We start from the raw sequence: 144179 nt of genomic DNA, 5'->3' as shown, positions 1-144179 counted from the left end.
TGAACTCACTTCCCCACAATTCAGGTGATGCTGCCCCCCAAATACAGTGTGTATTAGCAAACACCAAGGGGGTCATTCTGACCTCGGCGGTAAAAGGCTCCTACCGCCGGTCAGAAGACCGCCATTCTACCGCCGCGGCCGCGGTAAACCGCCACGGTCATTTTGACCCACAACTGCCAAGCCGCCAAAAACCCGACATCCACGGAAGGCCGCCTCATCAGCGGTCAGCGATAAACTGGAGATGACCAAACCTCCACCGTCACGCCAACACAAACACGTCCATGCCATTACGACCCACGAATCCACGCGGCGGTCTTTCAACCGCGGTATTCCATTGGCGGTACACACCGCCGCGGTCAAAATACACACCCAGCTCCAAAACACAGCCACATTGGACAATTTGAAATACACACACCTGATACACATACAAACTCCACTCCCACACATCCAATACAATATAAAACACACACCCACATCACCCACAAACCCCCACTACTAGAAATTCAGAGAGAAGGCGAGAGAGAGAGAGAGAGAGAGAGCACAGCTATCGAAAACCCCAACACACACAGGAACACAACATCATCACCCACACTACATCCACGCACAAAACACCACACACCACCACACACACCACACTCATCACCACAAACACCACCCCACACCACCCCATGGCACCCCAAAGACACCCCAGGTTCTCGGACCAAGAACTCAGGGTCATGGTGGAGGAAATAATTAGGGTAGAGACCCAGCTATTCGGCACACAGGTGCAGCACACCACAATAGCCAGGAAGGCGGAGCTTTGGCAAAGGATCGTCGACAGGGTCAACGCTGTGGGACAGCATCCCAGAAACCGGGAAGACATCCGAAAGCGCTGGAAGGACCTACAGGGGAAGGTGCGGTCGATGGTGTCAAGACACAACATCGCTGTGCAGAAGACTGGCAGCGGACCCCCACCCACTCCACCCGAATTCACAGCATGGGAGCAAGAGGTCTTGAACATCCTGCATCCTGAGGGCCTCGCTGGAGTAGGCGGAGGAATGGACTCTGGTAAGTCTAATCTCAACTACCTTACCCCCCCAACCACCAGCATGCCAACCCACACCCCCACCCTCACCCCCAACCCCCCAGCACACATCCTCCCTGCCAATGTCTCACCAGCACAACCCACCCAACACAACACCAATCCCTGAATGCCAACACAAACCATGGACACCCATCACCTAAGCATGATCACTGCACATACCCATCCCCCCCCACAAACCACCCTCACAACTCCTCCCACAAGGGAATGCCAGCACTGGGGGACAAGGGCACCCCCAAATCGCACGCCATGGCACACACAGAAGCAATAACCATACTCTTTTACCCCTGCAGGGCCCGAACGCCAACACACCGCCCAGGAGGGTCCAGATTTGTCCACCCCGCCCCCAGAACAGACCCCCAGTGATGACAGCAGCTCTGTCGACCTAGAACCTGATGACCAGCCCGGACCATCGGGGACCTCTGGACAGTCGGTTCCCCACACACAGACACAGGCCACAGCAGACCCAACCCCCTCTGGGAATACCAGCACAGCTCCCACCCAGCGGGCCCATGCCTCTGTCTCCAGGACACGTCAATCAGCGGTGTGTCCACCACTACAGGGCACCCAGGCTGACCCACCACCCCAACAACAACAGGGACCTGGGGGCAGTGGTAGTGGGCACACCGTCCAGGGGACAGAGGCCCGGGGAAACAGGGCAACTGGGAGGGCTGCAGTGTGAGAGGCGGTGGACCGGCCCAGGGAACCCACTCTCCAAGAGGCCCTCACCACCATCATGGGAGCATACCACCACTCCCAGGAGACGATGGCGACGGTACTGGCCAGGTTCCAGGAGATCCAGGCACAGCAGGAGGAACGGTACATGGGGTTCAGAGACGAACTCAGGAACATAGGTTCCGCAATGGGGACCATCGTCCTGGCCCTCAACCAGATAGTCACCACATTGCGGGACCATGTGGCACCCCAAAGGGCCCCTGTCACTAGCCCGGACCACGAACAGCCTACCACCTCCGCCGGCGCTAGTGGACAGGAGGCCCCCACACAACGACAGGCCACCAGAACCCCACCTCCTGCTGAAGATCAACCACCCCGCAAGCGGAACCTGAGATCACACAAGAAGACAGAGTAGGATGCCAAGACCCCCGCCAGCATAAGATACCCCCTGATGTCATCCCACTGTCCCACATTGTCACCCTGTCCAACCTTGAACTGCCCCTGCTCCATCCTTCCACAGGCATATGGACAAGGCACCTGTGCGACTGAGAACTGGACTCTGCCATGGACATTACTCCACCCCCACCCATCACCGTTTTACTATCATGGACCCATATGCAGCACTTAAAATAAATCACCAATTGCACTTCAAAAATCAGGAGTTTGCTTGTATTCTTTACAAAAGTATTACACATAACGGTGCAATAATGTTCAGTTACATTGTGATGACAACATACCAATGTCTATAAGCATTAGTCCATGGGCAAACAAAGCAGCAGTCACGCTGTGGGTCATACAGCTCTGAAAAGGGAAGGGAAAGTCAAAAATCAGTTAAAAGGAACTGGGGGGAAACACAGAAAGTAGAGATGCAGGAGGGCAGAAGTAAATGTAAAAAGGCGTGGGTGATTCTTACCTGTGTGCTACTGAAAATACTGTTGTATAACTGTGTCCCTGTTGTCCGTGTCGTCCCCGTCGTCTTCCTCCTCTTCACTCTCCACAGGCTCCACAGCTGTTACAACACCACCATCTGGACCATCCTCCTGCAGGAAAGGCACCTGGCGTCGCAATGCAAGATTGTGAAGCATACAGCAGGCCACGATGATATGACACACCTTCTTTGGTGAGTACATTAGGGATCCACCTGTCATATGCAGGCACCTAAACCTGGCCTTCAGGAGGCCGAAGGTTCTTTCTATAATCCTCCTAGTTCGCCCATGGGCATCATTGTAGCGTTCCTCTGCCCTGGTCTGGGGATTCCTCACTGGGGTCAATAGCCAAGGCAGGTTGGGGTAACCAGAGTCACCTATTAGCCACACACGGTGTCTCTGTAGCTGTTCCATCACATAAGGGATGCTGCTATTTCGCATGACATACGCGTCATGCACTGATCCAGGGAACTTGGCATTTAGATGGGAGATGTACTGGTCAGCCAAACAGACCACCTGGACATTCATCGAATGGTAATTTTTTCGATTTCTGTACACCTGCTCATCGTCTTTTGGGGGTACTAAAGCCACATGGGTCCCATCAATGGCACCAATGATGTTGGGGATATGTCCAAGGGCATAGAAATCACCCTTCACAGTGGCCAAATCACCCTCCTCAGGGAAAACAATGTATCTCCGCATGTATTTCATCAGGGCAGACAACACTCTGGACAAAACCTTAGAAAACATAGGCTGAGACATCCCTGATGACATGGCCACTGTTGTCTGAAAAGACCCACTTGCCAAAAAATGGAGCACTGACAGAACCTGCACCAGAGGGGGAATCCCTGTGGGTTGGCGGATGGGGGACATCAGGTCAGGCTCCAGCTGGGCACACAGTTCATGTATAGTGGCTCGGTCAAGTCGGTATCGAAGTATAATATGTCGTTCTTCCATTGTCGACAGGTCCACCAGCGGTCGGTACACGGGAGGATTCATCCTTCTCCTCGCAAGTCCCAGCGGACGGTGCCTAGGAAGGACAACATGGAGCACAGAGTCAAGCAACCCACAGGTACGTTCACCCAGCTTGCACAGTACACGAATCGCTATGCATTGAAAGGCTTGTATGAGTGGCAATGCAAGGCCTAGGCCTGTGTGACGCAGTAGCAATTAAGCAATGTGGGCCCTTGTAATGGCGGCTGCCTGACCTGAGAAGTGTGACAGTGGGATATGAGGTCAACGCGCTGGCGTGGCACACCGTGGTGGTAGGCGGTCGAAGACCGCAGTGCGAAGGCGCATTGGTTAACATTGAACCCTATGGGTCTCAGGAGCCAATGACGATGTGCGCCGGCGGTCGCGGTACGCACCGCGGCGGTACGCACCGCCGCGGGCGTGACCGCCATTTTCTATCTGCTTAACCACTCGAGACCTGACCATCCACAGGAGAGGACCTATACTGCAAGTGCTGCTGTGACCTCGGTCTGGAAGAGACAATGGCTGCTGCGACTGGGGAAAGGGCCCCTGCCTTCACTTCAGAAGAGTTGGAGAAACTTGTGGATGGGGTCCTGCCCCAGTATGCGCTACTCTACGGTCCTCCAGACCAACAGGTAAGTACACTGGGTGCACGTTGAATGGGCTATGCCTGGGTTGTGTATGGTGGATGTAAGATGGTGGGGTGGGGAGCGAATGAGGAGTGCAAGGCACGACAGATGAGAGCATGTGCCACATAGCAGGGTTGGGGAGGGGGGGGCAATCACATCTAACATGCAGAAAAATGATGAACATTCCTTTCCCACCCTGTACATGTCAAATAGGTCAGCGCCCATCAGAAGATCGACATTTGGCGTGCCATCGCCAAGGACGTCCGGGCCCTGGGGGTCCACAACAGACGGGGCACCCACTGCCGAAAGAGGTGGGAGGACATCTGCCGCGGGACCAGGAAGACCGCTGAGTCACTGCTGGGGATGGCCTCCCAACGTAGGAGGGGTGCCAGTCGTACCTTGACCCCCCTGATGTCCCGGATCCTGGCGGTGGCCTACCCCGATTTGGATGGGCGCGTGAGGACATCACAGCAGACACAAGGGGGTGAGTACCAGCACATTCTGCTATCTTTACACGCAGTGGAGGCGTCTGGGTGGGGGAGGAGGGCTGTGGGTGACATTAGGCCAGGGCGCTTTCTGTAGTGTAGTCCCCTCCTTTAGGCATGGCCCTGTGCCCCCGCCCCCCACCTCTGTAGGGTGCCAAGTACAGCAATCGATGGTCCAGCATCACCCATGTGCGCATTTGTTGTCCATAGACCTGTTGGCCTAGTCACAAGTACTGAGTAGTGTACCCCGATTGCGCGACGTAGTGCATGAGGCTCCTGTGTCTGTCCTCTCCGCCAACGGTGTTGACAATGCATGCACTCAACCTGTTTTTATTTCTCCCCCCACCCTTTTTCTTTATCTTCTTGTGCATGTGTGCATTAGCATCATCAGGCGGAGGAGAATTGGCATCGGAGCACGAGGGAGCTGCAACTCACAAGGCCCCGGTGGGCCATGGTACAGACACCGAGGTCACCAGTGATACGGAGGGCGAGGGGAGCACCACAACGGGGACCCGTGGTGACACCAGCGACACCGACACGTCCTCGGAAGGGAGCTCCCTAGCGGTGGCGGCAACGTCCGGGCCCCCCGCCTCTACAGGTACAGCCGCCACCCAGCGCACCAGCTCCGCCCTCCCAGCAGCCCCTCAGCCTTCGCTCCGTGCCCGCTCGCCCAAGAAGGCGGGCATCTCCTTCGCCCCAGGCACCTCAGGCCCTGCCCCTGTTACCCCTGCTGCCCTCAGTGAGGAGGTCATTGACCTCCTACAGACCATCATTGTTGGGCAGTCTACCCTTTTGAATGCCATCCAGGGGGTAGAGAGGGAGGTGCATCAGAGCAATGCATACCTGGAGGGCATTCATTCGGGTCAGGCTGCCCATCAACGATCGTTCAATGCTCTGGCCTCAGCACTGACGGCAGCCATTGTCCCTGTTTCCAGCCTCCCTCTTCTAACTGCCTCCACCCTGTCTCTGTCTCCTGTTCCTCAGCCTATCCCATCCACACCATCAGACCAGCCTGCACACACCTCAACACCCAAGGGCAGCTCATCCAGACATAAGCACCACAGATCACACAAGCATTCACCCAAGCAACACCCAGATGCAGACATGCCAACAGTCACTACCACCTCTGTGTCCCCCTCCTCCTCGTCTCCCTCCTCCCTCCCTGTGACGTCTCCACTCACACCTGCATGCACAACACCATCAGCCAGTACTTCCATCACCAGCACACCCTCCAGTACAGTCCGCACACGTGCAGTCACCACCCCCACTGCCATTTACACGTCCCCTGTGTCCTCTCCCACTGTGTCTGTCACCCCCTCTTCCAAGACACACAAACGCAGGCAGCCACCCACCCAACAGCCAACCACCTCACGACAGCCTACGTCACAAGCACCTGCACCCAAAGACAGCACACCTGACTCTCCTACAACCACATCCTCTTCCTCCACTCCCATACCCACTACACCTACCATTTACATTGGTCCTAAAAAAGTTTACCTCTCCAAACTTAACCTCTTTGCTCCACCTGACCCACCCCCTCCATCTGCTAAGAGTCCCAAGAGCACCTCAGCCAGCCCTGCTTCGAGTGTCACCAGTGTGCACAGGTTTTGGAGTCCACCCTTTCCCAGCACTGATACATCGGCCAGCAGCAAGGGGACAGCCAGCCCGCCCCCCTGGAAAGAGGACTCGTAAAATCAAGGGCCGCCGCCAGAAGACTGACACGGCTGCCCCCAAGGAGCAAAGTCCTGGGCCGTCACCTGCCACAACATCCAGGGGAGGCAAGGGCCAGAGAGCCTCATCGAAGGAGGCCAAGGGCAGCAGGGCGGAGAAGTCAGCCAGCAGGGGCGCGGACCAGGAGGGCCCCACAAGCCCCATCCCGGGTGTGAGGGAGGACACCCACGGGCCCAGGACTCCGTCAGAGAAGGGTCCAGCAACTGCACGGTCGGAGGGCGACTAAGCAGGGAGTCCTGGCCAGGTCTGGCTCCCTTGAATGACTGGACAAGCACCGCTGAAGAGGGCCCGCCATGCAGAAAGGCACCGCTGAAGAGGGCCCCGCCGTGCAGAAAGGTACCGCTGAAGAGGGCCCCGCCGTGCAGAAAGACACCGCTGAAGAGGGCCCCGCCATGAAGAGTACCGCTGAAGAGGGCCCCGCCAAGACAGGCACCGCTGAAGAGGGCCCCGCCGTGCAGAAAGGCACCGCTGAAGAGGGCCCCGCCGTGAAGAGTACCGCTGAAGAGGGCCCCGCCAAGACAGGCACCGCTGAAGAGGGCCCCGCCGTGCAGAAAGGCACCGCTGAAGAGGGCCCCGCCGTGAAGAGTACCGCTGAAGAGGGCCCCGCCAAGACAGGCACCGCTGAAGAGGGCCCTGCCGTGCAGAAAGGCACCGCTGAACAGGGCCCCGCCGTCTCAAGCACCGCTCCGCTGGGCCCCTCCTGTCAAGCACCGCTCCGCTGGGCCCCGCCGTCTCAAGCACCGCTCCGCTGGGCCCCTCCTGTCAAGCACCGCTCCGCTGGGCCCCGCCGTCTCAAGCACCGCTCCGCTGGGCCCCTCCTGTCAAGCACCGCTCCGCTGGGCCCCGCCGTCTCAAGCACCGCTCCCCTGGGCCCCGCCGTCTCAAGCACCGCTCCGCTGGGCCCCTCCTGTCAAGCACCGCTCCGCTGGGCCCCGCCGTCTCAAGCACCGCTCCGCTGGGCCCAGCCGTCTCAAGCACCGCTCCGCTGGGCCCCTCCTGTCAAGCACCGCTCCGCTGGGCCCCGCCGTCTCAAGCACCGCTCCGCTGGGCCCCGCCGTCTCAAGCACCGCTCCGCTGGGCCCCCCCCTGTCAAGCACCGCTCCGCTGGGCCCCGCCGTCTCAAGCACCGCTCCACTGGGCCCCTCCTGTCAAGCACCGCTCCGCTGGGCCCTTCCTGTCAAGCACCGCTGGCCCATTGACAGTGCCGGTTCTGTGTCGAGCTAGTGTTCACGCTGCACTCGGGGCACCCTGCCTCCTCCATTACCTGTGGAGTCTGTAATCCACATGATGGCCTGTGTCTCTGCACTCCCCAGGATGGCACAGTGGGCAGACCACCCACTGTAGAGACTTGTGAGACTGTGGCTTTGCACTCCCCAGGATGGCACAGTGGGCAGACCACCCACTGTAGAGACTTGTGAGACTGTGGCTTTGCACTCCCCAGGATGGCACAGTGGGCATGGTGGACCCTTCGTGGATCTGGCGTCGTGGACTCATGTGGCTGAGGTGCCCCCCCATCCCTTCCCCCTGAGGTGCCTGTAGTTTTGTCATCTGATGCCCCAGCAGTGTTCTCTCCAACGGACTCAGGTCTCCTGTGTGGGCTTTGCCCATGTGTTGATACACTTTGGCCCACGGACAGTGGAAATTTAAGTGACTGTGCAGGACTTATTGCCTATGTTTATTGGTTTCGCAATGTTCTTACTTGATTTTTTACAATTCATATTGCTATTTTACCATGACTTCAAAGAACCTCTTTTATACATAAATTTTGTTTCTAACTTTAATTATGTCTTTGCATTATTCCGGGGGGTTTGGGTGGTGTCACTGTGACTTGGTGCTCTGCATTGGTGTGTAGATAGTTGGGGGGGTCGCATATGTGTGTGCCCATAAGCTTTCCTCCTCCCCCCTCCCCTGCGTCGTAGGTGCAGTACTCACCGTTGTCGTCTGCGCCGGCGTTCGTACTCGTGGTAGATGAGCAGGTAGACAATAGCTGGTAGGATGTTTAATTCGGGTTCCATGCTGTTCTCCGTCCTCGTGGAGTGTGTATAGGTGAGCGTTTTCCCGTTTGTAGGCTGTTTCCGGCGTGTTTTTATCGGCGGGGCTCCCGCCCCAGAAAAGGTGGCGGATTGGTGAGTTGTGATAGGGTGGGCGGTACATTGTCTGCCGCCTGCCTGTTGGCGGTGACCGCCGCGCTGTTTGTGTGTCCCGCCGTGGCGGTCGGAGTGTTAAGGTGGCGGGCTGTGTTGGCGGTTCCCGCCAGGGTCAGAATTCCATTTTTTGGACCGCCAGCCTGTTGGCGGGTTGGCCGCCGCTTTAACACTGACCGCCAGGGTCAGAATGACCCCCCAAATCTGATGCAAGGAAGAGGTTGAGGTGTTCCATTAGAACCTAGTACAGGAATGGATGCAAACAGTCTAAAAAGGTCAACTCCTAGTCACATCTGCAATAGGTTGGGAGATTGGAAGTGAGAATGTTGTTTAAATTCACTTAGTCATGTCCAAAATGCAGGATTTGCACTCGTAGATGCAGGGTGTACAAAGACCTAGGACTCAAAAAGTCAATGTGCCAATGATGCAAGTCCCACAACCTCCAATTCCACAGTAGAATGCTGTTGGGCTATGAAAAAATATGAATCAGGGTTCGAGGACACATGCAAATGTGACACAAGGTAATAACCCTTTTCAAAGTTTTCTTTAGTATCGGACAAGAGAAATGGCTATGATCAGTCAGCCTGATGGTGCTTGAGGGGAGAGAAAGACTGCGTACTTGGTGCTGCCTTGGAGGTAGATCAGAGTGGACCATTCATAGAGAGTGAAATGGATGGTTATCCTGTATCGTTCTTGGTTGACACTGGTTCTACTTGTTGTATTCTAAAAACAGTAGTGGGGCAGATTTAAGAAAAGTGTCACTGCACCTAGTGCAGCACCACTTTTCTTGCGCCCTTTAGCACCCCCCTAACACCACCACTCCTGCTAACTTGGTCCCTCCTCCTCCTATGGCAAATACCATTCTTTCTAGGGGAGTGAAAAAGAGATTTAAAAAAGCACTCACAGAAACAGAGTATCTTAAAAAGGAGATCTCTGACTTTAGGGGCATCCAACATCTCTGTGGCTCATGCAGGGTTTGGCCGAATGGAACTTTTCCTCATATTTGTTCCACAAAGCCAAACAATGTGTCCCCCACATGAAAACAAATTAACGGTGCCACTGAGAATACCATGGATGGATTGACTGTGGATGTGGAGTCTGTGCGTACACAAGTCAGAGTTCATCAAACAGCAACCTGACTAAACAGGAGGTAAGGGGCCACAGACAAACACAGCCAAGACTGAGGCATCTGTGGATGGCTTAGCAACCTCATTAGTCCCTGGAAAATGAATAGCAATCATAGCGACCGTCAGACTGCCTGTACTACGAGTCAACAAATAAGCTCACATGTGACCAAGAGACTAGGGTGCCATCATTGAACCCAATCACCTCTTTTCAAAAGCAGGAGACACCACAATGGACAAATGACCAATGGCCCCCTACAGAACTCACCCACCACAGGCCTCCTTCAGATAACAAAACATATCTCCTGCCGAAGCCCTAAACCCCTACACCTAAGAGACTTAGATTCCTCTCCTTCTGCACCTGCAGTGCCAACAATGAGGGACCTTAAGAGGGCTTTGAGCTGGCTTTCTTAATTCCTCACTATTGCCTTAAGAGCTCTCACAACACACTTAACAGAAGAAACCTCATATATGTGTTCCATCATATCCCTTCACTGAAAGATCTCACCTTGGAAGATCTAGCATGGGACAATTTGTATCCATGCCCGCTAGTGGTAACATTGAAGCCACCATAACAACCTGGAAGAGGAAGGACCACAGAGATGCTGTCCTGGCCAAAAGAAAGTATTTGAAGACTGGGGAATCAAGTTCCTAAAGCCTCAGACACCAAAATATCCATGTGTGCTATTACCATGCATGATATCTAGAACATGTAAGAGTATATTGAGTGGCGCAACAGACGGCAACCATGACATGTCTCCAAGAGTGCCCAAGAATGCAACCACCTTAATAGAATCATGATTGCAAAATCAGAGAAATGTTCTCTGTTATAGATCAAGCAAGTAGGATAACGACTGGGGGTGGTTAGCACATTTCCTAACGGTTGGTCCAGAGCATCATACCTACCTCTGCATCAGTCCATCAACACCGATCTTAGAAGACAAATATTGTGTCTCACCTCACAATAACATCATTGGAATGTGGCTAGCTTTAAGAGTATCAGGGCAAGTAAGCAAGCACTAGTCTATCTGGATAAAAGCAACCTTCTCTGTCTGCAAGAAACGTGGGCCCTCAAGCCCAACCCGCCAGACGACTGCAGTCATCATTGATGCAGAAAGCAGCCAGCAGTCGTGCTGGTGGTCGGCGCTGCAGAGGTGGGACCCTCGCTGGCACCTCCACGACAGCAGGACTCGACCCGCCATATTACCAGCCGTAATAGGGCTTGGCTGAGTCCTGCTTGCATGGTGGTGGTGGCGAGGGAAGATCCCCAGGACCCATCCCCTCCCGGACGTCCCCCTCAACTGAGGAGGTAAGTGGGTGTCCGGAGGGAGGTGGTAGGGGGTCTGTGTGTTTGGGTGCGTGTGTACATGTTTGTGAAGGGGGGTGCTAAATACGTACGTGTATTTGCACGTGAATGGGGGTGTCTGTGTTGAATGTGAGTGAATGGGTGTGTCTGAGTGCATGTATGCGTATGATGAATGGGTGTGTTTGTGTATGCATGCATGCGTGAAGGTGTGTTGGAGTGTGTGCGATTGTGTGGATGGGTGGGGGTGATGTGTGCATGCGTGCGGACATGTGTGTGTGCCAGTGACAGGAATGAAAATTCCTGTTGTTGGGTGTGTGATCGCCAGGATTTTCATGGCGGGTTGACCGCCACGGAAAGCCTGGCGGTTTGCAGCCTCATAATCCCGACGGCAGACTGGGGCCTGCCGCCGGATTGGAGGTGCTCACCACTGGCTGTGGCGGTGCGACTGCACTGGCGGGCCGGACCGAGTTGTGGAGGCTTGGCATCTGCTAAGCCTCACAACTAGTAATGTGGCAGTCCTTACCAACGGCTCCGTGGCGGTAGTACCACCATGGCAAGACTGGCAGTCTCATGACCCCCAGCCTTGTAATGAGGGCCTCAGTCCCTCACACCATTAATGATACACGAATTCTGCAAAATATTCAAGCCGCCTATTGACCCAACAACCTTGGCGGCCCTTTGGGAGGCCTGTCAATTTTTTCTAAACACACTTGTAAGATAGAGACTACTCCAATTAAGCTCAACTCTCCAGTCCTACAACCAATCTTAATCACAGAAATAAAAATTAAGCATAAAACAACACCTTTGCTGCTGGTAAACTGCTATCTCAACACACCAAAAAACCTAAATGCGTGTATGGTAGAAGATCTCTGTGACAACTTGGAAGATCTTTTCATGAATTTCCGAACCTCCGAAATCCTGCTGGCGGGCTACTTCAGCATCTGCAGGTTAGGGAATATAAGTGAATACTCTAAAGTGAATACTCTAAAGAACAAGAAAGGATGAAGGACGTTCTGATAGGTCACAAACTGGCCTCGATACAACAACAGTTCAAGGCACAAGTTCTCCATTGCAGTTTCCTCCCACCTTCAAGGGAATCTAAAAAATGTACTACTTTTTCATGTTAGAGCTCCGACTGAGGCAGCTTGCTAACTTTTAGTTTCTTTATAGACCAGAAAGCGATCAAAATCCTTTGAACCTCACTCTGAAGCTAACACTTCTAAGGCAGACAAAAGTAATAACGTGGGTCCTCAACAGTGGTGTAATCAGCCAAACATATAGGAGAATCCAGTGGAGACAGGAAAACTAAGCAAAGGTCACTACCTGGTTAGGGAAGCAGGAAGCTGAGGAATTCAATAACTGCCCATTGAGCACGCTCCAGGCATAGGAGACCTGAAGGTCTCTCTGCTAGCTCATGATAACATGCTGGTTTGTCCAGAGAATGACTGTCAGGTGAAGCCACGACATCAGTATAGCAAAATGGCTATCTCCACTCGAAGATCCTTACGGAGTGTCCTGCATGCAAACAAACAGAACCCCCAGTAAAGACAGCTACGACAGTTATAAAATCATGCAAGCTGCGCACAAAAAAACCATATGGGAGCAAAAGAACGCAGTGGACCAAAAGAAATGGGTAAAGATCATCCAACTGCTAGAGGAAACACATAGGCTAAATTCTGGTAATACATTAATGAAGGGAAACAGCATTTACAACAAAGCCGGGCAACAACATGTCTTTGTAACAACGCCTGAACAATGAAAGTGTCTTTACAACAAAAGTCTTTACAACAACTTTTTTTTTTACAACAAATATGCCTTCACCACAGCTGTTTTTACAACGATAATGTATATGTATGTTAGGCCAAGGGTATTTTTACGGTTTAGGGTGTGTATAGGTTTTTGGGTGGAAAGGGAATTGTTAGGGTTTAGGGTGGGCATGGGTTTTTGAGTGGCAAGGGTTTCTTAGTGTTAAAGGTGAGTATAAGTTTTTGGGTGAAAATCTATTTTTTAGGGCTTAGGATGGGTATGAGTTTTTGAGTTGCACAGGTATTTTTAGGCTTGGGGAGTATAGGATTTTGGGTGGCAAGGTTATTTTTAGGATGGATATGGGTATTTTATGTGGCAAGGGAATTTTTAGGGTTTGGGGGTATGAGTTTTTGAGTGGCAGGGTTTTTTTAGGGTTTAAGGTGAGTATAGGTTTTTGGGTGAAAATTGATTTTTTAGGGCTGGGGGTATGGGTTTTTGGTGGCACAGGTATTTTTAGGACTTGGGGGAGTATAGGTTTTTGGGTGGCAAGGTTATTTAGGGGGTTTAGGGTGGGTATGGGTATTTTACGTGGCAAGGGAATTTTTAGGGTTTAGTGGGTACGGGTTTTTGGATGGCATGGGTATTTTTAGGGTTTAGTGTAATTCAAGGTTGTTGGTGCCAAGGGCGTTTTTAGGGTTTAGGGTGAGGATGGTTTTTTGTGTGGCAAGGCAATTTTTAGGGTTTAGGGTGGGTGTGGGTTTTTGGGTGGCAAGGGCATTTTTAGGGTTTAAGGTGGTTATGGGCTTTTGACAGCAATGGAATTTTAGGGTTTAGGGTGGTTATGGGTTTTTTGGGTGGCAATGACATTTTTAGGTGGGTATGCGTTTTTAGGTTTACATATATATATTTATGTATATATGTATGTATTACTTATACATATATTTAGAGATATATAAACACATATGTATGCATATATAGAGGTGTGTATATATATATATACGTATATATATATATATATATATATATATAATGATACATATACATATATATATATATATCCATATACAGAGAGAGAGAGAGTTAATACTTACTTATTATATTTTTTCTACGTATATGTCTTTACCATGCAGCCCTTTACCAAGAAAATATAAGTATTTACAGGTAAATATAAACCCATCATACATATATAAAAAGGGTTTATATTTACCTATAAAATACTTACATTTTATTGATAAAGGCATGTGTGATAATAACATATTTGTGGTAAAGAAAGTTGTTGTAAAGACTTTCATTGTAAAGACATAGGGGGTCATTACGACCCTGGCGGTAATGTAGCGTCCGTACCGCAACAGGCTGGCGGTACGGAGGCCCTTATTACGACCGCGGCGGTAGCGCCGCGGTCGCACTGCCGGGGCCGGAGGTTTCCCGCCGTTTTAGCCCTGGCGGTGATAATCCGCCAGGGCAGCGCTGCAAGCAGCGCTGCCCTGGGGATTATGACAGCCCTACCGCCAGCCTGTTTCTGGCGGTTTGCACCGCCAGGAAGAGGCTGGCGGTAAGGGGTGTCCTGGGGCCCCCTAACAGGGCCCCGGCCAGCTTTTCATTGTCTGCATAGCAGACAGTGAAAAACGCGACGGGTGCAACTGAACCCGTCGCACTGCCGCAACACCGCCGGCTCCATTAGGAGCCGGCTCCTATGTTGCGGCCCCACCCACTGAGCCGGCGGGCGCAAACTTGGTTTGCGCCCGCCGGCCCAGCGGGAATGTCGTAATGGGGGCCGCGGGAGTGCGACCGCCTTGGCGGCCGCACGCAATGACGTAATGACCCCCATATTCTTTGTTCGGGGGTTGTTTTAAAGGAATTCGTTGTTCAGGCAGTCGTGGTTCCATCATACAACCCCAAGCATACCACACATGTAAGCTCCCTGAAGAAGAAAGGTGCAGCAATTGTTTATGGCATCACTCAGTTGAACAAGACAGAAAGTAGTGCCAAAGCTGCTCCCATAGTCCAGGTCATGAACGCAACCCTTTTATCTGCTTTGCAGTATGGGCACCAAGCCTTTGCCGGGGCCTGTGCCCTGTCTTGGAACTCATTCACTGTACTGGGTACAGGAAAATAATTCAATAGCCATGCTACATCTGATGGGCAAGACTAAGATTGGAATTTGGATTGGTGAAACAATCTTTAGACTGTAAAATCACTGCACTGAGATTAGGGTCCTAGGGGTGCCTTGTAACTCATTAAGGTGCTAAACTGAAAGGCATTTTTGACACTTCGGCCAATCCATGGCACCAGTATCAGCAGGACACAATTGTGTCCCTTCAAATTGAAGAAACCATGCTAAAGAGTGGGGATGTCCCCTATTCAGCCTGGAAAAAAGCAGTAAACAGGCACATGAGGGTAATCTCAAGGGACCAGGGCTTAACTTCATTATCTTGGCTATCTTACTCCTCCTGAATAACCACAAAGCGATTCTATCCATGTGACACTTAGGTTTACCAGCGATAGATTTCAACATTGCTTGGACCTATCAGGGTGGAGGAGGTGTTTGCAGGCTTGTAGCTATAGATATAAATTATGGCTGTGCTGTGCCCCAAACTGGAGACACCCAGGAGAAAATTGCTGAAGCCCATCTTTCTAACCTAAGGAGCTATTGCCTGCCCAGAAGCTTCCACGCTCTGTTTCACTCAGTCCGGGCCATGGGTCCTGTTGAGGAGTGGGAAATTCGGTGATGAACTCAGGGCCTTACTGTACCCGCAAATCACTGACATGCCCAACCCTAAGACAGCCCAAAAGCTGATAATGGATTACTGTATCGAAAGGACTGATTGTGGTCCTTGAGGCCGGTTCCCTCCCCGGGCGATTTAACTAAGTGAACATTTCTGTCTGCCATCACACTACCTCATGCTTCCTCCTGTTACAGCCCCTCCTCCGGTTTCGGTTTGCCTTTCATCCAGCCACGATCCTTTCTAGACAGTCATGCAGGGAGCCAATAACTCTCACTCTGACGGCGGCGGTGGCGCTTTGAATCGGCTTGATTCTCATTTTCAGTTTATGTGGCAAGAAAAGTCCAGTTAGGAATTTACAATGCTAATAGCTCTAATTCGAGCAAATGCGAGACCAATTGCATTGTATGCTTGTTGTTTGTTTGTTTGTATGGCAGAAAAAGGGACGCTACTTCATCACAAGTGTGTCTGGGCCACAGGTACATATGAGTATAAAGTAGGGTGTGTATTTTTATGTATCTCTGAGTAAGTATACATACTACATGATGCATTTTATGATAGAGTGGTTGTGCATAGCAGTTTGACTGCTGCAGTTGCGGCTCCTTTTGAATATAATTCACAGTATGGCATCAGAATGTACGATTATATCTCAGATGTGAGAGTTGCTGACGCTGGTGGCCAAAACTGAAGATGTTCTTCTAATAAAATGCTTTACCTCCCCATAGTACATTGGTAAATCAGAACTACCAGGAATGGAGATAGTAACAACTAAGTCCAGGCAAAGAGTTGCCATCTGAGGAAATATGTATAGCATATGTGGCGAAGCCAGGCCTACACTGCACAGAGTAGGTGCTTTAATAAAGTTATTGCACATTAATATTACCAAGCGTCTGCATTCTAAAGCATATACAAAAGGAACATACAATCCAACTGTCTGTCGGCAAATCTTGATGAATACTACAATTGGCTCCTCTAAACGTCTTAATCACGGTATAACTGTGTCTTGAAAATATATAGGGGTTTGCATGGATACATATCAATAACATTGATGTTCTTCGGTAAGAGGTTCTGCGTGACGTAATAGACAAGAAGATCAAAGCCTGAACTGATCATGTACAACGTTATAGCTATCGCCCCTTCACCTTTCCAATTAGGTTATCATTAAGTGCATCTATTAACTATCCCCATAGACAAGACATATTGGGGATGAAGACAGCAAAAGAAAAAAACTTAAATTGCCTCGCTGTCTTCTGTGACCACTCCTACGTGTTTATGAATTCCTCCTCTCTCAGCTTTTATCTCACGCTATTATTTCCTCACGGATCTGTGGCAGGGTCGGACTCGTTAATAGCGCAATATGGCAATGCCAGAAGGGCTGTTTTGATGGGTCAGTGTGTGAGCTGGTTTGTTGTCTATTTGTGAGCCTGTTTTATGGCCGGATGTGCTGGTTTTTGCTGTTGATTTCTACAATATTACCACAAACACTGACTGAAGTAAGTATACATTCATGCAGTCTAACTTACCTTGCAAAGCACTTATAAAGCGTGTCTGTACAAGTTCGAAACTGCCTCGATTTACAAATGTGGGCAAGTTTTTTAGCTATTTGATTCACTATGGGGACTACTTTTAAAATGGTGCCCATGTTCTATTTATTTTCTGCCCCTGTCCAACACTGATCTGTTGGGGGCAGCAATGAAACTTGAAAGCAGGCTCTGTGACATACACAGGTGAGGCTCCTCTGCTATGGCGGAGGAGCGTTGCCCCCCATCAGCAGCAGCAGCAACAGCTGAAGACCTTTTACTACAAAACGATAATAAACGATGTTTCTTATTGTTTTGGAGTAAAAAAGGGTGAGTCCAGGGGCTATGACAGGATAGGAGGGGGAGTGCTCACCACCCCCCTTCAGTGATCACAGTGCCGGACTGGAGAGAGCAGGCACAGGCTCCCAGTATGCCTGGGAGAGCCGTGGCTGGACGCTCCATCTGTCAGCAGTGTTTGAATTGGATGTAGGGCAGGCTGGGAACCTGTGCCTGCAGCTACAGCAGAGAAGTGGCGCTGTGGCGGCTGCAATGCAGGTAAGTGTTTTTTTTTGTTTTGTTTTTAATTAATTCCCCCCTGCACACAGCCCACCCATAAAAAGCGCCTACACAAGATATAGTCAGTTTGGTTATAGACTATTCTTATGCAAAGGCCATTAACAGAGCAGCAGAACAAGGAAACTATATACTAAATTCCTGTTCGGTATGGTTCGAACTCAAGATCAGTGTTTGTGAAGCTCTTGCAAGACTATGCAAAGCTGGTGGTGAGGCAGATATTCCCTCTCTGTTCTTCAAGAGACTAGATCAGTCATAGAGGTTACTCACATTTATCTCTAATTCCCCTGACTGGAGCCCAGCTGCAACGGTGCGATGTGGGACTTTAGGCCAGTCGAGACAGTGGCATGCAGCATGCAGAGGACAGCATGGACCCTGTTGTGCCCACTGAGGTCGGCTGAGCCCAATACACTGGAAGACGCCACCAACAGACATCCATTTCTGGGAGTGGCTCGCTGCCTAAGAGTGAGTGATCAGCCTGGTCTGCCTTAGCCACCCGGCTCTACACCACGGAGCCTCAGAATATCTGTTGTGGTGACAGATGACCTGGCCACACCTGCAGGGACAACGAGCTGTCACAGACCCTGGGGAAAGTGAGCAGTGGCATCTACACCATACTGACACCCAGAGGGGTACTTTCCCTTTTTGGGGGGGGGGGGGGTGGGCTGTGCGCCGAGCAGCTGATTGGAGAACAGAGTTGGACCCTGGGGTCCTATGGGAGCAATACAGGGCTTCTCTGGATGGCACTCCTGCATCAGCGGATCTCTCACCTTGAGAGGGGAAAGCAGCTCTCTGTCCTCACTACCCCTTTCTATTTGTGCCAGCGAAGATGGCACAGCCATCACTCCCCTCCCCTCTCTTTACAGCTTTGAAAAATGTCATCTTTTTGACCTTTTTGTTATTGAAAATTAAATCAGGAAGTAACTTTTAATCCTAGAATTCCCTTCACCTACTTTCTCAACCAATTGCCTCTCACAGACGGCTGCCAATTGATGCGTGACCCTTCTCACTAACCAACCTATCCCAGCTCGGGTCCAATGATGTCACACTGACGTACTGCGGCTGAAAAAGTCTTACAGCTTGTCCTTTCCAACTTCGATTCACACAAGCTAATGCAAAAATTGCGAGCACTAATAAAAAAAAAATATATATATGCTGGTTTACTACAGGAAAGGTAACACAATTGCTTCAAAAACTTTACGGATTTTTCACTGACGGCTCTTCCCGCACTTACAGCTACTCCTTCTTTCTCAGTCTCCCAGATTCACAAGCAAAATTCAACCTCAAGTTTTACTCTCAACCGATCAGTGGGTCTGTCATGGTGCACAGGACTCGTCAAATCTCAGTCTAAATTTTCTTTCACTCACTTTGACTCACACCCTGACTTGTTGATCACGCCCAATCGACCTACTAAACTTCAGAAACCTTACGGATTTTTCACTGACGGCTCTTCCCGCACTTACAGCTACTCCTTCTTTCTTTCTCAGTCTCCCAGATTCACAAGACCTACTAACAAATTACAACATAAAACCAAGTGTCTCATACACTTTTCAATATACTATGGGGTCTTAGACCACGCAGGGTCCATACATCAACAACCACATGGACAATTTTTTAGCACAAAGCGCCACATATATGTGAAGTTTGACGACTTCTCTACTCTCACACTGTGTAGTACGGACACTCCTTCTATACCTTTATTTGGAGTATGCAAACTCCCTAAACCCTAACAATTCACCTGCGATTTGCTTAAGCTGTGCAAGCGCAACCTACTTCATTCACACTGTCACTAGAATGCTGAGAACATCCTCAAGCAACCATTAGCAAGATCCAATATTCTGTGAAAGTCATTTCTGGACTTAGGGAAACATTTTCTTTCCAATTAGCATAATTGAAAAATAAAATCCATATCTCAGTAATACTGAACTCTCAAAGGACCAAATTATCAAGCTACCAGAGATGGTGGCCCCTCTGTTACTATCTCTGGACGTCTATGATGGGCTCTTAAGGAGACTAACCATCACCTCTGCTACCATCACTATTAGTGCGTCTGACCTTAATAAGTAAACTTGCAAGGGGACGCAAATAGGTAGATCAACCTTTTGACTCTCAATTAAGTTGTTCCCACCATAATTCCAGTACATGCAGGTCAATAATCAGTAACCAATACACAATATCAACAATCAACAATAATCAATAACAGTAATAATTGAGTCAGTAACTGTCACGCGCAATGACCTTTCAGCCATGAATAACCACACCTTTAGTAAAAGTAAAAATAGTTATTTCCCTATATTAACAATGCTAATGTCAGGTAAATTAACCTCAAAATCAAATTAAACACATACGGAAACAATACTGGTTGTCCAAAGCGGCAGAAGAAATGTAATCTAATCAAAGCTTGAACTACAAGGCGTTCTAAGGTTACAGTACAAATTATTAACAAGGACAATTGCATCAACTTGATCAGATACATTTAAGTTCAGCAGAGAAATTCATCAAGCATCACTCCCTATTAGCAGACTTTCCATTAGTGAGAATCCTTAACTAACATCAGATTAGTATCAGCATGTTGGGCTTCATGCAAAACAATTTAGTTAGATGAATTTGGAAAAACACCTAACTATGGCTCTATCAAAACAGTGTGTTTGGTACCTAGAAAGAAAAAGCAAATAGGCATAACAGACACATAGCTACTATTTATACCTATCCTCAATTGGATCGGCAAGGTAAGATAGTCGTCATCAGGACATCAGTCGATCAGCAAAGCATAAGGATTCAGCATCAAAGTTCAGAAAACGCAAAGTCTTTAAGCATTAAAGTTAGGCACGTCTCTTGTCAAGATGCACAAAAAAATATTGACCTATCAGCCAGCAAGAAAAAGGGCAATGAAGGTGTCTTCTCTCGGTTCAGTCTCGTTAAGTTGAAGTCACTAAAACTATTTCCCATATCCCAAATCAAGGGATTGCATGTTCACACTTTATCCAATAAATCGAAAACTCCAAATCTATGATTTTCTACTATTACTCCGTTCACATTTCGTTGATTGGTTGTCCTGCAATATCCCCATCATTGGGCTCGTCAGGTAACTTTGTTGTTGCAGCTTCTACTTCAGTCAGTGTCTCCATTGTTCTCCTCCTGAGAAAGTCAGTCTTACACACATTAGACGCAAAATGTTCCATTAGCAAGAACAGCATCTTCTAACAGTCGGTTCTCATGAGAAAAAGATTCTCAGCTGTGCGCATCTTTACGCAATACAATGGAAAATCACAATTTAACTCTCTAGGACAGCCATTTATTAAACGTTAAGTAATACAGCTTGACATGAGGCCTGGCAAGTAGGCCTAGACCTTCGCTAAGTTAAGGTCTATAACTAATAAAGCTAATAGAAAATGCATAACCCTTAAAATGACATATTATTACATTAGTCAAACATATGCTCCACATTTCATAGTATTAGACTATCAATAAGTACACTTTGGGAACATTGGCGGCCACTCATCGTAATCACATTTTCAAATGCGTGCATTATTTTTCTATGTTATTATATTTATTATATTATTATATTTTCTACACAAATCATTATTCAGAATACATGAACACTCATTAATAATTTTTATTAAAACACCTGTGCTAGCACTTAGACATCCTTCATGACGATCATTGGCATTAAGCTGATAGGGTGAAGTCCAGTGAGACTAGGTTAACTAGGATACAGCCACTGGTGATAGATCTGAAAACCAAAGCGGCTGCTCTCACCAATATAGTTGCCTTGCTGGACAAGAGAGCAGATGATGCAGATGACAGAAGTCAATGCAGTAATGTAAGGGTAGTGGGCCTCCCTGAAGGGACCAAGGGCAGAAACATGATAACCTACATGTATGCTGGATATGAGACAGAGTGACCTTGCTGGACCTACCGAGTTTTTTGTGCTTGAGCAAGCGCATATAGTACTGGCATGACTTCTTCTGCTGGGAGCTTCCCTGAGGGCTGTGGTGGCCACACTGCTCAATTACAGAAACAGGAATGTCCTACTCCACTGGGCCCAATCCTTGGGCTAACTGCAAGTTGAAAACAGCCCATTCTTCATATTTCTAGACTACAAAATTGTGGTGCAACACAAACGCACTTCCTTCTTGGAAGCCAAAAGGGCTCTCACATACTTGGGTCTTCACAATATATTCCTATTTCCAGCCTGACTGAAACTGATGATGGATAGTTGCTCGCTCTTTTTTGATGATCCCGCTGAGGTCTAGAACTGTATTGAGCATCACTGCAGCAAGATAAATGAGGATGGAGGATGCTGCCCACCTCCTAACTTTTGTATACTTTAGTATGTATCCCTAAGTGGGACTGAAATGCCCAGATGTGGGTCCCATGCATGCTATATCACTGGAACCAAGACATACCTGGCTGATGAGCCCACAACAAGTGAAAAAACAGTCTTGGCTTGCTTGTGTTCTGGTTCAGGGAGGACCTGGCAGTTTAGGCTGGACTTTTCCCATTGGACCAGGATCAAGACTGATTTCCAGTAGCTGACTCCAAACTGAGGTGGCATGCAATGTAAAATAATGATGGACTGGATTGTGGGCCCCAAGTAATTACCACTGGCTGAGATTAATTCAAGCATACCATCTATTACTTTTTGTATGCTTTAGTATGCACCTCATAAACAGCACCACAGAGACTGACCTAGGGGAGATGTCCCCTCCAAACAGCAGGTTGACATGGAAAGAGTGACAGCTATAGCTGCAGCATCCCAGGTTAGCAGTCCGCAGCCTCCAGACTCGATAGGTCAGATCTCTGACTCAACCCACGATGGTTCAGTCTCATATCAGGTCCTTGAGACATCTGCGCAGGGGCCGTACCTGACCCAGGGGTCAGCCAATGAAATTTGACATATGAGCCACCAAAGTTCAAGGGCTGCCCACGTGGGTGATGGGAGGGAATGAGATCACAATGTATCCTTACTGTCTTGGATGTTGGAACCCAGGGAGGTGCCAGGAAATGCTGCATGGCTGGCTACTGATGTGTAATGGTGTTTGTACAGTGACGGATACACACATCTTGACATAGAGATCATCACCCCACCATAATGCTGTGCGTTGAGCATACACTGGTGGAACGTCGTTGGTACCAAGTTAGTGACAGGTTGTGTTTTGGACATCTGCCCATTGTCAGTATGACCCAGGTGGTGGAAGGGGTTGGGGATAGTTTGTTTAAATGCACTGGGCACAACATGTCACAGTCACTCCACCTTGTAAGACCACATATACACTTAATAACCCTCTTAGGGGATACAAGTTCACATCACATTTGGCACCAACATGTGGCCTCCTACAGCCCTGACTATTGGATGAAATGGCCTCTCTGGCCCCTAATTATACAATCCTCATATGGAATGTCCAGGCATGCTCTCCACAATTAAATGACATCTGGTGTATTCCTACCTGAAATGTAGAAGGGCGGATATTGCATTCCTGCAGGAGACTCATTTTGTGGGAAGCGAGGTCTCCAAACTACAGAGATGCTGGAGAGGACAGCTCTATTCCACAGCATATCCCATGTATGTTAGACTGATGCTTCTATGGATCTGAACTGCTTTCCCTTTTGAATGCACCTTACAGGTGATAGATAAATAGATCAGTTATGTCATCATCCATGGGAATATAGATGGAGCCCTTTTGACTCTGGGCACCCTCTATATTCCCAACCTAAACTAGCCAGCCACCCTGGACTCCCTAGCGTCACAAATAAGTGACTCGGCCATGATGGGCCATATACTTGGAGTGGACTTTAACTGTGTAACAGATACAATGCTCGATTACTCTACTCCCGTCTGTCAGATTCCCCAACTCTCACAGGGTAGCAAGCTCTCTCAGGGATTGGATACAAAAAAAACTGGGATCTTCAGGATCCATGGAGAAAGATGAATGGTCAGATAAGGGAGTATTCATATTATTCCCCTGTCTATGAACTACAAGTCTGACTTGATAGATTGTTAGTTTGTGACCAGGTAGATGGGATAGTATCCCACGTGAAGTACCCAGCCTGCACGGTCTCAGATCATCGTCCACTATCACTGAGGCTAAGCTGGAGCGGCCTCCAATCCCTACTTGACGCTTCTGCCCTGGCTTACTATACAACTCAGTGTTCAGAGATTCCCTAGCTGACAAAATGAGGGAGCATTTTCAATATAATACTCGCACAACACATGTACTTTCTGTTCAAGGTTGTGATTAGAGGCCAGAGTATGGTCAAGCAAATAGTGTTCATAGGAACCTTGAAGCAGCGTTCCCCCACCTGAAAGATGTGCTCTGGGAGTTTGAATGCCTTACATTAACAGACCAACCCCAATGCACATCCCTTCTGGAACTACAAGGCCAATGCGAAGAAGTGACAAAGAGACAAGAGCAATTCTCCTGTAAAAATTACATAACCAGGCCTCGTGCTGACAGTAGCAGAGCAGGTGCGCTCTTGGTCTGGATGATCAACCCAGTTTGCTAAGAAGGTGGGGTTAGAGACCTGCTGATCGTCCTCCCAAAACCACGTAAAGACCTGAAGGACACTTCAGCTTATCGCCCACTGTTGATGTTAAACCTTGACTATAAGATGCTAAGCAAAATATTAACCTGCCACCCACAACCTAACTTACAACTATTGATCCACCAGGATCAAAATGGATTTATCCCACAGTGAACCATGTCCTTGAATATTAGATGCCTCTATCATATCCATTTCTGGCTGAGACCCCACAGGATGGTTTTGCGTAGGCAGTGGTACTCTCCGTTGATCTCTGTAAGGCCTTTGACACCATCCACTATCTAATGGTGCTACATGAACATAGTGAAACACTGCATGGATTTGGTGCTGGGGTGGGACAAGTGGATAAAGCTCCTATATGTCGGAGCACGGGTCAGAGTCAAGGTGGGACAAAACATATTAGATGCCTTTGAGATATGAACCAGAACCCAACAGAGATGTCCTCTGTCCTCACTACTGTTTGCGATGGCCATTGAGCCTTTCACACACATCATCAGACGAGAAGACTGGAGGAAGGGAATCCCACTACATGATCTGAAGCGTAAAATCTCTCTTTATGCAGATGATATGCTCTTATTTCTCAGAGAGGGAGGCACAAGAGTGACCTGGAGCACCCAGATGCTGTGACAGCTGGGAGAGGTAACTGGCCTCAACAGAAGCTGGGAGACGATCTGTGTCTTCCCAGCTTTCATGTGTCTAAAATCTGTTCCACCGACAGAAGAAGATCCAGAAGTTTGGGGAAGTTTAGATCAACTTTCTAAAATCATTGAGTGCTGAGAGCTAGCGGAGGAGTCGACTCTCAGGGACACTGAGTGCAGGAGCCAGCACAACCGCCTGATGCTGGAAGACTGAGCTGAAGACCCGGATAACCTTTTTGGAGTTATCAGACACTGAGGTCCTCATTATAAGTGTGGCGGTCTCAAGACACCATACTCACGATGGTGGTCGGACTGCCGCAGGCACTGCTAGGTTGCCGCCTGTCAACAGCCTGGCAGTCTCTGCAGTCGTAATCCACCAGGGCAGCACTGCAAGCAGCACTGCCCTGGGGATTACAAGTCCCCTTCCCGACAGCCTTTGCATTGCTGTCTTACTGCCATGCAAAGTCTGGCAGAAAAAGGGCTTCCGAGGCCTGATGGGGCCCCTGCACTGCCCTTGTGCTTGGCATGGGCAGTGCAGGGGCCCCATGGCCAACCCGGTCGCACATTTCACTGGCCGAATTACGGGCAGTGAAATGCACGACGAGTGCTGTCGCACCCAACGTGCCACAACATTTCCTCCGGCTCAACTACGAACCGGCATCAATGTTGTGGTGAGTGTTCCGCTGGGCCAGTGGAAAACTCCTAATAAGGCGAGCAGCCTATTGCCAGCACTGGCAGAATGCTGGCTGCAGCGGCTTCAGTGGTCTTTTAAAAAGAATCTGTAACTCCATAGCACTTATGCTGAAAAGAATGGAGAGAATTGGCCTTTGGTGTTTGTGTGTTGTTGACGCCGCAGGTGCTGGTTCAAAAATAGAGTGGTACTTGTGGTACAAATGTGAACAAATAACCCAGTGACTATTACTGTTATGGTTAATGTTACTACATATAGTTCGTACGATATGCTATGTCACACTATCATGATAATATGGGGCCTTTGCGAACATGGAAGTGAAATAAGCCGGTTGCTCCTTGGGCGGGATCAGATACTGAGAGGAGGGGCTGGTCCAAAGAAGCTGACTATGTCATTTAATACTATATGACTTCCTTGTTCAATATACTAAATGCAGTGTGAACTCAAACGTGGAGCAAGGCACATAGAAATCTACCTATTTTATAAGTGTGAAAAACAATATTAAAAAGATTGGGGTAACTATGTTCCCATTGTTTGAATGGCTGTAGATTACCTGCAAACTGATGGGGGGGTTCCATTAAATTTTTTCTCTTGTGTATGTATGTAGCGCATTTCTATAGTGTGAACCAAGCCAAAAGGTTTTTGGTCAAAATGAAGCATAAAGTCGAGGAGTCGAGGACAGAGGAAGAAGGGATGTGAACAGTTAATGCACTGTGATGTAGTGTTCTTTAAAAGGTGAATCTTCAAATACTTCCTTAACCGGAGCAGCTTTAGGGTGGTCCTAATGGATACAAGAATATTGCTCCACATTCGGGGTGCATAAAAACACAAAGATTTTAAATGCTCAAATGCATATATCTGTCTTACTTACTAATAAGGATTTCCCATCTGTAAAATTAGCAAGAGTAAATATTGTCCAATAGAAATACTCTTCATCTATGGAGGGTGAAAAATTAACAGAAAGACAGAAGTGTGCCCCAAACGCTCTCTGAGTTGATTTCCACTTTTCATTTTTATGGAAGGCTTTGTGAATTGAACCCTACATCTCTGCATGTGCCTCAATATCCCTGTCTAGGAAAACAAATTGCCCAGGAGTGATTTAATTATTGTTGAATGGCCCGCCTTTCCTCCACGGGGATAAAGTAAATTACTCCTCCTCCATGGTGGAGAAGTCACCCACGTAGTTTATAAAGGACTGACAAGCTGGCGGTCATTTATAAAAACATTGCCAGCAACTGCCATCAAGGTGGTTCCTGGCAATGCTTATTACTCTGTGCTACAGGGATGTAGCGCAGAGTATTTTTTCATGTTACAAAAAGAAAATCTTGAAGCGGGTTTTTGGTAAGGAAAAAATATAATGCTCCACTATCCTAGGGAGTCTTCTCCCAAGGCGGGTGGAGCATCATAATGATTTTACTGCTCATTACCGACAGGTTTTACCTGACACTCAGGAACTTAAAAAAAGACTACGCATCTGCCCCAACAAATTGGGCAGGCATACATGTAGCCATTTCTCCCACGACCCTTACTCCCCAGGGCCGTAAGAGGATGTTGGCCATGGCGTGGCTGAGACAGAGTAGTCTCTGTCATGGTCAAACTAAAAGTCTGTTGGGACACAGTATACATACCCTCAACAAATAAATAGCCCCCCACATGTAATACAAATCAATCTAAGTGCGGTACAATTGTATATCAATTTAGCTGTTGTATACTTTTCAGTTTGTTCACTATACGAGTCTTCTCTAACTGGCGCGGCCCGTCCTTTAGGGCAGAGGGGCAACGCCCCCCCACCTTTTACCCCTCATGAAGAGTGTCTGTCACACTGAACAAAGGTCAGCCTGACAGACACTCTTCATGTTCAGGTCAGGCAGCCAGGAGCAGACATGCGCGATTTGCGCAGACTCCTGGCTGCCTGAGCTGAACTTTGCTGGGTAGAGGAGGTCACAGCTCCCGTGGGCGTGATCTCCTCGGCTCAACAAAAGTGCCTCAAGGCCCTCCCCTGGGTGACGAGGAAAGTGTCACCTATTGACTTTGTCACAGAGTGGGGTGGGGTCAGCAGCCTCACTGACCCCATCCCACTCTGTGATGAGGCTGGGACTGCTGCCTTCCCTCATCGGGAAGGCAGCAGTCCCAACCCTCCTGGGACCTCGAGGCTGATGGTAAGTGTGTGTGTGTGATGTTTTAAAATGAATGTTTGGTGCGTGCGTGCATGTTTAAATGTTATGAGTGTTGTTAATGGATGTGCATGCGTGTGTGTGTGTGTGAAAGAATGTGTGTATGATCTTTTAAAATGAATGTTTGATGCGTGCATACATGTTTGAATGTTATGAGTGTTGTTAATGGATGTGCGTGTATGCGTGCCTGTCTATGTGTGAAAGAATGTGTGTGTTTGTGTGTGTGTGTATGTGTGTGTGTGCTTCCCCCCACCGCCCCCCTCCCTCCTACAGCTGCCGGCAGCCACTGTTCTCTAGAACTTAGCTACTTGCTCAGGAAAATATCAGATTCATCTTTCTGTGGATCTGCACATGGCAGGATATGGAGGGAGTGTCTACTTGTCAGGTTGCTATTAAATAAAATTACTGTGATATTCAGCATGGAAAATAAATTGTTCACGTTGTATTGTGATTGACGTTTCCTTTCAATTTATTTTTCAATTTTGGCATCTGGATAAAGTTGACAGTTAAAATGTTGTTGCTTATCTAACACGAAAAACGTTTTCATACACAATTATTTTGTGATTCTTATGTTTGCCCAGTTTTTCCACATCCAAACCATATTTTTAAATTTTTGGTCAATATTGTTGCATCATTTTTTTTAGTTAAAATAATGTATTTGTTCACATTTACTCCCCGAATAATATGCTTCTGCTGTGACCCTGAAAGGAATCAATGATACTATTGTAGAAGTAACTTCTCAATTATCCAGCAAGTTAGCTTGAGTTTTTGATAATAAACAGATAATACAGCCGGTAAGATAGCTCAGCGAGGTAGGTTCTCGCTGCCAATATCTGTAGGATGCAACTCCCATATTTGAAATATGGCAGAAGTGACTCTGGCCCTCCTTGTGAATAAATTCCAATATGTGTGGTAACTTCTGTTAGGCACATATTGGAATGATGAGTTGTTCTGTTTTTTTCTGCATATGGTACATAATGGATGAGATAAAAATGACATCTCGTGGGTACATTTCGGCAGGTCAAACATGCCAATATTTAACTGGATACATACCAGAACATTTTGATTTTGATGCAATAAGCACCAAAATCAGCATTTCTATACGCCATTTTAAGGGCAAGACTTAGGTGATAATTATTGCACACACTAAATTATGTACCCATTGGTGTGGGTTTTTATAATGTGCGCTAGCTATCACACAAAAAACCAAGCCACTTGTGAAAGAGGTCTCTGGTATCTATCCTCCAGAAGCTGACCATTTGAGTTCCATTCAGCCTAGTAATGATAGCATCTATTCTTCACAGTGCTATAAAGCAACAAATATTTGTGGCAGTATAGGTTGGTGAATAAGCATGCTAAATGCCGAATATTCAAGATGGAAGATGGTGGAATTGTAGGAGTTGGCTCACAAGCCCATGAAAGACCCCACCACAGTCACTTATGGGACAATGGTTAACCTACCTAGGAGTCAGCAGCTGATGGGCAGGGACATATCTTCGGTCTCTCCTAGCGCAAAAGAATGGCGCTGGACATCTGTTTTGTAATAGATGTGAAAGCATTGAGACAGCCTCCATGACCTCTGGCTTCCGATTGCAGAAGGGGGTCTCTGTGAACCTGGTTTATTGCTAGCTCGACTGGCTCAATATTAACACGAAACCAGGATCTCTGTTATGGCCATGAGCCTCCTGCCATGAATATGCCTCCACTTTACCACTGACCAGCTAATTGACCACAGGAACATCAGTAGTTTGATTGACTCCTGCTTACTGGGTTTGTGCAATGCCTGAAGAACCACTGTATGGCCCCTGCTACAGCCCCCACCTCAGGAAATGGGCAATGTTTTCATCAGGGATGTCCAATTCCCTTTCCAACACTCCACCGCCCTCCAGTTTTCCTATAGCCAATTGTGGGTCAAACCACTGCCACTAGCAATGATCACTGTACAGTGGACTGATAAGTCATCTTGAACCCTTGCTTGGCTGCAGCCATCTTCACACCTGCTCCACTCAATGATGAAACTGCATCCTGAACTTTTACACACCATTTCACCTCTTGCCTAAATCTTGTGAGAACTTCCGGCAACTAACTCAGATATGAGTGTCCAGTTGAACATCTCAGGTACAACTTGTGGATAGACAATGAGCATTGTTTAACCATTTTTACTCCAATACATAAAAATAGTCCTTCAGCACGGTTGATTGCATATAAAGTAATGCCTGCCAGGATGACCTGATGCACTGCATATCTTTATTATCGCCATTTTGTAGGCTGCTATAAACAGCTCATTAATTTCAATATGTTAGTCTTGTCATTCTGGTCAATTTATGTCCTTGTGCTTCTTGACACCCCCTCACACAAGTTCACCAATAATTCCTTTGTCTCTCACACCTTTCCTTATTACCCTATTGTAAGAAATTGGGTTATTGTTCGAGAAGGTGGAAACCCCACTAAGGAAGCAACCACAGTCCTTGTAAGGGTGACAAGTCACTAAATTTACCTGTGCTTAACCTCTGTTAGCTTGGTACATAAGCAGTCATGCTTATCATATAGTCAATGTTCAAAGTATTTATGCAGCAGACACAGTAATAAAATGAAAACACACCCAAGAAAAAACCCAAACCAATTTAGAACAATAGAGTAAATTTAAATAAATAAAATGACACCAGAATAGCAAAAATCCAATGAGTAGAATCGGAGATATTGAAGTTCAATTATTTTAGTGAAAATAGCACCAACAAGCAGAAAGCAACACTTATGGTTATCTGGTTGCACTAGACCTGGGGGAGGTCACAAGGTCAGGCTGACCACGATGGAGCATGGGTCAGATAGAGGAGCCAGGTTAGTCCCACTGAAGAGTTATCTTCTCAAGTCTGGTACATAGAGTTCTGTTCGCATAGGAGGAATCTGCAATTTAAAAGGCTTTTAGTGCAAGGATAAGGTCAAGCATTGCGGATGGTTGAGGCTGTAGCGCAAAGAGCTTGTCATTGAGGAGCCTCAAGCTGGTTTATTGTCACAAACACTCACTGTCAGTGCAAAGTGCAGCTATTTCATTGGCAGTGGTCACAGATGGTTGCTCTCAGTGCAGCAAAGAGCAGGTCTCAATGAAGCTTCGTGTTGGCAGTCATCATGGGGGGCAGAGCTTGGCGCAAATGAGTCAGTTCATGGTGCCAAAGAGCCCACCCCCCAGAACTTTCACCTTTTATATCAGGAGGAGCTCCCACTGATCCTAGTCAAAGGTCCATGGCCTGGGGGCACCTCTTGGGGATCAGGACCCACTCCAGCAGAAGCAGGCAGCAGAGCTCAGGCAGGTGCAGGCAGGTCCAGTTGGTTCTGGTCAGCTAAGTATTTGGGGGGAGGCCTCTAGAAGATTGTTGTGTCCCTGAGCGCACATAGGCGATCAACCAACTGACCGTTGATGTGATTTTGGGTAGCCTGAGATAAAGATAACCAGGTCCAAACGTCCTTCTTCTGACAGCAAGGCAGGTCTTCAAGCAGCAGGGCAGTTCTCCTGGCAGCAGGACAGTCCTTCGTCTTTCTGAAGCTTCAACAGGGCCAGAAGTGTTGTGAGTGGTTTTGATGGTCCTATTTTTATACGCAGTTTTACACCCCAAAATAGTTATGGTCAGTTCCTATCCTTCTCCTGGTTGTAGCGCCAAACGGACTAGGATGACAAAGGCAAAGGAAGGCCTGGTGTCAGGTTCTTTTGATTGTGCTGTGGGCAGAGTTCTCTGAAATGAATTCAAGGCAGTGTACAAGTTCTCCCCAGCCATGAACACCCTCTCCCAGCTCCACCCAATCATATTGGTCACTCTCTGGCCCTTGTTAATTGAGATAAGGTAACCAAGTGTTCGCCTATGGGAGAGAAAGGTCCTTAAAAACATGAAAAACAACTTTAGGAGTTTTTCATTATCAGGATATGTAAAACTTAAACCAACATGTCCTATGTTTTAAATATCATGCACCATGCCCTTTGAGAATTTAGAATTTAGTGCCTACCTTACAAGGAGTGCTGCAGTCCACTCGTAACAGTTAATTTACAGGTGCTGGGTACATGTAGTTCCATTTGCTAGGCACTTACAAGTAAATTAAAGGTGCTTAGCTGCAACCTAGGAAAACCTACCATACACAGACATTTCTGAAACCCACACACCTGGGGGTGTCCAGGTAGTTTGATTTCTCTGGTTCTAATTAGATGTTTTTACCCAGTAGCCCTTGCAAATCTCAAATGTTGGCTAAAAACACACATTTCCTCAGGCTTCTGTGATCGAAAGTTCTGGAATCTAGTGGAAGCCACAAATCTCATCCACAAAGCTTTGCTGAAAGTCTCCTGACAAAAATGTTTCAGAATTTGTGCACTTTCAACCTATTTCCAGTTTGTGGCGGAAATAGGTTTAAAAGCCAGGAGCGTTGAGGGAAAGCTACATATTTCTCAGTAGCATAATTTTGAATTGAGCAATGAGTTTTTCAGTTTTCTAGGTTTTCCCAAATAAAATAACTGTTGAAATAAACAAATATGAAAAATGGGTAGGAAAAAACAGCCATGTGTGACAACGTTTTGATCTGTAACTTCAGGTCACAGTGGCTGATTTACTACAGCTATACACCCATAGGCCCACCAGACTCTTCCAGTTGCTGGAATATATTGGGTTTTAGGTTCTCCAAGAACCCAAAGTACCCAGAGCCAACAACAGAGCTGCACCTTACAATGGATTTTCATCATGTATCGAGTATAGAGGAATTCATATGGTAAAAAATAAAGGATGTAGAATGGGTATGAAGGAAACCTGTATATTTCTGAAATGTACTGCAGATACTGAGTTTAGGAGAAGTGGTTATTTATACATGTCTGAATTTGCACATACCCTTGCTAGCATGTGAGTTGGAGGGCATTTTGCAGTATGACTTCTTTCTTACACAATGACTTACAATTGTAAGGTAAAAATACAAAGAAATCAAATTGGTAGTAAAAAGTGTTCATGTTCCTACACGTTTCCCTATGAAAATGGCATCCCACCTGGGTGGCTGGGCCTAGTGCCTGCAACACAACACACCACAAAAAATGATGAGGAGGTAACATCTTTTAGCCAGCAGAACCTATGCTTTTTACAAACTATGGATTTTGGGTCCGAGCTTAGCCGCAACCTAGGAAAACCTCCCATACACAGACATTTCTGAAACTCACACACCTGGGGGTGTCCAGGTGGTTTGATTTCGCTGGTTCTAATTAGATGTTTTTACCCAGTAGCCCTTGCAAACCCTCAAATGTTGGCTAAAAACACACATTTCCTCAGGCTTCTGTGATGGAAAGTTCTGGAATCTGGTGGAAGCCACAAATCTCATCCACAAAGCTTTGCTGAAAGTCTCCTGACAAAAATGTTACTTCACCTTTAAGGGGTGGGCCTAGCCCCTCAAGAGGAAAAAAGCCCAAAATGCAACATGGGCATGTCAACTTTTTCCACTGAAAACCACCTTTTGTGCAATTTGCTTAGCTGTGGATTTTGTGACCTAGCTCAGCCCGCCAATACAGAAACCTCCCAAACCTTTACATTTCTTTAAAATAAACACTCAGTAGAGCCCAGATGGGCATGACTTGCATGGCTCTCCCTGGTGTTGTTTTTTACCCAGTAGCTCTTGCAAACCCCAAACTTTAGCTACAAACATACATTTTCCAAACATTTCAGAAAGTCCCATTGTCCATGAAGATCCACAAGTGTCCAATCACCTAGAGTTCCCACACATACCCCGATAACAGCAGTCTCCTACTTCTGTGGGTAGGGGAATAGATCGTGACACAAAAGGCACTAAAGTGCTAAGTGGAGAGATCAGTGATAGGGGTAACTGTATTTGGGGCCTGTGTTCTACTGCCACCCTCTGGAAACCTACAAAGCACAGACATTTTTGAAAAACTAACCCCACAGCGGGATTCCAGGGTGGTGTGTCTTGTGTGGATCCCATGAGGTCTACTTACCCACAATGCCCTGCAAATCTCAGACGTTGCCTAAGATTGTGCATTTTCCTCATTTTTCTGTGATGCAAACTACAGCAAACAGCTGCAATCAACAACATTTCTGCTATCCAATTGTCACAATAAAAATGCTGCCCAACTTGTTTGGCCATTCCTAGTGCCTGCAATAGGAACGGTTCAAACTATGTTCAATGGGAGTCCCCGTTATTGATGCCTTCTGTGGCAGTTACCTGAAGCCCCAGAAGGCGTGTCTTTCATGTGCCTTAGTGTACTCGATATGCTAAATCCAACTCCTTCCAGTTTGTAGATGTGAGTTGGAGGATGCCAAAGGATGCCTTGAGGCCTAGATTCCCTGAATAGAGTTAGCATATTTACCTTTGAAACTAGGGGGAAGACTGTCCTATGAGCACTTTGAAAACTACTGAAGATATGAGTCTTTGCTTACAGGGTACTCTGTGACAATGTCGGCTATGTTTTGTCCACCGGTATGTGCACTGCCTCGTTCTGATGATAGATAAAGGTGTCAACCAGGTCATAAGCAAGTCAAAGATTTTCTCAATCAGAGATAACAATTTGAAAGGCTGCTTGTCTAGTGAATTATTGGCCAATGGAAATTATGTATCTATGCACAGCCACTGAAATCTATATATAGCAGAACAACTGTGCCTCAGTCAATATCCCAATACTCCGCTATTGTACTGTACAATGTAAAGCAAATTACAAAACATAGGCCTGGCTGAGATGAAAACTGGGGCCAGTGACAATGAGTATCCTGCCTCCTGCCGTACTTAGAGCAGAACCTGGAACAACAACATGGTTGAGTCTTTCTCGTTGTTGCAGGAATCAAGGAAAGACATCGGTCTTCCTGTGGTGGTCTGACGGTAAATAGCATACACATTGTATGTTGCCAAATAATCAGGTGGATAAACAGCTTCTTATATCATGTGCAAATTTTATGACTTGTGTTGCATGGCTTAAGTGCCTGGTCACTCTCATCCACTCCGCCATGTACTTGTTGTAAACAAATATACAGGAGGGCTTGTGAACTTCAGTCATGGATTCGAGTGAACACGTCCACATCTTGCCTCTCGGAGTATTTGACTGCGGGTAGTTCGTTGGAACACAACGCAGTGCTTTGGGATTTTTGGAGTTTCTTACAAATAAGTGCCTGTGGGAAACCTTTGTGGCGATATTGAACTATACCACTTGCCACAGTGACAGCTTTGTACAGATCACTGAAAAGCTCTACTCCTGTACAGAATTTTTCCAAATAAAGGTCAGAACCTTTATGAAGGAGTGGTTGGACAAGCTTCCATACAGTCTTTGCTCCGACTTCTAATATGCCCTTCTAAAGGGCAATCTAGAGGATTTAGGGTGAAGTCCTACCATCTATACACTTCCAGGCTGTACACATAACCAGCAGAGCTCTAACACACATATACATTTTGTTGCCATATGAGTTCTTTTGCTTGGTATGTACTCTCTGAGAGGCAGCCACCCTTTGTACGGCCTCATGGACTAATCAATGGCTATATTCTTTCCAGGAGTATAAATATCTGGTAACCTGGCAGACAAATGTTCCATGACAGGCCAAATTACGAACAACCTGTCACGGTCTGGATGGTCCCAGGGCCATGCAGCAGAACTATCATTGAAATGCAACACATGTTGCAATAACACAAAACAATCTCCCGTAGCAAAGCTGGGCGAAACTGTCGAGTAGACCAGTAGGACAGAAAACTTGGTTTGTGTGTTATTCCCATTTTGAGTACAAGGCCCAGAAATATCTTCAACCACACCAAGTGAAGTGCTACACAATTTCTTCAAGGAAGTCAAAATACAAGAAGAGATGGATGTAGACAATAGGCAGAATATTTGCTCTATTGACATTACCTCAGTGTCTGCAGTGAATGGGGGAGTATGGGCCTGCACGAAACTGGCGGCTGCCAAGAGAGCACTTGGTCTGCTGTTGTCCCCGCATGTACCTGGTCTTTGTCCTGGTCTACCTTGCTATTGTCTCTCTCTTGCACAGCATGTGTTTACGAAGGGATATCATGGCTGCCGTGACCATGTTCTTCAGAATCAGTAGAAGATGAGACATCAGATGGAACTCCACTTATTGAAAAATCACTTCCAGATCCTGCTTCAATTTCTTCTCCCTCAGATACTGTTTCAGTATTTCATCCTGCCTCAAAGCTGTCTTCCAAAACTTGGTTATGGCCTGGTCAGCAGCCATCCATCTAGTCACCTTCTTTGCTGTTTTTCGAAACCCTACCTTTTAAAACAGTTTGTCCTACTTGGAATGCAGAAGCATGGTTCTAAATCAGTGGGTGGGTGTATCAATCTGTGAAATGTGTGTGACAAGTGTAAAAGTACTTAGCTTATCAACTCAGATTCCAACGGGAATGCAGGAGGACGCAACAGAAAAGACTCCTTCATTAAATCTTTCCTCCAGAACCCATCCCAAATAGACTCCCACAGTATAAGCCCACCATACCCTGCCGCAGATGAAATATCAGCCACTTGGGGTAAGGCAACTAACCCATTACTAAGAGCTTTCTTAGATGACACTGGAGGGTTGAAAACTGACCTCTGGCATGGCCTTCTCATCCTCCAGCAGGATGTTGATTACCCTGGGGAACATGTAGCACAGATCGAACAAACACTAGACAAGCAATCCAAGGAATGTCAAGCCCTGCAGCAATGGATTCTTCAACTAGATGATCAACAAATTAGCCTCCAGGAGAAATGCAAAGACTTGGAAAACAAGTCATTCTGTAACAATATTCACATTTGTGGAGTACCAGCCACTGTGTCAGATGCGGATCTGCCTCAATACCTTGCTGACCTCTTCAAGGCCACCCTGGAGTGTTGCATGGGATACCTATTGTTATAGACAGAGCACACAGGGTGGCTCCTCTCTGTTCAGTCAGGAAACTCCTTATAGATGTCCTTGCTTGCATAAACCACTTCACAGACAAAGAAGGAATCATGTTCAAAGCTTGATGACCCCATCTCCTCAATGGAACTGAATTCCTATTTTTCCAAAACCACTTAACCAAGTCCCTCACAAAGCAGAGCGCCTTCAAACTAGTCAAGAACTTCTTGATCTCTAAAGTCACAGAATATTGTTGGACTCATCTGGTTTGCATTACATTTACCTGGGAAGGCCAAACACATCCTACAGCCTCCATCCAAGAGTCTAAGTAAATCCTGAACCTACCAGTGGAGCCCCTGGATCTCAACTTGCCTCCAGTGGCATTGGTTTTGGCTGACAGATAGTGACAGTTTATGGGCAGTGCCATGGCCCCAGTGCCATGGAGATCGAAAACAGTAAAGCTCGGCTCATAGAACACTAACGCAAAACCAGTGAGGATGACACACAGAGTTTCAATGACCGCCAAAGCCCAACCCGCCAGATGACTGCCAGTGCTGGCAGTCTGCAGACGGCCATAGTAATAGTGCTGCCCGCTTTCCGCCAATATTGAGGCAGAAAGCAGCCAGCAGTCATGCTGGCAGTCGACGCTGCAGAGGTGGTTCCCTCGCCGGCACCGCCACGCCAGCAGGACTCCACCCACCATATTACAAACCATAATACGGCTTGGTGGACTCCTGGTGGCGTGGTAGTGGAGGCGAGGGAAGATTGCCAGGACCCATCCCCTCCTGGACGTCCCCCTTGACTGAGAGGGTAAGTGGGAGTGCCCGTGTGTGTGGGTGCGTGTCTGCGGAGGGGGTGGTGAATGCCTGCATGAATGTGAGTGAATGTGAATGTGAATGCGTGTGCGTGTGTATGTGTGCATTTATGGGGTGTTTGTGTGGATGAATGTGAGTGAGTGGGGGTGTCTGTGTGGATGAATGTGAGTGAGCGGGGGTGTTTGGGTGCATGTATGCGTATGCTGAATAGGTGTGCATGTGAATGCATGCATGCATGAAGAGGTGGGGGTATGAGTGTGTGGACGGGTGGGGGGATGTGTGGTGACATGTGTGTATGTGTGTGCTGGTGACAGGCATGAAGATTCCTGTCACGGGTGCATGGCTGCCAGGGTCATCCCACCACGGAAAGCCTGGTGGTTTGCAGCCTCGTAATCAAGTCGGCAGGCTGAGGCCTGCCGCCAGTTTGGAGGTGCTCCCTGCCGGCCGCGGCAGTGGAACCTCACCGTAGGGCCAGGCGGGTTGTGGGGGCTTGGCATCTGCCAAGCCCCACAACTCGTAATGTGGCAGTCCTTACCGCCAGCTCTGCAGCAGTAGGACTGCCAAAAGCGAGGCTGGAGGTCTCATGATCACCAACCTCATAATGAGGCCCTGAGTCCGGAGAACCACCCGGTGGAGTCACCACCCACACTAGAGTGCTCCTTGAAGCTTGGAAATTGGTATTTGGTTATTTATTTACCAAAGTTTGTTTTTTTATGTTGCATTTATCCTACATTGTGGGGGAGGCGGCCGGTACACACTACACACCAAAACATAAAAACACATTTGTAAGCAGTACACTCTAAAGATAGCCAAATACTCACACTCTCCTGCTCTACCAACTCTGACATGTCCGTTCTTCCTACTTTCCTAACAGTAACCACCTACAATGTGAAGGGGCTCAACAACCCAGCTAAACATCTAAGAATCCTTAACTAGCTCTTTTCCCTGAAAGCACAAGTCTGCTTTCTCCAGGAAACCCATCTTCTGCATTCCGATACATGCAGACTCCGATCCCAGAAATTCCCTGTACAATACCATGCCTTCTCATACACCAGCAGGCACCATAGTCTTGATTGCCCACTCAGCATCCTTCATCAGTGGCAATCACCTGTCCTGGGGAGCAGGCAGACAGGTGCTGGTCAAGGGCCATTAGCCCTATATGCCTGGTGTCTACCTATTCACCCAACACAGGCCAGTAAAGATTCCTCAGAGACACACTCCAGGCAGTAGTGGTGCTCGTAGAATACCCCATTATAATTGAAGGAGACATAAATATGGTTCCCTGTGCCTCTCAAGATGAATCACACCAGTGACATGGGGGACACTGGAAGTGTGCACAGAAGGGCGAGCTTGGGTCACCAACCTAGGACAACCAGATGCTTTGTGACAAGCCGCACCATTACAATAGATTATTCTCAATACTATACAGTGCACCTCATCTATGCATGCATTGATCGCATCCTCCTTGATAAGCACATGAAGTACACCATATTAGAGGTGGACCAGCATCCCCAATCCCATTTTGACCATGGACCTGTCACCCAGACTCTGCGCTGGGATGTGGGTGGGAAGCTGTGGCGCGACCATTGGTGTTTTAATGACTCCCTCTTCCACAGCCCAGTTGTGATGATAATCATCCAAGGGGCACTGAATACCCTACACACAATGATATGGGGGATTTTGACAAACTATTGGTCTGGTAACACCCTCAAGGTGGTCATTCATGGCCACTTCTTTCAGAAGGCAGCCAGATTTAAATGCATAAGCAACCTCACCCATACCATTTGACCACAGAGCTGATGACCCTTGAACAGCAACATAAACACTCCCCCTTCAATGAACTTTGGTACAGAGTTCTAGCAGTGAGGGGCCAGCTCTGTACATGGGAGTTTGAGAGTGCCAACTATATGCTGGCCCACATGGAAGCACGCTTCCACAATAGTAGCAACATGCCAGCTACCCTACTGGTTCACAAACTGCATTCTCGCAGACACAAAGGTAATATTGAACTGAGAAACATTTCCCACACATCAATTGAAGGAAAACTCCAGGCCTTCCGGTCATTCTATCAATCCCTCTACACTGCAGAGAGATGCCTCCTTTAGAGAGGCATTCCTAAACTTGGATACCCTCCACAAGCTTTCAATAACTGAGGCTGCAGGACCTGTTGCCCCTTCACCAAGGCTAAGATTCTCATAGAACAGACCAACTAAAACTCTCCAGTGCCCCCAGACTGAATGGTTTCACCCCACACTTTTACAAGTGCTTTACTTCCCAACTCTTTATGATCCTCACAACCCTCTTCAATTCCTTTACTGTGGAATGGGGAGCATCTGCTTACATGACAGAGGCATTACACTCATAATTAAACTGAACAAGGACCACAATCTCTGCCCTTCGTACCACCCAATGCCCCCTGAACATCAACCTAAAGAGTTTTGCGAAGTTTCTCACCAACTGCCTCGATGCTCTTCTGCCTGAACTGATCCACACCGATCAGGAGGGTTTCATAGTTGGCCGCACCACCAGAAATAAAACCAAAGTCACTCTCAACCTCATTGATGTAGCCAGGAGGAAAGGGAGGCTATATCCTCCTATCCTTGGACCCTGAAAGGCATTCGACAGAGTAGACTGGAGTATGCTCTTTGTGGCACTCAGACTCTTTGGCTTAGGTGACATGGTGAGGGGAAGGATAGCAGCTTTCTACGGTGGGTTAATGGCCACTCATCCACCCCCATCATGAGCGAATGTGACACCCACCAGGACTGTCCCCCTCTTATTCTGTCACTTCCTGGAACCCATCCTCCAGAGCATACCCAGAGTAACCCCTGCATCCATGGCATCTTCTTTTGCCGGATCACTGTCAATGTATCAGCCTTCTCAAATGACATTTCACTAACCCTCATGGAACCCAAACATTCTCTCCTAGCCTTGATTCCACTCATGGGGGTGATTTTTGCGGGGCCGGCCTCTGGATCAATGTCCCTCACTTCAGTGATACCATTTCGATGAACAGCCATCTCCATCAGCCACTTGGAGATCCACCTGATCCCCACTCTCTATGTCTATGCCACAACTCTTGCACTAAACTGAAAGATCCACTCACTCCCTTGGATCACTAAAAATGACACTTCTTCCCTGGATTCTGTCCCTCTTCCAAGTCATGCCCCTACCGATCGCCAAGGACGATATTGCTCGCTTCCATACCACCTACATGTCCTTCATTTGGGGGTGGGCGCTCCAGATTTGCCTTTCAAACCTTTACCTGCCACCATGAGGAGGGTGCCTGAATGTGCCACTTACTTTGTTAGTACCAGGCATCCCAACTATACTATATAATTGAATGGCTAAAGGGGGAAATTGACTTGCCTTGTTGCTTTGATTCCAGTCCAGACCATTGGGCGAAGTCCAGTGGGTCCCCAGAGACTAGAGAGGTAGACTTATATACCTCTCCCCGGTCACTGTAGCCACCGTAGCCATTTGGAACTTGATCATCGTCAAACAGGGCCTTACCTCCTTCCCCATTCCTCTCACTCCCATTCTAGACAACTCAGAGTTCACCTGAGCTTGATAAAGTGACCGTTCAGCATCTGGAGAGAGAAAAGCGGCTTTCTCCTCTGAGGCTTTTTCATGGGGACCAAGTGAAGACCTTTGAGAAATTTAAACTTGATCATGGGATTTTGGATGTTGAGTAGTTCCGCTATGTCCAGCTATGTCACTGGATTTCCCACCCCAAAGTTAAAGCAAGGGCAACAAGGATGCTTACCCTGTTCGAAAAGTGCCTTTAAGTACCTAGTCTCTAATAGCATTCTATAGTATCCTCAACATTCAAACAGCGATGCTCAAAACATCATACCAATTGTACTTGGAGAGGGATTTACAGATCACTTTAGACATCAAGCAATTGCAGAAAGAGTTCCACCACAACACTAACTTTGCCAGGCACATACAGGGCAGGGACATCCTCTACAAAATCATGTACAGCTGGCACCTCATGCCTCATTGCCTCCACACTACCAACACAGCTTACCCTGCGGCATGTTGCCGTGTATGCCACAGGACCGGCACCCTCATGCACATTGTTTGGTCCTGCCCCCAAATAGAGGACTTCTGTAAGGCTATTTTCTGAAAGATTTCCTGGATCCCAAGCCATAAATTGAACAAACTTCCTGAACTTGTTATCTTACCTAGACCCGCTGATTTTAACCGCTCTGCCCCACTGTGAGCAAGCACATTTCTAACCTCTACTTAGCCACAAAATATGTAATCCTCTCACTACCTTGGTAGAGTTTATCAGGGGAAAACTCCAATGGTGCAGTCTTTTTTGCACAGAGTAATTATATATCAGGTGATATTCATATCAGGTTCGATAAATATCAGACCCCTTGTAATTGTGACCTGTTTGTGCAGGGATCGTTAATTAATGAGAGAATCCTAATAATCCTGACCCCCTGATATGCCTCCATAAACAAATTGTTGTCCAGAGATTTTAGTTTTTTATTTCTGTTTTTGGATCGTTATACTGTAGAAGTAATTTAGCTTGGGTAGACTTTTCTGATCTGGGCTGAATTTTTCTGGACAACATTTTTAAAAATGGCAGATGTGTTGCAGTGATGATGTAATATTTCAGGAACCATAAGACCTATAAACTTCATTTTGGCGTCAAAACATACGTTTTTGGGGGTCAAGTAGACCTAAGAAACAGCAAATAATCCTTCAGAGCAACCCTTCCGACATTTTCCAAAATAAAGGAAAAAAGAGACATATAGAAATAAAACAAATAATAATGGTTTTCAATCCTCTTATGTATATCCCAAACAATGCTTATTATCTGAATATGAAAAAATAATGCTTATCACTCCTGTTTTGGACACATTTTCATAGTTCACTCAATTTGTTTCGGCAATCGCTCATGGTACATTTGCAGAATGTTGAACGTTTGAGAAAAGCATAATGACAGGTATATCCTTTTGTAGCACAGGTTTTGCAACTACAAGTGTATGTAAATTCTGTGGGTAGAGGCTTTAGAAATTCAGTAGGTTCTAGCACCCCATCAATATCTTCCCAACCAAATTCACACTGATCTTTCCCACATATGCATGATCCAAACATTTACACATCTTTTGATCAAGTAGATTGCTCTTTTAGTGTGTCCACGCACAGAGTATGGCATTGGTGGAGGGTCACTTAGTAGGACTGATCTCTTGAACTCACTGCCCTGAAGATCATCAAATGTGTGACAGTCAGAATTCATTTTCCACACATGCACAAGGTATTTTTCTACTTCTTTAAAGTCATATTCTTCTGTCTCAGCGAATCCTTTTAGAAACTTTACAGGTTCAGCAGGTAAAGCTCCAAGCTTTGTTCCAATTTTGCTCATAATGTCATCACCCATAAGAATATGTGCCTTGATAAGAACACTGGGCATCTCTGAGTCAAGTTTCTTGTACAGAATATGAAGGGGGATTAAGAGGGTCATTATGACCCCGGCGGTCGGTGTAAATATGGAGGAAATTACTGTCAACAGGCTGGCTGTACATTTCTCCATATTATGACATTGGCGGTTTGGCATCGACCGCCACGGTGGTAACGACCGCCGGGCTGGAAACTTCACACTCCAGCCTGACGGCTGTCACTCGCCTGCCTCCAGGATTATGACCCCGTCTACCGCCATGATTTTCGTGGCATCCTTACTGTCACGAAAACCATGGTGGTAGGCACTATCAGTGACAGGGAATACTTTCCCTGTCACTGATAGGGGTCTTCCCCGCCCCCTCCCACTTCACCGGTTTCCCACTTCCCCTTCCTCTCCAGCCCCCCCACACACCCCTCCCTTCACACACACACACATGCATACACACACCAATTCCAACATTCATCCACGCATGCATACATCCATTCACACACACACCCACACACACTTACATACATACACGGACACACGCATTCACACAACTCAACATACGCGCACTCACACATCAATACATGCACACACACCCAACAAGCAACACACACCTGCACACATGCACGCAGAATCATACACACACAACCCCAGTGGGAGCACCCGAGTTACGTGTCGTCAGGAGGTCCTCCGGCAGGAGACGGGAGGGGGCACTGCTGCCAGCAGCAGCGTCTGCCAGCAGAACACCGCCAGGCCGTATTATTGTCATAATACGACTGGCGGCGGTCTACTGGTGTGGTGCTGCTGCTGCAGCAGCGCCACCTTACCACCATCCGCCGGCATGGCCACAGCCATATTTCTGCCATCCTTCTGGCAGAAATCCGTCTGTGGTCATAATCCGGCAGACGGCTGGTAGCTGAGGCGACGGCGGCCATCGTTGCAGCGGTAGGCGGTTTTTACCGCCAATGTTATAATGAGGGCCTATGTGTCTTTTCTCACCTGTTGCATAACATGTCCATAACTCTGACAATACTTGACTTACGAATATTGCAACAAATCTAAGCAGCACAATAATGACATCTGTGCCATTTGACAGTACTAGTCAATTGGAACCATTTCGAACAGCCCACTCAACATGTGGCACAACATGAAGGTCCTCCAAATTACTGTTAAGTTCTTGGACAATATGACCCAAAAACTTTTGAATATATTTCTGTTGGCACCCAACTCCTCATTGACAATCATTCCACTTGCAATAATTGTAAATTCAGTGTTCACTGAATATGAGCAATGTTTTGGCGTGTTAACATCTCCAAGTTCAACTTGTTTGATGCTGATGACCAGAATTTATCACGTTGCACGGATAAAGAGGTCAAATTTTTGATGCATGCAAGGTCAATTGCTCCACTTGTAGACATTTGTCTGATTCCCTCTCAGTCTTTGACATTTAGTTCGACGTAAATGTCAAAGACAATGTGCAGGTCTTGCAAGGTGCACACTGACTTTGTTATCTGTAGAACAGTCTGAACGGCCTCTCCAAAGTTTTTTTTTTTTGTGTTGTATTTTTTTTTATTAATTTCACCACATTACACAGTTTACACAAAGTATTCTATACCATTCCTATTTCTGGTCGCAACTTCTCTTAGCATGTGCGACAGTTACAAGTATAAATTCTGTAACTCAGTATTAATGCACATGTCCGTTTTTTTTAAACAGTACTTGCGGATATTTACATTTCTAAATCTCAATTATATTCATCAGTATTATTTGCCAAAGCAGTAATAATTCTCGTATAACAATACAAATACAAACAGGAACTTGTTCCGCGTTTCATTATAACAGTCTTGTAAAAGAAAAGAAAACAAGAACCCATTCACTCCATGATGTTCTCGTTATATAGTCCCGTTATAGTAGCGGTCGGACTCAATGCTAGTCAGATGATCTCTCAAAAGTGTACTGCTAGTCGCTGGGGAATATAAGTCGCAATGTTGCGTAATAAAAATGGGAAATGGTCAAGGGTGGGGAGAGAGCAGTATGAATTTACTGAGAAATATAAGGAAGGGTCATGATTAGGAAGGGGTATAAGAATAAGAATAGAAAGAGGGAGGTGGGGGGCAAGAATATAAATCAATAAGAGGATGAGAAAGGGAAGAAAAGAGAAAGGGAAGAAAAAAGAAAAAGAAAAAACATACATATGGGTTGTGTTAGTATCAATGGCAACAGATAAATAGGAAGAACGATAATAGAATAACAACAGTAGTGACCGGGGGGGGAGTCATATATATTCAAAAAGAAAATTATTGTAGTGGCAGTGTCAGCACGAGGAAGATAGAGCAAAATCACAGAGCATTGTGTGGCATGGGGGCAGGGGTATGGGAGGGCGAGATGGGCGATGGCAATATGTCACTAGGGATCGGAATGGTGATAGAGATATAAGTTATAGCGAGAGGCCAGTGGGTAGTGGGTTTACCGTGAGTTATGTGGTAGCTTCCTACTGGGGAGCCTGCCTGAGTTCTGGAAGAAAGGCGCAATAGGCACGGGAGGGGGTGGCTGCGTAATGCATGGTATCGGGAATGACACATTCCCGCAGTGTGGTGTGATGTAGATTTCTTTGAAGAGGGTCTAGTCCTGGGGTCCCGAGAGGAAGGGTGACCAGGTCTGTAGGAGCACCTCTGTTCTGTCCTGTAAACTATAGATAAGTCGTTCATGTGTGGCTGCTTGATACATTGCTACCAACCATTCGTAATGGGAGGGAATGGTCGCTGCACGCCAATGTCTAAGGACGCATAATTTTGCAGTGGCCAGCGCGGTGTGTAGCAGTCTGCTTTGTGTTCGTGAAACCTTGTAGAGTTCTCCAGTATCATGTAGCAAAAGGAGAGATGGGGTGAGAAGTGGTGGAAGATGTAGAGCTTCCCGGAGGGTATTTCCCAATGACCGCCAGAAAGGTTGTATGGCCGGGCAATCGTGTAGGATGTGAAGGAAGTCACAGTGCGAGTGCGGGCATCTCCAGCAGTTTGCATGGGGGAGGAGTCTTGCCACGTGTAGTTTCTGTGGGGTCCAGTACCAGTCATGTAGGGTCTTAAAGAGACAGAATTTTAGGTGGGCCTCATATGTTCCGCGATCTCTGGCTTCGATCAGATCAGCCCAGTCTGCTAGGTCATAGTCAGTCCGTAGGCGAGTCTGCCATTTATTCTTAAGGGAGGTCAGGAGGGGGAGTGAGAAAAGGTGTTAATTCAACAATGCATGAAGTCCCGATACCGCTCCCTTCAGTTGCCCCCAAGTTTCCAGGTAATTTAATACAGGAGAGAGTGGGAGTTGTCGGGGATGAGAACCTAATCTTTGTATCAGGCAATGTCGAGGTTGGAGGTAGCGCCATTAGTAACATTCCAGGAGATTGAATTCCACCTGGAGATCCCTGAATGTTTTCCGGGTATCCCCTGATATGAGTTGGGCTACTCGCATGATGCCTCGTTGATACCAGTCCCTCCAGACAATGGTCTTCCCCCCAATCTGGAACCCCTTGTTGCCCCATAGTGGGGCTCTGTCATGTAGATGAGGATCTATTTTGAGGGATCGATGTACCCGTTGCCAAATTTTCCTCATGGCTCCTATCATGGGGTTAGTGGTTCGGGGGCGCATCTGGCCCATATCATAGAGCATCTGGAGGCCATAGGGGGCTCCTGTAAGTGCTCGTTCTACGTCCACCCACAACGGCGGGTCTCTTGCATTCGGGAGTAGGAAGACCAGTTGTGAGAGGTGTAGTGCGTAGGCATAATGTTCGACCGAGGGGAGGTTTAGTCCGCCGCACTCACGTCGGGCTAACACGGTGGTTCTGGGTAGTCGCGGGCGCATGGATCCCCAGGCAAAGGCGCGGATACAGCGGTCTATCTCTCGTAGCACAGGTAGGGGTACCTGTAGAGGGATCATACCTAGGACATATAGAAACCTTAGTAAGGTCACCATCCGCACCGCTTGTACCCTGCCCCACATGGAAAGGCCTTGTTGGCTCCACTTCTCAAAGTCCTGTTTCATAGTACTAAGTAGTGGATCTAGATTATCTGTTACTACGTTAGCCAGCCCTGTGTTTATATCAATATCTAGGTATCAGAGTCGGGATTGTTTCCACTTGACCGATAGTCCTTGTATGGATGAGCTAACTGTGACTGGGGAGAGCGGTAGAGCTTCGCTTTTATCCCAATTGATCCGGTATCCTGATATGCATTAAAATTCCATTAGCATCGCTCTCAAGGCTGTAATGGAGTTGGGTAAATCGGTGAGGGTGAGTAGGATGTCATACACATATAAGTATATGACAGAGTTTCTGCCTGGTAGCGGTATTCCTGATATAAGGTTGGAACTACGGATGACCGCTGCTAAGGGTTCCACCGCAAGCAAAAATAGGAGAGGGGACATCGGGCATCCCTGGCGTGTCCCTCTACGAATCAGGAAAGTATCCGAAAGAAACCCTCCACAGTTTACCTGGGCCGTCGGAGAGTCATATAGTAAGCGCACTTTATTAATGAAACCGTCTCCTAGCCCGAAACGTAAAAAAAAATCAAAGAGGTACCACCACTCTATTCGGTCGAATGCTTTCTCAGCATCTAACGAAAGGGCCAAGGCTTCCTCTCGTGTATCACGTGCTGCCCAGATAGCATGAAAGAGTTTGCGGAGATGATTCTTGGAGGAGCGGCCCGGCACAAAGCCTACTTGGGTGTGGTGGATTAGAGAGGGGATAACTTTTTTGAGACGAGTAGCCAGTATTCCCGCCAGTATTTAAATATCTCCATTCAGGAGGGAGATAGGACGGTAGCTTCCGCTGGGAAGTGGGTCTTTTCCGGGTTTTGGCAAGACTGTGATGGTAGCTTTATTAGATATAGGGTGTAGGGAACCCTCCTTCTCAGCCCCTTGGAACGCCTCGTATAAGGCATCCACTGTGTCGGTTCCCGTCCATTTATAGAATTCAGATGTGAACCCATCCTCACCTGGTGCTTTGTGATATGATAGGTTGGCTATTGCCTGTTGTATCTCTACCTTACTGATGCCTCCTTCTAGAAGTGCTCTGCCCTCATCTGAGAGGTGGGGTATTTGTGCCCTCTGTAGGAAGGCGTCTAGTCGGGTAGTATCTTCAGGTGTTTCTGAGGTGTATAGGGCTTGGTAGTACCGACCAAATTCATCCGCAATCGCCTGGGGGTGCGTGATAAGTGTGTTATCTTGGGTGCGCAGGGCCGATATGGCCAGCGCTGTTTCTCGTTGACGTAGTTGGGCAGCTAGCAGGCGGCCTGCTTTCTCTCCGTGTTCATAGTGTCGTCCCTTCAACCTTTGTAAGGCTTATTCTGCCTGTGAGGTATAAAGAGAATTATGCTCCATTTTGGCCTGTTCCAGGTAACGGCGGTTGGGGGGGTAGGGTGCCTTGTGTATTCCTTTGTGGCCTGGATTATTTTATCTTCTAACGTGCGCTGCTGAGCCCTTCTATGTGCGTTGGAGATGGCTGCATCTCTCATTAGCTGCCCTCTAATAGTTGCTTTCACCGCGGCCCAGAGAAGCTGTGGTGAGGTTACTGAGCACCTATTATCGTTCAGGTATGTGGCAATATGAGTCTTGAGTTGTTCCTTCCCTTTTGGGGATCGGTATCTGGGGTTAGAGAGGCGCCAGGGTTTGAGGCCGAGCGTAATCATCCCGAGTTCAAGGGTTATTAATACCGGGGAATGATCCGATAGTGTGGCCACCAGTATTTCTGCTGACCTAAATGATTGTATCATTCTGTGGTTGAGGAGAAAATAGTCTAGCCGTGATTGAGTCTCGTGGACCGAGGAGACAAAGGTATATTCCTTATTGGAGGGGTGGTAGAGGCGCCAGCAGTCTATTAAGCCATGATCCGAGAGAATGTCTTTTAGCAGGGCTCTATCTGCATTGTTGCCCGTATCAAGACCGCTTGATCGGTCTAAGATAGCATCTTGGACTATGTTCCAATCTCCCCCAAGTATATATTGTGAGGCACCTATCTGTGTCAGTAAACGATTGAGAGAGAGGAAGAAGGAGTGCTTGGAGCCGGTGGGGGCGTATATTGAGCCCACACAGATTGTGGAAGATCCTACCATAAGCTTGGCTAGGACGTAGCGTCCCTCCGGGTCATGCCATGTCTTAATTAATCGGAATTGCAGTGAGCGACGAAGAAGTATTGCCACTCCACATCTCCTTCCCAATCCCTGTGTACCTTCCAGTATAGGTGGTGTTCTGCTGTATAATGCCTTGACCACCCAATCCCTGCGCAGCTTCTCTGATTCTGCGGGGGAAAGGTGTGTTTCCTGTAGTAGGGTGATGTCGGCATGTTTGGAGCGGAGATAAGACAGTATCTTTTGTCGTTTAATATAGTGGGTTAAACCGTGCACATTCCAGGAAAGGACTATGCAGTGGGGTCGTCGATCCCATGAATGTAGGATATGCCGTGGTTTACGGTGTATTGAATGCGTTAAGGTCTGTGAGAGAGGTCTAGGGAGTGGGGAAGGGCAAACCTGAGGTGCAAACAAAGAGGGTTTCTGTTTAAATATGTAGTGGGAGGGGGATGGAGGAGGGGGGTAATGTAGAAATAATACTGAAAAGGACCCCCTTGGTCACGGAAAGGGGGAAAATGAAAAGAGAGAGTAAAAAGGTAAGGGGGGATAGAGCAAAGTGCCCAGGAAAACGAATAGTGATTACTACGTGGATGTGGACGGGGGTAGAGGTGGGAATAAATCGGGTCTAGGAACCGCGATAGAAACAAGGGAGTAAATAATAATAATAATAAATGAATAAAAAAGGTAAGAGGGGAATATTAGTCCAGGCAAGTAAACACTCACTACTTAAATCCTGCTAACCTGTGGGTCTTACCCTGTAGGGCCCGCGCGCCGGGGAGGTATTATATCATTGGGACGGGGTGAGGAAGCACATGCTTCGTTCATAGTTTTGTGAGACCTCCTTGGGGGCCTCCTAGCCGTGTGGGCGTGTAGGAGGATGTATAGGGAGTTGAGGGGTCCGAATACGGGTACGGGGTAAGCGTTGGGGCCTGGAGAGGGGGGGGCAGTGGCAGCGAGTCACGGGATATCTTGTGATATGTATTCCGTGTTTACTAATTGTTAAATTATTGTAAAGTGTAAAAAACATGCAGTATATTATGATATATGGGGCTGCATTCCGTGTGATTGTCCATGAGTGCGTTTTGTGGGACAGTCCCGGAGCCGCTGTAAACGGGGCGCATGAGTGTGGGCCTGTGAGGCTGTACCGTCTTATTACTTCCTTCAAAATGATTAGTATGTGAGGGGGGATTTGCTGTGGCGTTCGATGGGTGTGCCCTCAGTAGTTCGCCCTCAGTAGAGTTAGGGGCGTGGTGCTATCTGTTAGAGTCGTCTGCAGGTTCTCCTAGGGGGTGGTGGGGTTCGCCTGGGAGGTGATACTAGTACTGGGGGGTGTGGGATGCTTGGGCAGAAGGTACTGAATGTTCTGCCAGTCCGCTCTTGATATGGGAAAAAGGGGGGGGGGAAACAGTAGCTGGTAGGAGAATGATTTCCCCTGTGGGTTGTATGTATGATATAGAGTATTCGGTACGATGCGGTGCGGGGGAGTGCGATGCGTGTTTACATGATTATGTGTGCCTGCCTTAGAGGGGAAACAGATGGTTTAGATGTGTCTATGTTAGGAACCCTCTGCTATGGAGGTTGGGGGGGGTCATGTTGTGTGTTAGCCAATGAACAGCAACGTTGTTCTTAGTATGCTTTTTTCTCCCTGTTTCCATCCTCTCCTTGTTTTTTTATCCCCTCTTTTCTCCCCTATCCTCCCCTAGCCCTGCATCAGGACCCGGGTTGACCTGACTACTGTGGTGGAGATGGCAGCCAATGTATGTGGCTTTTCCTATACGTTACATTACATTAAGCGGCATTTAGTGGGCGTGTTTCTAACAGTTCCTATCCCTCCTCTAAACAATCAACAGGTAGAGTAGGTGAGCTCGTCACTTAGCTGTCCGAAGGTAAAGGATAACTTGTCCAAGAGCAGATTCGGGTCCCAGATTCGTCTGTTCCACTGTGGTATTACTGTTCCGCATGCTGATCATCTGGTGAGGGTTTCAGTGGGGAACGGGATTTGTCTCTACCCGCATCTTGTGTGTGATCAATTACTGCTTGGAGGATGTGTGCATGAGCGTCTTGTGATTTTGGGGGTCGGTCATAAATTCAGCCTCTTTTTTGTGAAGAGGGATGTTGAGACTGAGGCTGTGGAGATGGTGGGCTGAAAGCGGTCTCTGTATGTGGCAGTGTGGATTCCAGATGTCCGGGGGTGGTGTCCATAGATTGCGAGGTCAGGTTGTTCAAGAAAACGCTGAGGTCCTCGGGGTCAGTGAAGTCTCTGGATGTGCCGTGATATGTGATCCATAAACGTGCCGGCTCAAAAAGGCCATACTTGATGTCATGCCATGGATCTTAGTTGTGGGCGGAGAGCAAGAAATGCTCTTCTCCTGTCATTCGTTATCCTCGAGAAGTCTGCGGCCACTCTAATTTCATGTCCATCCAGTGATACCGGTCTTTGCGTTTTGGCTGTAGAAATAACCTGGCGGGCTTGTTCATGGCGCAAGAAACATGCAATAATAGGACGTGGTTTATTTGCAGACGCTTTATGCGGAGGGCCAATTCTGTGCACCCTCTGAATTCTGGAGGCGGTGAAAACTCTATGCCGAAATGGTCAGTCAGAAGTGAGCTGAGGAAGGCTTTGATATCGGATCCTTCTTTTTGTTCCGGGATACAGAAAAAGCGTACATTGTCTCTATGACTTGTGTCCTCCAGGTCTGTGAGTTTCGCTCTGAGTGACCTTGGTTCCTCTTCCTGATCCGGGATTGCCGCTACTTGGTTGATAGGCGTTGATCCAGATTGGTTACTGTCTCACTGAAGCCAGCTATGTCAGCGCGGATTGAGGAAGAGGCCATAGTCTGTTATTTTTAGGTCCATCACCTCTAGACGCTCTCCAACCAAGGTAATCTCTTGCAATATGCGATCTGTGGCTTCCAGCGGGGGTGAGTCTGCTAGGGTGATATATGCCCCTGTGGCGCCGTTTGTGCCGCCATGGTTTTGGGTTGTGCAATGGATTCCGAGATCAGCAATTGGCGGGAGTGTTTGCCTGTGGTCTTATCGTTGGGCATTGCTCTCACTGAGTGGAGGTTAGATGGGAGACACTTTTAAGAAGCACACGTAAGATGGTTCCAGGGCACGTTGCTTGTATGAGTCAGACACACGGGTGGTTTCCTCGTCTACCGGGGGTGGGTTGATCGTTGGGTTGTAGGGTCCATGGGTGAGATTTCCAGTCGGTTCGCTAGACTGTTGGAACCCTCGTTAGTCTCAGAGCATGTTCTGTCGAAAACAGTCTCTAACGTGATCAGCTTCCGGGAACCCTCCAGTGGCTGATGAAGGCTGGTAAAGAGGGGGGAGAGATATGGTCACTGATAGAGGGCTAGAGAGAGGGAAAGGTGCCTGCGGGTTCGGGCAGGTTGTGGCGTTTACCAGTGGAGGGTTTCTCGTCTGTACGTTGTCGTAGAAGGGTCCCCTGTTTCGCTGCCCAGTGTGGTGGTCTCTTTGGAGGCAACTGAGCTAGGAGCCAGATTAGTTAATGGAAAGAGTTCCATTTGGAGTCCTGCTCCCCTCTTTTTTTGTTCTATCCTCCTCCCTCCTTCTCATTCCGACCTTCCTCTCCTCACTTTTCTCCTTTCCCCCTTGTTGCTTCTCTTGGGTTTGTCCCTAGTTTCTCCTTTTCTCCTTCCTTTTCTCTCTGTTGTCCTCTTACTGTCCCCCCCTTTCTCCCCTTCCCTTCTCCCACGCTCTCCCTCCAGGTGCCGATGGTGTGTTGGGGGTCTTTTTCTTTGCTCCTTCCTCCGTTTAATAGGTCAAGGAATCGGGGGTCCTGGTGGATGCTCGTTTATAGGGGTGTTCTCTGGGCCAATACTATGGTAGGCCCCGATCCCTCAGTCTTCCGCGTCATATAAGAGCCAAGCTGTAACTTGAAGCTGGGTATGTAGCCTTTTTTACGAGTAGAGTTGGGGAGTCGTTTAGGGGTTCGGGGGTGAGGGGTATGCCCCTAATGTTTTCACTTGAGGACTTTCTGGCTGGGTATTAATTATTGAGAGATCTCACCCATGTAGCTCTCCGCTTCTGTGCGCCGTTACCGGACACCTGTAGGTGTGGCTCAGTCCTCCACCACAGGTCGCATCCCTGCCGAGTCTCAGCAGCGTCGCAGGGGCTGTTCCGGGCATCGGCGCCTCGACGCTCCTCAGGTTTGTTTTTCCCCGTTGGGTCCGGAGGGGAGGGTGCTGTAGTTCCTAAATGTAGTATGGCTCAGTTCTCCGCAGTAGGGCTTCTCCTTGCCGATGCGCTGGTTCCCTGCCACGTCGCAGGGATCGTTCCGGGCCTCGGCGTCTCACCGCTCTTGGGGCTTGTTTCCCCCCTGTGTCCAAGCGGTAGTGCAGCAGGGTCTAAATGACCAGGGAGCCGATGAGGGAGAGGGTTGGCTTGGAGCGCGACAGCCTCTCTGCTCTCCCGGTGCACTTCCGTTCCTGGGCCGGCGCTGCACTATAGTCCGTGGGTTCGTGGGGGTTGAAAGGCCGCACTCGCTCCAATGCCCTCGATCATAGCTGCCGTCGGTCTTAGTCCTGGAAACTCGTTGCTCTGTGGGTCCATCCCTTCCACCATCCGGGGAGGCCGCACAGGAGGTCAACGACGAGGGGGGATGCCCTCTGTATTTTAACGTGGCCTGCCCGGCGCGCGGAGCTCTCCTTTCAGGTGGCCATTTCCTCCGACGGCCAGACCACTGCTCCTCTCCAAAGTTTTGCAATGATGAAATCTTGACTATTCACAATTGTGACATATAGTCCACAACAACAGCAGTTTTCAATAAGGGCATCTTTTTGACTTGAAATTCTTCAGGTGAAAGTTTTTTTGAGCTCTTGTACAAGTTTGTGCTTCACCGGTTTGGTTGCAGCATCTCCATCAAATAATGCATATGTTGGAAGGAGATCATCCCACAGAATGTTCTTGATAAATTCACCCCTTTCTTTTGCTACATCCATCTCTCTATGTGCATGGGAAGATTATTTTTTTGTAACTTATTCTGTAGTGGCTGGTTGGACGAAACTCTCATTGTGCTAATTATAGCATGGAAGCTTTAGTGATCATGCCAAACAACTTTTTCTCTTTCAAAACAAACCTCTCCTGCTGCAGTTCTGCTTATAGTTTTGATCCATGTTCCAGGACATCTAGAAGACATGTCTTTATATTGTTATCCACACATTGTTTGGTCACAAAGTTGTGTAGCTGCACAGGCTCAGTCATTTCAAAAGGGTTTCCTTGCTGCTGCATGAAATGAAGAAGGCTGTCTTGATGTTTATTAAGACGTTCCCCTATCTTTCCTACAAGTTCATGGTGAGGAACAGTTTCACAATGGTCCATTCATTTTGAATTTGTCATCTCTCTGAAAACATTGCAAATAGAAAGGACTTCATGGTAAACTAGCTGCTATTGAGCAACATATTCAATTTTATGTGTCTGAACATCAATTCCCTTAGCGCTTTTCTGTGACCTCTGGATCGTCAGTTCCAGTTTCATATCTGGAGCCACAGCATTGAATCTTTCCTCTCTGTCTTTCACCGTAAAATGTCTTTGGATGAATTTTATGTAGGGGTATGGTTTTTCCATGCTTAGCTTCTTCAGTCTTTCCAAATACCATGACCCATATCTCAGGTAGTTTATGCAACTGAACCCGCGAAACACAGTAATCAGGGACTCCACAGTCTTCACGTGCAACTCCCAATCACCTTTCCGATTAAAAGGTACCAAGTTTTTCACTAGAGCTATCACGTGTAAAACATTTCCCCCGGGCTTGCACAGTTTTGATTTTTCTTCATATTGTTTGACAAGCTCTATGAACTTGGTTTTCAGGTTTTCTGATTTTGAACTGAGTGTATTGAACATTGCCTGGCTTTGCATTATGCCCTTTGAATGAAGTGCACCCTGTGCCTTGTTCACTTCTGAGATAAGATAAGCAAAACCTAATTTGTCAATCTTGTTCCAGAACATATTCCAAAACAATGTCTCTATAGCCTCAGATATGATGAGCATACTGGGTAACAAATTAACATAATGAGTTACGCTCAATGCTGACTGGACAGTTTTGCTTTCAAAGATTTCAGCCTCAATAAGTGCATTGTCTATACCACATCCACTGAGATAACTTCCTGCACACTGCAACACACCTTCTGTCGTGTGGTAAATGCCCATCATTCGATAAAGATCATCAAATTCTACTTGATTGCTCATATAAATATCAGCCACAATATGTAAAATGCCTTCAGTACAGAAAATTGGCAAGATGGGCTGTTTTTAAACCTGAGCACGTACATACTGGAATTTATTTAGAGTTGTGCTTAATGTTGGGTGGTTTGTGACTGGAGATGGTATTACAGATAAAAACCCAACCTTCTTCAGTGGGATGGTATTCTGGGAGATCAGAGCATGAATTCCAACACACAGAGGAACTGGCTTTTCTTCATCCTTCAGTCTGCTCCGAATAAGGGATATGCTTTGCGGACTGCAGTATTTGGTAGAAGAAGATCCATGTCCTTAGCCACTTTGAACCGTTCTGGTAGACTGCGCCAGTTTGATGGCTTGTAGTGATTTTGCACACGTTGGCAAGGCAGTTAGGTTATAAGTTTGCAGCTTTGTTTATGCCTAAAGCTGACACAGCTTGTTTTCCAACAGCTACTTCATTGGTGCAGTCTTGAAAAAGCACTGTGGCAGTATCATGTGTGCTGGATGTTCCGGACAAAGAAGAGCTGTCTTCAAAATCAAAATTATCAAGCACAGCAATTGTAAATCTTTTCCTGGCAAAGTAACTTGGAAGTGGTGTGCTGTCGGATTCACAAGATTTTACAGCATGTGCTGCTAACAAGTTCCTGCTCCATACTATGACGTTATAACTTGTTGATACACGAATCCTATTCATTGAAGTGATTAGCTCTCTACTTTTGTACTTGTCATAGATTGTGTGGGCAGTCATCATGTGTAGTGAAGTTTTCTTTTTGCTGTGATTTAATTAATAAAACATGGCTTTAAAAACAGTATATTTGCACAGCATAAGCCTGTCCGTTCATGGGATTGTCTTCCCCTTCTTCACTTATATCTTTAAAGCCATCATCAATGTTGTCAGCTTCTGTTCCGAACTCAAGAACTTTAGTTAGTAACATTTTTGATTTGCTGATATTAAGCAATGATGTAAAAAATGTTAAGGCAATATCAGGCATTCATATTGACTCCCATGATGTGCACAGACCACACAAAATTTGGCATTAATCCAAAATGTAAATCTTTCAGGGCATTTAAACTGGTTCCTGATGATTTTACTGCACCCTGTGATCATATTTTGGCAGCAAGAACTTCTGCAATCAAATCAGCTGAGAACATCGTAAGTAGCTCACTCTTTTTGTTAGACTGACAAAAATGAATTCTGTCACTGTACATTCTCACCAGAAAAATCTTAATTTCATTATTATGGATCAATACACTTTCATCAATGTTCACCATTATTTCTCAGCTCTCACTGAGTATGAACCTGTAGCCAGCACTCAAGAGTGGCTTTGAAACTTCATTTGATTTTTCAAATAGTCCAAACTTAACTGAAGGCTGGCAGTTACATTGCTGCTAGGAGCTCATTGTACATTCATATTGCTGAATGCATGTATGCATGCAGAACAGATAGGCATTCAAATCCACTGCAAATACATTCACCTCACTGTTTAGATCAGCAACTCGGCTGAAAACTTTATCTTGGAAGAAACTAGCTGCAGATAAAAACATGTTTGCCCTTTGATAGTCACATACTCTGTACTTTGTTCTTTTGTCAATCCCTTTGGCCCTTCTACTGGCTAAACCACATATAACACATTGCAGAACCTCTGCTTTCTGATCAGTTGTTGGAGGTTGACGAGAGGTAGCCATCAATCTTCTAAGTGGATAGGCATTGGGTTTGATTGTCGTCTCTTTCTCAGAAGACTCGGATTCTTGTGTTGATTCACTGGATTCTGCCATTTTTTGACAATATTTTTACAGGCTTTTCCCTTCTATACGACTTGTAGTACTTGCTGTTACAATCATAAACTTTTTGATCCTCTTCACCCATCAGTTTCAATCTTTTGTGAACTTTGTCTTGCCATATTTCTACAGCATCTCAAACTCACTTCTGTCCAGCTGCAGTTGATGTTAGCTTTTCTTTCGGATTAGTTTGGCACATGACACATTTTTTCTTTGTTGAAGGAGTCCTCAGATTCTGTAGTTAGCAGCACTCTGTCAGGAGATAAATCTGCTACCACCTTCTTACCTCATGTTTATGAATTTGAATCAACGGAAAACCTGAAACAAAAACAATTTTAAAATAAATTACCAATATGATGGCTAAAACACATCATTATAGAACTGCCATTTTGGAAAATGATGGAAGAATTGCTCTGAGGAGTAATTTTCTGTCTCTATAGGATTACTCGACCCCCAAAACCTATATTTTGACACCAAAATAAAGTATATAGGTCTCATGGGGCCAGATGTAAGTAGAAAGCAAATTGCGAGTTGCAATTTGCGAGTCCTTCCGACTCGCAAATTGCAAATCGCAATTTGCTATGCAGAAAGGTGTCTCAGACACCTTCTGCGACTCGCTATGGGGTCGCAAAGACCCACCTCATTAATATTAATGAGGTGGGTCGCAGTTTGCGACCCCATAGCGAGTCTGGGCACTCACGGGGATGGTGGCCTGCTGGAGACAGCAGACCACCATGTCCGTGACTGCTTTTTAAATAAAACAGTTTTTTTTTTTCTATCTGCAGCCCGTTTTCCTTAAAGGAAAACGAGCTGCACTTAGAAAAAAATACTGAAACCTTTTGTTTCTTTTTTTTTCAGAGTAGGCAGTGGTCCATAGGACCATTGCCTGCTCTGAAAAAATATTTTTGTGAGCATTCACAAAGGGGAAGGGGTCCCATGGGACCCCTTCCCGTTTGCGAATGAGTTACCATCCACTTCAAGTGGATGGTAACTGCGAGTTGATTTGCGCCTGCTTTCGCGGTCGCAAATCAACTTACATCGCGGTGCGAGTCGCAAATAGGAAGGGAACACCCCTTCCTATTTGCGAGTCGGAAACACATTTTGCGAGTCGGTTCCGACTCGCAAAATGTGTTTCTGCATCGCAGGCAGGCCTTAGCGCCTCGCAAACTGCGTTTTTTGCCGTTTGCGAGGTGCTAATGCCTTGCTACATCTGGCCCATGGTTCCTTAAATATGACATCATCACTGCACCACAATCCTCCATTTTTAAAAATGTCATCCAGAAAAAAATTGGCCCAGATTAGCAATGCCAGATGGTAGCAGAGGACGGTTTCGTCTTTTGGGACCCTGTACTCTTAGAGTACATGGTGTTGAATTAACGGTTACGCATTTTGGGCCTCCACTCGAGAAGTTGAATTTGATTTTTTCTTGGGTAAAACAGATTGACAGAATGATGATGGGCTAGGTCCACCGCGACTTTCCCGGGATCTCGGAGCTTGCGAATGGAGAGAATGGAGGTGTGGAATCGGCGTTGGCGGTACTAGTGATGGTATGAGTGAAGTTAGGGTTTTGCGCTTGCACAGCTTATTGCCGCAGGGTGTGTGAAAAGGTTGCGAGGATTTTTCTTCTTAGAGGATAGCGGAGGTGCGACTCCGAGTGTAGGAGTAGAGAAGTCGTCGAACTTCATAGAAATAGCGGAGGTGCGACTCCGAGTGTGAGAGTAGGGAAGTCGTCGAACTTCATGTGCGTGTGGCGCTTTGTGCATAAAAAGGTCCACGTGGTTGTTGTTGTTGAGACGGACCCTGCGAGGTCAAGAGACTCCGGAGTATGTTGATCCATGTTGTGGTCTGGGCGGTTTAGTAGGTTGATCGGGCGTGGTCAACGAGTCGGTACGTGTGTTAGGGAGTGAAAGAAACTTCGACTTCGGGCTTTGACAAGATTCTAAGTGCACTAGAACAGATCATTGACAAGTTGAGAGTAGGTCTGCGGGTCAGATTTGCTTGCGAACGTGGGGACCGAGAAAGACTGAATAGCGGCCGAGGCTAGTGAAAGGTCCCTAAGGTCCTGAAGCGACTGTGTTACCCTTCCTGTAGTAAACCGACAGATCTGTTTTATTTTTGGTAGCTCGCGATACATGCAAGAAGTTGTTACGAGAGGAGGTGAGTGAAGGAGGACGAGCCGCGAGGCTTTGTCAGCCGCAGTGTGTGTGAGTGTGACGTCACTAGGAGCCGCGCTGGGATAGGTTGGTTGCAGGGAAGGGTCGCGCACGGATTGGACGCAGTCCGTGGGGCTCGATTGGAAGGGGAAAGGCAAGCGAAGAGTATTCCGGGAATTAAAGTCACCTATTGATTACAAACTTTGTGAAATAAAAGACGAGAAAATGAAATTCTTTAAAGCATTCAGGAGTGCGATGAAGGGGGAGTCTTACATTAAAGCGAGCGTAGGAGAGGAGACGCCGCCCGAAGGTACACCAGCTTACATTGTAATGGAAGAGAAGGGGGTAGCTCCGTGTCTTTGGCTAAAGCAATGGCACAAGTTGACAGAGAAACATGGGAGCGTAGCGTTCCCGATACATGGGACATTCAATATAAGGATCCTAGAGAATTTGAGATTCACGATGTACGACATGAAGGTGCCTCCAAGGCCAGCACAGTTTGAGGCTCTAGCGATTTGGGAACTAATGGCCAGACAGCAACAGCAGAAGAAAGTCGAGACCAGAATGAGAAAGGTAGAAAAGACACTAGCGGACGCTAGGTGGGATAATGCACAGAAGGTGTGGAGGTCAGATGTATTGCAGGGGATAAAATTGTTCCCCGCAATTACTAAGGAAGAAGAGGAGACAGGTAAGAAAGCTACCTGTAAGACAGACAGGAAGTGTTCCAAGGATAGAGAGGACGAGGAAAAGTTGAGAAGAGAAGAGGAGTTAGAGGATGAGGAGTTAATAATGCAATTGCTGAACGACCGTCCACCACCTCATGCAGAGAATGGACAAGGTCCAAGTACCAGTTCTGCCCCTCCGGCACCGGTACAGAACAATGAAACTCAGAGTTCAGGAGCAGCATCGGGATCTAAGGACCCGAGTTTACTGTTCACCCCGCAAATACCGCAGGTTAGGAGAATATATCCAGATGTGCCTATGTTGAAACCAGCAGAAAATTATCAGCCACAGATGCCAGGGTACTACAGCAGTGACAACAGTGGAGGGATGATTATAGATCCAACCGTAAGAGGAGTACAGAATGGTCACAACCAGACATTGGCACAAGCTGAATCAACTCAGTTTTTGATGCCTCAAAGGCAGATGCAAGGGGGAACAGCACATGCTCAGATGACGGGGAGTCAGATGGGCATGCCGGCAATGATGACCCATGGTGTGGGAATGAACATGCCTCAGAACATGGGGAATGGACAAAACCCAGATGCGATATCGCTACCCATTACTGTAGGTCCGCCGGTACCTTTGTACAGTCAGCCTAATTTAGGTATGAGCGGTCAGGGATCAATGCTGCAGAATGGGACTGAAAGGAGGTGCATAGAAAACACTCCAGGGATAACTCCGATAGCGGCTCAGCCAACGGGATCTGGGACATTGATGGAGTTTAGTCCCGTATGTGCTCAGTCGACACTGGTGAGGTCGAGCCCCCCACTGATAATTCCTCTAACATCGAATACTGAAAAGTTGCCGCAATCATCAATGGCAGTCGATGTGAACGCTACACTGATGGGGTTGAATGCACAGCAGCTGACACAATGGTTCAACAGTCTAAATTCCACACAAAGCTCAGACAGTGGGAAGGGAGAAGATTATATGAACAGGATGAGGTTGAACATGGAAGCACAAGAATTGGTGGAAGGGACTATGGGTGTGAATAGGTTGGAGTCCTACTCGGAAGAAGAGCTGAGGTATCTATGTCCCAGGATAACAAAAGAAGTGAACAAGGTACACAAAAGCTTGCAGGAGGTAGCTGACAAAAACGGGGTTGATATAGACAAGATGAAACACTTGAGCAGGAGCTACAGGCTGGATTTTGGGACCACAGATTTTGAACACATGAGGTCAGCAGGCATGAAGGCGCACCTTAGAGAACTGCTGCAGAGTGCACAAGTGTGGAGGTGCTTAGACAAGTGGGAAAGCAGATGGGTAAAGAGGAAGGAAAAGAGGAGGGACAGTGCTACAGAGCATAATGAGAAAAGACCACAAAGCAGCGAGACAGTAACCATGTTACCAATGAGGGAGACAGCAGGGGGAAAATTAATACATGTACCGTGGCACAGAAGCGATATTCAATCTTTTACGGATGATTTTCCCAAACTGAGAGAGAATCCGATCGAATGGTATCAACAGACTGATAGGTTTGTGAAGCTTGCAAAATGTCTCTGGGAAGATCTGAACACTCTCTTTGAGATTGTGGTTCCAGCAGATTTGTGGGAGGATTGCAAAAGAGCTGTAGGTTGGCCGACAAGTGAACCAGAAAGAGACAGGGAGACGGGTGCACCATCACCTATGGTGATGAGCTTGTACTACAAGGTGATTGAGCATTTGAAGACGAAGGTTGCCGCGAAAAATGTGGACTGGCAGAAGATCGATCGAACGGCCCAAGAGGCTAAAGAGTCGATTCATAGTTACTATGAGAGGTTGTTAAAGGTGTTTAAGAACTACAGTGGCACAGAGACAATAGAGGCAAAGGACATGCTTCATTTTGTGTTCAGATTTGTGGAAGGGCTGAGACCAGAGATAAGTCAGATGATAAAGTCGCATTTGATTTGTTGGCAGTCGAAACCGATTGATGAGGTGTTGAATTATGCGAAATACTGTAGCGACGAAATTGAAGTGAAGCAGAAAAGGTTGAAAGAGAAGGTGATGATGATGCAGCTTAAGGCAGCTCAGACAGGTCTGCAGGGTTTGCAAGGGATGCAAGGGTTCCAACAGCAGGTACCGCAACCGCAGCCGCAGTTGCAGGGAAACATGGCGTTTCAGCCACAGGCGAGAGGCAGAGGAGGTTTTGTGAATAATGGTCCGGATTTGAACACTGTTGTGACGGGTGTGCAGGCAATGAAGAAGGTGATGCCGTGTCACGTGTGCGGAATTGTAGGTCATTGGAAACGCGAGTGCCCGATGGTGGTGCAGGAAGGTGCAGGTGCAGGTGCAGGTGCAGGTGTTGGTCAGCAAAACAATGATGTCAATGCATTTCAGACAATGAGGGGACCGAAAATGAGAGGTCCAAGCCCAAATTTTCAGACCGTAAATCAATTGCAGGGATTACAACCTATGCAGCCGCAGCAGATGCAGATGCCCCGTATGCAGATGACGCAAATGCAGCCGATGCAACAGCAGTTACCTCTGGTACCTAATCAGCAAATGCAAATACCCTTGGCACCAATGAGTCAGCAGCAAGTGATGGTTCCTCCACAGGTCTCGGGTCAGGTAATGAGTACAAATGGCACCGTACAACAGTTCCCATTACACAGTGAGAGTGGAATAAACAATGTATGGGAGAGTGAGAGCTCAGAAGAAGAAGGAGATTGTGTGCTTGCAGCATCCTTGGAAGTTGATCAAAAGGGTCCGTACGTGGAGGGAAGAGTAATGGGTCATCGTGTCTCATTCTTGGTTGACACGGGAGCCACACGTTCAACTGTTAAGAGCAGTGAAGTACCAAATTTGCCACTCTCAGGGAGGACAGTTCAAGTGGTGGGAGTAGCAAACAGGCACCTGACGAACCCAATAACAGATCCGGTACCAGTCAGCATCGGTAACTATCAAGGGGTACATCAGTTTGTGGTATGTGACTCAAGCCCGATAGCACTGTTAGGGAGAGACCTATTGTGCAAATTGGGTTGTTCGATCATGTGTTCGAACGAAGGAATAACAATACAGACGAGCAGTGATGGGGAAGAAGAGGACAGTGTAGAGGGGGATGAAATGGAAACTGTAGATGAAGAGTATCCTCTGATTTGCCTTTTCCCAATGATAACTGAAGAAGATATTCCAGCCGAATTACGGGAAACAGTCGGAAAGGAAGTGTGGGATATGACAGGGAAAGAGGTGGGATTGATGAAAGGTGTGGAACCAGTGAAAGTGACTGTAAAGCCCAATGCAATCTTTCCCCAGACCCCACAATACCACATGGCACAAGACACCCTCATGAAAGTTGCCCAACTCATTGACGAATTTGTAAAACAGGGAGTATTGAAAGAAGTGTTAAGCAGTCCATGTAATTCACCAATAATGGGACTAATAAAGCCAAGTGGAAAGGTCCGACTTGTGCAGGAGTTGAGGAAAATAAACGACATCATAGTCAAGTGTTGCCCTGTCGTACCAAATCCAGCTGTGATAATGTTTCAAGTTCCTTGCGATGCCGAGTGGTTCTCAGTCATCGATTTGTCACAAGCGTTCTTCTCGGTGCCTCTTCATGAGGACAGACAATTTCTCTTTTGTTTCAAATTCTTAGACAGAGTGTACAGTTGGTGCCGAATTCCTCAAGGGTTTTCTGAGTCACCGTCAATTTTCAATCAGATTCTAAAGAAAGATTTGGAAGCATTAGAATTGCCGTTTGAGTCAACCTTAGTACAGTACATTGATGACTTACTGATTGCATCGAAGACAGAAAGTGGCTGCACAGCCGATACCATTGCTCTGTTGAACCATTTGGGAAGGAATGGACACAAGGTGTATCCTTCCAAATTGCAGTTCTGTCAGAAGAAAGTGAAATACTTGGGTCACCAAATAGAGAAAGGGTCACGGAGAATAATGAAGGAAAGAATAACAAGCGTACTTCAAATGAGTCCACCAAAGACAAGGAGGGAGGTGAGGAAGTTTTTGGGAATGGTGGGCTACTGTCGCCAGTGGATTCCCAACTTCTCGACTCTAGCAAAGCCTTTACTGAAACTGACCCAGAAGGATGCCTTGGATCAAATTGAGCTGAAAGGAGATGAGATGGATGCTTTTGTTGAATTGAAAGAATGCATGTGTAGGGCTCCAGCTTTAGGTATGCCTGATTACACAAAGCCTTTCACATTGTTTTGTCATGAACGTGACGCATGTTCTTTGTCTGTCTTGACCCAAGCCCATGGTGGCGTAAACAGACCAGTAGTGTATTTTTCAGCTACTTTGGATCCGGTCGCAGCAGCACTCCCAGGGTGTTTGCGTGCCGTAGCAGCAGTTGGTATCAGCCTCACTCAGAGTGAAGGAATAGTGATGGGACACCCAGTAACAGTCATGGTCCCTCACTCAGTTGAAATACTTTTGACCCGCTCCCGAATGCAGCACATGACCGGAGCAAGACTCACAAGGTATGAAACGATAATTCTGGGCTCACCGAATGTGCAGCTGAAAAGGTGCACTACGTTGAATCCAGCAACCTTGCTTCCTGGAGAAAATGCTGAAATTGAGAACGCTGAAGACGTCGAGCATGACTGCCTTCAGGTGACTGAATTTTGCACAAAACCTCGACCGGACATTAAGGATACTAAGCTTGATGAAAATGACCAAATTCTTTTTGTTGATGGTTCATGTCTAAGAGACGGGATGGGGATTTTGAAAGCAGGATATGCTGTATGTACTGTAACAGGTGTCTTGGAAGCGGGATGGCTTCAAGGAGTCTATTCTGCACAAGTAGCAGAACTTGTAGCCCTTACCAGAGCATGTCAACTGTCTGCATTGATGAAAGTCACCATTTACACTGATAGTCAGTACGGGTTTGGGATTGTGCATGACTTTGGACAACTATGGTCACAGAGAGGTTTCCTGACTTCTTCAGGATCCCCAGTGAAAAACGGGGAGAGAATAAGGGAATTGTTACACGCCATTCAAGTGCCAGCCGAAGTTGCAGTGGTAAAGTGCAGTGCTCATACAAAAGGACAGGACTATGTCTCTCTGGGAAATGCATATGCGGATCAGGTCGCAAGATTTTGTGCCTTGAATTGTATATTACTCAGGGATGAATGGAATTCGATAAGTGAACCAGAACTCGAACCAGCTGAAGCATTTGCCTTGAAGGTCGTAGATACAATAGATGAATTAAAAGCATTACAAAATAATGTCAGGGAGGATGAAAGAGATTCCTGGATTAAATCACAATGTATAAAAAGACCAGATGAGTTATGGGTTTCAAATGAGGGAAAATTTGTTTTGCCAAACAGTCTCTTATCACAGCTTGCGCGGTTCTATCATGGGCAAGCTCACCTAGGGAGAGATGCCATGATAAGATTGTTCAAAACTGATTGGTTTAACCCCAGATTTCGTCAAGCTGCAGAAGCAGTTAGCCATCGATGTGTCATTTGCCAGCAGATGAACCCAGGAAAGGGAACAGTTGTGAACGCGAGCCACATTGGCAGGGCCAGTGGGCCTTTTAGTCGTATGCAGATGGACTTCATTGAGATGCCTGTGCATGGAGGTCTGAAATATGTGTTGGTGATTGTGTGCATTTTTAGTCACTGGATTGAGGCATACCCCACACGTAGAAATGACAGCCTTACAGTTGCAAAGCTATTGTTGAGGGAGTTGATACCACGTTTCGGGTTCCCGATCTCTTTAGAATCAGATAGGGGAAGTCACTTCAATAACGAGGTGATAAAGTTACTCTGCGAAGCGCTGAACATTGAGCAAAAGCTGCATTGTAGCTATCGCCCTGAAGCATCAGGACTGGTGGAGCAGATGAATGGTACACTAAAATCAAGAATGGCGAAAATATGTGCATCGACAAATTTGAAATGGCCGGACGCATTGCCCTTAGTGCTAATGTCAATGAGAAACACCCCTGATAGAAAGACTGGATTGTCTCCGCACGAAATTCTCATGGGCAGGGCTATGAGACTTCCTGCAGTTCCCGCAAACGCGCTTTTGAATATTACAGATGATATGGTGTTAGACTACTGCAAGGGTCTAGCTGACGTGGTTCGCTCTTTCTCTCACCAGGTGGAAGCGACCACCTTGCCACCGATTCAAGGTCCAGGACACGCACTGAAAGCAGGTGACTGGGTCGTGGTAAAGAAGCACGTGAGAAAGTCGTGTCTGGAACCCCGTTGGAAAGGCCCTTTCCAAGTGATCCTGACGACAACTACCGCTGTGAAGTGTGCGGGGGTTCCCAACTGGATCCACGCCAGTCACACAAAGAAGGTGTTGTGTCCCACAGATGAGGAAGTTGAAGCGCTGAAACTGCCAGTGCCTGATAAAGCAGTGCTGAGTGCTGAGACAGAACAAAACCGAACTGAAAGCGAACAGGCAGAAGCAGGAGAGAGAGAGATATTATTGGAGGGCGAAGGGTCCGACTCACTTGGGGAAGACCAAGGAGAAAGTTCAGACAGCGACGAAGAAGCTGAAGGTGACAAAGAGCCTGAAGCAGCTGAGGGTAACAAAGAGCCTGAAGCAGCTGAAGGTGGCAAAGAACCTGAAGCGGCTGAAAGTGATACAGAGCCTGACGAAAGTAACGGTGACGAAGGGCTCGAAAAAGGTGAAAAAGAAGGAGAGCCTGAACAGAGGAGGGCTTTCCCAGAAGCAGACGATCCCGAAAAAGAAAAGGAGAACGTGATTGATTCCCCAGGAGGAGGGGACAAAGCAGAACAGAACGAAACAGTTCAAAATTCTACAGAAAAGGTCGCAGGTCCGTCAAATGGACATGGTGCAAAGAGGAGACTAAGTATATCACCAGTAAAACAAAGGACTGGAGAAGGTTTGAACGACGGAGAAAGGCCAAAAGTGAAAGAGAAAAGAAAGGAAGTGTCTGTCGTGGTACCAACCTCAAGTGACGAAAAAGACTTGACAAAAGAGGAAAGTACCAGCGAAGCAAAATCGAAAAGAGAAGCAAAATTGAAAAGGAAAAGGATACCGAACAGGAGATATTCCGGTCCTGAATGGGCGTATGCAGTCAATGACGATTGGACTGATGAGTTTGTATCTCTAAGCATCGAGAACGAAGAAGAAGAGATACCAATAGAAAAGAAAAGTTTTATGGACAGTGTTGATTGAAAGGGTGATAAATTACATTGCCTGCTACAATATAAAGTGCTAAAACCAGCTGAGACATTGCTAAACCGATAAAGACTGAGTTATTGCCGAATTGAGACAAATGCTGCTAACTGATAAGTGACTTGGCCTCTTGAAGAAAACTGTGTGAACATTGCGCTCGTTCAGCTTTGTAACTGAATTGCTAAATAGCTTCATTTGTAGGTGCTTCTAGCTCTCTGATTCTATACAGATCATGACGCAAAACAGTAGAAAGAAATATTGTAAATATGTGTGTATAGGCTTGATAATTGCATGTGTACTAATAATAATGGCAATTGTACTTGGAATGCATGGTAAGGGTGAGAATGAGAGGATTGATGCTTCTACTTTTGCTCCTGTCACTGTCACTGAACTAACTGCATTGAAAAGACTAGAAATAGATGAGAGACTTTTGCATGATAAGAAAGAACTTTCGTATAATGTTTTCTATCGCTTGCTAACAGAATATGTTGAGACTATGGATGCGAAAGATTGTTATGTGTGTACACAGATACCGACATCAGTAAAGGAAGGGGTGACGTATCACCACATGCCTCTTACATACGGGATTACATGTAGTATAGTAATGTCTAGATTTTATGGTCAAACTAACATACAGTATTTTTACTCGAATTATGATGTTACCTTTGCATATGTTCCTATAATAGCGCAGCTAAGCCAGATTGCTAAAGACTGGGATGCTAAAATAATGAGGGAATTTTTCGAGCCAATGCTACCTTTTGAAACGGCTCACGCTCATAGGGCAAATCTTACCTGCTCGCTCTCGGCAGTAGAGATAAGCTTTTTAGATCGCACAGATGATAGAAGGGCACAAATGAATGCGAAATTAGAAAAGGAGCTACATAAGAGGGCTTCAGTAGATAATTATGATTTTGCTGCAATAAAGACACAAGGGAAAATAGCTTTGGATGCTTGGCATGTAGGGAAATTTTGTATATATCGAGGTGAATCTTATTATGACAACATTTTTGTAGGAGCGAGTGAGTGTAAACATACGTTTATCTTTAAGGCCAAATGGACATTCATGATGAACGGACTTGACCCTGTCATTCCAGGTGTATATTACATTTGTGGGTATAATGCCTATTATCGTCTTCCAAAGGGATGGTGGGGGAGATGTTATTTGGGTATAGTGTTCCCAAAGGTTTATCAACTGGATGACCTATCGATGATTCAAAAGACATCTGGATCACATCGTATCCAGAAAAGAGAGACCGCAGCTGCTGTGGTAGGAGATATATTTGGAGCCATGATTCCTTCATTGGGAGTTGTGTTGAATTCCATCAAAATAAGAAAGTTGTCTACTATAGTGGATAATATGTTGACAAAGTTTTCAGGTGCTATAATCCTGATAGATGCTGAACTTGCAGCGGAAAGAGCTATGACTCTTCAAAATAGGCTTGCTTTAGACATCCTTTTAGCAAAGGATGGTGGCGTTTGCAAAATGCTTGGTGCACGACACTGTTGTACTTATATTCCCGACAATAGTGTGAAAATTAAAACTATGCTTGCTAATCTAACAAAAGAAAGTGCAGACTTGAAGGAATTGAAAGAACCAGGAGTGTGGGAGAAGGTTGGAAAAGGACTTGCTTCAGTGGGACATCGGATTGGGGGAATTTGGAATGGGATATTACTGAAAATAATAGAAGGAATATTAATAGTAATAATTTGCATATTTGGAATTTGGGGAATAAAAAGGGGGATAATAATGATTATGGAAAGAATTAAAAGAAGAAAAGAAGAGAAAATTATGAAAAGAATGGCAGAAGAATACAAAGCGCAAACTAGGGGAATTAAAAGGAAAAGGGAACTGACAGAATTTTAATGGAATAAAATTTGTGGGCATGATTTGTGTGATGACTAGTAGTCATCAGAGGAGGGATTGATGAAGCAGAAAATGAAGGTTTTGATTTATTAACGTAAACGTAGTGCTGCAATAATCATGTGTGACTCTAACCGAACTAATAAAGATTGTACGGGGACAAAATGTGCCCTTAGAGTAGTTTGCCAACATTTATAAGCGTGCTTTATATAACGTGGTGTATTAGAATTGCACTAATCCGACATAATCGTAAACGTGTGCTATGATTTGCTTGCTTGAAACGTTTTAGCTTAGCATTACTTTAGCGGAGGCTTTGGCCTAGTTGCCTGGTCTCACGGTTTAGATGCTCGTATTTTTCCACTGTGCTAATAAACGTGTATTTTTGCTTGAAGCTGTACTTTTCCACTGAGATCGTTCACATGCTTATCTTAAAGTTTCGTGCCAGCCTGGCATATTTTCTCTTTACTCCAAGGTCGATTTGCAGGTGCGGACAATGGAGGCTCTGAAAGTGAGCTAATTGGTATACAATGTTGCAACTTGCGTACCCATCTCCAAGGATAATGTATGCTTAAGCAAAAGCTTGAGAACTGTCGTTTTTGATTGGACAATTTGAAGCTAACCTATGAACCCACCAATGGAGACCCTACTGGATTCGAACTGTTGTCTATAAAAACCCAGGTGCACGAGGAGAAAGGAGGCCATTATTGGACATCCCGCCATTTTGTAGACTTCGTAGCTATTATGGCCCACTTTGCTGCGACGCCATTTTGAAAGAGACTCTGATGCTTTCTCTAATCGAGAGAAAGAGACTTTAAATGATTCTTGCCCTAGAGACTTTAACTTTGATTTGATCCCTTTGCATGAAGTAGTAGTTTTACTTTGCCGCCGTGAGGCAACTGCCCCGTCCACCCCTGCCCCTTTGCCCCGTCCTAATGCCGATCGAAACGGTACCCATGCTGACCGAAGAACGGTACCTGTGAGACGAAGACTTCCTTGTATGCTGATCGTAATTGGCAAATATGAAAGGAAATTGTAAAATTGCATTGTGTTTCCTTTAGGTAACCAACTGCTGATTTTGATAAGAGCCCTAGCTAGGAGTTTTTCCAAATTAATGTTGCTAAATTGTTTTTGCATGAAGTCCCACATGCCGATGCTAATTTGAGGTTAGATGAGGATTCCTTTTGTTGCACGATGCAATTTGAGACCTTGCTATGCTGACCAATGTATACAATTAGTTCATTACAGATTATAGTATTAGTGATTTGCATTGCTATTATCGAATGTCTTGTGATTCAAATGCTGAATAGATTGCACTTGTTTCGCCGCTATGGACAGCTATTAATGTTCATTTACGTTTATCATTTGGTGTTGAGACACATTTATATTGTGCTAGCTTTGTTAATATAGGGAAATAAAATTCACTAACTTTGCAATAAACTGGTGTGGTTATTCCTGACTGAAAGGTCAGGGTTCGCCAAAATGTATTCTGGATTAATTGTTAAGTGTTATGTTGATCAGGGTATTGCTTATGTTCGTTATTAATTATTGATTTTAATGAAATTGATTGATTAAGAGTACAGAGAGTTCCCACTTAGTCAAAAGATTCATCGGCCTAAAGAGCGTCCGAATACAGGTAAAATTACTAGTACGGACCCGCTCTATCAATACAAAACCACAAATCAAAAATGAAAATCTCTGGACAACAATTTTTTTTTCCAGCGGTATATCAAGGGGCCAAGAGTATAATAGAGGTGTAAATGTTTACTTTAACCCTAGATAGATTGCCTGTGGTATTTTTCATTTCTAAACATTAGTGTATTCACGAAAATCTAAACGAAGCTGCTTTGCTGGCACTGCTTTAAAGAACTCACATGGACGAGGGACTGGATTCCTTTCCCAGCGCAGCTAAAATTTTCTCCATTGTTTTCTCCTTTTCACCAAGCACAAATATTGGAATCAGGCCACGAATGATAACAATATGCTATCTCGACAAGGAATGCCACCGCCACGAAAAGGGTCATCAATGCTGTAGTAACCTCAAGAGCATCAGAGGTTATTTCTGGAAAAACACAAGAACGGTGCAACTGAAGCACTCCTGTCCAAGTAAACATGGGTATGTGACTTGCTGCTGAAGGGATTTCCTCCATTGGGATATGCAGAAAAAAAATATATAAAAAAAGAGATCTGCACTTGTTCTCGTTTGTTGCTAAACTAATAGTTTTCCATTTACGCTAATGAGAATATCATTATTTTATGCCTTGGGCAATGGAGTTATGAAACACTGAGTGCATTCGGAACTGTGCTTTGTTCAGGAAATGGACAAACACACATACATGTACACGTACACACACGATGCACATATACGCACGTACATACACATGCAAGCGCGCACATGCAAACAGAAAAATGCTATCAGCACCGTTAGCAGCCCATTCCCCTTGCCTTCCTGCAAATCCCTAAATATCACAAAATGATTACTTCTAAGTATTAGGTAGCTTTTTTTAAAGTTTGCTGCAGACCAGTCTGTTGCATTGAAAGTGTTTGGTATGTATAGTTTTGTTGTTCATAGATTTTGTGGGTCCATTCAAGCTCTAATATAGACACAACCCTCAGAAATTGTGATTTGTAGCAGAATTGGGCTGGTGACAGATATTAACCAAATTGAAGCATAGAAAACCCCTATATTTTCAGATCCTGCATCAGACAGTTGGTAGCAGCATCCGCCTCATGCCCTCGCAGTAAATCGGATTTCTGGGATTTTGTTTGCATTTACTTTTTTTATTTGAGAGGGGTTTTTTTAGAGAAGAGTACATTGGTGTGATTACCTTGGAGCACTGGTCTGATAAGGTGGTGGAGACTAGTTGTTGGTGTTGTTTGTATACAGACTCTTATGACATTCGGTCGGAATGGCACTCGTGATGTGATTCCAAGCGGTCTCCAGGAGGAAATCATCCAGAAAGTAAGTATCTATAGCTACTGAAAGATGGTGTGAGCCAAAGTGTGGGCAACAGTGCCTGTCTCTTCATTAAGGGTGGATGTTTTCTCTCATAACCTATCAAGACTATACAAGCAAAAGGATTGTTTGAACAGGAAGGTTTTTAATTGTGTGTGGATTATTGGTGTCTATCAAATCCTAGCACACAGTTCCAAGTTGTTCCATGGTGCTGGTGCCAACATTCTGAGGTACATTCCACCAAGGTTTAATCTATTTAATATATTCGGAGGTCATCCTGGGTTGGCCAGACAACACATTTCAAGGGGTGCACAATGAGTGACCAGTGCATGAAACCAAAGCACACTGCTAGTGAAGAGAGCACATGCCTTTATTTTCGTCCTTAAACTAAAATCCATCGAACGTATTTCAAGATAGGAAATGTGTTTTCTTCTTTTTTGATATCCAGGAAGATCCTCATTGCATTGTTTTACAGTCTCTGGAGCCTCAGGTCTGAGATTAGTGAAGGCCGTCTTGATGAAGTCGTAGCCCCAGTCTAATGGAGTAAGTGAGCTCACAAATTCTACTTGGAATTAACTTGTGGTCTTACTAATAAGGTGGCTGACCTGCGGTATGCAGCACTGTTTAATATCGAACACAATTGTCTTATTAAAAGTGTTTTTGGAGTGGGTTTTATGTTGGTTGTCACTCAAACAGTGAACAGTTAGGACATGAGTATTCACTGAACCTTTTGAGAGAAAAGTTAGCAAAGATGCACAGTTTCATGTCGCGGTTCGGTTCTGCATCTGCACATAGTTGATGCCCGTATCTTCTAATGTTCCTTCGAATACTTTGTTGCCCCAAGCCCTCTTTGCATTTGGGTACTGTCAGAGAACTGTAAACTAATCCAGTTAAACCATACATTTTCAGGACTGCACACAGTGAGGAATGACCCATCCCTCTTTTTTACTTGGGGGGCAAGCATATTGTGAAACATGCTGTTTTACAAAGTTACAGATCTCTCTTTCTTTCCCCATCATGACCATTGCCATGACCATTATCTACACGGATATGCATTTTTCTAACTATCTAGGAGGAGGCATTCAGCAGATATACAGGCCTGCATTAGCACATCTTGTTTGCAGAATCATGTGCGTGTATAGATAGTTCTGTAAAGGAAATTCACTAAATTACCCTAACTACTTCGGCAAAAGATGTTTTGTCTAGGTATCACTATGTTTATCAGTGGGTGTCTATGAGTCAGCATCTGGTTTTGTCATAGTGAATGTTCTTGCTGTCCTACTTTGACAAAGATCATTATTTTGGGGGCACAAAAAAGAGTTTTACGAGTTTTGTTGCTTTTGCTGCCATTTCTTGGTATATAAACAATTGGATGTGATGCAATAAGAATCTTTATAACCACAGGCTATGGAAAATGGAGTGATGTTTTGGAACATCCAAAATAATAAATTACTGGTAAGAATGATGTGCTTGGTTAAGGGACTGTGCCAAACTTTGAGTTTATTTAATTCACAAATTATGTTTTCAGTAACCATGTCAGGACTCCTCGCAGCCAATTGGACTGCTTGTGGGATGGGACTGCAAAGGCAATTTAATTTGTAATCATTTGCCAAAAATTATATGAGGTAGGGGAGAACACACCTCTGTACACCTCTACGACTATACAATAAAATTATCCTTTTAAAAAGTTGCAAGTGATAATGGAGAGAATGAGTTAAGAGGAAGAAAGAAGTATTGCTCTATATGATTAAGATTAATACAAAATTTGCTTGAATGTATACATAAAGGCTAGTAATCACCCCATCACCCAAAAATTTTATCATCTTAAATAGATAGAACTATACTTCTGTAAGCAGATACAGACTTCTCCAGCTGTGAATGGGTGTAAAAGCAATATGTTTGATCTCTTCCTCCCATATGTGTTCATTACATAAACAAGGGTAATATCTGACCTAAGATCAAGGCCTTCCCATTAGTGCTCCATAAGTTAGCCCTCAATACAAATATGACAGCTAATAAATAGCTCAAGGTTAGCTAATGTCTTGCTATGTGTAGATTGCAAATCTTAAATTAGAACTAGAATTAGACTGCTAAACTCTTGATTCAGTGCAAGTAGCATTGGATAACTTTTTCAATTAGATGGAATTAGACTCCAGACTCTGCCTGGGAACCTCCTTAAACGTCTGGGCAGGTTTTACTGAGCTTATCTCCTGCCTGCATGTTATATTTTATATCAACCATTTTGCTTAAGCAATATGATTATGTGGTTTACTAAAAAACAGATGCGTTGTTCATATGTTCCTTCATCAATAGTAGTTTTGCTCATTGGTAGATGTTTCCTCAACCATAGAACATATTCATCTAATTCAAGGTCCTGTCCTGTCTATGATTGTTTTGCTAACATTTGGATTTTTCCTGAGCCATAATAGTAATAATCTTAAATCTATGTTAAGTCCTTATGATTTTTTAACTTCTTTTATATATTGTTAAAAATGCACATTGTAATAAAAATCTCACTACTTCAGCTAAAACAAAATCTAATCTACATTTATTTCTGTTTGGTGAATTGTTAATGTATGTCTAACAACTAAGAATCATTGGGCCTTTCTATATTAATAAATCTCTGAGTACCATGACAATGTGTAGGGGCAGATAACATGGTGAATCTGTATGGCTCTATAAATATCCGTCTATGGATTTCTAAATAAGTTTACATGGATGTAAGGATGAACTGCAGTGTGCATGTCTAAATTAGCCTAATCAAGGGTTTATATATAAGAAGAGAATTGAGGTAATATTGCATTTTCAATACACAGCAGCAGTAATGCCACTCTGGAAATAGTCACAAATTGCTGAACTATATTGGGTGCACTGAGTCACTTTTTCCCACCAACTACAAATTCCTAGGATTAAGATGAAGAAGAACCAAACTACGCCCAACTAATGAGCCTCAATCAGGGTGAAAGCAGTATTGGTTTGCTTTTATTCCATATCAGAGACAACCTGGCCTCGTTCGGGCTGGACTGTTGCTAATGGAGCAGAGTCAAGACTGATTTGCATGTGGCTGGGCCAAACTGAGGTGGCATAGTGAGCAAAAGAATGATGGGTTGGAATGCTTCCCCGAGTGACTGCCAATTTCTAGTTGGACTTATTGCTAGCATGCCTCCCTTTACCATTTGTAAGATGAAGAAGTGTCAGACAAAGAAAATGTAAAGAGGGTACGGTGACATTATTGGCAGAGACAGCAGAGTAATCAAACAGAGAAGTCTGATGACTGGAGAGAGGGCAGAGAGAAAAGTGAGCTATGTCAATTGGGCTGGGACAGAGACAGTAGTGGGCTGACAAAGCAGGCTGAGTGACTTTTTTACTTTTGTCAGCTAGATGCCCTTATTGCAAGAGATATGCAAGGCCATGAATTCCATGTTCACTGTTTTATTGGATTCGAGCTGCATCTAATTATAAAGGGGGTTGCTTTTGCCCTCCTTCAGTGGGCATGTTGCCTCGCAGTTCAGTTTGAGCTTCTGGAACCGCACCAAGGCATTTGGATGGGACTTGTAGGTTGTGGCATATTTAGCAAAAAATAAGGGAGTGCAGTACTGCCCAGAGTGAATGCCATTGATTATGTCAAGCATTTCATCTCTCATTTTTTGTTTTTCTCATTTACTATTTATTGTACACACCAAACTGAAAGGTAGATGGTTATACTTCATGTTAACAATAGGATCACATTTATGAGGGTTTATCAATGCACATAATGCGGATATGTGCATGTTTCTGGTTTGATGATAGAAGCCTTATTTAGAGGATTGATCTAGTCGTAAAAATAGTACATTTTCCCTTTCTCACAATACCACTTCTTTGCAAATGAGTGCAAATAGTGCGCTCTGAATCCAACTATGTGCTTTGTTTTGCCATCACCTATAAACTGGTAGTAAAGCAGAGTGTGAAATGATCAAGAAACTGGTGTAAAATGGTACAAACATTATTTGCACTCATTAGTTGCCATATGTTCGTCGTAAAGTCACAAAATAGCATCAATAATAACTGCATCTCTGTTCTTGATTTAGCAGGCAATGCTGAATAAAAGCCTTGGCTCTCTGCTGACAGAATGAATTATTAAGGTGAGTGCTCTCCTCTGAAATGTACTGTGACCAACAGGTCATGTGTTTAAATCTCAGCAAGTCCAACTTCTCCTTCCAAATCTGTTTAATTAGGTACCGCTCATGTAGTTAAAATTAACACCTGTCATTTACATTGCTTAGAAACAACAGAAGGGCAGAATCAGGCATTATATAAGACAGTTATTATGTGATTTAGTCTGAAAGGTATTTGAGCGATTACATTCAAGAGAGCTGTCCAAATACAACTGTTTACAACATTAAATTCAGGTTTCGTATTCACACAAAAATGAGTTTGTGTGGAGTAATATCGTGTGTGAACAATTCTGCTCATAGAGATTGGTTGTGGGCAACTCAGGGTAGGGACACCTTCTTCAGAAAGTGAGCATAAACACATTTGCTTATTAAAGGGTATTCAGAAACAATCGGTGGGCACATTACCAACCTGGACATGTTTAGACATTTACTCATTTTTAGGCTTAAAACCTAAGCTAGGTGGGGATTTAAAGAGAAATGGTGAGGGTGCACAGAGTGGAGATTCTCCAAAGGAAAACAACTATTTATGGTTTATGGTCAAACAAAAATGTTAGCTAGTGTAATTGTACTTAGTTATCACATTCACAGAAGACCAAATGAACACTTCTTAAATATAAATCTGAAGAAATGTGTTTCCTTATGAATAGCTTCAAATTCACAAATAATTCCAGAACTACTAAGAATTCTAGAATTATTACAGTAAATCTGTCATTGTAGCAACTTCAAAGCTGCAATTTCAATTCCAATACGTTCATACAATATCGCAAAATTAGGTGTAAGACTACTGATGCAAACGTTTGACTTTTTTTAAAAAAAAGAATAAAGTTCAAAGATTTAAAATAAAACTTTAAGAACGAATAAGCATCTTTGTACTCTGGGAAAACACCTAATGATCTCCACATTACATTGCTACATTAAGCATCTGGTGGCATTACTTAAAATGTTGATAGCTAGGATAATTCTTCACAAATTTGGTGGAGCATCATGCAGGACAAACTTCTGGATCTCTCCTCGTTGTAGAGTCGGATGAACCGTTTTGTTTTCACTGATGAAGTCTCCACTGGCTCCACAATCGGGAAAGTTTGACCAGCGTTGTGAAGTTTCTTCCAAGGTATCGCAGACTCAGTACTTAATTTGTACTTGTTGTTTCCGGTGCTGAGTCGGGGCTTATTCTTCAGCCGCAAACATTTGCTGCGAGCAAAAGACACATATGGGAAAGACAAAAAAGGGAAAAACGAAAAAGCGTCACAAAGTGAGAAAGTAGAAAGCTGCCAGAGTGAGCCGAAGGGTCAGGGAGTGGCTTTATATGGACTGAAGAGGCCCGAAATGGCTTCAGGATTACGCCGCCTCAGTATTCTGTGTTCGCACATTTAAATACAGCACCCGCTGTTTAAGAGGAGCACTTTGGGCACCGGCACCTTTGTGTTTACAAATTAAGCACTGCTCAGACTGGCAGCTTTATTTAGGGCTGACTTTCCGAAGTACATTTTTTCTTGTTTGGAACCACCTTTTGGTTGTCCCAGACAGGAAAAGAAATAAATTACCCCCACACAATGGGATAAAACTCACAGCACGTGAGGGGAATTTATGTTTTGCTTTTCAAAAACTCTTGCTTTAGGAGTTTGTTTCTGAAAAACAAAACTTTACTGAGCACTCCCAACAAGCTGCCCACACAGAAACACGTCATTGTCTTTGCCATGACAGCAGCCCATCAGAAAGCACAGAGATCTCCATCAGCCAGGTGGAGATCTCTATTACAGGTTGTACTCTGCGGGGCAGTGGAGTACACGATCCCTCCGCAGCCATGGCTTAATGGAATTCATCTCGCCGACAGCTATATAAGCCTCTGGGTTTAAATATTTATTGCATTTAGCAGATACCTTACCAGTATTTTGTATACCTTCACATCATAGCTGGTCTTCAGTTTAATCAGAGTTTGAATTAAGCAAATACCTCTTTGTGGGGAACTGGCACTCTGCATAATTCCTTTGAAGAATACATCAAAACGAAGTGAAACTAAATCCGTCTGTCAGCAAGGAAGTACGACTTTGATATCCATTGCAAAGCGCATTTAGTCCGTGTACAAGCGTGTTGTACTTCAGACTTTGATCTGAAAATTCACGAGTCTTGTAGAACAGCAATCAGGAATTAGACTGCAGTAGCATTAGCCTGAAATGTTTATCCCTGTTTGTGGAGGGTCCAATGATTAATTCTTGCTTGATTGTCCCTGTACGCAAATTGAGATGAACTGATTCCATCCAATTATGTTTTAGATGTGTTGTTTGTAACAATATATCCCTTGAAAGAGAAGGTCAACTTTAAAACAACTTAAAAGCTCTTCCATGACAAAATCAAAGCACAGACTCAAAAGGGATGAAATAGTTTTCAGTAAAAAAGCATATCTACAATCAATGTGATCAATGTGTGTATGGACAAAAAGCACACAGATGACCGCTCAGATTTGGCACACTTGTAAATAAGTACAGGACACCGTTTTTTTGTCCACTGTAAAGTTCTAAAAAAATATGTGGCTTTACAATGAACTGATGCCCATATTTATGGAACGTTAGCGTCACATTTGCATCATTAATTTTGACGCTAAAATGTCACTAACTTAACTCCATATATATTTTGACGCTAGACCCATCTAAAGTCAAAATATTGGAGTTAACACCATTTCTAGGAAGGGCCAACCCATCTTGCGTCAATGAAATGCAAGGTAGGCATTCCCTTTCTGAAAATGACGCTAGCCCCTAGCGCCATATTTAACACTTGACACCGAAACAATGCGCAGGTGGGAGGCAGACCTAACTAATGGGGCTAAGCCTGCTTAGCGCTATTATTTAATGCCTGGTCTGACCAGGCATTAATGTGCAGGTTGGCCCATTTCCATGGGGAAAGACCATGGGATGGGCACGAAGATGCCCACCCCAATGCCCAGCAACACCAGCTCCCACACCACTGGGACACTACAGGAGGAGGGAGCCCATCCCAGGTAAATTGCAGGTGAGTTCATGTGTATGCATGTGGTGTGCCGTTGGGGACCCCTCACATGTGGCCCCCTGCCTGGCACTGGGTATGTAAGGCTTGCCCAGGGAACACTGGACCCTTGTGGTGGGCACAGGGCTAGGGGTAATGACTCCTGTCTGTACTTAAATAAGAATCATTTTTTGGCTGCTTGTGCATCAAAAAATGATACTAGGCTGACTAGCGGCAGATATTTTGCTGCTAATCAGCCTAACATCATTTCTGACTCACTAGCACAATTTCCCCTAACGCCATCCCTCACCGGCTAGTGTCTTTTTTTTTAGATGGTAGCCATTCCTTAGCACCAATGTGAGTCATTTTATAAATATGGCGCACGGATGGCGTTAGGAAATGGCATCAGCCGGCGTTAAAAAAAACTACACACAACTGCTTTAGTGGTGTTGTGAGCCATTTTTTATAAGTATTGTGCCTTAATTTGCTCCTGCACTCACCACCAACTGTTTAAAAAATGGACTAGCAACTGCACCACAACTCAGAAACATGCAGAGGCAAGCATTGCTGTGTTTTTGATTTTTGCTGTCTGCAGCATATGCCTTGACTTGCGAAATTAGGCTCAGATTTAAGAGAGCCTAGTGCCTCTATGCACCACATTAGCTTAATTTTTTTTTACGTTGATGTGGGCCAACGTGCCCAAAATTGTCACGCCACATTTACAAAGTGGCGCAATGCATGCCTTTCGCCACTTTGTAACCCCTTGTGCAACATTATTCCTGCACTAGACATAATGTATGCAAGGGGGCGTTCCCCCATTGGGGGGGGCTGAAAAGATGGTGCAAAGAAATCTAAAAAATATTTCTTTGTGCCATTTTTTGGAGCATTTTTAACACCTGCACAGACCAGGCATTAAAAGGACGCACACCCTTTTTTATAATGAATCTCAATGTGCTTTGCAGAGTTAATGTCAACATTTTTTACGCTAATCCTGCAAAGCACCAAACTAGCATCAAAGATCTTGACGCTACTTCCTTAACTACTGCCATAGTGCGCTGTTTCCTAGATATGGTGCACACATGGTTGCGTTAGGGGGTGCAAGAAAAGTGGCCCTGCATTGTATGCAAGGCCACTTTTCCTAAATCTGGCTCTTACTGAGTTAGCGCATGTGCTCCAAAGATCTCAAAATGCTGAAAAACAGGCACATGACTGAACCTTTGCAGGTTCGTGATAATGCTACTGTTGGCCATGCTTTTCTTAAAGGTATCAGGTAATAATATCTTTCAGTAAACATCCTACAGATGCTGGGATAGAACTTTATACAAAAAAAACTATTTTATAATACAGTTACTAAGATCCTAATGCCAAATAAGACAATTCTGAAATTTCGAAAGTCTGACTGAAAAGGAGAAATATTCACAGTGCTATAGTCTAAAACACATTTTCATTTCTAATATAATTTACAATGCAAAGCTTTCAGAATGTAGAGGTCATTGACATTTGTTGTTTTCCCCAACAAACTCCCACATTGGGAGTTTGGTTTGGGAAAACAAAAACTATTAAAAGTTTGGTGGGCCACTGTCAAAACATTTGGTGGCCTTCGACCAAACATTTTTTACCTTGAAGGACACCACAATGACAGTGGTGTCTTTCAACCTAGAGATATGACTCCAGGGCCGACAGCCATCTCTAAACACGACGGACTACAGTCCGTTAGTAAGGGGGACATTGAGTCCTCATCCACCCTGATAGATGGTAGTCCATTCTCCAGGGTCTAAATCAGGCCCTCTGTATTTGAGATAAGTTATGCATGTCTGCACCAAACAGTCTCAGTTTATTTTTGAAGGGGTGTGTAAAGCTGCCAAATGAAATTCTCTGTGACTTCAGGTAACTTTTTTTAACTTCACTGAGTGTGAAGTTCATATGTGAAAAAAGGGCTTGTGTGACATCAATAAAAAGATTTCCACTGATGCTGTTGTTATCCTGCTTGGCAGCCATACACTGTCAATGTCCTGTTGGCAAAAACCCCATCACAGGACGTTATGCAGTGGGGAATAGATGGTGCACAATGCCAGACAGGAGACCTTTGCAGTGTTTTATTTTACAACAATCTCTGGAAAAACGACATCTCTGAGTGGTAGCTGTAAAAATGATTCGCACTCAGCAGCCAATTCCATGAATCCTACAGTTCCACTCATCTTGCATGGGACATCCATGTGCAGGGAATTGGAGTGGTGCATGCTAATCTCCACCTTGGGCAAAGTCAGGTCAAGTCTTGAAATTGGGTGGGGTTTTTGCGAGCAATGAATTTTCCTTCATGTCCCTACTGCCACTGATGGCTAAGGACTGCCCAGAGCAATAGCTGGAAAAACTTTACTTTACCAACTTTCACAAAGAGTGAAGTTTACCAACATTACCTACATTTGCCAGTGAAATGTAACAAATGTTTGATTCTCCATATATTCATCAATGTATCAAAGTTTAGTTCCCACTATTTGTCAGTTCGCTGTGGCATCTTATTTTCATATCTTTTTATTTCAATGGGTGGCCTATTTTGTACCTAGTCCAATTTTCCCAGAAGATGCCAAGTAGACATGGGAGTGATTATTAAATCCTGAAGTAGATGACACCACATGCCATTTATTTTATGGATTAGACTGAGTTTGTCTTCCAAACTCACCTCACACAAACATCAACTTGGCGCGTTCTGCTCTACTGTTCCTACCATACTTCTGTAGTGGACAAACCACAGTAGTCCTATTAAAGAATGTTGTGCTTAGAAGTGACTACACATGCACTGATAACAGACAAATGTTGTAATGGTGATACATAACACATTTCTGTATTTTGAGGCCAACCCACACCTGGTGCAGTTTGACCTAACACTTTGCAATTTGCAGCTACTGTCCAAGCCTACAAGTCTTAAGTTATGTCTGTGGAATACCAAATGGAATCCTCGCCCTGAGCTGCACACAACCTACCTCTGAGAGCAGATTGAGCAGATTTATTCACATATAATATTACACTTTACTGAGCTAATCCATATAGGAGAATACATTGATATTTTCTGACTACAAAGCATGAGTTTACTCTTGAATACGGGGGTATTTGTACACTTAATAAGAACATGATTGCTCAAATTCCTTTCAGACTAAAGCACATAATAAATGTTTTTACATGATGCTTCATTCCACACTTCTGTCACTGTTAAGTGCTGTAAGTTGAAGTTCTTACTACTAGCTACATTAATGATGCTCAATTTACCAACATCAAAAGGATGAGTTGGCTTTACTAGGATTCAAACTCATGACCTGTAGAACACAATCCTCATTTATCTTTGATTATGAAATCTTGGGTAAAAACATTTTCAGACATGCAACTCTTTTCCCTGTGTTATCGGTGTACTTTGATCCCACCTCCATTTCACTCTCTTATTGTCCATTTCAGCCGCAATGCACCCCCCGCAACATCAGTTCCCATTCTCAAACAGTCTCTATCCTGCCACCCCCACCCAACTCGTCCCTCCCAATCCCACTCCCTTACTACCCCAGTGTCATCTTCCAGTTCCATCCAATCTCGGTGTCCCTGCATCTGGGATGCCTGTTCCTAAGAAAAAAATGGCTTCAGATCTCAGTCTGCAGTTGGAGTCACCTTATTGGCTGCATTCAAACTTACTCACCTTTGGAACCCAATACTAAATGATCAACCACACCAGAAAGTGGTTCTTCCAGCAATGAAACTCCAACTTGAAATTTTAAGATGCCCAGATTTTTGGAAGAAAGACCAACCACTTCAACTTAGAAATAAGCGATGTGTGTGTCTGTCTGTTTTGATAATCTTAATGATTTGACTTGTACAGCTATGTAGAGGAAGGAATCTTTAGGCATGTTTAATCAATCCCTGAGATGGGCATCATTTGTTGTGGAAAATAAAACTTAAACCACACGAATAACACAGCGAGCAGCATCTCCCCATAGCTCCTTCTCTTTCGCTCCCACCCAGCACGTATCGTTTACTTTTTTTTTTGCGTAGAGTTCGGTAACGTCACAAAGACCTTACTAGCACAATAAGCCGTGTCCTTCCTGAGGCCTTGTTGTTTCCTTCCAGACAGTTCTTTCCCAGGCTCTCGGTCTCACTCACACTGGGAAAGCCCATATCAACGGTTATTTATTTCCCTTCAGACAAGCAATCCCAAGGAAAGCAACAGCAAGGGAAAACAGCAAGCACAAAGTAATTATTTACAACATTTATCTTGGACCCTTTCCTTCCGGAATTTTGAAACTTGCAGTTAAGAAACGATACAAAGCAGCCCAACGCCGTGTTTATAATATTCAATCAACGGATTCCTTAATGCTAGCACAGTGTAGCATGTTCATGCACAGAAATCGAATAAGGAATGTTTTCCACATGCACGCAGATGGAACAATTTTCATGCTCAAGCATTCGACAACAGCACACAGGGTCTTTAAACGCGGCACATCACTGTTTGTGAATCAAGCTCACCATTGTGCCAAAGCACCATGTGGGGCATATGCTCAGTATTGTGCATTACTACTGTTTGAGGAGTAGGCTTGGCACAGTGTCATACCACCATACCCGGAGAACACCTGGTATTGTGCCATTTCACTAAGAAGAATACCTGTCATTCTACAATATGAGGGTCCCGTCCGGCATTATGCTATATCACCATATCTGGAGAAATCCTGACTTTATGTCCTACCATCACACGAGCATCAAGCCCAGTAATGTGTGTCACTCCCATATCTAGAGAAGCCTAGCATTGTGCCAGGCCACCATATCAGGTGCAAGCCAGCATTGTGTCAGACTGTCACACCTAGAGAAGCCTAGCATTGTGCCATGCCACCATATCAGGTGCAAGCGAGCATTGTGTCAGACTGTCACACCTTGAGAAGCCTAGCATTGTGCCATGCCACCATATCAGGTGCAAGCCAGCATTGTGTCTGACTGTCACACCTTGAGAAGCCTAGAATTGCGCAATCCCATCATATAAGGTGCAAGCCAATATTGCGCCAGACTCCCAAATCTGAGAAGCCTGGCACTGTCATACCATCACATGAGCCTCAAGCCCAGCACGGTGTAACACTGTCATATCTAGATATGCCTGGCATATTTCCATGCCACCATATCAGATGCAAGCCAGCATTGTGTCAGACTGCCATATCGAAAAAAGCTCAGCATTGTCCCATGCCACCACTATCAGATGCAAGCCAACAAAGCCAGACTGCTATAGCCATATCTAGAGAAGCCTGGCATTTTGCCATACCATTTATTGGGAAAAATCAGGGCATTGCACTATACCACTGTACGGGGAGCTAGCTTCCCACTGTGAACACCAACAAATAAGGAGCAAGGCTGTCATTGTGCCAAAACAGCATATCTGGAGAAAACATGTCAGTGTGCCATTTCACCGTTTGGGAGGCATATCTATGATTGTGCCATTACACATTTTAAGAAACATGTTCGATATTATGCTATATCACCATGTTAGGCACAAGCACAGCACTCTGCATCCCTCCGCACCTACAGTAATCCTAGTGTTGTGCCAGAACAGTGATTGAGGAACAGGCCCAGCATTTCGACACACCGCCATACCGAGAGAAGCGTTGCACTGCGCTATACCACCATGTGGAGAGGCATCAGGACATGGCGCCGAACCACCGTACTGTGAGCTTGTGTGCCACTGTGCAACCCCAATTTATAGCGGTCTAGACTGGCATTACACTGTACCGGCATAGGGGGATCAATCAAGACACGGTGCCATGCTGTCTGCCTTGTAAGGAGTATCAGTTTCTTGAAAATAAATGTTTGGCGCAGAAATACCCGGCAACGGAGATCCCCATAGCAGAGTTTTCCCAGTCTAAGATCTCTTTTTATAGGAACTTTGAAATTGAATAGATATTTGTGGTATTTTTTTTTCTCTTTGTAACAAAAGAAAAGGGAGCGAGAGCTTCCATTTCAATCTGACAAGCCATGTGCAGTAATTGTGGTTTTCACAAAAATAAAGTGACCTTGTATAAATGCCCGAATGACTTGCAATTGGGAACTGCCAAGTTTGCAGCGGAGGTGCGGGTATCGGTCCCTTGCCATTTTGAGCACACCCCTATTTATATTATCACATTTAATTAACTGAAAAATTGAAAGCTTTTCTTAACTTCACACCCATCCTGCAGCAATTCCCTTGCCCCTAGTTAACTCAGGAGATTTAGGCATGCCTATATCTCTTAATTTCTCAGCGATTGAAGAATTAAAAACATATTGGATTGATTGTATGAACCTATGTATGCAGTGGTATGTGATGTATACCGGATGTATGTCCCACTGTTCTAACCAAATATATTGTTTTACCAAAATATGAGGGTAGAATTACTAACGTTTCACAAAAGGAGTGCAGTATCCAAAGTTCCTACTCTGCGTTTCATGAAAGGGAGTAAGCAGATTGCGCCATATCTATTAGGATGTTGCACACTGTCTCTCTCCGTGCGCTGCTGATCTCTGAGCCTGTCTTGTGCCAGCGCACACACCCTTGCACCGTAATGCACGCATATATGCCTGATGTTTGGATGATACCCTTACAGTACAAAACATTGTCCTTTGACTTATTTAAAATCTGTACCTAAAGTACAGAACAAGTGCAATGTTGGAAAAGTTAAGAACAGTGAAAATTTTCTCCTTTTTACAACCTGCCTTGAAAAGGTGTTATTTTTTTGGTGCAAAGCTCTATCATTTGTATTAAATAGGGATTTGTATCATGGCAATCACCTATGTACTACCCGTGCTACGTCCGCCAACCCCCCCCAACCCTTTAACGCAATGTAGCACAAATCAGCTCATTACACTACTCTAGGGCTACTTTCCACTGAGAGTAAGTCATAATCCTCATTTTTGTGACACATCCTGTTGCATAGTGTTAGTAGACTGCCCTGCACTGTCCTAATTATCGATGACAAAATATTACTTTATTAATTGTAGATCTTGTATTAGTAACTTCAATAGGGCTATATTTTTGTAAATGTTATTTAGGATACCATATTTGGATGTTTGTGGTGTTTTGTTTGCAATATTTTCGTACCATATCTTATGCAGCATGAAGCTAGCAGAGAAACTACTGAATTCTGGATAGATGGCGTGAGTCTATGAGAACGATTCAAGAGAGTATCCAGTGGCTGCTAACAGTTTTGCTATATTGTGATTTAATGTGCTGTCATATAATGTTACATCACAAACGTAAGGTCACTTAAACCAGATCTTAGGCAACTAATGAGGAATCACCAGCCAACACAATGGACAGCATCATCTTAAAAGAGACCCTAAATACACTCATAAATGCCTAGAAGAAATTGAGTTATTCATTGGGAAAATTACAAGCAAAATAAACATAAACAATGCATAATGTAACATGCTTTCCCTGGTAACAGCATTCATTAAAGGGCATCTCTTTAGGAAATATTTGTTAAAAACATTCTACGATAGAAGACACACACTCATGATTGACTCTATAGTGTAGGTGCCATGTTTGGGGAATATGAGATGTTCCAAGATTGTATATGAGAATGGGGAAGGAGAGTTGAGGGATAGTGGTATGTCTCAATATTCAAGTCAAGCATATCGATCTGGACATATATTGATTACACAATACTGATCACCAACAAGGTAAGCATAATTAGGAAATAATACATTTTTTGTTCTTAACTACATATCTTCCTATCTTGATGATATGTTAGTAGTTGATGTAATCAGTAATAGAATCCATTTTCCATGTGTAATACGGTTTATAACCAAATAAAATCTGGTCCGAGAATCATCTTTGATAAAAATTAAAAATATCCAGAAAATTAATTTGTAATTTTACTGTCACAAAGAATACCTTCAAAGAGAACTGCTTTCACAGAGAAACCACTATAGAGAAGAGTTATTAAAATACAAATATTATAGAAAAGCTAAAACAAAAAAACAAAACAAAAATGTAACCATATAAAAATATGTATTTTGAAATTTATTAAGTTGATGTGATTGGAGCTGCAACGAAAATATAGGGTTTTTCTTCCAGCTTACTGCAAGGTTCACTGTTAGAGCAGTGTTAGGCTTGGGGCTAGAGTTAGGGAGAGGGCACTGGCTAGTGTTAAAGTTCAGTTTATGGATAAGATTAGAGTAAGATAATGTTTAGTGGCGAGTGGATGAACTATGTTGTGGTTGTAAACAAATGTGTTGTAGTTGTTTTGTAATACGAATCTTAATAACATGTAGAAGAGGTGGAGCAAACTTTTTTTGGCTCAAAGTTGTTACATCTTTTAAATTCAAGCCCTTAGGATCCCCCACCAATGTGTTACGTGAGCACGCTGTGAGGATTGCTTACATCAAAGATTCACCACCGGGGTGGCAAGGAACAGTGGGCGAATGCTTTCTTGCACCCCCTTGTGTAATTTAGTCCAAAAACGGCCTTCCCAGGGTTAAGGGAGATATCATCGAAAGGAAAGTGTCTCCTTTTTCCAATGATGCCTTTCTCAATTAGTTTCCTGTCTATAGATCACGGCTGAACTGCAATCCACGAGCAGGAAACAACTAGACACCAGTGATTACCTGTATGTTGGGGGTGGGGGGTAGCCGCCTTGGGAAATGGGCCAAGGCCCAATGGGGAAATAAAAGTAACTTTAGTGAATGTTTTTCCAAGGGGAAAGTTGGAGTCTGAGGCAAGATTGTGTAAGGCAAATTCATGGGGACAATGAGTCTAGGCACGGTGTTGTACGCACACCAAAGAGTGAACACCAGAGTGGAGGGGCTGGGTGGGCATAGAGGAGCTTGGATAGGTGATGGTCTATGCTGTTGTCTGGTCTTTCTGCATGGCAGGCAGCCTACACAGGGAGTCAGATGACAGGTCGGTATGCCTCTGCTTGCAGGGATGTTATTGCCAGGAGGAAATGAGCCAGGAGGGAGAAGGCCTCACTTTATCAGTGGCAGAGTAATACAGTCCCTTGTAAGATGTAGGCATTGCTGCCCAAGCCCTGAATCTAGAAAAGTCTGTCTGCTGCATTTGCTGCAATGGTAATGGTATTCTGGTCGCCTCAGGCTCAAGCACACCTGGCACTGTCTGAGGGCTCTCGGAGGGTGGTGCCCAGCAACCTGCTTCCAAAAAGGGAGTTAGGGGTCATAGTAGATGCCCTCACAAGGCTTGCGAGGATTGGGGCCCTGTTGTGCTGACCAGGCGCTGCGACCGCCCATGACATTTGCAGAAGACCTGCCTCTCACCCATAGCCTGATGCAGCTCCTGGCCCGTGACCTCAAGCTGCACGTCAAAGATCTATGGAGTTGGCATGATTGCACAGACTCCTGGGCATTCTGGCACCTGGGCAGCATTTCACATGATTTGGGGGCCTAGCAGCTCTATAGAGGCATAATAACTTAGCACTACCCTGGCATTGGTTTGGCACCAATCATGGAGGGGTGTATGGAGGCTACAGTGCGCACCATTGACGGATCCAGGGCCAGGCCTCCTTCTGCCAGCAGCCTGGGAGCAGGGGGCAGAGGGAGGCTGAGAGCCAAGCCTCTGGGAAGGACGACGAGGACCCCCTAGAGGAGACAGGTAAGTCCTTGTTTCTTTTCTTTTTTTCCTTGTTTGTGCACATTGGAGCACAAACAAGAATTGAAAGAGCAGCTTTCGCTGCCTACGGCCCTGGCCTGAATTCAGGACAGGGCTGTAGACAGTGAAAGCTGCCATTTCAGGCCTCTTGTGCACCGGCCTCTCCCAGGTACAGTGGATACGGGACAGGCTAGTGCACAAGAGGCCTGAAACAGCAGCTTTCACTGCCTATGGCCCTCTCCTGAATGTGCCCAATTTCGGACGTGCTAAGCAGGGTCAGGCCTGCGTAACTAGGCCCGACCCTGCCTAGCGCTTCCGAGATTGAGCGTATTCAGGACTCTGGGGGTCACAGAGCAACGTCTCTTTGGAATTCCACTGAGTTTTTAATCAACTCCATGGCATTCAACTGAGTGGAACTCTGTGAACTCCGCTGAGGCCTAGTTACAGGGAAGCTGTAGTTAGGTTCTGAATTTACTTGTACAACAACATAGGAATTCATTTTTTGTGAATACGCATGCAACACGAAGTGTTCCAATTGGCTGACCACAAACTGACTAGAAAGTTGCAGCCACCATTTTATTTCACAGGACACGGTCCCCGGGGTTAAAAATCAAAATTAAAAGTGGCAGAAGGGGTCAGGGTGAAGGTACCTTGACCCCAGGGGTGTGTTTTAGGGGCAAATTATGGGTTTAAAATATTTTTGCGTTACCATGTGCAATATCCATGAAAATTTGTGAATTTTCACAAATTATTCATGAATATGGAAAAATGTGAAGAAAAACTACTGACTCATTCATACACTAATTCCTTCACTCATACATGACCTCAGAGACTCATGCGCACAGTCACACACCCACTCAGACACTCATGCACCCATTCACACCCACTCAGACTCACACACCCACTTTCAGACCCACTCAATCACTCACTCACTCACCCACTCACAGAGCCAGTGACAGAGACAGGCCCTGTAGCCAACCTACGCTGCCCACAGCCAGAGGACATGCATGGCGCAGGGTTGGGTAGTTATAATGGCTTGGCTGCAAGGCCTGGCTGTAGGCCAGGCCTTGCGACAAATCCCCACTGTGCACGGCCAAAGGCCATGTGCGGCGAGGGCTGGAATAACATAGTAATTAAAATTACTTTACGTTAAAAACCATAGAAATTCACTGAAAAAAACAAAGGTTACAGGGATGTTATAGTTAGGTTCTGAATTTACTCGTACAAAACCATATAAATTCATCAGTTATTGTTAGAGTTCTTTTAAGTAACTATAACTCGTGCCCTAAGGTAATTATAACTCGGACCTTCGCCATGTACAGCAAATTACTCCACATATTATATCACTGATGAGATCTTGTATGGTGTCTTTGATATTGTCACTGCAATATTTGCAATAAAATTATTGATAAGAAAACTGTGCATGGCAAGGGCACGAGTTATAGTTATCTTAAGGCACTAGTTATAGTTACGTAAAAGAACTCTAACTATAACTGCTGAATTTCAATGGTTTTGTACGAGTAAATTTAGAACCTAACTATAATATTTCTGTAACCTTTGCTTTCTTCAGTGTGTATATATATATATATATATATGTATATAAATCTGCTCCAACAGGTCCAAACAAGGCACGCTCATTTCTTGTCGTGCCTGCATCAGGGAAGGACCTACTCCCATTGATCTTCACACCAGTTTGACAAAGAAGTCAAAGATGCGGCACTCACAGGATTCCATTAAACTTCTTTTATTCCAAGAAAGAAACCCCAATAAACTGACACCAACGCGTTTCGACCTTCCCGGTCTTGATCACGGTAATTATTCAATCCATTACGTGCACTATTTATACTAATCCTCTAAGCCATGCCCTTATGTGGCATTCTGGGATATGTAGTCTTTCTAATATATATTGTGCTTAACACCACACCAATAACCTTCTTAACTCAGTGTATACTGCTAACACAAAAATGAAAACTAAAAAATAGGAATACAAATACAAAAGTACACAATCTTAGTACACATAGACAATAAAAAATAAAAAGACCAAATATCATAAACACAACAACAGTTACTCTACTCATCATTATCATTTGTTGTAATATACCACTGTCCTGCTGTTTACATTTCCACCTAAAAAATGTCCATAACCATTTTCCAATTTGACAATATCAATATTTCAACTTATATTTCCTCATTTACCTATAGGGATACTTCACCCCACTATTCTAGACTATAGTTATTTCATTTGTTTCAATTACTATACTACATTACTTTTTACACCGACAGTGAGATCTAATTCATCTTATACACTGAAAATTAAAGATGACAATATAATTCTTCATCGTAATTGATCCCAAATGGCATCTTAGTCTTCAATTTAATAATATATCTAGACTCCAATTACATATTGGAAAGTACCATCCCTGAAAGATATGTTAGTAAAAAGTCATTTTGAGATGCCAAGTACTCCTAACTGGGTATCAGAGGGCAAAAAGGGTTTCTTTTGCTGTAGAAAATGCAAAGCATGCACAATTTGATGTAACAAAAAGTCCATAACAGACTTTTTGAGGTAGAGACACTGTAATCAGAGAAAAAATTACATGTGAAACATCTTTTGTTGTATACGTTTTGGAATGTCGATGTGGTCTTAGATACGTGGGTAGTACTATATGCCCCTTGAGAAAGCGTATTTTAGAACACATAAGGGCAGTACAAAATGAGGACACTACATATGCTATGACTAAACATTTAAAAACTAATTCAGAATTGGATTGGCTGTCCATTAAATATTATAGTATTGCAACAATACAAAAACATGAACGGGGAGGTGATAGGGTTCAGAGATTGAGACGGTTGGAGTATAGATATATTATTAAATTGAAGACTAAGATACCATTTGGGATCAATTACGCTGAAGAATTATATTGTCATCTTTAATTTTGAGTGTATAAGATGAATTAGATCTCACTGTCGTTGTAAAAACTAATGTAGTATAGTAATTGAAACAAATGAAATAACTATAGTCTAGAATAGTGGGGTGAAGTATCCCTATAGGTAAATGAGGAAATATAAGTTGAAATATTGATATTGTCAAATTGGAAAATGGTTATGGAAATTTTTGAGGTGGAAATGTAAACAGCAAGGACAGTGGTATATTACAACAAATGATAATGATGAGTAGAGTAACTGTTGTTGTGTTTATGATTTTTTTTAATTTTTTATTTTTATTGTCTATGTGTACTAAGATTGTGTACTTTTGTATTTGTATTCCTATTTTTTAGTTTTCATTTTTGTGTTAGCAGTATACACTGAGTTAAGAAGGTTATTGGTGTGGTGTTAAGCACAATATATATTAGAAAGACTACATATCCCAGAATGCCACATAAGGGCATGGCTTAGAGGATTAGTATAAATAGTGCACGTAATGGATTGAACAATTATCGTGATCAAGACCGGGAAGGTAGAAACACGTTGGTGTCAGTTTATTGGAGTTTCTTTCATGGAATAAAAGAAGTTTAACTAAATCCTGTGAGTGCCGCATCTTTGACTTCTTTTTCAAACTGGTGTAAAAAAAAAAAAAAAAAATAATAATATATATATATATATATATATAATATATATGTATAATAATATATTTAAAAGATACATAGATGTAGAGTTTAGAGTTAAGAATAGTAAATCCTTACCTCCCTCTGTGCACTTACCTATTGATATTTTGCTCCTTGATATTGCTGTGGTGATTTTCTGGCCTGGTTGATGTTCGGGATACGATATTCCCAGTCAAAATCTTTGAGCACTAGCATGAACAAGTATCACAAGGCGCCACCGGTCCTATGGTCTTATCCTGTGCAAACCCATGGAGCTAGGGCTGATAACATAGATATATCAGATCTAAATACTGATTGTGTGTGTTATTTCCCATTTTAGCATGGCTCTATAAATCAGGGGCTAGAAAGGAGCTCCTAATGCACAAAACCTGAATACATATTGCCATGATAATAACTTTTCTATCGCATTTTTGAAGTATCATACACTGTTGTAGTAATTTACACTCTTGTATTAAGTCCAGCATTACACAGAGCCAACCACTGGTACTACAACACCCTCCCATAGAAAATAACGGAGTTAGGGAATTAAAATAAAACCCAAAACCAAATAATGTTAATTTAAATTAATGTTGAAAAAATAGTTACAAATATAAATTAACAACAATTAATGTTAAAAATACATACAATTAGTGCATATATATACTATTTACTTATAAAATATTTAATAACCTAATTTGAATTAAAAAGAAAAGTATGTAATGACATTAATAACAAAAATAATGTTAAAGCCTTTCACTGTTACATTATTTTTTAAATACCAGTGTTGCCCACTTCATAGCAATTTTATTGTGTTCACTTTTAGCTATTTTGCACAGCGCCACAGTGTTCTGCAACATGGCTAAAAAGACGTGGACAAAGCCAATAGATCTGGCATAGGTGAGACCTATTGGTTTTGCCAATGCTTGTTCAGTTTATGCTGGCAGGTGATCGGCTGTGAAGGAATAACGGTGTGCTATAGAGTAAACACCTCATTCTCCATTTCTACTAGGACCTGCAGAGTAATTTGTCATGCTTAAGGGCTCACCTCAAAAGAGTCACAAAGGCAGGAGCAAAGTGAACCTGCAGTGCACCTATGCTTTGTGAACCCTGCATTGCAGCGCTGACCTCTAGCCAGAATTGGGCTTATGCGAAAAATGCACCAGTATATAGCAAGGAGAAATGTGGTTTCAGAAGTGGCAGGCTGGCTGCCTTGGTGATCTAGTGCAAACAGCACTTTTTTTCAGGGGCAAAAAGAAACAGCATTAAAGATTAAAAAATACATACATAAAATAAAACATAAAATCAAGACACTTAATTAGTTTTTTAAATATAGCCTATCCATGAGATTCAGAACTAGAGAACAACAACCCCTTTGACTGCTTCAAAATGGCAGGATCGATAACCGTGATACAAATCTGCTCTATGCAACCCTCAGGCCTTCCTCCGAAGACCCAATAAACCTGGAGCTTTAAGGACTTTCGTGATGGGTTGCTTTTTCATTTTTCACTCATTTAGGAATCTATCTGGCAGTGAGCACCGTTCCTTGATATCTTCACCGATAAAACATTTCCTCGGAAGTAGCTACTTTTGTCACCAACATACCAATGTAGCAGTTCTTCTGGTATCTTCTGATTTCACCTGTTACGACTCTACCTTAACTTACTATAACTCATAAACACCAGTGTTTTGCTTTTACCTACGGTCTTGTCATTTCCCTCTCTGCTTCTCCCTTTCTTCTAATGTTTTTTGCTCTTGCATTACATCCCATTGATTGTCTGCAAAGCGCACTTAACGCCTCTCTAGACATAGTTCATATGTAGCATCAGGGCATAAAATGCCTTATTGCCACACTCCTGAAAGTTGTTCAAAGTCGTATCCATGTGTTCATTGTGTAGTGTGTGTTTCAATGTCAATTCTAAGAAGCCTCATATTTTTCTGACTACATATAAAGCCTTTTTTGTCTCTAAAACATAAAAAATGGGGCATTTTTAAGTGCCCCTAGCACCACCTTAGCGCCGCCATAGTGTTATTTTTTTTTTTTATGCTAAGGTGGAGCTAAAGTGGATTTTCTGCTGCACTATATTTGCAAGTGGTGCAATGCATGCATTGTGCCACTTTGTAACCTCTTGTGCCACATTACGCTTGCACAAGGTAAAATGTATGCAAGGGGGGGGGGCGTTGCGGCGCTAGGAGGCCTGCAAAAATGGTGCAGTGAAATGTAAAACATTTAACTGTGCCATTTTTGGCTTCATTTTTAATGGCTACTCAGGGCAGGGGTTAAAGTGACACTCCCATAGTAACCTGTGGGTCTCCTTGCACTTTGCTGCACTAGAGTCAACATTTTTGAAGCTAGTGTAGCAAAGCGCCACAATAGCGTAAACAATTTGGACGCTATTGTGCTAATGACCGCCATGGTATGCCGTATTATAAATACGGCTCAACCATGGTATCATTTGGTGCCGGTAAGGGGGGACGCAAGAAAAGTGGCACATCATAGGTGATGCGTCACTTTTTCTTAAACATGGGCCAAAGATTACAAAATAAACTGCTGCCTGCTGCCTGCATTCCATGTTAACTAGTAGCTCATAGAATGTTATGTGGACACTTGTTTCTTCGTCCCATTTCCTTCCCTGTCTACATGGGCTCAATTTCTTTCTTCTTCAAACAATTGTTATGTGAGAACCTACTGGAATTTCCAACAGATTGCTAGTAAATTCACCCAAGTAAATACACCCAAAACCGCGAGAAAGTCTGACGTAAGCCCAACACATTGCTGATTAGTTCTGAGAGCTTTGAAAATGTAATTTTTTTTTGCTGCTGTGTATGACAGGCCTCAGCAATTTCAAATACAATTTCATCCTTACAGCAAATCTACACTGCTGAGATTCAAATTAAATTCCTCTTGGACAATGACTTTTTTCTTTTGGTCCATTCATGACATTGCCCTGTATTTATTTATTTGCAATGCATTGAGCAAACCACTTCGTGCATACAAAACATAGAACCTGTGTGCCCCAATTTGCACTTTATAAGCAAACAATTAAATATGAAATCATTTTGTAAATATTCTTAAAATAATTTGCCAATAAAGCATTTTGCACCTGAAAAAATAGACTGTGAATCTGTCCCACGGTGTTTGAGATATTTAGTTATGGAGCTTTTGGTTCTCAAAGGGGTTTATTGTATAGGATAGAATCTGATGCTTTGGGGTTCACAATTTATCGCGTGCAACAAGCAGCAGCTATTTATCGTTGCCCTAAAATGGGGCATAATGTGCAGACTTTAGTACTTTCCACACCAAAATCTGTAAACCATGGTATTTTCCAGGAATTATTTCTATGGTATATTTGGAAAGATTTAACGGGCTGAAACTGTGTTTGGGCCAATTTTTGGAGGGCAATTTATCACAATTATAATTATCTGGTGCTTAGTAAACTGTGTATAATTTACGTACGATTCCTTGCAAACCAGGATTTTCACTGAGATCAGGCTTCTCCGGGTGCCCTCGTAATTAGCCCGTTTTCCCTAATTGATAGAAAAACTTTAGTAGAAAAACACTCCATTTTAAATAAGTGACTTTTCAATTTCCCTTGAAATGCATTTTGTGATAGTACTAGCATAAACTAAATAAGTCATTTGATATTTATGTTTCCCTACAATTGTAGTTGACATTAATTCCATTGCATTTAGTTTTTTAATCTCATTGTTGGGGGGAAAAAAAACACTCTTTTTCTCTTGCTCTTTTCCTACACAAAACAGCAAGCAAGGATTGCGCAAAAGCTGTATACAGAGAAAGAGCCCTTTGAAGGATAAAGATCTGGGGCCATTAACAGTGTGTGTGAATATCACCGACAGGCACCATTCTTTTCAGCATGATTTAGACAGAATGGTTTTGCAGTAAAAGGAAACATGTTGTTTGGTTCCTGAAGTAAAAATGTTTTGAAAATGTCATATCTTTTGAATACTTTAAGTTTATTTTAAACCTCAAATTGATAAGAAAGAAGCAAGAACTATGCACATACAAAGCCAAAAGGTTTAGCCTTTTGCTTTTTAAAATCATTTTCGTTTATTGTTACGTGGGTTTGCATATATAGATGAGAGAATGTATGGAATGTGAGCTTGGGCTTCAATTGGTGAATCCCAGGTATGGACAGCTAGATGTGTGTATTGAAAGGCTGTAGTTCCGTGATCTTTGGTCAGTAGGTCTAAAAGGCCACTTTGAAAGGAGTCATTTCCCAATAACCTAATACTTTTTTCAGAAAACTGTTCACATATATCGCAGATAGTGCATTTTAAAGTCAGCTGTACCTGATACGTTTACTCTAATGTGCTACAAAGGCATTTTCTTTGTTTTCCAACATTCTTTTATTTTCTTTTTTTTTTTTAAACAGGATGATTGAATTTTAAAAAGAAAAAAGCATAAGGCCTGATTTACAAACATAAACGTTCTTGATTTGTAATGTTCGAAATGTAATAAGTAAATATAAATCTCAACTTGTGAGTGGTACAACGTGCCTTGGATTGCAACAACGAATAGAAATTTGCAATCAGAGAATATGGACTCACAATTTGTGAAGCAATCAGATGTGATTGCAAGTGCAATTAGTAGTCACCGATGACATCAGCAAATGAGCAAGTGAGGCAGGTACAGTGTAAGGGGAGAAAGGACAGTGGTACACGTCCTGAGCACCAGACAGAGAATGTAAAAATAAATGAATGGCAAGTCAGGTGCCTTATGAAGCCAGCTCACATTAACGAAAACACATGTTTAGTAATGCTTACCTTGAAATCCTGGTGAAGTGTGTTGCTGAGTGAAAGGTGTTTGGCAAGTGATTCCTTAATGCGCCACAGCGATCAAAAAGTTAACCATTGGCGTCTTTCGAAAAAGAATCAATGCTGTTGCGGTGACCCACATGACTACAGATGAAATAAGGAAGCATTGGTACAATTTGAGGTTACATACCAAGGAGAAAGATCCAGACAGAAGTGGGAGGTCACTGGCACTGCGGGTGGGCCTAGCACAGGACAACACACCAGTAGAGGAAATGGTTGCCACAATATTGCAGCACAAGGCAGTCATAGGTAATGCCATCAACATTTCAGCCACAATGGCCAACACAACGGGTAAGCCACCTTTACAGCCTGGTGCTGGGGTAAATGTAACAAACAGACAGGGACAAAGCAGCATAACGCTGCACACATACATAAACCTAGACTTATACTTAAAAAATAACACACATGCAAAATGTATTCCATGCTTGGTGACTTAGAGCCTGATTATGACTTTGGCCGTGAGACCGGCAGACTGTCAAGGCGATGGTCTGCTGAAGGGCACCAGGCCGACGGCTTCCTTACCGCCACGGGACTGGTGGTGCATCGGCAGGGCGGGCATGGCAGCAGCATGCCTTGGTTATGAGAGTGAGGCTGCAGCTGACGCCGGACACAGTACCCTGTCCAACAGCACATCGGGCCAACTGTTCCAATGTAACAAATCATGCATGGCACACAGTGCACTCACATACCTCACAGTCATAGGGGGTCCCCACACGGCCCCTGTATCACCCTACATGGGCTCCTTCCCTCTGGGGCCCTGTATTGGGCCCCTTTACCTGCCTGTCTGCCAAACTGTTTAGTGGTGGGTCCCCGCCATAAAAAGCTCGGCGGTCAGGCAGATAGTACACTGCTAACATTGATCACTGCAGTCTCCACTGCCTCAGCTGCGGCAGCTCAGATGCTGGCAGTGCTGGTGGTCTTGTTGTGGTCCAACCGCATTGCTTGTAATCTGGCGTTTGGACTGTCAAGGAGGTGATAGTTTGTCCATTGCTGCCACCATGGCAGTCCAAGGTCTGCCAAAGTCGTAATCAGGCCCTTGATTCCTACATACAATACATCAATGGCGTGTAGTGTCACATTTCACAAATTAACTAATTTTAAAGCAAAGGTTACAGTCACACCAGCAACAGGAAAAAAGTCAAACATGCACACCTCTCTTCTCACCGTCATTTAGAGGGTGCCGTTTTTCTTCTTCACTCATGTCCAGTCTTCAAACTAGTAAAATGCTTCCCATTGACTTGAAGGGGGTTATTCTTGATCTTTTGCTTCCATCTTGTAACTGCGGGGAACTTTGTAGTGAGAACAAAAAGCAAGTGAGAGAGCACTTGGAAGCTGACTTTCCAACTGGTGCAACAGAGGAGTGCAGAGCAGAAGGGCAGCTGGCCTGGCCTGACCATGTGGGCTTTGGCTTCACATGGCCTGGAAATTACTACTCAGGTATCCTATGTGTGGGGTGGAAGCACCTGCTGGTATAAAAGAAAGAAAACTTCTGAGCAACCAGGTGCTTTAGGTTTATAAAAAAGAAGAAAAAATAAAGGAAAATGTAAGGGCTGCCTCAACAGCCATTTCAAAGGCATTGTCTGTGGAGGAAAGGTATGCCCAATTAAGCATTGCAGACTGCTTGGAAATTTGCATGTTGGAGTTTGGGTGCTCCTTGAGGGGCAAGGGCACCATTAAAGGGGCTGAGCTGTGTTGCAGGGGTTAGGTTCCAGGGGAATCACACATCATGTACAAGTCTCTTCCTCAGTGCTAAGTTTGAGACACCTTAACTTTCCTGGGGTCTGGAAAGAGTGGCCTCCAGATCTGAGGCTTGTTAGACTTTTCATCCTTGGCGTGGTCTCCCTTAACTTTTAACCTCTGTTTCCCAGGTTGTTAATGTATGCTGGACTCTGATTTTGCTGTTTTTGTTACTCTAAGCACTTTACCACTGCTAACCAGTGCTAAAGTGCAAGTGTTCCTTTACAAAATGTGTATGTAATTGGCTTATCCATGATTGTCATATTTTATTTATTAGTAAGTCCCTAGTACAGTGTACTAGAGGTGCCCAGGGCCTGTAAATCAAATGCTACTAGTGGGCCCGCAGCACTGGTTGTGCCACCCACAGAAGTGGCTCTGTAATCATGTCTCAGACCTGCCACTGCAGTGTGTGTGTGCAGTTTTTAACTGTAAATTTGACTTGGCAAGTGTACCCACTTGCCAGGCCTAAACCTTCCATTTTCTTGCATGTAAGGCACCCATAAGGTAGGCCCTAGGTAGCCCCAAGGGCAGGGTGCAGTGTATGTTTAAGGTAGGACATATAGTAATAATGTGTTTTATATGTCCTGACAGTGAAATGTGGCTAAATTCGTTTTTCACTGTTGCAAGGCCTGTCCCTATCATAGGTTAACATGGGGGCTACCTTTAAATCTGATTAAAGTGTAGATTCCCTTTGGGAGCGGATGGACATGTGGAGTTTGGGGTCTCTGAGCTCACAATTTAAAAATACATCTTGTAGTTAAGTTGATTTTAATATTGTGTGTTTGAAAATGCCACTTTTAGAAAGTGAGCATTTTCTTGCTTATACCATTCCTGTGACTCTGCCTGTTTGTGGATTCCTTGTCTGGGTCAGTTTGACAGTTGGGCTGGTTGCACCTCACACTAGACAGAGACACAAAGGGAGCTGAGGTGTAGTCTGCATTTCCTGATGAGCCATCTGTGCTAGGAGGGAGGGGAGGAGTGGTCACTTACACCTGAAAGGGCTGTGCCTGCCCTCACACAATGCAGTCTCCAACACCCTGGTGAGTGTCTGGGGACTGGTCTGGGCAAGGCAGGATTTCACAATCAAGAGATACTTTCCTTTGAAGTAGGCCTACTTCAAAGGGAAAACTGAGTATAAGAAGGACACCCAAAAACACAGACTTTAGAACACTTCTGGAAACCAAGAGGAACCTGTGCCTGGAGAAGAGCTGAAGAACCGAGGAAGAAGAGCTGCCCTGCCTGTGACTGTGCTTTGTGGAGCTATCCTGCAGTTGTTGCTTCTGCTAGAGTAAGAGGGCAAAGACTGGACTTTGTGTTGCCTTCCTTCTTGTGAAGATCTCCAAGGGCTTGATTTAGAGCTTGCCTCCTGTTGTTTGAAGTCCCAGGGACAGCAAAGACTTCTCTCTGAAGGGATGTGGAGTCTCTGGAGAGACTCCTATTCTGCCCTGTGGTGCCCATCCAGTTCCTGGGACCCTGAAAGGAGAAGCTGGCAGCCTAAGAGGAAGAAATCCACGCACAGATCTTTGTGGGGGGGAAAAGATTGACGCAGCTCTGAAATGCGGCTGAAAAATGTACGCACCGCCGGCTTCGTTGCTGAAAACCAAAGAATCAACGCACGAGCTGGAGAAACAACGTGCAGCATCGCTGATGGAGGCTGATGAGATCGCAACCCGCGCCGCGGGGTTTTCGGATCATCATGCGCCTGGATTTCCGACGCAAGCACTGCTGGGCATGTAAAAACAATGCAAGGCCTTCCCGGACCCGAGAGTGCTGACCGGATCGACGCATCGCTCTCCTGCAGAGAGAAGAAACGATGCGCCCGACCCGACGAAAGGAGAAGAAATGCAAGGTCTTGCTCGTGAGTGAAATAGACGCATCACAAGCCCTTTTTGACGCACACTCACCCGTGTGGGGTTATTTTTGATGCACCCAAGGTACATTTTCACACCAACAGTTAAACTACATAAAGACTCTTTTTGCTTTTTAATTGATAACTAGACTTGTGTATTGTGGAGTTTTGTCGTTTTGGTCTTGTTTTGTTTAGATAAATATTTTCTATTTTTCTAAACCAGTGTTGTGTCATTTTGTAGTGTTTTGTGTGTGTTGGTAGAAATACTTTACACCTAGCACTCTGAAGTTAAGCCTACTGCTCGTGCCAAGTTACCAAGGGGTAAGCAGGGGTAAGCTGAGGGTGATTCTCTTTAACCCTGACTAGAGAGAGGGTCCTTGCTTGAACAGGGGGTAACCTGACTGTCAACCAAAACCCCATTTCTAACAAGGCTTTTATGCAGAGAGCCAAAAACCTTTGTTACTAGGTTTTCAACGTGTACTATGTAATAAACTAGATGGGACTCAGAAGAAGTGAGGTAGGAATCCCTTTATTCTTTCTTTTCCGAAATCCAAGTTACCGTCAATAAAATCCCAACCTCCTCCTAGGACCAACCGTCTCTCTCTCTGTTCTCGCGCCCCGCATTCTCGAACCTCTAGAGGTTCTCATTCTCCCTCCAATACAACACACCTCCCTCCTATGTAACACAACTAAATTATGGAACAAACATTAAAATTAAAAGATATACATCAATTCATCACAAAATTATGGAACAAACATTAAAATTAAAAGATATACATCAATTCATCACAAAATTCTTGAGATGGTAAGGAGTTCTGATACTTCTTTTTGGCCTTTCATCCGCCGCATTAGGAATATAGTCTCTCCGTCCACTTAAGATGTAGTCTTTTAGATGTGAAGGAGTCTTTATGTTCCTTTCGGACTTCCTCGTTTCCATATCGTCAGCAGGACAGGTGTTCTTCTCATGTTGACACCTTAAAGTATCCACACCCGTAGCATCAGCATTAAATTTACTTATTCTATTTAAGTTCCAAATTCGGCCATCACTTAGTTTAACAGCATTAGTGAAAAGTTTTACAACCTTTAAAGGAAAACCAAATCTCTTACTACTAGTCTTCCCTACAGGATTCTTGACCATAACCCAATCACCAACACTTACACAAGTCTTCTTCACCGCATTCCTTTTATCAAAATAACTTTTACTCTTAAAAGATTTCTCTTGTTCCCTGAATTTCCAATCCTCATTAACACCCTTTCTTCCTTTCGCCCTCAAAAATTCATTGACCCAATGTGGCTCAAGTATGGTATTCCCTCGTCTTCCTCGAAACAAAGCAAAAGGAGTCTGTCCTGTTGTAGAATGTGGAGAATGTCTATATACCGCAACTTTATTAATTATCTCTTGTTTCCAGTTAAGGTGATTATCTTTAGCCAAGGATATAGTTTCTTTTAAAACTCGGTTGAATCTCTCAACCAATCCATTACACTCAGGATGATATAATGCACATAACTTATGCTTAATTCCACATTTCTTAAGAAAATCTTCCATCTCTCTCGAAGTCAATTGTACCCCATTATCAGTAAGTAAGGTGGAAGGAATGCCTTCCCTAGTAAAGAGAATTTTAAGATTCTCAATTACTATCCGCGTATCAATCCCTCTGGTGAAAAATAGCTCAGGCCATCTAGAATACATATCCATGACCACAATAACATAATCAACAGCACCATCACCATATATAGGACCCAAAATGTCTAGTGAAATATCCTCCCAAGGTCCCTTCGATTTGTCTCTAACTATCATCGGTTGAATCCTAACTTTCATCGTCTTCTCATTAAGAGCACACTGTATACAGTCACAAACAACTCTCTCTACATGAGTATCCATCCCAGGCCACCAATAAGATGATCTCAACCTCTCCTTCGTTTTAGATATTCCCAAGTGACTGTCATGTGCTTGACCAATCAGTACACTAGATGGTGGAATCAACCTCAACCCTCTAAGTAATAAATCCCGATCAACACTTAACTGATCTCTCACATTCCAAAACTCTCTGCACTCTACACTGCCTTGATTTTTATTTTTCCAACCAGAACAAATTAACTTGAGTACTTCTTGTAAAACTTTGTCAGACTTAGTATCCTCACGCCACTTATCTTCAGGAATCATTTCAAGATCCAGCACACAAACACTATCAAATTGCTCAAAATCTTCAACATCTTCAAAATCTGACGTTTTAGGAGATACCAATCTTGATAACACATCCGCAGAGAAATTATCAGTCCCAGGAACATACTCAACTTGAAACTCATACTCTTGCAACGCTATGATCCATTTGGTAATTCTGCTAGAGATAGCATCAACACCTTTGGAGTTAAAAATTTCAACCAATGGTTTGTGATCAGTTTTTACAACAAAAGATCTTCCCCACAAAAACTTTTTTAATTTCTTTACTGCCCAATAAACCGCAAGAGCCTCTCTCTCAATAACAGAGTAATTTGTCTCAGTATCTTTCAGACTCCTGGAGATGAATGCTATGGTATTCTCTGCACTGCGACATCCTTGTTGCAGAACCGCACCCAACCCTTTACCACTGGCATCAGTTGTCAGTATGGATTGCAGTTTAGGATTAAAATTCTTCAGTTTGGGAGCGTTACACAGACAATTTTTTAACACAATGAATTCTTTCTCACACTCCTCATCCCACAGAAATCCTTTACCTTTCCTTAATAGCTGTCTCATGTTGAAGCATGAACTTGCAAAATTCTGAATAAACTTATTATAATATTCAGCCATCCCCAAAAATCTCATCAATTCTTCCTTAGAGTTAGGAGAAGCCAAACTCTTAATCGTGTCAACAAGATCTTTCTTGGGAAATAAACCACCACCAGTTATAGTATGTCCAAGGTAGTCAATGTTCCCCACTGCAAATTTGCATTTTTCCACCTTAATGGTTAAACCATATTCAGAAATTTTCATTAACACCCTCCTGAGGATTTCATCATGGGCACTACTGTTCTCCCCATAAATCAGAATGTCATCCTGATATACACACACACCATCGATTCCTTTTAAAATGCGTTCCATTGCCCTTTGAAAAACAGACGCAGCCGAGATTAAACCGAAAGGCAATCGAATAAATCTGAACGTACCAAAAGGTGTGACAAAAGCCGTTAAATCTCTTGAAGATTCATCTAAGACTATCTGGTGATAAGCCGAAGTTAAATCTATTGTAGAGAAAACTTTAGCACCAGAAACCATAGTTAATAACTCAGAAATGTTGGGAAGAGGATATCTGTCCACCATTATACATCTATTAAGTTTGCGAAGATCCACACAAAGCCTAATTTTACCATTAGGTTTTTTAGCCACCACTATGGAGGACAACCAGTTAGTTCCCTCCACCTCTTCAATTATCCCTTGATCTTCTAATTTTTTGAGCTCTGATTGTAACTCATCCCTAACCGCAAAAGGAACATTCCGCACTTTACTACAACACGGTATAGCATCAGGAAGCAACTTAATTCTATGAGAATATCCCTTCATGCAACCTATTCTGTCACTAAAAACATTCGGAAATTCTTTACACAAGTTCTCAGTGAGATCAGTCGTAGAAATTGCATCCACATCACCCATTTCCCTCATACGTTTCACTTTAATAGGAGGCGAACTGTTGGGATCAAGCATCACACCAAGATCTTTCTGATGCCACCAACTTATGATGCTATCTCCTTTTTTTGAAACATAGACTTTTCCAGAGGTGAAACGTTGATCATACTCTATCAACCCAACAAAATAACCATGTAAATCAATGGGCTCACCACCATAACCACAAGGTTTGATATCAGGTTTCAAAAGATTAACCTTACCCTTCAACTCATTTTGATAAAACTTATTAGACACAATAGAAATTTTCGCCCCTGAGTCAAAAAGTACTTTAGTTCTTTTACCCTCTACAGTAATATAATCAAGAGGACCAGACAACTTGTTCCCAACTTGAAGTATGATTTGACCACAGGCAAGATCAGATTCAGCGTTACCGACATCAGAATCATTATCAACCACTCTCACATGTTGTTTTGTTCTTTTCAGATTACACACCACCGAAAAGTGACCCTTCTTTTTGCAAAACAAACAGAAATTATTAAGAGCTGTACAAAGCTTACTATTAGCAAGATGTCCCACTCTTCCACACCTAAAACATTTCTTGCTAGCACTACTGGAGAATAATTATTTATCAAAAGGTTTGATTATTTTGGGTTTAGTATCACTAACAACATGAACCTCTTTGGTATCACAGTGTTTCACAGCATCAACACACTTAAGAGAATGTTCAATTCTTTTAGCTAAAGAAATAACTTGATCAATCTGAGGATCATCTAAAAGCCATAGTTCACTCCGTACTTTTTCAACATTACATCCCAACATGAATTGGTCACGAATTCTCTCATCTATTGCGGACCCAAATTTACATGATGAAGCTAAGCGTCTCAAATCAGTGATATAATTCTCAATAGATTCACCCTCCAATTGAAAACGCTTCCCAAAGTAATACCTCTCAAGAATTGTGCTAACCTTAGGAAGATAATGAACATCTAGCTTTCTAATACATATTTCATACTCATTCAAATTGATCGCTTCACTGTCAGGAAGATCAGGAAGATGGTCAAAAACCTCCTGACCCTCTGTTCCTAAACAATGAAGAAGTAAAGCAGTCCTTCTCTCATTACTCAACGAAGTACCACACACTCTGGAGTACCTCTCGAAGACTTTCTTCCATTTAGCCCACTTAATTGGGGGTTCACCAGGAGTGGAAAGAAAGAAAGGAAGAGAGGAAACATTCTGCATATTTGTAGAAAGAGTATATAAAACTAAGTAATAATGTATCTAATCTATACCGTTACAGATATACCCATAAATATATTTATACTTATATATAAGCTAAACTTAGTATAACAAACATAAAAACTGAAACAGATTCTTACTAAAACATAAAATGCTGAGACTAAAAATGCTTTCTTAATAATATATGAACAAGCGTTTTTTAAGTTGTGGATGAATCACTGAAAAGCGTCTCTTGGTTGCCAAGACGGCACTATAGTGCAGTGCAGTCTGAAAAATTATAAGCAACACGCAAAATGTGCCTTTACAAACACATCAAAGTCTAAGAAGAAACGATGACAGCCGGCAGCACTCTTCTCGTTTCAAACGGCACGATGTTTTCTGGATGATTAGTAACACGCCGGGTTGACGGTGTGTGCGTGTTGCTAGGAGACAGCACGTGCAGTCCCTAACAAAATGCCGGGTTGACAGTGTGTGCGCGTTGCTAGGAAACAGCACGCGCAGTCCTTGAAAAAAAATGTGTTTCAATAAACACACAAAAATCCACAAAGAAATTAAACTCCACAAAGAAATTAAACTTCCGAATTGTTTGCACGATGACAGCCAGAAGAACTCCTCTCGTTTCTACCTCCCGAACGTCAGTAGAATGAGTTGATTTCAACCTTGAACAGTTCTCGAAGCAAGCAGACGATCCGAAGCGCCGCCGAACATAGAAAGGAGTTGGGATGTCAACACGCAGAGTTGACCACCTTCGTCGCCAGTGTAATAAACTAAATGGGACTCAGAAGAAGTGAGGTAGGAATCCCTTTATTCTTTCTTTTCCGAAATCCAAGTTACCGTCAATAAAATCCCAACCTCCTCCTAGGACCAACCGTCTCTCTCTCTGTTCTCGCGCCCCGCATTCTCGAACCTCTAGAGGTTCTCATTCTCCCTCCAATACAACACACTAGTAACCATTATGAAAGTGTAAACAAGATTTTCACACAAAATCTTCGCTGGCTTAATATTTTATTGTTGCAGCTTGATAAATGAAAGTCAAAACCAGCATATATTTTTTATCACAAGCTATCTCAGTGAGCTATCAGCTAAAGTGCTAAAGTCAGTGGATTTACTCTCCCATACATGATTGAGGAACGCTTTGGACAGGCTCTAATATAATCATTCTTAATCTTCATACGAGTAAGGCCACAGCAAAATATCATGTACTTCACAAGATTTAGGAGTTCATATGGTGGGCCATGGAGAAACCCCATCACTATTCATCTCCCCGTCCATATGCAGATACCTATCCTCACCATTGGAGCATGAATGACTTTTCACATGTGTTCTATAGTATTTCCATATATCTGCCAGTTTTTGGTTTGGGTGTGCTGGTTGTCTTTTTTATTTAACATGAACATCCAGAAACAACACATCTTTAAAGCTAATAGTAAGTGCTAAATTTTGACAACTGTTTGACTATAAGGGACTCCTAGTGTCTCGCCTCCATGTTGCAATGAGTATACATACTCATTAATGTTTATGCCAGAAACAGTACATTCATGCTCTAAGCACTATTGTGTGTATATGCGCAGGTGAATGAGAGTTGTGAAACATTTTAACCTAATGGATAGAGCACAATAATTATACCAACTTTGTTTTAATCATCCCTCCACAGAGACACAATAAATTCAGATATAGGGTCTCTTTGAAAGGGATTTTAGTATTCCGGATCCCTCTCCTTAATAAGGAAGTATTTTACCACCATCAAAGCACTTCCTGTAAAAACAGGAAGCCCATCTGCTGCCTAACAAACTGTCAGGTGGATGTGACTGAACAATAATTAATCAAGCCACCTGGGTGGTGGGTGGCACAATTCCTAATGAGGCTTTTGACAGACTCATAGTCTTAACTAATGGGACTCCTGGATTAGTAAATTCTCATTTGGCTGACCCATTAGCTCAGGCAAACTAGGGGTCTAATTTACAAGAGGCCTGCACTGCCGGAGCGTCACTTTTTATGATGCTCCGGTGGAGCAGGCCTATCAATCATATCTATGAGGCAATGCAAAGCCACCCTGCGTGGCTTTGCATTGCCTCATAGATATGGAGTGAGGCCTTACTCTACATCAAGGAGGCGTACCAAGGGCATTGTTGTGGTTTTCCCACTCGGCTCCCATGGGTTTTGACACATTCCAAGATTCACAAGAATCTGTAAACCTAGGAATGTGCCAAAACTGTCAGCCACTATCCGCCTTCTGCAGCACACATAGAAAGAGGAAAACATCTCCATTGATTGTTTTTGTTGTCCCTTCTTTCACAAAAACAATTGTGCCAGCAACACAGACACCCTTGAACTGTAGTGCAAGGATGCCTGCGTTGGTGCTAGGCACCAATTTGTGCACAGGCAGAAAGGACAGGAATGTGCCATATGACATTAACATGGCACATTCCTGCCCTTTCTTTTTGACGCTTAGCAGTGAAGCACAAAGCCTTGCAGCGCAGCCCTGCACCAAAAAGCAGTAAATGAGGTCCTAGGTTTTTTTTGTCTTTATTATTCCTCAAGATCATTGCACTCTATGAGAACTGTAATGTACTTCTTAGCATGAGGAAACACCTCCTCCTCAACTGCATCTCAATTCTGCATTTTGCCAAGGGTATGGCTAGTTCTTTACCAGTGGTCTTGTTAATGAGGAAAATGTGACCAGAAAAAGTGAAATGAGGTGTACTGTATGGTCAATATCTAAAGTGTACTGATTATTATTTCAATGTAGTTTGGTGTAGAAAGTGGTTTCTTTGCAAAATGTATATAGTCAGCATCCTCACATGTGCAATTAGGACACCTAGACATGAATTTGGGACTGAGTTGACCATTGCTAGGATGAGCGACATTGCTCTGCATAAAATACTTGAACTAAATTACTTGAAAGCAAGCACAAAGTGATTCCTCTTTCATTTGCTTACATACTGTCAACCATTCCTCGTTTGTGATTCCATGCACCAGATTATATATCATATGTAATTTGCCCCGTATGTGACTCATTAGTTGCCTCTTGGACGAATGACGAAATGCAAGTGATAAGTTTGTGGAATCTACCTACTGATAAAACTGTAAATTAAAATTATTTCAACAAGTTCCTTTCGAAGACTATTAAATTAAGCAGCCAAAGTGATCCGTAGGTGCACATATTGAAGGCCCCCTAAAAAAATATATTTATAATTCAGACCGTTAAAGTTGTGAGCCCCTCCATTCCTTTTATTGATATTTCTCTCCTGAGGATTAACTATGGAGTGGCTGCTATCACTAATGTGTAACCATATCTTTTAAATAAATAATGATTATGTGTATTTAGTGAGGACCTATTATCTAACAAACATGTATACCCCTAAAGCATTTAGGTCTAGCATAACCATACTTTGAATAGTCCTGCTGTTCAAGTGCTCTAAACTTGGTATCAAGATGTTCAAGGAGTCCATGTTTTAGCAACAAGGGATGAATGGCAAAGGAAATCTCATTTACAAACCCAAATCTAGATGGTGAGCCATTGAAAGCTCAAGTAAGACTTTAGTCAGATGCTTGGCTTTCGCTCAGCTCGGACCCTTGAGCCAAAAAAATGCTAATCTTTTATGTGGCTTCTATCTGCCACCCACATTTTAACCATGCACAAAGAATTAAAGACAGCAGTGACCTTTTATGTAAAAAAGGAAAGAGAAAGAGATACTCAGCTCCTGGTGTATTGTACAATGTGAAACCAGAAAATCTGGGATCAGTCCCGTCTTCTCCACTTGACCAAATTGTGTGATTTTAAGCTAATGTTTTATTTCACTGTACACACTTTTCTTCATTATCACATAGGAGACACCTTCACATATGAGTTCATGATGTGTGCTGTACCACTAGTGTTTGAAATAATAGATTATAATCTTGCTCCATGCATACTGAGAATCTAGGCCATATATAGGGTACACCAGACAAATGTCTTGTCTCTTAGTTTATTAAAGGCATTGGCATTAGGTAGGGGGTGGGGCCATGAATGTTTCTAAGTTCGTGTTTAAAACATTTCACTATAACTTTTAATAAATGCCTCACAATGCAGGGAGATAATGTGCTAGGGTGAAACGTTTACTCACATTAAAATAATACACCATTAGAATTTTGAAGACACATTATCATATTCATCCATGATATTTGTTGCATGATTTACATGCCAAATACTTTCAGGGAATGGGCTCATACATGGGCTCTTGGACAAACACAGACCACTGACTCTGCTCTGACTGGGCTGCACCTGCTAATGTGTTGCCTCGTCCACCTTTGACCCAAACAACTGATCCAATGAACCATAAACAGTAGCACGTGTGGGCCATTATTTTGTATTTTATATCGTGCTTTAGAAATAAATATGGCAATCATAAAATTAAGCCAGCCCCCCCCCCCCCCCCCCTCCCCAAATAATAAATACGCAACACACGCAAGGGCGGCACTACTGCTCAAACTGACTGAATGTTGTCACAGATAAAAGAGGTAAAGTCCAGACACACTTTTCCGGCACAATTTCTTATAGAGAAGGATTTTCTTTTATTAACTTAAATAATAGACCTACTGGACAAATTTAAGTTTTCTTTTAATCTTTTGAATCTCACAACCTCTACTTCGCTTCCTCTTCCCATAAGACCCTTGGCTTTGATTTCACTTGACCTTCCATCTTGTGTGAAGATCCTATACAGTGAAGCTACTTTTTGCTGTTCAAGATCAAATATATTGTTTCCAGAATTCGGCAGTTTTCACCTCTGAGGAAGGGTGGTGTTCTTGATATGCCAATACCTAACTAAAACAAAAAGGAAACATATACTGTAACGTTATGTTCTAAGGAACGTACTCCAGGGACAATGTACAATACTGTATATGAACAATGAAGTGCAACTGAAGTGCTCATGCAATAAAAATCATTCGTATGTGGCTTGTTAACAAATAGCGCTAGAATGCTTTGCTTAAGCATTATAGGATGCTGCAGAAGAACTCCGTCCTATTTTTGCATAATTTTACGCTGCGGGTCTCCCTTTTCTCCTCACTTCCTCCCAGATGTTTCCTTTCCTTCCCGCTCTCCTGGGGTGACATCATCTTCCCACACTCACCGCTCCTCACGCGCTCACCGCGCCGACTTCTGAGGTTAGACAAGGCTCAGGGTTATTCTTTGTCCTGGGAAATGCTAGCAGAGGTGCTCACCTGGCGTCACCCAGTCTGGGGAAGGGAAACAAACAGTCGATGAATATTACAGATGAAAATTAAAAGCACCTCCATTGTGGACTGGGCCTACGGCAGAAAGCAGGTTCTTAAAATTTTAACTGTTACGCTCCTTCCTATTAAAAAACAAAGGCCCATATTTATACTTTTTTAGCGCTGAATTTGCGTAATTTTTTTTACCAAAAATGAGGCGCAAACTTACAAAATACAATTCTATTTTGTAAGTTTGCGCCGCTTTTGCGTCAAAAAGCGTCGCAAATGCGGCGCTGAAAGTATAAATATGGACCTAAATGTCCACTGTAACGTTTACTCTTAGAACATAAAATCATTATCAAATTTTAATAAATGGTTGCACAAACAAATACTTAATGAAACGTACTAGGAATCTAATTTGGCTGCAATTTAATTTTGTTTTTATTTAAACGTTACTTTACTCCAAATCTCTGAGGTCCAGATTTATTAAGGACTTGTGTTGCCCTTGCATGACGCAAGTCGTTGCAAGGCAACGCAAATCCTTAAGTAGTATTTAGAAAGCCATGCATGGGGCTCTTTGGACCGGATTGTGCGACTTTATAAGAAAATGTAATGCAACTGAATTATTTGCACTGTGTTGTGTTTAGTGCTTAATTTGTAAATAAAAACGTGTTGGTGCCCAAAGCTCTCCCCTAAAAATTGCGGCTGCTGCAATTAAATGTGAGAGCTCAGAATACTGAGGCAGCGCAATCCTGAAGCCATCTCTGGCCTCTTTAAATCCATTTACCGTCACTCCCTGCACCCTCAGCTCACTCTTGCAGCTTTCTGCTTTTTCCCTTTGTGACGCTTTTTTGTTTTTCTCTTCCTTCGTCTTAGCCATACGTGCCTTTCGCTCACAGTAAATGACTGAGGTAGAAAAATAAATGCCGGTGCCCCGCACTGGAAACTACCGACTCAAATTAAGCACTGGTTGTGTTACATTTCATAGGGGTAGTTGTTTATTGGATGGAGCATGGATTTTACCGTGCATCTTCCCATGGAATTTGGCACAATCTCAGATTTACTAAAATCAGTAAGTTCAGGATTGCACCAACATGGTATGCCACCCCGACGGAGGTGTAATGAGGAGAAACATCTTTATCTCTCCTAGTTACTTCCACTTCTTGTGTGTGATGCATTCACACGTAGAAAGAGGAATATGCCACTAATGATTGTCTTTGTGAAGGAAAGCATCCCTGCCTGCACAAAAACAATCCTGTCTGCATCGCAGGCACCCTTGTACCATGGTGCAAGGGTGCCTGGGTTGGTGCTAGGAAGCCTCAAGTGTGCCAGCACAGAGAGGGAACTCAACAGCACCACATCTTAGTAGATAGGGCGCTGTTCATCTCTCTCAAGGTCACGCAGTGCAGTGCAGCATATTTGCTTGCTGCCTGGCATTGCGTGAAAGTTTGCTATTGAGGGTATCAAAAGTGCATGGAACAAAATTAGTGGAATGGAAAACGGTAAAATTAGTCACATTTCAGTTATTTTACCTAATGCGAGAGAAAATGGTAAGATTCAGGAAATACAGACTGTAGGAGGAGATTTCTTGGCAGAGTCTTAAAGAGGGCCATGCATGGAAAAAATTAGTGGTATAGAAAAAGGTAAAATTAGTCACATTTCACTTATTTTACTTAATTTGAGACAAAATGGCACAATTCAGGGAATGCAGACTGTGGGAGGAAATTTCCTGGCAGAGTCTTAAAGGGGGGCAAGGTTAGAGTAGAATGGTCCGAGGCCTGAATGGGTTTCCAGAATGTTGGTGCAGCTGGTGATGACCCTGAAATATTTTTTTCTCACCAGAAAAATAACTTATGTATTGAATTTGCATATCCACTTCAGTCACTCTGCATGCCCAGAGTTGTTCATTCATTAATGCACATTTTAAGATTTCAAAAGATCGCCAGTGTTCCAGAACATTACAGGGCCTGCAGGGCACTGGATTGTCCACTATGACAGATCCAGCCTTACCAAACAGAAGTTCCAGAGAACTTGTGATAGAAATATGGGCTATGCCACTGAATCTCACCTCCTGTGTCTGCTTTATTTCTTATACATTAGTCTACTAGATAGCTTTGGGAGTCCTTAGTAACACCCTTGCCAAACAGCCCAGAGTTCAAAAATATATGTGATCTCAATAACCCTGAAGAACATAAAATACAATCAAAAGTTATGAGATACCTTTCTAATCTATTAACTTGTGAGTCCACCTCAGTGCAGAAGGCAACCACCACATACAGTCCTGGACCGTGTGGTATATCTTGAGTATCTAGGTACAGCAAGCCATAGGCTATGTTTGGCCGTAGCCACTCAGTTGATGGCTGTAGTCAGAGTTGTAGCTTGCTCAGTAAGATGGGAGTGGGGGAGATGGGGGAGGTAGTGACCTTCAAATTTCTTAACAATCACCCTGACATATAATATTAAAATACATTACATAACAAGCGGGGAGTACAAGAGGGGCTTAAGGAGCAGTGGAAAGGGGGAGGAATGGAGATTGGTAGGGATAATAAGTGAGAGAAAGCACATTATTTTGTGAAATAATTAACATTTTTAAGACTTTCCAAACAGAGAGAGAGACAGATTGTGCATTTATGCCTGTGTATAAAAAAAATTCTGGTGAAATCCAACAGACACCGCACCATACCTTCTGGAATCATCTGTACCCAAATATTTACACAACATCCATTTATTATGGGTGTGAAGCAACCCAAACACCCGCCTGAAGCTACACCCCTGGCTGTAGTCCTGCAATAGGGAACAGAAATTGTGATGGAAACACTTAACAGTTATACTCCTGTGGGAACTTCTGCTGCTTTTCAGCTAGTCTGTAACATCGCAGAAGGGGACCACCATTAAACAAAACACCTATCTTGTCATTAGTAATTTGGTTTCCTACTGCTGCATCTCTATTGCCAGTCTATAAGTAGGTAAAACCATAGGGAAAACTCTGACCAGTACTAAACTGCCCCCAACTTGATGAATATCTCCCAATAAGCCCTAAGCACATATGCAACATAACTTTCTCCAAACTTTGGGCTCAAACCATAAATCATCCAGCTGGTGGGGGGCCCATTCACCCACTGTTACCGAGTCACCTTTTTTCCATATATTAACAAAAGAAAAGTAAACAGCAAAAGATGCAACTGCCCATGGGAATCATTCAATTTGCCCACATGATGCTTTGCTTTTCTCTGGAAAATGTGTAAATTTTGTCCTTGTGGCTTATCTAAATCACTCCAAAAGGGGACTCAGTGAGATATTTTGCACACTACCAAAACTGAGATAATACAATTACTGTGAGAAGGTGATTGACAAATGACACAGCTACCCTTCACTTTGCCACTTTCCGCTCTATCTTTTTTGACACCATAACGCATTGCTCCATGCCGACTTCAAATACTGTGCCTGTCTTGTCACCCTGGCACCCATGCAGGATTCTATACAACTCTGACTCAATACCAGCCAAGCATGGGTAAAGCAAATACGTTTGGCTGTTTCAAGCAGATGTGATGGTTATTTTACTAAAAGTATATGCCCAGAAATAAAAGAATAAACAATAGGAACAATTCTGCTGCCGAAAATGTGGTAGGTATGCCTGCAATAAAAAAAAATAGAATTTACTGAAAAAATGACAAAGGCATATAGAGGCAGAATTAGGAGCCCCTAGCGCCTCCTTGTGCTACATTAGCATCACTTTTTTATGCTAATTTGGCCCGAGGCCAAAATCGCCTCGTCATATTTACAAAGTGGCACAATGCATGCATTGTGCGGCTTTGAAACCCTTTGCGCTACATTATGCCTGTGCCAGGCATAATGTATGAAACAGGGGCATTCCCCCATTAGGAGGGCTGGAAAATTGGAGCAAAGAAATCTAAGAGACTCTTTCCGTAATCTGGTTTGGCACTTTTAACGCCTGCTCAGAGCAGGCGTTAAAAGGAGGCTCCCATTGGTTTTAATGGGCCTCTGGGTGCTTTGCAGGATTAGCATCAGACACTAATCCTGCAAAGCCATGAACTACCGTAAAAATTCTGGCGCTAGTTCCCTAACTACCATCATGGTACGCTGTATATTAAGTACAGTGCAGACATAGTGGCGCTAAGGGGTGCAAGAAGAGAGTCACTGCACTAGGTGCAGCGCCACTTTTCATAAATCTGCCACATAATTTTAAAAGCATAATAGGGATACTTCCTAGTAGCCAGATTCACTCTAAACAGATATAAAAAACATTTTTAGTTTTAATGCACATTATAGAGAAATATGATTCCTACTGGTTCAAAGAAGATTTTCTATTTTCTTTGAATTGTGTGCACAATAATAATTAAAACAAGCATATATGGAAAAAGAAGGGAAAGAAAAGGAATTGGCGGAGTATTGCCACACTATCCTTGGCAATGAAATGTGCTTCTATTTAGGAAAATGTGTACATGAAACAATGAAATATCATTCCGTCAAGGGATAGATGTAACTAATTCAAGGTCTCGGGATAGACCTTAAACTGGCCCAAGGGGGTAAAACGTCCTAAATTACTCGTGGCAGTCCAATATTTAACAATCTCGAAGACCACACTGGGTAACACAGCTTCTACAGAGAAATCCAATCCCATCCCATTACTTCTCTTTCCTTCCTCTTTATCCTTTCCTTTTCTTTTCTTCCTCTTTTCTGTTTGTTCCTTACCTTTCACAACGTTTTAGCATTTTTAGACCTCAAATTATTTTTCAGTGTAAATTATTCGAAATATTACAAAAAACTGCCCCTTAATGGAAATAATTTCCCAATGAAAAAACAACAGATAAAGGGAAAGGGTTTTTCGGCCACCTTTTCAAAGGTAACGGACCAGTTACAGCACGAGGTCTACTTTGTGTTTTCTTGTAAGATCCTAAACATCCATGTGTTGACCTGCATCAGACTGGAGAGCAACGTAATGGAAATGATTGTAGATTTTAGCTTTTTAAAAGTGTCCGGCTTTGATGTGAATTTACTCAGAATGGTTCTTTTGAACCATCAAATAAATGTAAAACATATGTATGTTATCAATCTATAATGTTGATACAGTTTGATTGCGTTAACTTCAGCTATGAAGTGTACAGAGATGGGTTATCTTTTATAATACCAAACTTATCAGTTGCCATAATCTAAGGCAGACGTTTGTTTAATTTAAGTACAGTAAACACCAAGAGATGTAGCCCTCCTGGACGGTTGTCTTCCCATGTCAAGAAACCCTGCTGTAGGACAATGAAAAGGAAATGATTTAAAACGTGCAGGGAACGTTTTTTCATGTTCCAGAATGAGAGGACTGTAATGAAGCAATAAACAAAAACACTGAAAGGTGTTGGTAAAATACTCATGATGGTGCACATAAAACTAACGGCCTGCCACTTAGTTTTTTGAAGTGTTTCCCTGAATTGTTCATCTTGACACCCAGCCCTTTCGGTTAATGTACTGGTATCCAACAGATCATGAAGAGGGTTACCATATTTTATAAACGGCAATGGAGACACTGAGGAGTCCTGGGGGACTCCACAAGAAAGTCCTTCCTGTATCTTCAAATAACCCCGTAGAATCCCAGGAACACCCCAGACAAAGACGACAGAAAGTCGGGCAGGACCATTGCTGATGTTTGATCCTAACTTACCATTTCCAGCAGCCATTCCCATTTCTGTTGTGTGATTAACTTTCCAAGGGTCTTAGTAAAAAATATGGCTTCAGAATTTGGACAGAAACCTGTGGGGTTAGCAATTTGAAAACAAATGGGTTTTAAGAGGGGCTTAATCCAGGCAGATTAAAAAATGCATAATTGATCATAAATGTCCACAAAAGGGCAACAGTGCTTTGAAGCAGTTAATTGAAGATGAACCAACCATCACTATAGTGCTTGAAATAGGACAGAGGTTCTGGGATATAGTGATGCACTTTGTCACTGTAGCATGGATATTATAGCCCTCATTATGATAATGGCGGTAAATGCTGCCTACCGCCACGGCAGCCAAAAGACCATCGCCGTGGCTACCTACCATCCACCATAATATGACCGTAGCCAGAATTCCGCCAGAAGGCTGGCAGAATTCCGGCTACGGTCATGGTGGTGGACGGCGGTAAGGTGGTGCTGCTGCCAGCACCAGCGCCACGCCAGAAGAACGCCGCCGACCATATCATGACCCATGATACGGCCTGGCGGTGTTCTGCTGGCGGACGCTGCTGCTGGCAGCAGCGCAACGTCCTGTCTCCTGTCGGAGGACCCCCTGCAAACAGGTACGTCAGGTGCTCTGACAGGAGAGGGGGTGGGGGATGTTGTGTGTGTGGGTGTGTGTTTGTGTCTGTGTGCGTGCATGCGGCTGTGGGGCGTGTGTGATGCATTTGCACATGTATGAATGTTAATGTGCGTGTATGTTGTGATGTGTGAATGCGTGTGTGCTTGTATGTATGTCAGTGTGTGTGGGGGTATGTGTACATGGATGTATGCATGCGTGGGTGAATGTGTGAATGCATGTGTTTTGCTGTGTGTGTATGTGTGTTTCTGTTGGGGGTACGGGATGGGGAGTGGGGGGGAGGACTCTGGGGAGGGGGAGGGGCGCAGGGGAGACCTCTATCAGTGCCAGGGAAGGAATTCCCTGGCACTGATAGTGCCTACCGCCATGGTTTTCTTGGCGGTACAAAAGCCATGGAAGCCATGGTGGTAGGTGGGGTCATATTGCTGTGGGCGGCCTAGTAACGGCCCCCGGGCTGGAGACTGTTTTCTTCAGCCTGGTAGTTGTTACCGCCGTGGCGGTCGGTGTGTAACATTGGCGGTTTGGTTTTTGTCATGTTTTGCCAATGTCATAATATGGCGGTATTTACCGCCAGCCTGTTGGCGGTACTACCACCACTATTGCACAGACCACCGGGGTCATAATGACCCCCTATATATATGTTTTCTAAGTTGTGGTGATTCTCAGGAAACACCATCACCTTGCATTCTTATGACACAATGATTTGATTGTGTTGGAAATACCATCTTTTGTATGGTATTCTCTGAGATTTTTCTTTCTGTAGCTGAAACCGTTTTTGTTGGCCACTTGACTTGGTGCACTTTCCTCATGCTAACCAATGGTAGCATGCTTGTGCTCTCCTTTTTGAACATGATCAAATTGGCCTTTACGTACTGGAAAACTTAATTTTCTTGTAAGTTCCTTGCATTCAGCACAACATGTAGCCAGGACCTGCTAATTAAATGCTGCTAATAGGCTGCAGTACTTTTTGTGCCACACACTAAAGTAGCACTGTAAAACATGTCTACAGGTCTGTGATTGCAGCCTGGGTAGTCAGTTTTAAACTACCATTTCCAACTGGCAAAAACACTTTTGCCAAGCCTAAACCTTTCTTTTTAATACTTATGAGTCACCCTGGAGTAGACACTAAGGGGGTTATTACAACTTTGGAGGAGGTGTTAATCCGTCCCAAAAGTGACGGTAAAGTGACAGATATACCACCAGCCGTATTACGAGTCCATTATATCCTATGGAACTCGTAATACGGCTGGTGGTATACCCATCACTTTACCGTCACTTTTGGGATGGATTAACACCTCCTCCAAAGTTGTAATAACCCCCTAAATGCCTATAGAGCAGGGTGAATGGTATTTAAAAAGTAGAACATGTATCTTTAAGGTTTTACACGTCATGGAAGTGAAAACCCTCCAAAGTCATTTTTCTTCAGAGCAAGGCTGGTTCTTCCAAAGGAAAACACTGGGTTACACTATAACAACATATAGGGGGTCATTCTGACCCTGGCGGTCTATGACCGCCAGGGTCGCGGATGACTGAAGCACCGCCAACAGGCTGGCGGTGCTTCAAAGCCCATTCCGACCGCGGCGGTAAAGCCGCGGTCGGAAAACCGGGTCCGGCGGTTTCCCGCCGGATTTCCCCCGGCTGGGCAAATCCGCCAGGGCAGCGCTGCAGGGGATTCTGACCCCCTTCCCGCCAGCCTGTTTAGGTGGTTTTTACCGCCAGGAACAGGCTGGCGGGAACGGGTGTCCTGGGGCCCCTGGGGGCCCCTGCACTGCCCATGCCACTGGCATGGGCAGTGCAGGGGCCCCCTAATAGGGCCCCAGCCTGCTTTTCACTGTCTGCCTAGCAGACAGTGAAAAGCGCGACGGGTGCAACTGCACCCGTCGCACACCTGCAACACCGCCGGCTCCATTCGGAGCCGGCTTCAGTGTTGCAGGCCGCCTTCCTGCTGGGCCAGCGGGGAGGTCGGAATGGCCCCAGCGGTCTTTCGACCGCGGAGCGGCCATATGGCGGTTCCCGCCAGGCGGGCGGTGCCCGCCGCCCGCCGGGGTCAGAATGACCCCCATAATGCTTAATTCTGATTTGGCAGCAGAAAGGAAAATAATTCAAGACTTAATTTAATAGTAATTTAAACTCCAAAGTAATAGTAAAATTGGATTCTATATTACTATTCTGAAAGTGGCACATTTAGAAAGTTGTCATTTTCCTGCCCAAGCCAAATGTGCCTAAGCCAATTGAGCCTAAACCAATTGTGCAATTTTACCAGTGTCCAGTACTACCTGGCTGGTAAATGGCTCCTCTGTGGTGAGATGTAGATTGCTCCCAGAGAGGGGACAAAAGGCTTGGGTATGTAGGGGTGTTTTTTCCTTTAGCAGAAAGAACTGGTGGCCAAATGTGCCTTCTGCCAGTATCCAGTGTCACCTGACTGGTGAATGGCTCTGCTGTGGTAAGATGTGGATTGCTCCCAGACAGTGGACAAAGGGCTTGGGTGTGGAAAGGTGGTGTTCTTCCTTGAGCAGGATGGTCTGGGTGTGTGCCCAGCCTTAGGATTGTCTGGGTGTGTGCCCAGCCTCTTCCTTAACTTCAAAGGTTAGCTACCCTGACACTGACAGATGTACCTCACACGTAGGCCTGCCTCCCTTTGTCTTCCTAGCCATCTTAGCTCCAAACCCAGGGGGAGTATGGGAGCTGCCCCAGAACTAGTCTGGAGCACCAAAGGGGAAGGTTTACACAGCAACCATCAACTATGTTCCGGTTCCATTTGGCTGGCCTGGCTGGTGTGTAATACCAATATTGCCTTGTTTTAAGTAGGGTTTCTTTCCCCGATGCACTACGCGCCAAAGTATGGAATCGGATTTAAGATATCTGACATTTCTTGGGGGTGAAAGGTCACTCTCATTCTAGTTTCCACCTCTGCTGGGATGGGGATTTATTAGTTATGGGTGTGTTTAGCAAGGCATACACATCCGAGAGGAGGCCGTTGTAATTGGGGTGGGTGAAAAGCTACTGCTCAAAGGGTATGAGGGGTCTGCTGGTGTATGGATGTACTTGAGAGTGTGTCACACAGTGGTTGATAGTGACATAGCACCAGTATTTGGTCTTTGGCACTCATTGCCAGACTGGATTTGTGAGGTCTTAAATGCTGTGTTGGTCAACAAAAATGTCCTATCCTTTTACAGTTGGCACCTTTCCATGAAAGGAACGCAGCACCTTGTACAGCAGTGGGGAAATCTGGATTCCCAAAATGGGCATTTGCTTTGATACGTTGGTGGAGAGTCCTGGCCAACTTAGCCCTTTCCAGGTCCTGATAGTAGCCCTCATGACTGGTGAGATATAAACCCGTGGTGGGCAATGTTTTTTGGGAAGCCATGGGATTTTTGATATGTGTATGCCTGCGATCACTTGATCTTCAAAGCACCAGTGTTTTTTCGTGCGCGACGTTCCACGCCCCAATATACTTTAACTCTGCCGCTAATAGTACCACATTAAGTGAGAAATATCCAGGCCTCCCTCAGCCATAGGCAAATAAGCACATTTGCTGCCTATGCATGCCTTGTCATGCCATATATCATTTTCAATCAAATACTGTAGCTTCTCAAGTGTGTATGGGGGATGACTGCAGGGGAAGGGTATGCATTAAGTACAGAATCTTTGGAAGAAGGGTCATCTTGATTGCTCCTATTTCTACCCAGACAAGAGTTGAGACCACCTCTCCAGGACTTTATGTTGAAACGGGCAGTCACTGGTAAGGCTGGGTATTTCCACTCCACCATTTTTCCTATCCCTTCCCATCCCACACTCTGTCACCCCCTGTCTCCATCCCCCATGCTTGGATATTCAGACTCATCCTTTCTGCTTCCCCTGCATACCCTTTTCTCCACTCATCCGTCTGCCAGCACCCTCTTCCCATTCCCTATTCACCTCACCTTCCAGTGGATGTAGGTAAAGCTATATTTTTGCAAATGTCTTTATTCTTCAGAAAAAAATAACATTGATTTAACCCTAAACCACTACCAAAGTCTGGAGTGAAGATGAAAATACTCACTGGGGCATCAACTGATTAATGGTTTTATGTGTTCCCCTGACCCTTACTAAACAAGACCAACCTACGTGTTGGTTCAGAAAAGTCCTCCTGTAAAATTTTGCTTCACTGTAACACAAAGATCATTGTGCTGACATTCCATGTCCTTGTTGAGAAACCACTGTCCGAAAGGTGTGAGGGGTCTGCTGGTGTATGGACATGCTTGAGTATGTGTCAGGCAGTGCTTGATAGCAACATAGCTCCAGGATTTGGTCTCCGGCACTCCGTAGACGGACTGTACCTATGAGAAGTCTTAAAGGTTGCTTTGGCCAAAAAAATCTATCCATTTACAATTTGCGTCATTCCATGAAAGGAATGCAACGCCTTGCACAGCAGTGGGGAAATCTGGATTTCCCATAATGGCCATTTGCTATGAGAAATGGGTGGAGAGCTTCTTGGCCAAGTGTCGGAAAGGGCAGTCGCTAGTAAGGCTGAGTAATTATGCTCCGCAGTTTTTCCTTTTGTGGAATGAATTTGAAGGCCCAAGTACTTTACACCTTGAGCACCCATGGAAATGGGAAGAAGCTTTCTATTTGGGTTCTATTTCTCTGTGGGATATTGAGGTTGAGGACTTGGAACTTCTGTAAGTTAACTTTGATTCCGGAGACCCTGGCAAATGTATTGCATTCCTGCTAGAGTGGAGGCAGTTTGGAGCTGGATTGTATAATTGCAATCATTCTTTTGTCCCCATATAGCACAATTTTTCCTGGTGGCCCATAGCAACGCCTATGATCCAGGGGTTCATGAGGATCCATTCTGCCAGGGACTCCATGTATAAAGTGAATATAAGTGGGGACAAAAGGCATTCCTCTCTTGTTTCTTTCACCATAGTAAAGGGTCTGGAGGTCATGCTGTTAACCTGCACTGTGGCTGTGGGATTTGTGTAGCTGCACCATTTCCATTTCCAAAAGTGGGCTCCTCATCCCACCTTCACAATTACACGTTGGAGAAACGGCCAGTGTACACAATTAAACACCTTCTCCATGTTGGTCAACAGTAGGAAGGCAGGGACTCGGGAGCAATTTGTCTTACTTATAAGAGGTACATTTTATTTTGTATTGTTGCTACAGCTTCCATCAGGTATAAACGCAACCTGGTCTGGGTCTACCAATCCATGCATATACGGGCCCAGCAGGGTGACAAGTATGCTTGCAAAGTTTTTTGCATCTACATTAAGGAGGTAAATGGGTCTGTAGGATGAGTATAGGGTGGGATGTTTCCTAAGTTTAGGGATCTTCATGGTAGTAGCGGTCCTCATCGTATCAGTGAGGGTTCCCTGTTTGCTTAAAGAGTTGTAGAGGTGAGTGAGGATAAGTGCCCGCTGCACAGCAAATGCTTTGTAGAAAGTGGAAATGACCCTTTCATGTCCTGGTGCTTTACCTATTTGAATTTAAGCTGTGCTATGCCCTGTTCCAGCCGGAGAGCATTCTCAGCAGGCACCTGGGCCACAAAGTCTGCAGCAGCTGCTTGACTTAACTGCTCTGCTGAGTATAAGTTGGCATAGTAGTGTTCAAATTCCTGTGCTGTGGTTGGCATCATTGTTTACACATTGCCATGCAGTCCCTGGACCTCTGTGATTCTTTATCTGTGTGTTTGAGGCCTCAAACGGTGTGCGAGCAATCACCCTGCCTTATTGCTGCTGCCTGCATAATACTTGGGTTCCGTATGAAGGAGGGCGCATTGTCCATGTCAAGCGCTTTGATGTGCTTTCTGGCTAACGTTAGTTGTCTCCGCACCTTATGAGACCTTGAATGCTTGCGAACGTCCTCTATCTCTTTCACTTTGCCCTGCAATATTGTGTGCTTGTCCCTCCTACCATTATTAAGTCTTGCAGAGATGGCTATAAAGGTGCCTCTCAGGATAGCTTTGAAGGCATCCTAGAGCAGTGACATGTAGATGTCAGGAGTATCACTGGTGCTGAGAAATGTGTGTATAGTTTCCCTAACTTCAGTAAGGGCGGATTCGTATGTTAATATTTGGGGGTTGAGGCATATTTTGTGATAGTCGTGGGCCAGGAGTGGGCAGGGTAATTGAGATCGAGGAGAGGTCCGCACCAATATCTTTTTGGACGTTGTCTGTCACAAAGCAGGGGGTTGTCAGAAAGTAATTTATTCTGGCATGGTATGATGTGCCACTGAGAAATAAGTAAAGTCCTTTGCAGCAGGATTACCGACTCACCACACATCTGCCAATCCCATCTCCTTCAGCGTTTGAAGGCATGTCCCTCTGTAGGCCCCTGTATGTCCTGTTTTGTGGTCTGATCGATCCAGATGCGTATCGAGGACCAGACTGACTTCCCCTCCTATGAGTACTTCTGCATCTGGGGTGGGAAGCACATGCCCAATATCTTGTAGTAAAAAGTCCTCTTGGTGTCAATTAGGGGCGTAAATGTTGGCATAGTGATAATGTGCATGTGCACTGAGGGCTGTATTTACACTTTTTGTGGCACAACTGCGCCAACGCAGTTGTGCGTCAAAAACATCACCGCCGGCTAACGCCATTCCAATGTGCCATGCGGGCGCCTTATTTATGGAATGACGTTAGCCGTTGGGCATATGGGAAAATGGGGGTTGTATGTCAAAAAATGGTGAAAGTCAGGTCTGAGGCTAAAATCAGGCCTCAAACCGGACTTGCGCCATTTCTTTTGACGCACAATCCCCATTGACATGACTCCTGTCTTAGCAAAGACAGGAGTCATGCCCCCTTTCCCAATAGCCATGCCCAGGGGACTTATGTCCCCTGGGCATGGTTATTGGGCATAGTGGCATGTAGGGGGGCCCTAGTTAGGCCCCCTTATGCCACCTTAAAATATTTTAAAAAATACTTACCTCAACTTACCTGTACTTACCTGGGGGGTGTCCTCCAGGGGTGGATGAGGGTGGCAGGGGGTGTTCCTGGGGGCAGCGGAGGGCACCTCTGGACTCCTTCCGAGCCCACATATACCTTAACGCCTGCCCTGACCCAGACGTTAAAAAACAGCGCACATCAGGCTGTGCGCTGTTTTTTCAGGCCCACCCCCTCCTGTGTGTCAGAATGACGCTGGGGGATAAATAAGGCTCACAGGCCTTAAAGTCATTTTTTGGAAGGGAACGCCTACCTTGCATATCATTAATGCAAGGCAGTTTCCCGCTTCCAAAAAATGACGCACATGATGGAATTTTGACATCCGCGGGGTCGGACGCCAAAGTATAAATATGGGGCACGGTTTGCGCCGAATGTGCGTCAAAATTTTTGACGCACATTCGGCGCAAACATAGTATAAATATGCCCCTGAGAGTCTTAGGGAGAGGAGTTTACCTGTCAGTTTCAATTATATTTGTAGGACCTAGGCCTGAAAGTGCATTGCAAGTAGGATAGCCACTCCTGTCTTTTTCCCTGCACCTGAGGAGAAGCACTGTCTATCGAAACATCAGGATTTCATATGCACCCAGTCTCCCTTGATAAGGTGGGTCTCTTGCAGAAGGAAAATGTCACAGTTGGAATCTTTTAGCATTGCAAGAAGCGCTAATCACTTTGCTGGGGCGTTAAGTCCACAGATGTTCAGGCTAAGGATTTTGATCATGCACTCATATTATTTGTAGTTCTGTCAACAGAGGACAGCAGGTTGACTAGTCCATTGCAGTGTAAAAGTAGCAGTTGAGCAGCATGATGGCCTAGCACAGGATGGGTGAATAAGAACTGGGGATATCAATCATTCCAATCTCAGGAGCCAGAAAGTTTTGTGTTCAGGATTCATGTCACTGGCATGTAAGTGTGACTGGATGCAAAGCGGTGTTGCAGAGCCCTGCTGCCTTAGAGCCTGTTGATTGCAAAGCAGAGTGGCAGATACTGCCACATCCCAGCTGCTCTTACAAAGGGGTGGTCGACAACAGCAGGGGGCATTTCACAGTGCACACCCGCTAATGTGGCCATAGTCTTTGTTTCAGCACTCTAGTTGGAGTCCTGGTGGAAGGAAGATCCTTCCCGGTGGAGCTGTTGAATCAAGGCTTATCTTTCTCTGTGGTTCTTGGCGCCATGGGTTTGCCATTACTCTTCCTTGATGAGTGGCAGGTTCCATGACATTAAGGATCAGGCAGACTTTACCGGGGGGATCTCTAAACCTAGGATCAAGCAAGCCTCCTCCAAGTTGTGGACCATTGAGTGTCATTGTTCCAAATGAGAATTAGTCTGAATGGGTGGCCCCATTTATTTCTGATTCCTTTCTCTTTGAGGAACGCAGTAGCTGGCTTAAGTGCTCGGCGGTACTTTAGGGTGATAGCACGTAAGTCTTGGTAGAGCCAGACCTTCGACCCCTCGAAAGTGATTGAACCACAATCCAGCAATGCTGACATTATGGCTCCCTTTTGACGATATTGGTGGACGCTAGTCAGTATGTTCTGAGGTGTCCCTGGGTTTTTAAACAGGTGGCCTGCTCTCTGTGTGCAGTCAAGGACAATTTCCTTGTTTGCCAGCTCTGGTAGGATGTGGCAGAAGAGGCAAAGCACATAATCCTCTAGATTCTCGGAGTCTGCCTGGCGAGGGACCTCTTTGATTCTAATGTTTGTCTGGTGGGGTCTAATCTTGAGATCTTCCAAATGGACCTGAAAATCTGCATTCCTATCCCACAGTTCAAGCATTTCACGCAGTTATTCATCAAGTTTCTCCTCCTTTGCAATGATGTTCTGTTCCAAGGTGGCAACCCAATGCCCCATGTCCCCGCTCTCTCTCCTGATGACTTTGATGTCTGTGGTCATTTCCTACTTCAAGGCAACTATGTAATTCTTCCGGGCATTGAGGAGGGTTTCCATAAAAGTGTGCAAGATTGAAGCTTCATCCTCTGGAGGACATGCAGCTTCTTTTTCTTGGGAGGTTGCCGGGGAGAAGGACGAAGCATCTTGAGGTTGGTCAGACTTCATGCTTGATGACTTAGTGAGCATTTCTTTAAGTGTGGTATCTTTTTTGGTGAGGTGAGTGGCATGGCGTCACTAGGTCTGCTCTAAATGGAGATCTGTTTCAGGTGTGCGGCTTAATGTCTCGTAAGGGTTATTCTCCTGGGTCAGTGCATCCTAAGCTCCTACACCTTCTGATTCCAACTGACCTCCAGCAAGAGAGCCTGCTCCGGATGCAGGGGTACAGTCTTAATGTTTCTCCTGATGTTACGCTACTATCCAGCCTCTCCCTGGCTCCTATCTGTGGTGTGGTCCACCCACTCTCAACTCACCAGCTGGGCTCAGAGTTGCTGTTGTAGCCTTCACCTCAGCTGCCAGGGTATCTGCTGCTGGTTGCTGGGGCTAGTGCCCTGCCGGACCCCTCCAGGTCCCCTACTGTTATAGGGGCTGCAGTCAGGCTTCAGTCTTAGGCAGCACTCCTCTATAGCACTCTTTCTAAGGGCCCCTGCTTTTGGTGTTGATTGGGAGCACTGTGGGGAGGCCCTCCATCCCTGGCATCCCCATGTGGAATCCTGCTGCCCTGAGGAGGGCTTTGAGTCCCCTGAGGTGCTGCCGTCTGTGGGGCCAATGCTGGTGTGGGCCACCATAGACCTCACAGTCTGTGTGAGTGTGTATGGTGCTCTTCAGTAGTACTGGGGGCCCTCAATCTAGATGGCTTCAGCAGAGCTCCACCGCCCGGGCTTCATGGCGGTAGCCATCTTGGCTGTGCACACTGCCTCATTTGGCCTGCTGTGTCCCTGACCTCAATCTGTGCTACCCTCGGTGGTGGGGTGGAGGCAGCTGCATCCACTCGCAGACAAATTTGTGCAGCGGAGCTCTGCAAAGTCACTCCTACTTGGGCGCCATTTTAGACACGCCTCGTATTTTCTTTTGTGTTGTGGCTGATCACCATCTTGCCCTCAACTGCTCTGAAGCTACTAACATGTAAAACTGTTTGTTGTTCTGATACAAAATCTGAGTTCCTAGGAAACTGTATTTCAGTTTCTGAGTGCATTAGATGCCTCTAGCCCTATGGTAACTCTGCCAATTAAAAATATCTTCACCATGAATGTCTAACTCTGAGGCACTAGCCTTTGAATTTGGTACCTCCAGCTGTGGGGGCTAGCTACTGTGTAGTCCAATAATTCCACCATGTATCCTATTAAATATGTAATCCAAGCTCACTGTCTCCCGTTACATACATCAGTGTGCAAAGATGCTTTCAGCACATGTCCCATATGTAGGAAACACTCTGGCTAAGGAAGACTGGGAGAATTTTTTTAAAGAGAGGCTAATCGGCATAATGCCCTGATTAGTACAGGGAAAAAGGCTTGTCCCTTTACTATAGATCACAGTGACACCAATGCCAGTCCTTAAAGCCTGAGTCAAAAGACCATTGGAAACTCTCCGAATGAGGGATGAATTTTGTGTATCCTCTTGACCTCAGAACACTCCTCTTGGATTTGAATCCATTAAACAGGGATATACTTTAGTAAACCTGTACAGTTTTCAAAGTTAATAGGGGAAATCAAAATAAATCACAGAAAGCTATGCTGATGCCTTTTCTTCCTTCGCAGGAATCCATGCCTGAAGAGGTCAATGGATATTTGGACACAGCATAAGGGTGTGGAAAAACAGACAAACAATTTCAATACAAACCCAATAAAGCATGACCAATGTGGACATACAAGGAAAAGCCCAGTTAGGAGTACATTTAAGGGGTTTTATTACAAACTTAAGCTTGAAGTCATGTAGACAATTCACAGGACAAAGTTATAGAGATGCAGTATCACCAAGGGTTAACCAAGGGATCGAAATAGGTTCAGGCAAACTAACATTAAAAGAACTAAGGACCATATTTATACTCAATTTGTGCCGAATTAGCGTCATTTTGTTTTAAGCTAATTCAGCTCAAACCTAACTCCATATTAATACTTTGGCGCTAGACACATCTAGCGCCAAAGTTATGGAGTTAACGCCATTTTCTGGACGTGAAAACCTACCTTGCGTCAATGAGATGCACAGTAGGCATTCCCGTCCAGAAAATGACAGTATGGCCCTTGCGCCAAATTTATCCCTGTGTTAAAATCTAGCATGTGGGGATGGGGGCCTTAAATAATGGCGCTAAGCAAGCTTATTTAATGACGAGGTCAGGGCAGGCGTTAGGGGACCTGTGGGCCTTTTTCCATGGTCAGAGACCATGGAAAGAGCGGACAGGTGCCCTTCCCTGGCCCCAGGGACACCCTACCCAAACCCACCCACACGAGGAAGAAACCTAAGGATGGGGGGGACCCCATCCCAGGTAGGTAGAGGTGAGTATTTGTTTTTTTTCGAAGTGCCATGGGGGGGCCTAACTTGGGCCCCCCTATATGGCACTGGGCTCAATGGCCATGCCCAGCGGAAATAAGTCCCCTGGGCATGGCCATTGGGCTGGGGAGCATGACTCCTGCCTTACCTGAGATAGGAGTCATGTCCATGGGGTTCTAATGTCAGAAAATGACGATAGTCTGGGCAGAGGCATTTTGTTTGCCTCTGCCCATACTAGCGTCATCCTTTGATGCTAAAACCCATGTTCCCCCTACGCCTCCCGCACCCGGCTAGCGTCCTTTTCTATGACACTAGCCGGGCCTTAACGCCGGCCAGCATCATACCAGAAATACGACGCCCGCCCAGCGTTAGCCAGCTGTAAACTTTTGGACGCTGAACTGTGTTAGCGCCGTTCAGCGTAAAAAAGTATCAATATGGGCCTAAGTACTCAAAAAAAGGCAAAACAGAACATCAGTAAACTTATCTGATGAACAAAGAACAAGGGTAACTCAATTTTAACAAGCATTAAGGCAATTCAAATCATCAGGGTTCAGCTAATTTAGAAAAGGGAAAACCCTACAGTTTAGCCAATCAATGAATAACATGTTCTGGGCAGAACACATGCGGACATGTGGACAAAAAGGACAAAACAAATGTAAAAAAAGATAACCTCAGACAAAAGGCACTAACTAAGATGGGTAAAAGGTGAGTAAAAAAGGGAAAGCATCAGCGTTTCAAAAGCTTAGGCAAGAATCTGCTTCTTTGGAATAAGGAAACATTTCAAAGGGGCAAAGGCAAAGAGGTTTACATCTTTCAAGGTTTAAGAGGCTCAGCATGTAGCACAAAATGGCAGGAAGGGTTCTGCAAGGGGAAGTGCAGGTTCTACATCTAGCACATCATCTGACTCAAATACAGCTGGGCTTCAGTATATTAAAGTTCATAGGGCAAAATGATTTGTCAGTTCATCAGTGATGTTGAAGAGTAACATTCAATAGAACTCAATCATGGGCTTCTAATTTGAAACATTGGTCTGGTTTTTCCAGTTTTGTCATGAGAACGGTGTCCATCTGTACTCTTCCATACACAATTGCAACAATTTATTACGTTGCCAGTCTACAGTCCTAAATGTTCCATCCTCAAGGTCGACTTTCTAAACTATGCATAACACAATAGGCATCTATTGCCAAGCTAGCGTTCTCATAGGAACAAAACCTGAAAGAAAAGTACACGTTAGCAAGATGGCTTAGCATTTTCTGCAAAGCCACAAATACAGATCCTAGAAGGCCTCATTTAGGTTAATGTAAGTGAATTAAAACAGCATATTAATCATGCAAATAAAACACAATATAATACACAAACTATAAATTCAGCATTAATAAACCTTCACTAGCATTCAGGTTACATTAACTTTAAATGAAATAACGTTGTTATTACATTTCTACTAATGTGACTCAGAACTGCATTTCTCTATTTGTGCATGCAAATTTTGAAACACTTAGGGGCATATTTATACTCCGTTTGCGCCGAATTTGCGTCGTTTTTTTCGACGCAAATTCGACGCAAAACTAACTCCATATTTATACTTTGGCGTTAGACGCGTCTAGCGCCAAAGTTCATGGAGTTAGCGTCATTTTTTTGCGTGAACACCTTCCTTGCGTTAATGATATGCAAGGTAGGCGTTCCCGTCTTAAAAAATGACTCCGATGCATATGTGTTGTATTTATACTCCCGGGCGTGGGCGGGACTAAAAAACCCGCATTTGCGCCGGATTTTAGCGCCTGGGTCAGGGCAGGCGTTAAGGGACCTGTGGGCTCAGAATGAGCCCAGAGGTGCCCTCCCAAGCCCCCAGGGACACCCCTGCCACCCTTGCCCACTCCAGGAGGACACCCAAGGATGGAGGGACCCATCCCAGGGAAGAAAAGGTAAGTTGTGGTAAGTATTTTGTTTTAATTTTTTTTTTGGCATGGGGGGCCTGATTTGTGCCCCCCTACATGCCACTATGCCCAATGACCATGCCCAGGGGACAGAAGTTCCCTGGGCATGGCCATTGGGCAAGGGGGCATGACTCCTGTCTTTGCTAAGACAGGAGTCATGTTAATGGCGTCTGGGCGCCCAAAAAAAATGGCGCAAATCGGGTTAAGACGATTTTTTTGCCTCAGCCTGACTTGCCCCATTTTTGGACGCCCAAACGCCATTTTTCCCTACGCCGGCGCTGCCTGGTGTACGTGGTTTTTTTTCACGCACACCAGGCAGCGCCGGTCGGCTAACGCCGGCTAACGCCATTCAATAAATACGGCGCTCGCATGGCGCTTCAGAATGGCGTTAGCCGGCGCTAATTTTTAGCGCAGTTTTGCGTCAAAAAGTATAAATATGGGCCTTAACATCACAAATCTAATATATTTTCAATGTAGAATCTAAAATATAACATAATGACAAAATTACTCCTCAAATGTAATTTATCTCCAATACCACATAGTTTTAAATCCCTGGTCTAAGATGAACGGACACTACTATAGCTTCTCAGTGCATCACATTACATTCAAACTATTAGTACTTTGTTTAACATAATGCATAAAATGTCACATATAGATGATCACTTTGACATGCGGGACAGTACTAAAATTTCTTCTACACAAGTCCCCCTTCTGATGGCGAATTAAGCCATCACAAAATGCTCCAACTCTCATTTTCAACGAGACAGCTCAAAAATGTCAGAGGTCATTCCAGGTAAGGTCTTCTGGACTCCACCAACTGCTTGATGCCGCTATAGTTCATGCTCCTCTTAGTCTCCATCCTAATCTCCTCCTTTCTTCTTTTACTCTTGACTCTTTTCTCTTCCAGGTTCTTGTCCAAATTGTAAAGACCAACTGAAACTAGGGCACACAAGGCCATAATCAATAGGGGTATTAAAATGGTTCCAACAATTTCTCTCCCTAGAATTTCAAACCACCTTCCAATCACTGAAAAAAACATTACCTATTGCTTCCCAGGGAACTGTTGTTGTTAACTCTTTCAGGTACTGTCTCAGGTCTGTCATATTTACAATGTACTTCCTTACTATTGTCAGGAATATAACTGCAGCACTGTTGGGTTTGCAACATTTTGCAATCTCCACCCTCCTTTGCAAGAAGACTGTCTAACGCAAGGTGATTTTGTAAAACCATTGATCTTACGGCAACCATTTCTGTATCCATAAAATGGCACCTGTGGTGTCTGTAGGTAACTTATCTACTATTTTTAACAACTTCCTTATTGTGAGGTAACACCTACTGAATGAATTGTGTCACCAAAAACATCTCCAACAAACTCTGAAGCACTAGCTCTTGGCTCTGGTGTTTGTTTTCTCATCCCAGACTGGATCATTAAAATGATCAACATGATATATCTTTGGAAAACCTACTTCCAGGTAACACTTACCATACCAGCCTTTACCAGCCTTTCAGCAGCTTGTAATAGGCGTTCTTTCCACAAATTAAATAAATACCAGGTATGGCGAGGTCTTGTCCAGTCAACATGAAGGTCCAAACACTCTTAAACAAAAACAACTCTACATTGACTAGTCCCTACAACATGTATGTCAGTCTTTGATCTAGGTCTCTATACACACAACTTCCCTACATGTTGCCAATCTAATGCAAGGAATCCATGATTTCCAGCTACTGAATGTGTTTCATCTTCTCCCCAATTTTGTAATACTACTCCTTTTTTCTATTTTAGCTTCATAGCCCTTCTCCGTTCCTCAACTTGTCCAATGAACTCTTTCTCTGCTGGGGTAAGAATACAGGTCAGATTATTTTATGGGCATAAACTGTACCAAATGTCAATGTAGGCTAAAAGAAACCTCCCACTGTGCCAATGTTTTTAATCTTTGTAGTGCTGATCAAATGCTTCCTGATCAGGACAATTGAAAACACAAGGTCATAACTCCAGTAACAATTTTGATAATACTCCTGCTGATACAAAAGTGTTAGAGACAAGCTACAGGAAATTCCATAGGTTAGGTGTAAACTATGATAGGTGATTCCCTCACTCACTGATGATGTGCCAACATAGCAATTGCTAGCGTCCATGGTATCTACATATTCATATAACAGCTCATAATAAGCATTTGTGGACAGATCACCTCTAGAACTATCAGTGTGTAAGTAATTCTCATCATTATACAGAGCATGTTGTTTTGCTATAGAATTTGCTATACTCGAGACTTGGGCACTTGTAGATGTAACTTTCTCTGAATCCCTTGTTGTGGGCAGGCTCAGTCCAATAGGCAACAATATAATCAAAATAACTGTCACAACGCCTAAACCTATACATATGTGCCTACACTTACTATCTCTATTTCTATCTGACTTCATGAGTTCTCTGAATACAGATCAAAAATTCAAATTCAAAAATCAAAAATTATAAATGCAAAGCAGCTTCAATGTATAACCATCTCTTCTCAGTCCTTTTTTATTTGTGAGCAAAGAAAATGTAAAAAAAAAAAAACAGTCTTTTAAAAACATTCCCATTCAAACGTTCAAAAGTTCCTTAATCTTCTAAAAAAATCATCAAGAGATTTTTTTCTACTTGCAAGTGTTCAAAAGGCTACTAATGTCTCTAATAAAGGCACAGTTCATAGTCACAAATAATCACATCTAAAACATAATATCTTTGTTCATCCAAAGGTAATGAGAAATCAAAGTTAAGCTCCACCACAATCCCAAACTCAAGAATATTGAACTGGATTCGAATTGCTGGAGCAAAATGTTGTAAACTCCTTCTCCCAGTCATTGGCAGCAAAATATGTCCATTCAGGTGCTGAGTATTTTTGACGTGGTACTGTTTTTGTCTTTGAGCTTTTGTTTACTCAACCCTCAGCATGAATCAACTGACTCTGTTTCAATTGTTCTGTACCATCCACAGGTATTGACTAGCTCAGACCCCTCCTCAGACCGTGCTTGTGCTGTAGCAGCCACTTGTTCAGCCCCAACACCTTGACCAACCTGATCCCTCTCACTCACTGTAACCTGTACTTCTGGAACAGTTGCTGTATCATCTAATGTACCTGAAACTTTTTTTTGAGTACAGCTCGCAGGTACCCAGTTAGGGAGAGCAGCACACTTCACAGCTGTGGTAGTTATCAAAATCACTGGTAGGGACCTTTCCAAAGCGGTTCCAAGCAGGATTTTCTTATGTGATTCTTTACCCTTATCCATTGGTTTGGACATAGGTCATGACAGAGCTCCTGCTGCAGCTATCCTGTAGTTTCTCCAACCTGAAGGGACAAAGAACGCACTACATCAGCCAGTCCTTTCCAATAATGCAGCACCAAGTCATCTGTAATGTTCACAAGCTCATTTGCAAGCACAGCTGGTAATCCCATGGCTCTCCCCATGATGATTTCATGAGGGAATAAACCAGTCTTTCTTTCTGGTGTCCTGTGTATACTCATCAGAACAAGAGGTAATGAGTCTGGCCATTTAAAAGTGGTGGATGCACATGTTTTTGCCAGTCTAGACTTCAGCGTGCCATTCATTTGCTCAACATGTCTAGATGCCTCAGGTCTGTAGATGCAATATAATTTTTGCTCAGCTTGTAATGCCGCATATAACAATTTAAGGACCTCACTGTTGAAGTGGGTTCCTCGGTCTAACTCTAGAGAAGTCAGAAAGCCAAATCTAGGGATCAATTCCCTAAGTAACAGCTTTGCTACTGTAAGACTGTCATTTCTCCTGGTCATGTAAGCTTCAACACAACAAGAGAAAATGCATACAATGACTAGAACATATCTTAGTCGATTGCACATGTAGAACTATAAAATCCAGCTGTATCCTATTGAACGGTGCTCCTGATCTGCCTACATGACTCAGTGTAACAATTGTGTGTTTCCATACATTCATCTGTTGGCATGTGACACACCTGTGGCACAAGGCTTCTGCAACTACTCTGAAAAGGTATCATGGCATTTCTACCTATATGTACCTATCCATGATACTGTCTAACCACGGGTGACAAGTTATAGGGCAACACAGATCTTCCATCACTTTAAACCCAGATATCATCCTCATTTCTCTTGACACATCTTGCTCGAACTAAACACTGCTCTTTTGTCACCTCTTTCGGCAATCTTTTAACTTCCTCCCATTTATCAACAGCAGTTAACAGGGCATTTTGACATGTCTCGTTATTTGTATTGTTGTTCTACCCTCCATTAAAGGAGGTACAGCTTTGGGCGCAATACCTTGCCACCTCATCCTCAGCATAAGAATTTCCCAAAGTTACATGGACAGTGGACTTTTAATTAGCAACACACTTGATGACAGCAATCTTTTCAGACAGCTGTAATGCATTTAACAGATTATAAATCCTATCTCCATTGTGAATAGGGGATCTAGAGGAGGTCATGAGTCCTGTTTGAAATTATGAACAACACTAAAACCATACTAACTATCAGTGAATATTGTCACTTTTAACTTTTCAGAAACAGAGTGGGCCTCATTTACAAGAAAGTAGTGCATCACTCATGATGCGCCAGTTTGCTTTCACAGCCCTGTGCCCCTCTAACGACACCATGGTAGCGCCCTATTTACAGTACAGTGAACCATGGCAGTAGTTAGCACAGATATGTCAGAATTTCTGTTTCAGTTGTGGTGCTTTGGTGGACTAGGGTCAAACAATTTGATGCCAGTCCAGCAAAGCGCCGGGAAGCCCATTGGACAAAGCACAGTGTCACTTTAATGGCTGCCCTGAGCAGCATTAAAAGAGGACCCTAGAATGATGCAGTGAAATCTTGCGGGGGAATGCCCCCCTTGCATAACTTATACCTGGTGCAGGTATAATGTAGCACAAGGGTTTACAAAGTAGCGCATTGGTCCCATTGTGCTAGTCTGTGAATATATTGCAGGATGGAGGACTGTTCTGCGCCACTGTAACATCAAACAAATTATGCTATGGTGGTGCAAGGGGCTTGTAAGTGAGCCCAATTATGCTCTAGTAAGGGCAACCAATTTGGCTACTTGGGCAGAAAAGACTCTTTAAAACCAGAAAGCTTCAATCATACCTGAGTCTGTGCAAACTGAATAACCAGCTCTCAGTGTACCATTTTTTAGTCTTAAACAGAAGCCATCAATATATATGACATAGTCATTTTCAGTTAGGGAAATGTCTTCAATGGCAAGTCTTGGTTTAGTGCACAATTCAGCCACATTAAGACAGTCATGCTCAGCCTTATCCACACATTCATTGGCATTTATTTTCAACAGGGGCAGGTAACAGAGTAACATGGTTCAGAACTGTACATCTCTTTACATTAACAGTGGACGCAGAGAGAATGGCCTGCTCATAATGGGTCAAATGCACACTGATAAGATACAGAGTCGTGGTTAAGGTTAACAACATTTCCATGGAATTGGGAACAAAAACATTCAGATGGTGACCCATAACAATGCCTTTGCACTGCTCATTGCTGATGCTTAGGGCAGCAACTGCCTTCAAACAACTAGCCAGCACAGAGGCCACAGGATCAAGTGTGGCAGAAAAACAAGCAACTGGCTTGCTCACATTTCCCTGCACCTGTGTCAACACGGAGAGAGCACAGAACCTCCATGAAATGCAGGAGCCAAAACACTCATAAATTTAAAAAGAGAAATCGGGAAGCGAAGTATTTTCTTGATGATATGAGTAGGTTTATTGGAAAATAGGATCCACGACCACAGCAGCCCCACACTGGTTCAGGATGCCACAGGCAACTCACGTCTGCCTGTGGATCCAGAAGTCAGCACGGTCCAGTGAGGTCAGTGTTCCAAAGAAGAACACAAGTATATGCATTTAAAACATGGTTAACATAAAATAATACTACACTATATAAAAAATGCACAATAGAACAGGTGTAAACATCAACACTACACATACATATCCCCTCAGATGGCAAATAATTAGCCCTAAGTAGGAACAGAATGTTGTCCCTGTCCCCCAAGATTGTCACCAGCTACCCATGCTTTGACTTTTGGTACACGTTTCATTGTCCTTGATCCCAGGAGACCCAGCCAGGGGTACATCTTTAGGAGGGATGCGTGGCGTGAAACACCCCCACTCCCTCAGAATTCATTGACAGCTGTGTAAGATCTTCCCACTGATTAACTGGTCAGGTCAGCACATTAAACATTAAGTCCAAGCTGTGCAGGGTGACGGTTTCCCCAGATCTTGGCACAGTGATTCCAGGGACACGATGTAATACATCTCACACAACATTTGTATGAGTCAAATGAAAGAAATGGACATCTCTGGGTCTCCTCTTCCTTCAATAGTTTTTGTCACTGATGAAGAAGATGGAATTCATTCAGTCAGACTGTCATTAGAGTTGATTTTGAATTTAGTGGCAGAGGCACTCATCCATTAGTGGGTTTACGTTTGTTTGTGTGTGTGTATATGTGTTCATGTGAGAGTCTGTGCATATGTTTGTGTCCATGTAGGACGTGTGTATGCCCATGTGACGTATGTATGCACGTGTGCCCATGAATGTGTGTGTCTGAGCATGCACATAATTATAACTTGTTTTTATATTGCTCTTCTTACCACATTTCTGCTTTTTAAAGACTTTTAAATACCAGGTGCTACTTTCTACCCACTCCTAGTACTCAATGTAATGATCTTCGGGAGGATGGAAGGCTGAGGCAGCCTTGCCAGGATTGAAATTCACTGATCACGGCTTTGTTGCAGCGGTGAGCGTTCAGCTCACTGACCTATCCCTCCCCATTTGAGTGTTTGTGCGTGAGTGCCTGTGTGCATGTGACTGCGTGCACATGAGTATATGTGTGTGCTATGAGTGTCAATATATGAGTGTGCACGAGTGTTTCTGTCAATATCATTATGCATATGAGAACGTGTACGCGATTGCACAGTGTGTCTCCACTTGAGTGGTTGTGTGCACATGCGTGTGTTCTTGTGTGTCTGTGTCTGTCAGTGCAGGAATCTGTATTTGAATCCTGCCAGGTCATCTCAACGTTTTATCATTCTGAGCTCAGTAAGAAGAGCCAATTGACTTAAATAACAATGAATATCTGGCATTAAGTACAATATACATCAAAGGACGAATGTGCGTTTTTACATATAAAAATGTTATGTGTCTAAGGTTTGTGCATTTAAGTGTCTGTATATGCGTGCTTATGCGGGCACCTGTCCGTGTACAATACGTTGCTTGTTGCGAAACTCCAGACTCACACACCCCTAATATTGTTGACTGAGCCACGTCTCTGGTCTCAGCAGCCTCGCTGCATGAATTTTCAAATGTCAATTGGTTATTTCGGTGCATACCTTTAGAGGCAATTTGGTGTAATACTGCACCCTCCGTTATGGTCTCAGGTGGTATTCCATCAGGCCCACAGTGGGTACCAGTGGTTTATAAAGCCGCTCCAGTGGTTCAGCCAGACTTTACATTGAAAAGGTATTGTTCAATTTGACCGTAACTTTGGTCCCCGAATAGTGATCTGCAAGCAAGCGCACGCGCGCGCGCGCGCACACACACACACGCGCACTTTCATGTATTCACTATTGTATTTCAAGTTTTACTTCGTGTGGTATATGTGCCCCACTTCCTAAGTGTTTTGTTCTCCCAGATATTTTGTTTTTGCAGTTTTTTAAATTTAAAATATTAGTCTTTTGCAGTGGATAGTGAGGAGAGAAGTGCTCACAGTTGTTGAATGAGTTCAGGAAGTTGATGGGTACTAATGACGGCAGCGCTCTGGAGCTCAGCCGAAGACAGAGCGAGTTTCTGACAGTACCAGTCACCGTGTCTTACAAGTGTTCTCAATTCATGTGCATCCAATCCTTGGGCTCTCTGCAGAGCTCAAAAGCAGATTGCTACATAGTTGTCAATTCTAATTAGGATTGTATTGGAAAATGTGTGAAGGAATTACACAGCTCTCAAAATATGGAAAGTACCGAAGGAAAATAACTTGGTTGGGAGCCCCACTTCTCTGCAATCCAGCTTTTGCGTTCTCATTGTAGGCAGAGGGCGTACCAGTGATGGAAGTGAGCGGTGCCAGTTGGGGGAAGTGGGCTTCGACCTCCTAACAAAGATTTGGCACCTGCACTTATTTATTTTATAAATAAATGTAGCACTGCACAGCAATAAGCGCTCCCTCAGCTTCCTCCCTGAGGAGGGAGCTCTGTACTCCCTCCTGGCAACTCGTTCATTTTATTCTGTCCCACCCATGTATGTCTTTCCCCACTGGGAATAACTGCATCAAGAGAAAGCCGCCTGTTGTACAGGCACATCCTCAGTGGTGATGAATATCAATGGATTCGTGGCATTACTTTTTTACCCAAATATACACAGCTAGCGGCTGGCAGGCCATTCAATATTTCTTTTCGGTGTATAAAGCCGCTGCTTTGCACGGAGACCTTTGTGCTTGGAAAGGAAGACAGTAGAAAATTAATTGCCCAGGCCATAAAACGAGACGTGCTAACAAGGGTCTCCTAATCATTAAGAAGGCTTGGCATTTTATCCATTTACTACTGACTGGCTGGGGGAGCCCGCCTGTTGAGCTGAACCCCTGCCATCTTTTTTGTGTGCCCCCACCCCTTCCCCGCAGTGATAGCCCCATCTGTTATGAGGTAGCACAGTTTGCAGCCCTTTATATCTCTCCACGAGATTTCACATGCACGCTCGTTTACTGCCTGGTGGGGCAGATGGGAAATATTTCAGAGAGCTGTGACAGTGCCATGGAACAGGTGCCTCACAGCACAATGTCTTTCCTGGCTGTGTCTGCGCATTCTTAGTGGTTTTAATGTAAGACCCAACGATTATTATTGACTTGTAAATAAATGAAAAGGGAGGCGTGAAAATATCACTCATTCTAAAGGAAAGGCCTCTGTCTAGAAAAATAGGGGCTTAAAAAAGCCTCTAGCACCACCGGAGCATCACTTTCAGCTATGCTCCAGTGGCGCTGTGCCCATTTCCACATATACCTGGTGGTGTTAAGTCACTTTGTGTGGCTTAACGTTGCCTTGTAAAAATGGGTCCCCGATGCAGTTTTCTGTGGCAGAGGGGCGTGCAGTGGGTGTTTCTGTTGGCTTTTCCATGCAGCACCCATTGCTTTTGACAATGACCCAGTGCCAAAAACTAACGCCACCCCATGGGAGGCGTTAGAGTGGTGCAACAAGGAGAAATACTTTTATTTCTCCTCGTTTTTGCTTTTTCTATGTGTGCTGCATTATGCAGCACACATACAAAAAGCAAAGTGCCATTAATGATTGCTTATGTGCAGGAAGGTGTCCCTGGTGGGGTCTGGGTGACAGGCCTCAGCAATACCAGGCCATATGACATGTGACCTCTGTCTTTGAATATGTAGCAAATGTGACTAGATATAGACAAAATATAAAGGCATATTTATTCTTCTACACCTTCTGAGCTCCAGCATAATTATTTTGGGGAGCTGCAGTACTACCCTCATTCCTACTTCCAGTGCCTATGACAGAGTGCCTCCCCAATTGGGGAGGCACGGTGTTTAGGACGCAGGGCCACCGCGGCCCCGGCCCCGTACGCCAAGCCAGCATTGCTGGACAGGTGACTTCCGCCCCGCCCATCTCACGAGACAAGCAGGGCAGAAGCAGTCAAGGAAAGGGAGAAATCCAGGGGGCACGTGAGACGCGTGTCACTTCTGGCCAGCGCCGCATCCATAGGGGGGGGTGTTTAAGTGCCCCCCCGGAGTAGGCTTTGGCCTTTCTGGTGGATGCAGCGTGGGTGACTGGACCTCGACCGTTGCGTTATTGGCACCCCCTCTTCTTTGCAGTCGGAGGATTCCTGGAGTGCACGCGCACATGGCAGCGCATGCAGGATCGTGAACAGGGTCGTGATCAGCCCCCTGCCTGCAGCCCCCATCTTGGTGCCCTTGTCGCCACACGTGCTTGCCACCTCGCAATAGGGCCGCGAGCCACGTTACTTTCATTTTAATCATCCCAGCGTCTGTGTTGCCATGCGTGCTTGCCGCCTGCAACGGGGCCGCGAGCCCCATTAATTTAATCTTTAACCATCCTGGTGCCCGTGTCGCCACGCGTGCTTGCCGGCTGCAGCAGGGCCGCAAGCCACATTCATTTAATTTTAATCAGTCCCCCCGGGTCCCCTCAGGCCTACAGGCATGAGAATTTCCTTTATAGTTCTCACGCTTGCCACTGGCCTGCCTTCCTTGACCTGATGGGGCAGCGCAGGTCATTCACTCACTGTTGGCCCGGGCCCGGGCCCTAGAATGCGCACTGGAAATTGGTAAATATGGGAACTGGGAGTGTGTGGGCAAGTTTTCCAGGGGCTAACCTTTATTGTGGTTTAATTTAATTCAGTGTTGGCCTTTTGTATACAGTGTAATTTTGAGCAAGGGCAGTGCCTGGCCTAGTAGTTAGCTGATTCATTTAACATTGCTAGCAGTTGGAGTTAACATTGCTTTACATTGCTTGTGCTTTGCAAAACCGTTTTGTAGTTGTTTACTATAATTGCTTATTGGAAGTGTGTCCCTCATCTGAGCCTGGTCATGGCGTCAGGCAAGGGTAGAGTAGGGAAGAGGAAGAGTAAGGATCCTGAATTATCACATTTATTGAGGCTAGTCCTGGCAAAGTTAGGGTACGGCGGGGATGAGAGTTCAGATGCGGAATCAGACAAGGAAGAGGAGGCTGGGGACCATCCTAGGCGCTTCCATATACCTCCCTGCACTCCCTTTCTTCCAGTCAAACGCAGGGCTCAGAAACGGGCCTCACGTACCTCCAGGGACTCTGCGCAGCAGCCCAATGTATGTTCCCCTGAAGCATTGCCACATGTGGTAGCGCCTGTGGTGGAGCTCGCGCCGCCTTCGCATTCAGGATCCAGTAAACCCCCTCCAGCTACCCCTATCTTAGCAGATTCTCAGGCAGAGGCCAGGGTTACACTGACAACAGACCCCCTTGGTCTTAGAGTGATATTGAAGAGATACAGCAGGTGATAGGAGTGTTGGCAGCAAACACCGCTGGGGCTGGTTCTGGGTAGCTTCCTTCTCCGCAGCCAGGGCTCACCACACCACCAGTTCAATTTCCCTGTCCAGCTCAGGGGCAAGGGTAAGCACCCCCACATAGCAAGTCATTCCATCTGTCACTCAAAGTCAAGGTTTAATACCCCTTCCAGTAGCAGTTACTTCTCAGGCAGAAGATGCAACAGCACAAGTTTTACTGTCAGCTACCCATCTACTGTCTTCGGTAGAGGCGCTTTCTACCCCAGTACTTCCCACTGCCCCCTGAGCTCCTGCGGACATGGTGCAGAATGAACTGGCGGAGCTCAAGCGGCAGATCAATGCCGTGGCAGGATTAGGTATTTCTGGGGCGGCGGGCGTGGGTAACAAGGATATAAGTCAGAGTTTCACCCCACCTTTGGGTCCGAAGTCCCCTGCTGCATCGGAGTCGACAACAGGTAAGGCCACTGAAACCACTGCAAACGCAAAAGGGAGTGCATGTTTGGCAGGAGTCAGGGGGCAAGATACATTATCATAACAGCAGTGGAAATGGGCATCCCATGTCCCTTCAGATGTGAAAGACGGGATCTGGAAATGGGAATTTGTGGATATTTTTGCGCTCATTAAGGCAAAGAGGAGGGAAGTGGACAAGAAGGATAAGGAAACTAAAGGTTCATCTTCAAATGACAAAACACCTAAGGTGGAAGAGAATATTACAAATTGGCTGTTTGGTTATAATGTGTACATGACCGGTCTCCTGGAAAAAAAGCCAGAATTGGCACCATCACTGATTTTCTACTCCAATAAGATATTGAAAGTGCATCACCTTTATAGGGGTAAAGCTTGGTTGGAGTATGATAGGGACTTCAGATGGGCAAAAGTTGAGGACCCAGATATAGGCTGGGATCAGACTGACGTAAATATTTAGTTGGAATGAGTGAACAACAAAGTAACAGGGAAGCAGCCTTTTTGGCACCACCAGTCGGATGACAAAAAAGACTCCTGCTGGTCATTCAACAGGAAGGTGTGCTCTCGCCCAGCGGGATCTTGTAAGTTTACGCATAATTCCTCCTTCTGTGGGCATGCATCATACCCAGTGTTCAAATGCAATAAGGATCCCAAAGAGAAGGGTAAAGAAAGAAGTAAGCCGTCAAATTGAAGTTGAGTTGCCCACGTCAGTAGTGATCTCAGGAATCTTTCCTTTGTTACAATCATACCCCTCAAAAGACGTGGCAGATTGATTGTTAACAGGTTTTTCTTCTCGTTTCAGGATCCCGACCCTTGTAGCCCTTATCCCAAACTGCAGTAATTTATTGTCAGCCCGGAGGCATCCCAAGGTAGTGGCCAAGAAAGTAGAGAAGGAGAGGTTGTTGGGAAGGATCATGGGTTCTTTCCATTCCCCCCTCCCCTGGTGGATTTGTGTGCTCCTCCTTGTGAGTAGTCCCCAAGAAGGAGCTGGGACGGTTCAGGTTGATCCATAACATCTTGACCCCCCCGGTACCTCTGTCAACGAAGCCATTGACCCTCAGTTATGTTTGGTTCATTATGCAACAGTTGATCATGTTCTGGAGATGTTGCGCAGATTGTGCAGGGGGAACTCTTAGCAAAAACAGACATAGAATCGACTTACTGGCTTTTGCCTGTACACCCTGACGATTATCATTTATAGGGCTTCCAATTTGCAGGGTCATATTATTATGATAGGTGGATGCCCATGGGCTGTAGTGTGTCATGTACCTATTTTGAGCAGATCAGCTCAATGCTGCGGTGGAGTTTTACTATGCGCACAGGCTATAAGGACATCTTTCATTACCTTTAAGATTTCCTGGTCTTGGGTCCTTCTAGTTCTGGGAAGTGCTGGTGTGCCTTGCGTGCATTGACAACTTTGTTTGAGGAATTTGGTGTTCCCATTGCTCCAGAAAAAACTGCGACCTGCCTGACTTTTCTAGGCATTGAGATAGATACAGTAGCTGGTGAGTGTCTCCTCTCACTAGATAAGATAGAGACATTCAGACAATCTATTGACACAGTTTTAACACAGAAAAAAGTCACATTGCACCAGCTTCAGGTTTTGCTAGGTCAGCTCAACTTTGCCTTGAGAATCATCCCCAGGGCTCGCCCTTTCTCTCGGTCCATAGTTAGGGCAATATCTGGTCTGAAGGAAAAACATCACTACACAAGGCTTTCCGCTGATGTAAAGGATGATCTACACATCCGGGCATCCTTTCTGGCACATTTTAATGGTGCGGTCATATTACCTACATGCCCGTGTCCAGTGAGACTTTGGGTCTGTTTACAGACGCTGCTGGAAGCGTAGGGTTTGGGGCAATATTGGGCTCTGAGTGGTGTAGGAGGGACTGGCCAACTGAGTGGCATGCCCAAGTCATTACAAAAAATGTGGGCTTTTTGGAGTTTTTCTCCATTGTTCTCACGGTCATGTTATGGTCCCTTGTTTTCAAAGGCAGATCTGTAATCTTCTGGTCTGACAACATGGCAGCAGTCAAGGCTATCAATAGGCAAGGCGCCTCTTGTAGGTTCATCCTTAGGTTGTTGAAACAATTGGTTTTATGGTGCTGAAGGTCAACATTACATTCCGGGCAAGACATGTCCCCAGCATTCATAACAATGCAGCTGATGCTTTGTCTTGCTCATTGATCCAGGATTTTTGGAGGTACCATCAGCAAGTGGCAGAGAAGATGACAGAGTTCCCATCATATCTGTGGCAGATTGGAGTCCCGCCCTCTCAGAACTAGTGGCAGCATCTTTAGCGAGTCGGATTAGGAGAGCATATGAGAAGTCATTTCATGAGTATAGAGCTTTCTTGCCCTCTACTCAAGTACCTAGCTGGTTTTCAACGAAGGCCATTTGTCTCTTTTTAGGGAACCTTAGGGAGTTAGGCAAACTGGTATCCTGTACTAGGGCTCACCTTGCTGCTATCTGTTTTTTTGCTAGATTACAGGGCAGAGAGGCGCTATTAAACTCTTTAGTCATTAAAAGAGCACTGACTTGGTGGGCCCACCTGGAGGGCCCTCAGAAGGACAGCAAACGCTCCCTACCGCTCCTTGTCCTGCCTTTAGAAAGTCTGCAGTTCTTCATTTGAAGTGTCACAATTCACAGCAGCATTCACAATAGCATTCTATGGTGCATTCCTGGTGGGCGAGTTAGTGGGTTCATCCAAGAGTGCTTTTACCGTGAGGCTGCAGTTCATTGATGTATGCATTTATTCAGGGTGGCTAACGATTTGGTTAAGTAGGTC

This window comes from Pleurodeles waltl, chromosome 8, assembly GCF_031143425.1.
Source record: "Pleurodeles waltl isolate 20211129_DDA chromosome 8, aPleWal1.hap1.20221129, whole genome shotgun sequence".
NCBI lineage: Eukaryota > Metazoa > Chordata > Amphibia > Caudata > Salamandridae > Pleurodeles > Pleurodeles waltl.
The sequence above is the reverse complement of the archived record's forward strand: the minus strand, read 5'-3'. Positions refer to the sequence as shown.